The sequence below is a fragment of the Natrix helvetica genome (genome assembly GCF_964273705.1).
Source record: "Natrix helvetica genome assembly, chromosome: 1".
NCBI lineage: Eukaryota > Metazoa > Chordata > Lepidosauria > Squamata > Natricidae > Natrix > Natrix helvetica.
In genome coordinates, this window is record NC_138548.1 from 104974768 (window position 1) to 105116859 (window position 142092).

General features: G+C 40.3%; 1 protein-coding gene across 3 annotated transcripts; it reads right to left on the reverse strand.

Moving 5' to 3' along the window:
* Positions 1-1171: 1171 nt before the first annotated feature.
* On the reverse strand, positions 1172-74520 carry TUB (TUB bipartite transcription factor). 3 transcript variants are annotated; one of them, XM_081938321.1, is made up of 12 exons: positions 73966-74519; positions 44853-44904; positions 43711-43873; positions 36576-36710; positions 23099-23260; positions 21827-21948; positions 20110-20301; positions 16416-16528; positions 15763-15877; positions 11792-11890; positions 8414-8585; positions 1172-6063 (listed from the first exon to the last, which is right to left on the reverse strand). In XM_081938321.1, exons 1-12 carry the CDS (start codon positions 74001-74003, stop codon positions 5930-5932), a joined length of 1497 nt encoding a protein of 498 aa, XP_081794447.1. In that variant the 5' UTR covers positions 74004-74519; the 3' UTR covers positions 1172-5929. The 3 variants fall into 3 exon arrangements, with proteins under 3 accessions (XP_081794447.1, XP_081794446.1, XP_081794448.1); XM_081938320.1 differs by having other exon boundaries at positions 36576-36713; XM_081938322.1 differs by lacking the exon at positions 36576-36710 and having other exon boundaries at positions 73966-74520.
* Positions 74521-142092: the final 67572 nt, after the last annotated feature.

A 142092-nucleotide genomic window follows, 5' to 3' on the forward strand; every position in this document is an offset into this window, starting at 1 on the left:
ATTTTTCACTAGACTTCCAAAACCTCAGGTCAAATTTGGTTACTGACCTTGACTTGGGAATTTCTCAAAGACTTTTGATGAGGACGAAAATGTAGCCTTTTCATGAAGTGAAGCAAAATATTGGGAAAGTAATCAACCTTGATGTTTTCTACCTAAGGTGGTACTACACTTCAAACAGAAACAATTATTTTGATTGCTGAATACAATATGGACATTATTGCATTGTGACTATTTAGGTGTTTTTATTTCAGAACTTTTATAAAAAAATACATAGATATTTTTAGACATCACAACTTCTAGTACATTAAAGCAGATGGAACCACCTTAATTGTGGTGGAATATGGTGCTGAGTTACAAGAGGGAGAAGTAAAGAGAAGCATCAACCTTGAATCTTTGCTATGCAGAAATTACACAGGAGGGACCCTCCCCAATTTCCTCTCAGCATTGATCAGATAGTTATGCAGAGTCTGCTTTGGTCCAAAAAGATTTTGTCTATGGGAGAACATTAGGGTGGATTTGATTTAAACCAAGTCAATTTAAATCACAATTTAAATCAATAGTAAAAAGGCTTGATTTAAATCAACTTGATTTAAATCATAATTTTTAAAGAGCAACTATCATTTCTGTCCTGCAACGGCTGCTCCTTTGACCCGTTATTTACTCTCCAACAGTCCCATTCACTTTAATAGGATGGCTGGTGATGCAACAGTGAGATAATAAGGTGAAGGACAGGGCAGACAGAGGTGAGTGGATGCACTGACATGATGGATCAGAAATGATAGGTGCTCTTTAATATTATATTTATAAGCTGCTTAGAAGGTTTCACTTTCATTTTTACTGCTTCTCCTTCCTCCTCACACTTAGAGCCTGGTGGTACAGATGCATTTCTCTTCAAACATTCAACAGTTTGTAGTGTACATAGATTTGCAAAACAATGTGATAAAGGAATATTCCTAAACTTTGTTTTATGATTTATCTCATGGTTACTGTGAAATTGTATGAATGCACCAATGCAGTGCATGTTATCTCAGCTTGCAGAGTTTTGATTCATTGAACGAGTTTACTAAAAATGTAAACATTGCAGAATATACAGCCTCATGCTACAATCTGATTTAAATTTTGAAAAATCCAATTTGAATTTTAAAAAATCTGATTTGTTTTATCTTTAAAAAAAAAATCATCTATTTTTATCCACCCTGGAGAACATGCAATAAAGAAACTGCTTTGAATTTTTACACATGTTGTTCTTAGTTTCCCAACCCTCATGGAAAGCCTCACCAATAAGAGGAGGGCTCATTAATAGAGCTCATGGGTGGGACAATCAGAATCCATATACTCACAAAGCCCATAAAGCTTTATTAATGGGAGCCTTTTCATAACAGAGAATGATTTCCAGAAATGACTATCTCTAGTCATTATCTGGAGTATATAGCAATCAAAATTATCTCCCCTAGTTGTCGTGGTCTTGTAAGGAGTGATCATCCAGCTAATGCACTTCATGATAAGAAAAAAGAATCTGCTCTGAAAGCTCTAGAAATGTTTTTAAGGGAACCTGAGCAAGCTTGGCTGGCTCAGATTCAGGGTCCTTCTAATCCAATATCTCACTTTGCAAAATGACTAAGATTCAATAAAGGAGAGTAATAAATATTAATGTATATTAAATATTCTCCTTTATTGATTAAGAATACTAAGATCCAGTTTCAAAGTTCACAAGTGGGTCACAGATGGGTATTCTACCAAGCCATTAGTTGTCTGATGAATTGCATACCATTTACATTTAGTCAATGTTTTAAAATCACATTAGTCATGCACTGCAATCTATGAGGGTAAAATTTGTTGCATATAAACCCATATGTTGCTTAAAGAAATATTTCCTGCGCTGAATTAAAGACCAATCAATGAAGTGGCCTGACCTTAACTGCCAGGGGGTAGTGGGGTGGGTGGGGACATCCCATCCCATCCACTTTTTATACCATGCATGCTTTTATTCCTAGTTGCCCTAAATAGGTGGCCCAAGAAATCTGAGTGTTTTGTCAGAATGTCACAAACAACTTTCACAAAGTCACAACACAACCTCCATCCATTCCATACATGCATGTACAAAACATGTAAAAAGAAAATTGGCAGTTTGTGTCCTCAATTGAGATGCTCATTTCATCCTTTGTCCTCTTCTCCCTTTAGATCATTATGCTATTATGCCTCCTTGCTTGTCTTGCCCCCCCAAACATCATCATCAGCATTGCTTTAAGATTGCCTAATGATTGACACGATGGAGTACATAGAGAGTCTGAAAAGTATAGAAGAGTGTTTTCCATTCTCAATGTGAGTTTTCTTATCATTTGGGAAGGAAATGCATTTCTTTAAGATTAATCCAAATTGTTTCAAGGTACAAATCAGAGAGTAAAGATTGCGGAGCTTGCTTCTGACATTGTTTTAGCCAAAGTAGTAACAACAGTAAGTAGGCTGTTCTACACACATATGTATCTGTATCTGTGTATTGAGAAAATTATTTCTACTATTGTTTAACTCACCTCTAGGATCACCTCTATGAAATATGCTAAACCTTCCTACCCTGTCCCAAAATAACTTTCCAATTCTCTGAAAACCATCCAACCTGCTCCCCAAATGATGTCACCGTTGCAATGCTTCTTCAGGGTCATAAAAACTGAGAACAAAATACGTAGCTAACAATCACAAATTGCAGCTCCACCCACCCAAAATCTAGATCACTGCAGATAGACTGGCTCAAGGGAAAGTGTACCCATTACCAATAATGGGTAAGTAGGATCATTGAGGCGATTTTCTTTCCAAAAGTGTCCAATCAAAGCAAAAAAAAAGTAGCAATACCTTGAAATCTTATCCACTAAAAGTTCCTTATCTCAATTTGCAAGGATTCACCACGAGAAAAATGTAACAGCTTAGAGGCAAGCATTCCTCCTTGTGAACCCTTTTCAATCTTGGATGAATATAAGCCAAACAACTGAGTTTCGTATCATACAACAAATTAGATCTAAGCTTCATCAGGTTTAAAATTGACCCATTCAGATAAATATGACTAAATCTTACCTAGAGAAAGTCTGTTTGATTTCAAGGAATTTAAATGTGAAATGTATGCTAATATATTCATACTGATAAGACTATTTTTTATGACCAAGTCGAAAAATTTGAGGCCACAGCTGTAAATATACTTCCTAAGGGGCAATTCTAACACAGTATTCTGAGCAAGTGATATTAACTGCCAGAGGGCTTATCCTCAAATATGTGGTCCAAATGGCAGCCTTAGTTTAAATAAATTTAATTTTGAGAAGACTTATTAATATACTTAAGGAGAAGATTGCTGCAAAGTCTGGGAATACTTCTTCATGTATTCCCTAATCTGTAACTACTCAACTCTCTGACTTACACGTCTTTTCATCACAAAGTGTGTTATTATACAAAAAGTGCTGCTAGATGAATTCGCTTTCTTTTAGGTTTTTCTCCAACTAACAGAGTGATCACTTCATCTTTGTCATCAATGTTCTTTGACTTGGGAGAATGGCAATTTCAAAGCGTACCAAACAGATTGCATTTTTGCATAGAAGTGTTCACTACTACAAGAGGACTGTTAATTATCTAAAACAAAAGGAGATTCACAGACCAACCACCTGCATTTCTGTGCTGATGTAAGCATCAGCAAAATTGTAATCCGTACTGGATGCACATTGTCCTTAGTAAGTCACAGAAAGGTAAACCTGCTACAATTAACCCAACAGCCCTTGTAGAAAATGTAACCAAAAATGTATGTCCCCCCTCAAATCTGGTACTGCTGAGTCTTGTTATGTATTCTATGTATACCAGTCACATTCAATATCATTTTGTGGGAAACAACCATGAAACTAATACTAAATGTTCAGATCCCCTTCAAAGCTAATTCTGATTTCAAATTTTTAGTACACTTAACGTTTCAAAAAAATAAAAAACCCAAGAAAATGAGATAAGCCAGAGTTTGTGTTCTGAAATATAATGATTTGTTAGTAAAAAGGCACAAACATGCATACATAGTTATATCCAGGAAAAGTCTTCTACAGATAGAAGCATCTCCCTCTATTAGTAGGAATAGTTTGATCCAGCAGAAATTTTCTTCTGGTTGAAGAGATGAAGAGACGAGCTCGTCTTTACTGTTTTTATCTCTCCAGGTGATTCCATTAGGCCCTCCATATCTGCTCCAAAATTTAATGGAGCCTCTGCAGTAGTGAATTGCTATCCATGTAATATTCTCTTTAGCTACCAATATTATTTTGAGTAGGGGTACCCTGGTGGAGTGCCCCTTTGTTTTTGGACAAGGCACCAATAAAATAAAAGCTCTGATTCAAGCCATCTGTTTCAAATCAAGAAGGCATTGCAATTAATTTCTGTTTTTGGAAGCTTTCTCTGCATATAGCTTTCAGTATAGGTGGTCCTCAATTTACAACCATAATTGAGGTTGGCATTTCTATTGCTAAGTAAGCTGGTGCCCAATTTTATGATTTTTCTTGCTGTAGCTGTTAAGCAAATCACCGCAATTGTTCAGTGAATCATGCAGTTGTTAAGTAAATCCAGCTTTCCCCATTGATTATGCTTGTCAGAAGTCAACTGGGAAGGTCGAAAATGGCGATCGCATGACTCTGGGACAACGCAACTGTCATAAATACAGTTGCCAAGCACCCAAATTTTTATCACTGTGACTGTGGGGAATGCTGCAATGTCGTAAGTGCAAGGACTGGTCATAAGTCTTCATATCTTCGAACAGTCACCAAATGAATGGCTGTAAGTCAAGGACTACCTCTATTGGGGCAGAAAAAGAGCAAATGCCATTCACTATTAGTTCCAGTTATCTTCTAAAACAATTTCTTAAAAGAGGCAGCTCTATCAAGACAGGTTTATTCAAAGAATTAGATGCCATTCAATTAATTTACAGCATATGCACACCCCTTGTTCAGTGTCAGCCCCTCAACTTTTAGTCCAATCATATCTATCCAAAGGGCAGCAGTTCTCCAGGGTAAAAGACAGAAAACTTTCTTGGACAGAACATGCCACATATGGGACCTGAGACATCATACATGTTGAAGCACATTTTTCCTTTCTTTTAGAATATTCCCAATTTTTAGTTGGTATAATGATTCAGCATCATTTCTCCCATCCATCTGATGACTTCGCATAATCAAACTTCCCTTCTTAAAAACAAGAGTGAACTGACATCAGAAAGTGAGACTTAAAACACAATCTATAAAATAACACCTTGGAGTACAAGTGAGTTGTGCAATATTGTGCTTCCGATCCTTTCTCCCCCCCCCCCCCCCGCCCCCATTCCATTCCCCATCAGGATTAAAAATTTGTCAGATTCCTTCCCACATAAAACACTATCACAAATCAATTTCAGTCTTGGCTTTGAGAGTAAATGCTACCTTGTTTCTTTCTTGAAAAAAGTTTGCATCTTTCTCATGGTCTTATGTTTGAGATGGGTGACACAAACTCCTCAAAAGTGTGAATGAAATCTTGAGGTATGCTGACAGCCTCCGAATATGTCTTAAATCCAAAACTAGATGTGTGTCGTGATAGCTTTTATGGGTTTTTTAAAAAGACATCATTGATCCCAATGGTGTTTTCACTTAAGCCACAATTATGTGCATCTTTATAACAGAACTGAGGACATTAAGATAAGTCTTCTATTTATAGAGCACTGATGCCACTTCCAGAAAAATAGAGAATAAGCGGGGGAAACATTCCTGAAAGTCTTGAATTTTCAAAATACTTTCTCTTCATCAAAAAAGGTTGGTCCTTCAGAAAACAAATTTTACCTGCCTCATAAGGATATGTGACCACTGATGTCACCAGAGAAAAAGTGGAATGTATGTTTTCTTCTTCCAGTGGCACATGGTTTTGGCTGCAGTGAAGTTTAGGCATAATTTGTTCACTCACAAGCTAGCTTGCTGTCAAAACTGGACAGGGCAATAGCAAAGGCTTGTACTGCACACATGGGATAATTATAATCCATTGTAAAAATATCTTCTGCCACACGGCCAAACTGCATCACTATGTAGTCAGCTGAAAAAATAAAGAAACATAAAGATATATCAATTTGGCCTTTAACACGTTTTAGATTATGAGGACATTACTAAACCAAACTATATAATTAGAAAAAAAGAAGTGACATCTATCTCAGTGATGGCGAAACTATGCCCACATGCATGCACCGGAAACCCGAAGATCAGCTGGCCAGTGCTCATGCGCGTGCTGGCCAGCTGCTCTTCTGGTTTCCGGTGTGCACGTGCACGCTGGCCAGTAGGTCTTTGTGCACGCTGGAAACCTGAAGACAAGCTTGTGCCGGCACATGTGCCCGTAGAGAGGGCTCTGTGTGCCACCTCTGGCAAACGTGCCATAGGTTCGCCATCATGGGTCTATCTCCTTAGATTAGCTGGAATTTGAACTAGGACACAGCATTCTTCAGAAAGCAATGAAATACTGAGCCTCTGGGGAATATGAAGCCACAGCAAAATTAAAAGTGTACATTCAGAACTGAAGTTTGACTAAAATTAAGCAAGTAGGGCTTGCCTATATATTACAAATCACGCAACTAGGCCAGCTCAGATACTTAGACTATGTTTAAGGGGGAAATAGTTGATGTAAAGATAGTAAACAAAAGCTATTTTAATGCTTATATTTTAATCACCAGGTACAATAGTAGGGAATTTAAGATTAATATTGCTTTTCCTGATTTTTTAAAAAAATATTTTTATGTTCACAAGATATTTTAGGAATAAATAGTAGCGACTTCTTTATAAATCTAAATTTTAGTAGTGATCATCAAGTATTTCTTAAGATATCAGCCTACCTTAAATTATTTCAGCAATAAAATGTTGAATTTTAAATATTATGACAATTTGTAAAGTCTGCCTATATACTATTTTTTGTTTTTGTTTCGTTTGTTTTGTAGTTTATTTATTTTGTTCCTTGAATGTTTTAAAATAGGTTTTAAAAATGTTCTGATTAAAGAAAGAAACGTTGCCCAGCTGTGTGGTATCCGCCACTTCCGCCCATGGCACGGATGTCCTTATAAATGACATTCTTTATAAGTCAGGAAACAGAAAAGGATCCAAAAACGCTGGTGGAATGAATAGAACAAAATCAGAAGACAGCTGCAGTGACTGGAAAAGACTCAGCAAGCTACCCTTTTTCCTCGCACTTTAGCTTCCATATTGTTAAGCCGGCAGATCCTCCAAATAGCTGCCTCCCAACATGCTTTGCGAATCCACTGCTGAAAGGACAAAACTGAAGCCTGCCAGCAAACGCTTAGAGCAAAGTTAGGATGTGGTGAATGAACCAGTGATGAAGAGAAGAACTACTTCCTAAGCAGGCATTTCGGGGGGGTGGGGGGTGGGGGCTTTCATCAGATTGATGGTTTCTTCTGGCACAAGTTAAAATGGTGAAGGCACACCATCTGCCCCCCCCCCATCACCATTATACGATGAGGTCAAAACTACATCTGATAACCTTGGGCATTACTATATCTTTATAGATTAAATTAAGGAGGGCAACTTTTTTAAAAATATGCATCCCGCCAGAAATTATATCTCTGTTATAAAGATTTTGCCTCTCTCAAAAATAATTATTATATAATGGTTTGTTACACAGTCAGCCAGATGTTCAGACTGGATTTGGCATTTTTATCGACCTATGAAGTCCTTCCCAATGATCTGGGATAGACAGGTGTGGCGATTTGATGGTCTTAAAGGTATTGTTGCAGGATGTAAGCTGTTTTGAGTAAAGCTGCCTTTTGCAATTGACTGACGCTTGTTTTGTCACTGCTGATAGTGTTCAAGTGATGCTCCAAATACTATTGGTGCTACCTTTGCTTTCTTTTGTCACAGTCATTCTATTTCTATCTGCAGGTCTTTGTATTTTGTTATCTTCTCCAATTCTTCCTCTTCTGCTATCGCCATTAAATTGTGATTAAATCAGAAGCTGTGTATGTGCTACTCTGAGATCTAGCTATCAGTGCCTTAGCTATTCATATTTTATTTCATTTTACTCTTTGTTTCCGCAGCTCAACCCAAGGTCCTTGAGGATACAGTAGATGGACTATATTCAAGCCAGAAGAACACAGATGAGTGTTTTAAGCTGAAAATAGTTGGGAACTCTTATTAGAAAAGATTGCCCTAGATTTCACCCTCGCCAAAAACTATCAAAACATCAAAATGAATGAATGTCAACCATCCAAATTGCATAGGTATGCTATCAACATCTGAGAGGAGGAAACTGCAGTAAGAGAAATACAACATAAATTTTGGTTTTAGGAAACCGAACATATCTTTAGTATAATTGTACATAGGATCTCATTAGATTTCAGAAAAGCAATCTGTGTTCCAACAAGTGTAACTAGAGAAGTCATACTTACGATCATTGTCGTGAATAATTTGGAAGTTTTTCACTGAGGCCTGTGTTACACGACCATGGAAATTTAAAACATAAGACTGAGTATCATCATTCCAGACTGGAGTTTTGTTGTGCAGCTCAATGACACTCTCCGTGTTTTTGTTTTGCCATCTTGAGAGGAGCGTTTCGTGTTCCTATCAGAACCACGGATATAAGTTTGAGTTTAGCCAAAAGCTATCCCCATTCCAGTGTTCAAAACCCCCCTAAAATAAAATCCATCCCTCTCCCAAATCAACTGCTTAGATTATCAGAACCTACATTCTATTCTAACTCCATTTGTCATTGGGAAGCATGCTGAGATCAACTAACAAACACAAACACTAACTTTGTTACATTCTAGGCTTATATATAGTAAAGTGGTATAAGCTAGTTTGGAATCAGTTTTTGATGGAATATTAAAGGTATATTTTGATAAACAGATGAGCCATGCATATACATACACAGAGAAGAAAAATTAAAACTTGCCAAGGAAATCATAGCCATGCCAAAATTCTTCCCAGATCCTGTTGTAGTTCATATTTCTAGAGGGGCAAGGTTTGGATTGCATTTGGGACTTTTTATATGGCATAGCAAATGGATTTAGCAGACTTGCAGGTGACCCAGTATTAAATGAAGAATGGTTACAGGAACTGGGTATGTCTAGTAGTTTAATGAAAAGAAGGACTAGGGGAGACATGATAGAAGTGTTCCAATATCTCAGGGGTTGCCACAAAGAAGAGGGAGTCAAACTATTCACCTGAAGGCAGGACAAGAATCAATGGGTGGAAACTAATCAAGGAGAGAAGCAACTTAGAATTTGCCTCCCGAAACTGTGAATGCTCCAACACGGGGAGTTTTTAAGAAGATATTGAATAACCATTTGTCTGATGTGGTGTAGGGTTTCCTGCCTAAGCAAGGGGTTGGACTAGAAGACCTCCAAGGTCCCTTCCAACTCTATTCTATTCTTAATCACCACACATAGATATACTCTAAGCATTTCTATTGTTTTTAACGGGAGGCAGTGGCACCTACTATCTTGCCAATGTTGAGAAAGAATAAGATCTTAATTATATATATCAGGCTGAGGCAAAAATATAGAATTGAAAGAATGCAAATGACTTCAATGACAGAGTTCCCCAAAAAGATATGAATATGTCAATATATTTTTCCATATTTGCCACGAAGGTATTTGCTTTACTCCAGTAACTCCATTTTAACCTTCTTGTTAGAAGATATGAAAAGAATGAAACCTTAAAACTTTACAGATCTGGGGATAGCAATGTCTCAGATTTTAAGAAGTAGTATTTTTATTGCTATTGCTCTCTTCATGAAAAACGTTCATAGTTTCAGTGCAGAATTCAAGTAGCAATAAACAGTTCCTTGTAGCAAGTCATTACTCTGGAGAAGAGAAGATTATCTATTAGTTACTGCATGCCTGCTGGCAACAGAGAGCCTTTTTGTATGCATGACTGCAGTGTATTATCCACAACTCCGGATAGTTGAGTGCTTCAGATCAGGTAGAAGCATCCATAACATGTAAGGACTCCTTGCAGCAGACAATGCTGAACATAATCTATTCACTTATATTACCAGTGTAACTAAGAGAGAAGAGCCTCTCCCTGCTCCTCACACTTAGATTGAAGATGCTACAGACATACTTATGTCCTCAGGCTTTGTTCGGCTTACAAAGCAAAAGCACACCAGCCTAAAGAGTGGGGGTGGGAGGGTGGGCAACAGGAGCCAGAGAAAAGGCAGAACTGGAAGAATAAAATTGTATTTTGGATTATTTTCCTGGTTCAACTTTTAAAACATGCAACTTTTTTTTAAAGGCTGCACATATTGTGCTGTTTTTCTCTCCATTCTCAGCATTTCTGCCAGAAGGACACTGATTGTGTGAACATGTAACCCCAGTACTGTCTGCTGAAGAGCTTGTGTGAACCTTGACACTGAGCAGGCGCTCCGAACACAACTTTTAGCAATCTTTTAGTACTATCTGCAGAAACCAAACACAGGACCCTGCAAACAGTTTCTAGCAAACCAACTCCTGCTGTTGACAACGGCATGTTAAAAGTCAACATGCATAGGCCTAAATCCAATGAATATAAACCAATCAAATGATCTGTGGCCAATCATACTAGTGCTAGTAACTACAAAGTAGCATATATAGTATCTGTGATATAGAAATGACTAATATCTTTCATAGATCTTCAGGTACACTGATTTGGGAAGCTACTGATTCCTGTAACTGCTTATACAATTTATAGAACTGAATTTCCAGAGATCTCATCACCCCCTGGCATTTTTTCTAGTTTATGATAAGTGTTATTTTTCATCTTCTATCTCTTTTCCCCAGCTTAACAAATTTTTTAGACATAACAATGCTTATTTTAGACATAGCAATGCTAACAATTGCTGTTAGTAGCAGTCAGAGTAGTAGTAAATGGCTTTCCCTATTTTTCCCACTGAGTTGAAGGAGGGTCATTATGACAAGGTTAGCAAATCCCTAACTTCAGAACAACCAGTTCAGGAACAAATGGAAAGTAAAACTCCAAAGACCTGCCAGTCTCATTTTAACACAATAACTGGGAATTAAAAACCAAATCTGTAGCGATTTTCAGTCATCTAAGTCATGGTTGTCCCAAAGGTGTTTTTTTCAGGACCCAACTGGACTTTCTTGGTTTTTCTTTGACCACAGGAACCAGGAGCACTACTCAGGTGACCCTGAGGACACAGATAAACCTCCAAGTGTTTCAATGACCCTCTAAAAGGATGCAAATGACCCCTTGTCTGCAAGGAATATAAATCCTTCCATCCCCCACTATCCTGTCAGAACTGAAGAAATTATTGGAGAAACATATTCAATGAAAAAAACAAGAATGAGCAGTTGCCTCCTGAGAAAACACCTTTGGGAAAAACCCAATCTATCTCACAGAGTAACTATGGAGAAATCATTAGTAGAGGAAACACAATTTAGGCTTCTTTTACTTCCTGGAAGAATGACAGAACCTAAATCTAACTAATAACAAATCCAAAGCAGAGGGGATGAATTTTGTATGTTTAAAAAATATTTTTTTCAGATTAAAACAACATTTAAAAAAAAAACCGTTCTCTCCCATTGCAAAGACTATAAATTATGCCAGAATCTGGGGTAGTGTAATAGCATCTGCCCATTCTCTGCATTCAATCCCTTTTTGTCCTCAGGGACTATGAAAGTATTTGTAAATGAATTCTGGGCATACCTGCTTCTTCACCTATGAAGAAGGAAATTAAAAACCAATGTCCCCCACGGCTGACATGTAATTGCATCCTTAAACTGTGTTGAGCTCTCTTATGGTGATTGGTATAATGGTGATTGACTTACATTCCGTGGTCTGATGGAAACTCTCTCATGATCCATATTCATTCCAGGTATGATGACACTCATTTTACGAGGACCCTTAAATCCCAAAACATTTGTTTCCTGTTTTAAGACAATAAGATAAATATTGAAAATACAATAGACCTTTATCTAAGAAGGAGGGAGGGAGGGAGGGAGGAAGGAAGGAAGGAAGGAAGGAAGGAAGGAAGGAAGGAAAGAAAGAAGGAAGGAAAGAAAGAAAGAAGGAAGGAATGAAAAATATAAATAGGCACAGAATTTGGTACTGGCTACACTTTAGTTGTGTGATTAATTATTTATTTTTAACAGCAGCAGTATCAACAACATAATTTAGCACTTTGAACGTTTATATAGCATACACTTTAAAGCATTGTTCCTCAGCCTGATGCTCTCTAAGTAAGGAGGCCACATGAGCGTTCTGGAAATTAAAATCCAAAACATTTAAGGGGGGGGGGTGCTTTATATTGCACCTATCTATCAGCCAGAGTTGAGAAATTGTGGATGTCTACATACTGATGCTGTAGGAGAGAGATGGGCTCAGCCCTTAGCCACCTAATTTTATATCACAGAATAGCACCCATATTGAAAAATATGGGACAAAATAAGGGGAGAGATGTAGGAGAAGGAGTCATGTTTCTTTCTTCATTTACTACTGAGTGTAGTAAAGGAGTCTAGGCAGGGTACATTTAGTTCCATAATTCCCTCCTCTGTCAACTGGCAGTTAAGTGTTCAGATTCTGCTTATTGCTTATCTGATTTGAATGTGTCAGGGCTGCAAAATCCGTCTGCTTATTTTTGTTATTACGCTCTCTTCAACAAAAAATAATAATAAAGGCATTGTAGCCAGTTGGTTAATCGTGAGCTGAGCTCCCAATAACAGTTTTATGAAACTGATCCGTATTTAAACGGCCAAGAGTTCAACAACAGATGGTTTCTCCTTCCAAATGCAATTGTATTTCTAATGATCTATTTAGAATTTCTCTGCCACTGCAGTTATAACAGTGACCATTAGGTGCCGTGGCAGCTGTAATAATGACCAACAGCACCAAGAAAATGAAAGCAAAATCATGGCTTATTTTGCTTTTACTTAAAAAAACATTATGAAAAGTCCCTGCCCTCTAGGATTTAATCAACCATTCAACCCTTACAATAGAATAATTTGTAAAGATGGGATCGGAAACTTTCAATAAGAATAGGAAAAGGTTTTATTAAAATGCATAATGCAGTTTTTCTTACTATCAGTGCTATTATAGTACCATCTTTTAAAAAGAATATTGGAATTTATTGTCTTTGAGCAAAAGCAAGCTGCTTGAAAAAAAAAAAAGCTGTGCTTCCTTCCTCCTCTCCCTCTTATTTGAGCCTTCTCACCGGCATCAGCATGGCAGTGTTGCCAAAAAAGCTGCAACCTTGACACAGGTGTGAGAGGAGAGATGTGTTCTGAAGCCACCAGCAAACCAAGTACAGCAGCCAAACGAAAGGACTGTTTTTCCTTCAGAAGAAGTGAATGGTGCAAAAGCGGAGGGGCTGTGGGAGGGGTGGCGTACAGGTCCAGCAACACAAAGCACACAGTGTAAAAAAAGGATGCAACAGCTCTACATGCTGGCCAGTAAAAGAAGAGGAAATCTCAGAGAGAAGGGACTTAAGACAGAACAGGCTTAAGAAAGAAACATTGATGCATGCTAGTAATACTACAGAGCATAATATATAGATAATCGATCCAGAGTACAGTATATTCAATAGTAATAGTATAGAATACAGTCGTTGTCTTGATAGTAATTATAATTGTAACACCGGTAGTATATAGTAATAAGACAGAATATAGAAACTTACACATATCACTTTTATATGTTTTACAAAATAAAACATCTCCTCAACTCTTCCAGGGAGAGAGAGAAAAACTACATGTCCAGGGGTCCTGTCCTTACCTGTTTTTCTTCAACCTGGGTTACTCCAATTGAGCATGGTTTAAAAAAAAATTGATGACAAAGTTTTTTTCTCCCATGTACCCAGTAATATTTTTAGAAACCTTCCTGGTATCAAGCAATCCCAAAATATGTGACCTAAAAAGTATGAGAGTTGCTTCATTTTGGTAGTTATTCATTTCTATTACTCTTCATTGGATTGTCCTAAATATTTTGAGGAAAAGGAAATATCTTAAACTGCCTTAAAGGACTATCTGTAGCTAAGAATCCTAATTTTCTTTTAGCCTTTGCCAGACTGGAAATGGAGGACGCGGTTTATTTTATTTGCTTCCTTCATTTTCCTCCCACAGCAACTCTATGAGGTAGTTTGCCTTAAACTTAAGAGAGAGTGACTGGCTGAAATTCACCTTGTGAGTTTTGTGGTGGAAGATGGGTCTTGAATCTTGAGTTTCCATACTGTAATCTTGAATCATTCTAGAGTTAATTTGGCATCTTTGCCATTATATTAGAACACATTTCAGGCATTTTAAAGAATAAAGAAGGTGATCTATTATGTCAGGAATGCTTCCGGCTGGCTTCTAAAGTCAACATAGACGCTAAATTTTATTTAAAGAAAATGTTATTTAAAACATTTCTGGACTTTGCAGAACTGAGCAAAGTAGATAATAATTTGCAAAACAATGCTGGCTCAGGACATCTAGCTATTCCTCCATTATCAAGAACAAGCTTAGTCACTTCTCCTGTCCCTCAAGTTAACAAGAGATGCATGAAGACCCCAGCCTAGCAAATCAAGAAATAGAGTGTTAAACTCAAAGTTTTCTTATTCAAATGTTTGTTCTAATTAGTTCTCCTTTTCAAGAAATATGGTTAAAGAAGATTTTGTAAGAATTTTATTGACAGGGACTTTCCCTAGAATGTATTTTAATTCTTTTTATATCTTAATGATCACGTGCATCTAAAACATCAGTGAATCATTCTTGCTTCAGGGAAACCCATGGCTTCAACGTGAAAAGCCACTCCAGGGTAGAAAATTCTGGGAATATTTGTTGTAGTCTGATGACTCATCCAGTTACCTTCATGAATCAATGGGTACATTTACCATTTTTAATTATGCTGGACTTAAAACCAGTGTCAATGCATCCAATCCATTCCATTTTACAAATGATGACTTCAAAGGTAACTCCACAAATAATACTAAGAACCCCTTGTTGAACAATACCAAGCCTGAAGGAAAGCATCCTTCAGCTGTAGTGACAGAATGGTTAATTTCACAGTATTTCTTAGCCTTTTATTGATTACTTTGGCTAAAATTGAACTATGCTTCATACATGTCATGTTAAATAGCATCCTCATCTGCCAGGCTAATATAGGAAGCAAGTAGATGCTTAATCTGTTTTTTATTCATGGTAGTACTTATGGTCTGTGTTCCTGGAAATGAGAGCAGCAGAGGAGCTACATATCGTATTAAATATTATTTGGCACAGGAATAAACCAATTGGATCAACCAATTGCTTTCCCCAGTAATTCCAAGTTGAAGCTGAACTTTTTCCAAAATATCCATCATCCTGAATAAAAATAATTCCTTTATTATTGCACAGGGGTCTTGAGCATCCTCTTATTTTGTACAAATGGTTGCTCTACGGCCTCTTTTTAAAAGAAGTTATATTTTGTTCATTCACTGGAAAAGTACGTAGAGTAGCATAAGGATAAATAAAGGCAATTCGTATCCATAGTATAAAAAACATAACAGGAAAAAATGAAAGTTGGAAATTAGAAATGAGAATAATAACGGAATGCCATTTTATAATACTAGATGAATCTTATAATGTCCAATTCTAATGCAAAGACTATGCTGTTATGGTACTAATATATGTGTGAAATTGTAAACACCTGATGCAAAGAGCATTTGTATGCAGTAACTATACTTTACATAGAGTCCACGTAGTGGTATTCTGGAATTATGAAGTTATTTTAATGCTCAATCCAACAATTGTTATTTATTCTAATTTGCTTTTTTGCAAAGGAAAATACTTACATAGCAAATAGCAGCTAACTCCTGGCGTAGATTACTTGCCTCCAAACTTGATGTTGTTTTCACTGGGTTAACTCCATTATCGTAAACTGTAAATTTAGTCCCCATGAGATTTGACCTATTATTGAAGTAAAAGAGTAATCACGGTCCAGTACTAAATATGGTACTTTATTTATTATCATGAAAGCTGGAATTGTGTTTCCCCTAAACCAGGAGTGGGGAACTATCGCCCTTTTATGACTTGTGGACTTTCAACTCCCAGAATTCCTGAGTCAGTCATGCTGGCTCAGGAATTCTGGGAGTTGAAGTACACAAATCATAAAGGGGCAATAGTTCCCCACCTCTTCCCTAAATCTCTTTTTGACATTAAATGTATCCATTTTTTAAGTTATTAGATATTATATAACAAGAGTATGGACTAGAACTGGGAAAATTCAAGTCTGCAGAATCCTTGATATTCTCTGAGCTTGGTTATTTGCTTGCAGACGTTTTGTTACCCAACTAGGCAATATCATCAGTGCTAGTGAGTATGGAGCTTTTTTTCCTTTTACCTACATACAGAGACTATGAAAATCTACAAACATAAAGAGATTTGAATTGCTTTAAATCTCAAACCATTTCACACTTAAGCATACATTTTAAAAGTAGATGTTTACCTTAATTTTCCAATGAAACTCTCTCCTCCTCGTGACAGGTCTGTTGGGTCAATGGAGATGAGGTAATTTGAGGTTTTGCTTTTTTTCCGTTTCCTTCCAGCTAATAAAAATACCTAAAACATATATATAATTTTTTTAAAAAGTCAAATTCTAAGCAGAATCTGGTGGAACCATTGAAAAAAGAAATCATAAGGATTTTTTCTTGACAATAAGAATAATTAAAGAAAATGAAAATTAACAAAAATGGGTTGAAAAAGTCAGTAGAGAATTTTACTTTCTTGGACCCATTAGTGATTAAATAATTAACCTGGAACATTTTATTAAAGATTTACATTCTGGTTAAATAGTCTCCTTTTAATGAAAGGAAAACAATTTCTAGTTCAGATCAGAATGCACAATCCTGCTGTAAATAATTTGAAGAATCCAAACATGGAATTATCTAAGAACGAAGTAGACTTTAAACGGTGTATTTAAAGCATTGTTTATTCTCATTTACTCCTTTTCCCCAAGAATTTTCAATTTATCAACCACTTGACATTATATCTATACAGCATAAACAGAGTGAAATTCACCAGGCAAGCAATGAGGGATAATTTTCAAACTTATCTTCCAAAACATTTGCAGCACTGAATCTACATCTGTATTTTCTTCTCGTGGAATGTAAGATGACCCCCCACTCACCTATCAATTCATAGGTAATAATTTGCCAGAGGGGAGTGGACATACCTTCCAGTTGTGCAAATACAGAACCGTGGAGATAGCCTTCAAGAATCTATCAACTGCAATGCATGACGCAACATTTAGATTTTTAAAAATTCATTTTCAGCTTTACGCTGGACTCAAATGGATGGATTTGCAATGTACCAATTCACAATACAGTTTCAGCCTGTATATCAAAGCACACTAAAAGAAGAAAGAGGTGCTTAATGAAAGAGTGCATGCTTTGCATGCATAAAGTTCCAAGTTCGGTCCCCATTGGGATAGACACAACAAATAAGTATCCCAACAGAAATGCAGCTATTGCCTCTGAAAATAACTTGGTGTTCTGTTTATTGCTCGGGAAGTTGTCATAACATGAATTTTCCATGCAAATTGGTTAAATGACGCATTACCAGTTTCAGACTATCTAAAAATGATGCTCAAATGGTAATGGATAAATGCACTCTATATTGTATCCATAGTTGAAACAAAAAAGACCATCTCTATAATGGAAGGGGTACCTCTAGCAATGATTTCCATTCAATCATAATATCACCTATTGCCAGCCTTGCAATGTAGTCCAGGAAAAAGGCTTATCCAGAATACTTAACTCTCACTTTATTGTAAGGTTACATTAACAGAATCTTGCAAGTTTGAAAATGCACCCCCCCCCTTTACAGTCCCATAAATTAGGGAGGGTCCCTTCTAACTCTTCTACTCCATTCCTTCTGTGGTCTCAGCTGTTTCTCGTCTGACAATTGTCTAGTCTAAGGCCTTTCCTCCTGCCTCCCAAAGGCATTCGCACAGACCATTACACCTATAAACCAATTCCATCTAACTCTAAAGGGCAAGAAAAATGGAAGTTGATTAATGAAACCTCTGAACAAGAACAATTTGACATTAAATACCAAAGGAGTACTTTACAAGGTACATTATGAAGCTGGATTTGCTTGTTGGAGAAGGAAAATATATACTACAGATCCCTACAATGTTGTGATGAAATTTGTCAGGAAATAGGAACTCTAACACACTTAGACCTTTAGGAATATTAAGGAAGTATAGTAAGTAAATATCATGGTGTCAGAATTTTATTTTATTTGTTCGTGCCCAAGGCAAGCACCTGATTTACTTCAAAATTTATATTTTTTCTGAAGCCTAGTTAGATGCTACCTGTTACCCTCTGATCATTTTTCCTCTTTTGCAACTTCTTTTCTTTTAGCCAAATATCCATCTATGTTCATATATTTGTTTGTATTTTCTAAAAAACACTATTTTTTAAAACAGATATTCCTGTTGTGTGGTTTATAGCTCTTCTAGCTAGAATGCAATCTGGTAATAGGTGAAGCTTAGGCCTCTCCAAAATAATTACTGGGCCTTGGACTTAAGATGCCTGGTTTTTAGCAAAGTAGCAGAAAAAGCTGAAAATGTGTTCCTTCTTTTGCTCTTACTCTAGTTCTGTCTATTGCAGGAATTTACTCAATTATCCTAGACAGGAGGCCATTTAACTAACCCATTTGAAAATTTCTAGCAGAAGGGAGTCTACCATTACTCTGGCAGACTCTTCTGCTGTTTAATAACTTATTGTCATGAAATTCTTTTTGATATTCAGCTTCAATTTACTTTTTCTCAATTAGTTGGTCCTTTTTCTGCTCTTAGAATCCACAAAATTCACATTCTTCTGTATAATGGCCTTTTAGATATTTCTAAATTGTTAGTGTCATTATCTTTCCTTTCTTTAACCTCCACGCCCACTCCCACCCCTGCCTTGGACTTCTGACCTTTTGTCATTCTAGTAGCATTTCTCTGAACTCATTCCAACTTAGAAACGGACACAATATTTCAAACGCAGTCCAAACAGCATAAAATACGGTCACACTACTATCTTCCATGATCTGGATGCAATGATTATACAAATGCTGTCCAAGATTGCACTACCTTTCTTAGCAGCTGCTTACTCTTGTACAAATGATACTATTTCGAGATCCTTTTAGCATGTCTGCTACTAAGTCAGGTTCCCCAACCTTATATGTGCACATTTTATTTTTCCGACCCAGATGCAGGTAGGCTTACATTTGTCATGGCTGAACATTCTCCTATTCAAGCCTCCTGAGGTCATTTTTTCCATTCCATGTAGCTAATTAGCGTATTCTTCTGCTAAAATTACAAGCATAGTATCTGCCTGGTAAATCACTATCACTTTCCCACTTCACTCTTCATCCCTGCTCCACTGTCCAGCATCTGAAGTTAACTTGTTCCTCTCCTTGCTAAAGAGCCACGGAAAACTCTCCTATTCTTGTCTGCTCTTCTGTTTGCAAGTTTCCAACTATCTCCTTTTTCTAAAGAGTTTGTCATAGGGGCTGGAAAAATTCATGGAAGACGGGACCTTCAGGGGCTATCACTTATGGAGTTCAATGTTAGCTGTATGTCAGGAGCAGCCTGCCAACCAGCCACAGGACAACAACAGGAGATGGGTGGGGGAGTGTATGTGAACACTCCAGGAACATCTGATTGGTTATTGCAACAAGTGAAAAGCTCTAAGACACACTTTGCCCGAACCTTCAGGGAAGTTCTTATTGTTGAGACTGAGTGTTGTGGAAATCCAGTAATTGAATGGCTGATATGTGATAAACAATTCAGTACTTACACTGTAATCATGAAGAATGTATGATACAGGGGAGGCTCATATTCCAGTTCTGCAGTGAAATCTTTTCATAAACAATGTCAACTTAATTTAATTGGACTTACAACAAAAAATAGTTGTTGTTTAGTTGTAATCTAAAACATGTCCATATAGTTTTATTTTTTCTCAGATATTCTTTCTGCTTTTCGGGACAGGCTGCCTTTTCATCTATATTTTCCCATCATTATAAATACTTCTGATAGGGATACAACCTCCCCCTCCCATTTAAAAACACTTATAATTATGCAAGCTCTAGGTTCTGTGTGATTCCTATACTGTTACTTTTTTGACAGCCAAGAAAATATGCTTTATGACCTTTTTACCATCCTCCCTTTCTAGATGGAGGTAATAGGTAGGGTACATTCCACGGTCCATTCCCTTCTTGTCTCTTGTGATTCGGCATTTGACAGTAACTCCCTGAGGAGCAGGTCTCACAGCAAACTCCTCCAAATCATCCACATCTATTACTGGGTTATTGGTTGAAGGGCTGGGCCCTGATGCCGTTTCCTAGAAGAGTAAGAAAAGTTACCTCTCTTTAAAATACAGAGAGATTAATGTGGAGATAAATCTCAATGGAAATTTGGTACTATAGAGGTAACATAAAAAAAACCAGAACCTACATGTATTCTGGACAGCTCACTTTCCACACAAAAGAAGACATGGGAAAACTGGATGTGATCTGGAAAAATGTACTGAATGTGCCTTGAAGAAGTGCCTTGTGTTGCTTTTCAGCCTACTGATTGTCTCTTATCTAGCTTCTTCAGGTATTGTAAAGATCACAAGATGCAGTGCATAAATGGAATGCGGTAAAGCAGCACAAGAGCAGCCTGCTTGTCTTTGATCCTGGAATCAAGAGAGGGGCATTGTTTTGCAAACAATGTTTCCAGGAAATGCTGCACTCAAACCTTTGCTGGAGCAAAGAACACCCTTTGAAAATTTACAAAGTCTTGCTGGAAGATTTAAGGATGATAATCAGCTTAGAATAATTTTAATAGGTTTTAGTTGGTGTTAGGCCTGCAGCCTAGCCTAGCACCACTTAGCTGGTAGCAGCTTAATGGGACTCAAAACAAACCTGAAGAAAAGGAACATTTGTAAAAAAAAGAATAAAAAATAGCCAACAGTACATTAAATTCTCCCTTAACTGTGATTAATGTCTGGTTATTTATATATAAGATAAAACATGGTATTTGGTAAAGCATTTCATCACCAATATTTATTTATAATTAATATATTTATTACATTTAAATGCTTCCCATCTCACCACTGTTTTCTACTTTCCAGACTAGTTATTAAAAACCATGGATCTTGTTGGAAGTAAAATTAGGAATTTTGTAGGCAACAGATCAATACTATAATTAACATTAGCTTCACAGGATAGGGACACTGCAGTGAGAGTAAAAGGGAGGGGCTACAAGTGAAAAGAGTAAATAAAAACAAGTGAAAAGAGTAAATAAAATAAGAAATGGTTCTATACTTTAGCAAGGAACTCAGGACAGACATTAAATCTTTTGATGCAGAAGAATCAAAATGAAGTTATGAAGAAGTTATGAAGAAGTTATGAAGAATCCATATAGGCAAGGTAAGTCATTACATTACCTCAGGGGTGTCCAAACTTGGGAACTTTAAGACTTGTGGACTTCAACTCCCAGAATTCCCCAGCCAGCAGAGCAGAGCTGGCTGGGGAATTCTGGGAGTTGAAGTCCACAAGTCTTAAAGTTCCCAAGTTTGGACACCCCTGCATTACCTTGATTACCTACATTGAATTAAATGTCTGGTTTAGGTAATTCTGAGCAGCGGTGAGATTTACTTAGTTTTATCACTGGCATTCCACGCATGTGCTTTGCTCGTGCATGCCGCATGCACGCATGCGTGCGGTGTTGAAAACAAGGCTAGATAGGACGTTTTGGAGCTGGGGCAGGTGGGTGGGCCCACTTGCAGTTCGCCAGTACCAGTTCAGGCGAACTGGTCCAAACCGGCTAATACCACCTCTGATTCTGAGGTATTTTTAAGTCCACCACATCAGATCACTCACCTTATTTGATTTCTTGCTTGTTGCAGAACCTGGTCGGGTATTACTGTTTAACTGTGAGGAACTTGAGCTATCTTCATCCTCCTCATCCTCCTCTTCATCAAAATTCATGCTACTAGAAATGCCTAGGACATAGTCATTATATTTAAAGACCATATAACTACTGCATAATCAAACTGCTTGCTCTCAGAACATACATTTTATTTACTATATCAGAGCCTCTCATCTCTTTTGAAGTGCTAGAAAAAGCATACCTTTGATTGCACCTATTTATGCTTCTCTTATTAGTGCAGTGTAGCAGTTATCTATCAATGTGATACTTTTAAGACCTTGCAAGATCTACTAATGTCTGCTCATATTCATATTCTTACAATATTAACAACAACATTGACAGTATTTAAGAAGTGGGACTTTGGTAGAATGTATCAAAATGTTATTTGTTCTTTCAACTTGATTCATTGAAAAAGAAATGAAATCTAAAGGGCAGAGTATTTCCTAATAATTAATGCTGCTAGCAATACATTTTGGAAAGAATATTAAATGAAACTTTTGGTGCATTTCTGTCGAATCCATATTTCCTACCCACTTAATTTATCTACCAAATTACAACAAGAGTTCCTAGAAGCTTCATGGAGAAATAACATAGATTAGTTAATGGCAAACTTTTGTGTTACCAGCAAACATTTTAAGCAGATAAATTCAATCCAGACCAAACAACTGTAGGGCATACAAAATATCTGCCAGATATTTTTCTAATTTCCTTCTGTTGTTTATTAGATGGTACGTAGAAGGCACTGACATTGGAGGAATCAGACATATTTCAAATATCAGTTGGAGAGGAGCTAATTGGCTACCAAGCATGACTATCTGCTGTATTTTATGAATTTTGCTTACTGCTAGTAGCATAACCCTGGATTCAAACTAATTCCTATTTGATCCTATTTTATTATCTTAGAATGCAATACAAACCATTAGCATTTTTTGTATGGAGGGACAAGTAAGCATATAATGAAACTTTTGCTTTGTAGACTTCATAATTTACTAGTCCTAAGTAACATCTATCCACAAAGTATGTGAATTCCAATCTTTTTTGTTATCTGACAATTCTATAAGGATACATACTGGTGTGGGTGGGGGTGGGGGTGGGTGTGCGTGCGTATTGATAATGATGATGATGTCATAAAAAAGTATAGGTCTACTTTTGCTCTTCCTTATATCCTGCAAACACCATGATGAAAAAACCAAAAATATTTGAATATTTCAGTGAGTTCTTACCTTTTTTCTGCATTGTTACTCTAAGGTCTTGTTTGCCTTGTTGGCTGGTAGCTAACACCTCTCCATCATCCTCATCATGGCAAGATTCCCCAACAGTAAGAATTTGAACTTGGCTCCCTGCTATCTGTACTTCATCTTGAAAAGCAGCTGGACCATCAATGCCTACAACCAAGAATTGCACCAATGTCATATAAAATACATACATACATACATACATAACAACAGGTTATCTAAGAAGTCACATCTTTCTTCAATTATATTTGAAAATAGCTTTTAAAGGAAATCTGTAATTCATTCAGGTAAGTTTGATTATTGAACTGATTAGAAGTATAAACAGTAAAATAATTGTTGCCCATATATATTTTTATAATTTGGAAAGAGGGAAGTGGATTTTGAAATAATTAATAAAATATTTTGAATCTTTAGTAAAACAGCTTATATACTTCTCATTCCAATGAAAGAGAAATTGCAAATCCTAATGTATAATTGATCATGTTTTTTTTAATTTTAATATGTTAACATTTTTTTCCTGCAAAAAGGTACTAAAGATGGATAAATATTATCTCATTTCCTAATTTTAATTTGTTTCATTTACTTTATTTTTTTTTGACTAGGGCACTAAATTCATTCTCACATAAATTGCAGAATAAAAATTTAAAGTGCCAGATTATGTATGTACTCTTTTAGATTTGTTCAACCATTAACTGGCATCATTGGTATCAACACCTACAAATTAAATTCTCACAAAGCTGGAATGTTTTTATGAAGTTTTCATGAGGTTGCTTTTCTGGAAGTTAATGACAATACCTGAAATACTGTGGGACACTATAACCATTGTAATTGTACCATAAATCACCATTATGTGACCACAACCACAGATGCTACAATAGCTACAGCTACAACTTGAGGAAAGACCACCCCACATTTTTAACATAAGCCTTTCAGAGTAATATAAATTCAATTTGAAAGGAAATAAGTGTTACTGAAGGTATTATAACAAGAAATAAGCAGAAAATTTTATTAATAAAATGATAAAATTGAGCAAAATAAACTGAGGTTACAACTAATGACAGAAATAAGTGAATATTTTTGGAACAAACCGGAAACAAACAGAGGTGTTTTGGTTTTTTTTGAAAGGCTATGCCTGTAAAAGATAGACAAACAGAGCAAAATTCTTTTATAAGGTGGCAATTATCCAGGTAAGCACTAGATGGCAATAAAACTCCAGCCCAATTTCATTTATTTAGAAGTTTCAGAATTATTTGTAAAGATTTTTAGTCTACTTTTCCTTCAGGAATGTGGTGCATATAGCACTCTATTTTTTTTAAACATCCTCATAAACTGCTGTGCAAACTAAACTAGACTAAAATCATCTCAGAGCTTCCATCTGAGGGTGGACTTGAATCTGTGTCTCCACGGTCCTTCTGTATTATTTCATCTACAGAACTACAACTTGAAAAACAGAGCCAGGGCTCTAAATGATATGAAGAGCAGAACAGACCAACAATTCAATTTCAAAAATGTTAAGCTGCAAGAAAAAGAAATGCCCAGAAAAAAACAGAACTATAAACATCCCAAAATAGTTTCTTGGGAATGCTATTCTATTGTTAGAAACAGAATAAATACTGTAAAACTAATTTGTTATTAAAACTGCATTATGAAATTTTTTACCACACACGCACTTGTATTTCTTTAGTTTAGGATCCTCTTCCAATTAAAACAAAAGTGAACTTGTGTAAGCAGTTTTGGTTCAGCCCTGCTGCATACATAATTGCAGAATAAACAAACTAGTTTCGGCGGATGTAGAGCCAGCTGCCGCTCTTTTCCTTGGAATATTTAATATACTCAAAAGCCTAGTGTCTCCACCATGGTGACATCTGCACATTAGAATTCTAAAGCATTACTAAAAAAAACCTCAGCCCTACTGAAAGCTGGCTCTGTAATTCTTGAAGGAAAGGCTGGATTGCTTTAAAATAAGAATGATCAGAAAACAGCAGTTTAAAGACACCTTGGTTTCTCTTTCTTTAAAATAAAATTTATTTTTGTGTACAGCTTACCAGAAAGTCAGTAATTCTTTGATCTAATTCATATCTCTTGATTTTCAAGTGACTCATATTTTAAAATTGTAGACAGCCATCAGGAGCATAGTATTTTCAATGACATGATTTCTATGAGAACATGATTTTAGATAACTGAGGGTTGTGCAAGGAGGAGGTATTTTCTGGTGTATCATCTATTGATTTCCATAGCATTCCGCCAAAATCAGCACCTTGTAATGGATGAATTACTGTAACTTAAGAAAACAGAGCAGAAAAACAGAGTCGGAAGGGACCTTGGAGGTATTCTAGTCCAACTCCCTGCTCAGGCGGGAAACCCTATACCCTTGATGGCGAACGTATGGCACGCATGCTAGAAGTGGCACGCCGTCGCCTCAAGTCAGATCTCCATAGCATTTCTTTCATAAGCTTATGTTTCCATGCAAACGATGAAACAGAAGCTCACAAAAGAAAAAGATCTTACCTCTTGCCATGGTGCCGGTGTTGGGATGCCCTGCCTCCCGCCAGCCAGCTGGTCTGCAGGTCTCTGTTGCGCATGAGCACATGTCTGCCCACGGGCACATTTATGTATTTCTGCACAGGTGTGCACACACGTTTACACATGCACACGTTTGCACATTTCCAGGCATGGGCACATTCACACATTCATGTCTTTCAGTTTGGGCATGTGTGCGCATGCAGTTTGGGCACTTGCTGTCTAAAAGGTTCGCCATCACTGCCCTATACCGTTCCAGATAGTGGTTGCCCAGTGACTTCATAAAAACCTCCAGTACTGCACCACCCACAACTTCTAGAGGCAAGTAATTCCACTGATTACCGTATTTTTCAGAGTATAAGACGCACCTTTTTTCCTCAAAAAAGAGGCCGAGAATGTGGGTGCATCTTATACATCGAATACAGCATTTTTGTCTCCCGAAGCCCCGCCCCCTTCACCAAAATGTCCGTGCATACCCTTATGGAGGTTTTCAGAAAGCTCCTGGGGACTGGGGAGGGCAGAAATAAGCAGAAAATGGACCGTTTCCCCCCCAGCCCCCCCTATAACCCTCCATAAGGCTATGCATGCAATTTTTTTCACAAAAAACGGGCCTGTTTTCGCGAAAAATGGGCCGTTTTTTGCTTGTTTTTGCCCCACCCCCCAGGAGCACTCTGCAAGCCCCCCAAGACTATTCATGCCTTTTTAAAAAAAACGGGCCCATTTTCATGAAAAACAGGCCGTTTTGGGGAGGTTTGCAGAGTGCAAAAACTTTTTTTTTCCTTTTGGAAAGCTCTTTAACTGACTGATGGGAATTACATTGATCAAGTGCTGTGCCAGCAGAAACAAAGTCTTAGGTGCTGCAGATTGTCAGCGATTTCCTTCTGCAGCACATGGATAAATACACCTGGAAAGATCCCTACCTATGTACTGTATTTCTCTCTTTCTCTCTTTCTATTTCTCTCTCTCTATAGCCCTCTACCTACCTACCTACATTCACTCTCTCTCCCTACCTACCGTATTTCTCTCTCTCTCTCTCCCTTTATCTACCTACCTACCTACCTACCTACCTACCTACTCTCTCTCTCTCTTCCTTTATCTACCTACCTACCTACCTAACTACTCTCTCTCTCTCCCTACCTACCTACTGTATTTCTTTCCCTCTCTTTCCCTCTACCTACCTACTTTTTTAAAAAATTTGCCTCTTCAAAACCTTGGTGCGTCTTATACTCCGGTGCGTCTTATACTCCAAAAATACGGTAGTTGTTCTAACTTCTCCTTAGTTCTAGATCTGTTGTCTCCTTGATTAGTTTCCATCCATTGCTTCTTGTCCTGCCTTTAGGTTTTTTTGGAGAATAGGTTGATCCCTTCTGGAAGCCCTTAGATAATGGAACATTGCTATCATGTACCTTGTTTATTTTTATACAGTAGTGCTTTAAAAAGCACTACTGTGATCCAGGGAATTCTCAAATGTTAAGACTTGGAGTCAAATACCAAGGAACTACATTCATTATACAAACTAATAAAATAGATTTCTACAATAGATAGGATTAGCCTGAGATTGTAAGACAACGCCTACAGATCTCCAAGCAGTTCCTTACACTCATTCCCACATTTTAAGGCTTATTTTGACTATTGCTGTGTAGAATAAACTGTTTGCAATTTTTTCCTCAGCTTTTTAAAAATAATACTTTTTTATTTGGAAGGAAACCTCCGTATTGCAGGGCCTACTTAGCAAATAATTTATTTATTATTTATTTATTACTTGAACTTATTAGTCGCCCCCTCTCCCCACAGGGACTCGGGGCGACGTACAAAGGTATTATATAGCGTATAGAGGAGGTAAGAATAAATAAATAAGTTACAATACTTAAAAAGTTAAAACCCCAGTGAAATTAACCCTTAAAAACTAAAATTACAATTAAAAATGCCCTGGGCTGGGGAGGTTGTAGAGTTATGTCAGGTCAGCTAGTCGAAACAGGTAGGTTTTCAGCTTCATACGGAAGGAGCGAAGGTCGGTTGTAGTTCTGATGTCTGGGGGGAGGTCATTCCAAAGGGTGGGGCCCACTACAGAGAAGGCCCTACTTCTGGGCGCTGCCCTCTGGCACTCTCTGGAGGACGGCACCCGGAGTAGTCCCTCTCTGTGTGAGTGGACGGGTCGCAGGGATGTATGGGGCAGGACGCGATCCCGCAGGTAACTAGGCCCTGTGCCATGGAGCGCTTTGAAGGTGGTAACCAGTACCTTGAAGCGCACCCGGTAGACCACAGGAAGCCAGTGCAGCTCGCGCAGGATAGGTGTTATATGGGAGAACCTCGATCTCCCCATAATTACCCGCGCGGCTGCATTCTGGACCAACTGCAGTCTCCGGGTGCACCTCAAGGGGAGCCCCATGTAGAGAGCATTACAGTAGTCCAGGCGAGACGTCACCAGCGCGTGAGTGACTGTACGCAAGGCCTCCCGGTCCAAAAGGGGCCGCAACTGGCGCACCAGGCGAACCTGGTGGAACGCCCCTCTCGCCACGGCTGTCACATGATCTTCCATAGACAGCCGGGCATCAAGGAGGACGCCCAAATTGCGTGCCCCTTCCACCGGGGCTAATTGATCATCTCCGATGGTCAGCGATGGCATATACTGGTTGAACCGGGAAGCCGGAAGCCACAGCCACTCTGTCTTGGAGGGGTTGAGCCTGAGCCTGTTGTCATCCATCCAGACCCGTACGGCTTCCAGACATCGGGACATCACTTCAACAGCCTCGTTGGGGTGGTTTGGGGTGGAAATGTACAGCTGAGTGTCATCAGCATACAGATGGTATCCCACCCCAAAACCACGGATGATCTCACCCAGCGGCTTCATATATATGTTGAACAGGAGAGGCGAGAGGATCGAGCCCTGTGGGACCCCACAGATAAGGGGCCTCGCGGTCGACCTCTCCTCTCCTGCCAACACACATTGCGTCCGGCCAGAGAGGTAGGAGCGGAACCATCGTAATACGGTGCCCCCGACCCCCAACCCCTCCAGACGGCGCAATAGGATACCATGGTCGATGGTATCGAAGGCCGCCGAGAGGTCTAATAGGACAAGGATGGAGGAACAACCCCCATCCTTTGCCCTCCAGAGATCATCCACCAACGCGACCAAGGCTGTCTCCGTGCTGTGACCGGGCCGGAAGCCGGACTGGCGCGGGTCTAGATAATCAGCTTCTTCTAGGTGACGCGGAAACTGCTGAGCCACCACACTCTCAACAACCTTCGCTAAGAAAGGAAGGTTGGAGACAGGACGGTAATTTGCTAGCTCCGTTGAGTCCAGAGAAGGCTTCTTGAGCAGGGGCCTCACCACCGCCTCTTTCAAGGCGGCTGGTAAAAGGCCCTCACCCAGCGAAGCGTTCACCAGCTCCAGTAGCCAGCCTCGTGAGCCCTCCCAGGAGGCCAGTACCAACCAGGAGGGACACGGGTCCAATAAACATGTAGTGGCTCGCAGTCGCCCGCGCAACCTGTCTAAATCTTCGGTGACAACAGGGTCAAACTCCTCCCAGCATGGTCTCTCAAGACTAGCTTCAGACGTCCCCACTGGAGCACTGAGGTGGGTCCATCCCCTTCGGATCCGATCGATTTTATCCTGCAGGAACTCTCCAAATTCCTCTGTCCGGCCCAGTAATGGGGGGTCCCGCTGCCCCTGTGACAAAAGGGAGCGGGTCACCCGAAACAGGGCGGCAGGGCGGTTCTCCGCGGACGCTATAAGGGTGGCACAATACTGATGTTTGGCCACTCTTATTGCCACAAGGTAAGTCCTTACGTAGGCTCTTACTTGTGCTCGGTCGGATTCGGCGCGGGAGGACCTCCACTTGCTCTCTAGGCGTCTCCTAAGGCGTTTCATTGCCCTTAGCTCCCCGTTAAACCAGGGGGCCCGGGTAGATCGTGGCCGTCGAAGAGGCCGCAAAGGCGCCACCCGGTCTAAGGCACCGGCGGCCGCATTATTCCAAGCGGCTACCAGGTCCTCTGCCCGGGGGTGGGGCAGGTCTGCAGGAGGTGGCCCAAGCTCTGCCTGGAACCTATCTGGCTCCATCAGACGCCTGGGGCGGAACCATCTGGGATAGTCTGGTTCCGCCTCCCCGCGGTGGGGAGCAGCGCCAGGGAAGTCCAGCTGGAGAAGTGAGTGATCTGACCATGACAGGGGCGTGATGACTAAATTCCCTCTTCCCAGATCACTCGTCCACTGGTCGGAGACAAACACAAGATCAAGTATATGGCCTCTCTCGTGTGTGGGGTCCTGAACTACTTGAGTCAGATCCATGGCTGTCATGGAGGCCATGAATTCCCGGGCTGCCCCGGATGCCTCTCCCGTCGATGGCAGGTTAAAGTCCCCCATCACTAATAGCTTGGGGGTTTCAACCGCCATCTCCGTGATCCGCTCGAGGAGCCCGGGCAGGGCCGCTGATGTATGGCGGGGAGCCAGGTATACTATCAACAGGCCCAGCTGACTCCCTGGGCCCCATTTCACACCCAGAGACTCACAACCAGAAATCTGCGACACAGTGAATTCCCTCGGTGCCAAATCTTCCCGGATGATTATCGCTACCCCACCACCCCTACCTTGGGCCCGTGGCTGGTGGAATACACGGTAACCTGGAGGGCACATTTCCCTGAGGGGCAACCCCCCCTCTGGGCCCAGCCAGGTTTCCGTTATTCCTGCGAGGTCCGGCTCCCCCTCTGTGATCAAGTCACTGATGAGGGGGGCCTTATTAATCACGGACCTCGCATTACATAACATCAGCCTAAGGCCCAGGTTCTGCCGATCCTGTCCACCTAGCCTGCGGGGGTTGGTACAAGCGACCGGGCGTATCCAGCGGCCCCGGTCTCCCAACCGATTATTGTTCTGATATAAATTATTTTCAACAAGAAATTCTTTGCATGTGGCGCACAGGCACAAATATCCACTCATGTGCACAAGACAATGCTTTCTCTACAAACATCATGTCTTTGCCTGTGGTACCTATTTTCTGAGGATTTGAAACATTTATGACTTATGACCACAATTGACCCCAAAATTTACGCTGCTAAGCAAGACATTTGTTAAAGTGAGTTTTGTCCCATTTTACAACCTTGCTTGCCACAGTCTTTAAGTGAATCAGTCCAATTGTCAAGTTAGTAACAGAGCTGTTAAATGAAGCTGGCTTCCCTATTGACTTTGCTTGTCGGGAGGTCACAAAAGGTGATTGATCACATAATCCCAGGACACCACAACTGTCATAAATAAGAACCAACTGAATTTTGATCATGTAATCAAATTTTGATCACATGACCATAGGGATGCTGCAACAGTTGTACGTATGAAAAATGGTCATTTTTCAATGCCATTGTAACTCCGAACAGTCATTAAATGAAAGATTGTAAGTCCAGGACTACCTGTAGTTAACCCCATCACCACCATCAATAGTGGAATCTCGGCAAAAAAATTCCTTCAACCTACAACTATGCTATTCCATTGCCTGCTCAGACCAAGTTCTCTAAGTTCAAATATAGGGTACAAATAGAAAACACATTATTTCTATGTGACAGCTGAAGTTGCACCCTTCAACATCCATGCATATAAAAGGACTTTCTTCCCCTTTTTTCTTTCTCTTTAGTACCCTTTTCCTTTCCATTGAAACTGGATTGTCCTCAAAGCTCTGGCAGATTTGGAGGGGTCAGGGAGCATCTATGCTGCCAATAGGATCTGTCCTACCAGCAATTGCACTTCACTGAATACCATTCTTAATACAATACAATACAATACAATGGCAGAGTTGGAAGGGACCTTGGAGGTCTTCTACTCCAAACCCCTGCCTAGGCAGGAAACCCTATACCGTTTCAGACAAATGGCTATCCAACATCTTCTTAAAGACTTCCAGTGTTGGAGCATTCACAACTTCTGGAGGCAAGCTGTTCCACTGATTAATTGTTCTAACTATCAGGAAATTTCTCCTCAGTTCTAAGTCGCTCCTCTCCTTGATTAGTTTCCACCCACTGCTTCTTGTTCTACCCTCAGGTGCCTTGGAGAATAGTTTGACTCCCTCTTCTTTGTGGCTCTTCTTTTCATTAAACTAGACACAGTTCCTGCAACCGTATTTTAGAAACATAAATATTAACTATTTACATAGTTATTTGAATTTCATCCCTCCTTTATTAGTGGGCAACTCAAGATGGCCTACATACCTAATACTGCTTCCTCCTCCTATTTTCCCCAAAACATCAATCTGGTGGGTGGTGGGCTGAGAGTGAGTGACTGGCCCAAAGTCACCCAGTTAGCTTTCATGCTTAAGGTCAGGGGTAGGTTCCGGCAAGCACTACTGTCGGTTTGCTCGTGTACGTGCTGCGCGTGCACTTGATGTGTGCTGCACGGGCATGGACAGTACAATTAAAATTGTTCTGTGCATGCACAGAACTGAAAAACAAGATGGCGGCACCTATGGTGCCACCTGGGGAACCAGTTCAGGGGTGGGGCAGACCTGGGTCACTGTCAGTTCCAGTGACCCAGGCTGCCAAACCACTACCGGTTCGGCCGAACCGGTCCGAACCGATAGGAACCCACCACTGCTTAAAGTAGGCCTAGAACTCAGGCTCCTGATTTCGAACCCAAAACATTAGACACTATGACACACGGTGCTATATATTACTGTTATACATTATTAAATATTGATACAATAGTACTATATAAACATACATTTAAATTAAATTATTATTAACAGCACTTCATTGCACCCTTTTTACCCAATTTCATTTTTAAGCAGAATTCTGCCTTTTTTAAATGCAAGCTAGATATCAAAAATTAGCTTTTGAATATACTATTTTAAAATTAAATATCCCATTAATTTCTAATAAGGGCAGATATGTAGCTCATTGTTTAAAAAAGAAGAATCAACTGGTTTTAAATTTAATAGTCTACAGGCATCTTTGGACAGATCTGTAACTACAGTAAAAGAAAAAGTTGCATTGTAGAAGAACACCTGCAGTATTTGGCTCTGCCTCAATAAATTTATAAGAGGATCTTTCATGAATGAGATTCAGAAAATCATTCAATGAACATTTTGTACAGTCCATTGAAAATAGAATTAGAAAATACACCAGCACTTCAGCTAAAATGAATAGCCTTTACAAAGTCAGAAATCAAATGAATGTTTGTTAGCCAAGCATTGTATAATGTTATTTCTCGGCATAACTTAAACATTAATCAGAACACTTTGGATAAGAAGGTATGTTACCTATAATATCTATTTTAGGACATACCACTAAAGATAGTATTTTGCAAATCTGCATGCATCTTCAGAAACAAATACATTCAAGTGAGATTTGTAATTTCAGCAACTTCTTTTTCAAAATAATAAAACCAAACGACAAGCTGAGTTAGTACATATAACATAGCAGCATTGTGAGAATCTTGCCAAAACCAGAGCTGGTATTTGTCACATGGTTTGCATTTGTACAAGAGAATCAAAATCATAATGTGTGTTTTATCACAGTCACCACCACCCCTATTCCATCATCCCTGGGGGGAAAATGTATTCTTTTCAGCCCAGATTATTTGCAATAGCAGACATGTGAGAATCGATTAATTCCAATATGGAAAGTAGTATGTCCAAAGAATTTAATACGCACAGACTTCTGGTGAGGGTATGGAGCACTAGATGAAAGAATGGGAACAGCCTGTATGATGAGATTGATGGCCGGATGCTGGATCTCTCCAGAGAAAGGAGAGATCATAAGATTGCCCACATGTACTCCAGGCAGCTGCTTCTCATAAACAGCCTACTGGAACTTCTGCAGTCAGTTTATGAATCAAGCAGCTGGAAGTCGGAGGATTCTACATCACAGTTGTAATGTAGCCTATCTATATTCATAAAGCTTGACCATGCCTCGTTTCTTAATCCCTTTTGGAATTACTTTTTTTTACTGCTTTTCAAATATTAAGAACTTTTGAAATGGTAAGTTTTTATTGCATTTGCTGTGTGAGTCTCCTTAGCAAAATAAGTTTTAAATATGATTTAAGGGTTTGGGGGGAAAATACTTGTAGGAATAAACAGCAAAAGGTTGTTTAAAATATTGTTTTTGGAAAGTTAAAAATGAACTAAGGATCCAGATGGATTTGGATTTGAAATAAGTCTTTAAAATTAATTATACGAATCTATCCTTTGGAAAATTGCTGTTATTAGAATTCTTGGGGGGGGGGGGTGAGAGGATAGCATTTTGAAGGTTGGACACTAGAGGGAACTAGATGAAACTAAAGATTACAATTAGAGGAGAATACTTAAAGTTAACACTTCTCTTTATTGGTAAAGTTGACTCATTAACACAGAATAGAATAAAATACTTGGACATTTTGAAGGATATGTGTGAACAGTGAACTCATTGTATAAATGGTATTACAGAAGAGGAACAAACTCTGCTAGATAAAACTGAAATGAGTGTGAATATGGATTTAAAAGCGACAAAATACAGGAATGATATGGGAAAACATGATATAATGGATAGACAAATGAAACCGGTTGATTTTTTAATTATAAAGAGAGACATACAAACAAGCCAGAATAGTGATTTGGATAACCTTTCTATACTGGAATTAGAAAAGAGACCTGTTAAAATTTGAAAGAATTTTCTGAGAAGGGACAAAGAAAAAATTAAAGCCATATCAAATTCTAGGACATTATTTGGAAGGATTAAAAACCAGGATTGTTGAAAATATAAGGAATATAAACTTCCATTATTTGATCAAGGTTAAAATAGATTTGGAGCTGTCTCTGGTAACTTTTAATACACTTTTGCTGTTCAGGAATTAATGATGAGGTTTTAGGATTTTATTTATGGCTACAAGCTGAAATATGAGAAGAGATCATTTGTTGTATTTTAAGAGAAAGTGATAAATTACTAAAATTGTTTATACCTGTGATGAAAGGGGAAGTTACCTCTGTATATATATTTTTCTATTTTTCTTTTTATTCGTTTTCTGCACTATTTTTTCTTTTTTTTTTTTTTTGTTAGTTTATTTTTTTTTTCAATTATAATCTTTGATAAAATTATTATTAAAAAACAAATAATTTAACACCCACACATGCACCATGGTTCTGAAGCAGCTTGGAGCTCTGTGTACCATCTGTTAAAGTAAAAACAATTATGCAAAGACATATTTCATTAAACATATTTCAGCTAATTTGGTCCTTAGAACAACTAGCTGTGATCTAGCTGTGATTATGGAATCCAGGCAAGACTACATATTAAGCAATGAAATCTCTTCTGCCTCAATATTTCAGCTGCAATTTAAATTCTCATATATATTAGAATAATCCCACTAATCTAGATACCTAAATCCAAGCAAGAACATATCCCACAACAATCTTCCCCAATTTAGTCACAAATGTGTTAGACCATAAGTGAGGTAGCCCCAGGAACAATAATGGGGAAACACTATCTTCTGAAATCAATCAGAGACTTTTTGCTGAGTTTCATATTTATACAAATACAGTAGACTCTTGGTTTACTCCCTTATGTATAAATGTGCAAAACAGCTAGCAAGCTTCTTGAGATATTATGTCCAAAGCAGTTCTTATCACTAAACAGAGGTCTTTATGACATTTCAGCATGAAAACATACTATTTTTTAAAAACAACCAAGTGTCATTTACAAAGGGCTTTATGGAGCTTTGCATATGCAACAAGAGACATATATATAAACCTAATATTGTACTGAACCTTGCTCTTTTCTCCTCTAGTTCAGGCAGGATTGATACAAAATGAAACAAGAACCAAAATGCTAGTTAAAACAAAGCTGATAAATATTGAATTAGGAGACAGGAGTATCTTGATGGCTGAGAAGTATTCAATTTCTGTTCCTAAAAACAGTAAAAGTCTTCTGCGCACTCACTGGTGTAAAGGCTTCTCACCCACGAGGATTGTACATTATGTGAATACAGAGGATTTACCAAGAAGCACTTCGGGGTGGGTGGGATGTCTATATAAACAGCTGTTATGAGAATAAATGCAATTTAAAGGCTTTTACAAGAGAAACTGGATCATCTCACATACATAACTGCAACTACTTTGACCATCGTCACTACGAGCATCTCTTGGTACAACAGACATTGAACTTCCTTTTGCAAAAAAAAAAAAAAATAATTTGGCAGAAGTGTGGGTTGGGTTCAGCAAGCCCTTACACATGATTATCCACTTTAGGAAACTTAGTGGAAACTAGTATGAGCATCCTTTCAAAAGATTACAAGTTTTCCTCATTTAGATTTAGGGAGCTGGGGTTAAGCTAACTTTTGGAAGGCAGAGGATTTTATTAATCTGTGTTCTTGTGACCTTTTTATCTTTATTAAGAGTGTTACATTTCGTGTTCCCAAAACCTTGTAATTTGTATGAAGACATGCAAAAGGAGATAGACAAGTCACATCACAACCGATCAAAGCAGAGATAACTTCAGCGGATAACATAAACTCCATCTACTAAATGCCCTTGAAGGATGTGTAGCTTAAACGAATCAGTCGCATTAAATGCAGGTAGTCCTCAACTTACAACCACAATGGAACCCAATATTTCTGTTGCTAAGTGAGACATTTGTTAAGTGGGTCCTGCCACAGTTGTTAAGTCAATCACTGCTAAGTTTGTAACGTTGTTAAGTGAATCTGGCTTCCCCATTGACTTTGCTTGTCAGAAGATCGCAAAAGGTGATCACATGACCCTGGGACACTGCAAGCACCATAAATATCAGTCAGTTGACAAGTGTCTTAATTTTGATCATGTGACCATGGAGATGCTGCAGCAGTCATAAGTGTGAAAAATGGTCCAGTCACTTTTATTCAGTGCCGTTGTAACTTCCAACAGTCACTAAATGAACTGTTGCAAGTCGAGGATTACCTGTACTGTTCCCTTTCAAATGATATGTCTTGTTCTTATTCAATCATGAGTGGCATGCAGCTTACCCTTTTGTTTTCCTTTCTTCTCTTTCCTGGTGCTGCTTGTTTGACAGCCTCCGGTGGCTGCTTTGGGTTTTTTGGTTGACTTCGGAGCCTGTGGGTCTGCTGCCACCTTGACATCTTCTTGCTCAGTCTCTTGTACTGCTTGAAATAGTTGGGGTGGCCCAAAGAGACAGGTAAAAAAAAAGGAGGAGGAAATTTTAAGAAAGGAAGAAACGAAAGGGATGTTTCCAGCACATGAAGCTACAGAGAAGCAAGTTAAGTATATTGTAAAATCATTTTCTCAAGTAATGAAATGGAAAGAGAAAAATATGGAATAAACCAGAATAGGACAAAAGGATGGAGTAATTTTTAATGGAATCCTTTATGGTTGGTTCTTATTCTCTAGACAAGGTGTGGTCTATGGACTGAATTCAGACCTCCCATTTTTCTGGGCTTGTTGGATAATGTAAGGTATGGGTTTGATGTCCCTCTCAAGGTTGACCAGTATTGTTTGCTCTCTTCTCCCTCATGAAAGAAACCATATTTTCTGGGATGATGGGAGGGCCAGAATTCTCTACCATGCACTGCAAGGAATAATTCTGGCAATCACAGGCTCTGCTCCATGGGAGAAAACAGCTGAAATCCAATGACTCTTACAGGATCCCAAAAGAACACCAATGTCTCAAGCATATCCTTAGAAACTAAAAATGGTATGTGGCTGAAAACCGCAGACTATTGGAAAGTATATACTGTATTTAAAAAAAAAAGATAAAATAAGCTGAGAATGTAGGGCCATATCCTATTGAATAAGAAAAAATAGCAGGGGGCTATATCACTAGATTTTTTTTTCCTTTCATAAATGATTCCATGATAGTCATTTAGTGAACTGACAAATTATTCCCATTTGCTGAGAATACCCAGAACACATTTCCACAAATTGCCAATATCCCTTTTGATCCAAACGTTTTGTCAGTGTTTTCTGTAAAATAAATTAAAACCTCCTAGTTTCATAATATAGTCAAGACTCCTCTTTTGAAAGTGTGTGTGTGTTTCAAAAATATATGAAAAAAGAGATATAATGGCACCTTAATATGCTAGGATTTAGTAGCTAACCTTAACACTGGCTTACTTCGAAAACATTAAGTATAGTTCCTTGTAATTATTAGTTACCAAACTATATTTAACAATGGTAAAAGGGCAAGAAGTGGGTGCATGAAGCTATTCTCTCATGGTTTACCGAACAAGCATCTGATCATTCAAACTGAAGTTATAGGAGATTATAGGAAGTGTTTTCTTTCTCAATATTCCAAAATTAAACCTGGTGAATCCTAACAAATATTAAACATTCATTAAAGGATGTAGTCTGCAGACTGATTTGCATGTGTTGCTACTCTGCTTATTTTAAGACATAACACAACATTTTACAACTGCCCCTTGTTTTCCTATTATATCAGTAATTGGAGACTTTAATTAGCATTTAATACAATACAATAGCAGAGTTGGAAGGGACCTTGGAGGTCTTCTAGTCCAACCCCCTGCCTAGGCAGGAAACCCTATACCGTTCCAGACAAATAGCTTCTTAAAGACTTCCAGTGTTGGGGCATTCACAACTTCTGGAGGCAAGCTGTTCCACTGACTAATTGTTCTAACTGTCAGGAAATTTTGCCTCAGTTCTAGGTTGTTTCTCTCCTTGATTAGTTTCCACCCATTGCTTCTTGTTCTACCCCCAGGTACCTTGGAGAATAGTTTGACTCCGTCTTCTTTGTGGCAACCCCTGAGATATTGGAACACTGCTATCATGTCTCCCCTAGTCCTTCTTTCTATTAAACTAGACATACCCAGTTCCTGCAACCGTTCTTCATATGTTTTAGTCTCCAGTCCCCTAATCAGGGGATCCCCGATTAGGATCCCCTGATCCCCTAATTTAGCCTGAAGCTATTACTGTGAGCAGCACTTTGAGGACTTAGTGTTAAAGAGAAGGAATTACTTCAAAGGTTATTAGACCTTAGGTTTTTGTATGTATGTCAGCAAGAATGTGCACAATCCACATGTCTTTTTATGATCCAAGATGGATCTTAATGATTCTATACAAGAGTAGACCCATGATGGAGAACCTATGGCGCGTGTGCCCAAAGTGGCACAAGGAGCCATGTCGCCTGGCATGTGCAGCATCACCCATTCCTCTTCCAAGTTTCTGGCGCGCATGTGCACGTGACAATCAGCTGGCCTTTGTGTATGCGGCAGTGCCGGAAACCGGAAGAACTGCTCTTTGTTTTCCTGCATGAGCATGAGTGCTGGCCAGCTGATTGGCACAGAACTGGAAAACTTCTGGAAACCAGGAAGTGCTCCCTTTTCAGCACTTTGTGCCGAAAAGGTTCGCCATCACTGGAGTAGACCAACAGAATTGTGGTCCAGTCCCAGGTGTTTTGGACCACAACTCCCAAACTAAAGGTAACAATGGCAATTGGGACCAAAATTTCTGTCACTAAATGATTGTAAATCATAATGTTATATGCCCATATCAATTAGCAATAACAATCCTGCAGTCCCAGTTGCCTTTGTAACCCCAAGACTAAGTAGGTCTCTAAGTGGGAAGACATAGGAGCCCTGGGTAAGAATGGGACTCCATAGAATGTTGCGGGAGGTGCCATGGGCAGGAGATAGAGGACAGACAAGCATCACAATGGTTGGGATGTCACATGTAGGTGTTATGGAGTGCAGGTGGGCAAAAGAGCAGTGGGAGGGGGAGGGGGAGTGACTTCCTGTCAGCTTTCCCATTGACTTTGCTTGTGGTAAGCTGGCAGGGAATGACAAAACCTATCTGCCTGCAGCTCGCTGCAACATAATTGTGAGCCAGGCACTGAGCAATCGCATTACCACAGGGATGTTGCAATAGTTGCAACTACATAGACCAGTCTTAAGTCTCCCTCATTCAGAGCCGTTGTAACTTTGGTCGCTGAGCAAGCAACTCGGGCAATACTTACCATTAATATTGTCATGTTAGCTGTGGTTTACAGAAAGATCTTAGTTCAATGCGTTTGAAGAGCACAAAGACCTTCTCTTTTGGATATTTAAAATTACATCCTTTGTGATAAAAACAACAAAACGTACACAGCAAGTTGGCATCTGCAGGACTGGGGTGAGGAGGAAGAGGTAAGGGAATGACCAAACAGCCATGATTATGTCACAATGAAACATGCTGAGTACAATGCATTTCTCCTGCATGTTTGGGACCTCCACCTATTCTTGCATTGTTCTTGCCTAACCTGTACTGCAAAGCCATCAATATTAATGCAATGATGGGTTTTGTTTTTTAGCTGGCTTGTCACAGAGCCTGACATGGGTTAGCGCTAAGAGGGAATGTCTGGCCAAGGCCACACAACTGGCTTCTATACCTAAAGAAAACTAGAACCTTGCCTCTCTACTCCTAATTCAGTGACTTAACTACTATATCACACTGGCTCTGTCAAATACTAAGTACATAAACTTAACAAAGAATAATAAAGAAATTCAGGGATCTGTTTCATCTGGGGGGGGGGGTGTTTCATCTTGACAAAGATTCAACCATTTTTTCACAGCTGTTTGAATGCTGCCAAATATGTGTTGCACTGCATTGCTCCAACTAATAGTGTTTCAGCATAAATCTCGCCAAAACCTTGCATATCCCTAAATATATGAAATAAAATAGTGTAATTGAAATTTCCCCTATTTTTCTCTTTTAAACTATTCATTCTATAAGTTCAAATACAACCTAAGACAAAAATGGATTTTAAAAAAGTCTATCTCCCTGACCACAGAATGAGCCACTATTAGACCGCAAATGTCTGTGATAAGGTGGAAAGAGTGAGTCTATGTTATTCACAGGTAGCAATCACAGCTATTGCAACAGAGAGAAGGGGAAATAAGGCAGGAACAATTTAGAAACAGAATGCAGACTTCTATATAAATAGTCCAGTTCACGAAAATGACTTCTTCTATAAGCATCTGTAGCTGGTGTTTATCTAAAGTGCCCTTTCACTCTGAATTGGTCTTACCAAAGTAGCAAAACCAACTCTTGTCGTCTGCTAGATCAGGGTCTTCAAACTACGGCCGATGGGCCTCGAGAAGGTTGCTTCTGGCCCTCCAGCTCCTCCCATGTGCTGTGCTCAGATCCTTTCCAAGCCACATAGGCAGAGAAAGAAATTCACTATTGTTTGGAAAAGAACGTAGGATTTCCTTGATTTCTCTGACGATGGGGGGGGGGGGGACGAACAGGGGACGGTTGACAGCCAGCTAAAGTTTTGCTGGTCAAAGAAGGGGAAGCATCTTTCCCTTTGAAATTTATGTTGGCTTTGAGCCAGCTGAAAGGTTGTTTCCTTTGCTGGGTATGTGTGTTCCAATGGGTTCCCTTGGATTGTTTCTCCCAACACACACAAAAAGAAAGGCCCATCCAAACTGGCTCAGGGTTGGCTGGCTGAGAAAGCTGGCTGAAGGATCACCTATTGTGTATTACCCTGCCCTCTAGATGAGAATGGCCCCCACTTCCACAACTTTCCAGAAGCCGGTAAAAACCTAGCTTTAATATTAATATTAGCTCCAATATATTAATGTAATATTTTGTGCTATTTGTTACTACTGGGGTTTCTTTTACTATATTGAAATATTTATCAATGAACTCTGAATTGAAGTTTCAACTGAATTCTTCAATTGAAGAGGCAGCCTTCGTAGCCAATGCAATAATAGCAAATATACAATAATATACAATCAAGGAGATTTACAATAGAAGTCCTTTACCCCAGTTAAATATTAGTATCTGCTACCTACAGTCTCCTGTGATTCAGGTCATAGTAACTTGCTTAATTAATAAATATAAATATTGTGAATATTTTACACTGCAAGATAAAAATGCCATTTCTAGTGAAATCTTATATAACATGCTCAACCAGAAGAAACTCCAAATTGAGTTCAGTGTGGCTTCTGGCAGGTCAATAGAGAGAAAATTCTAGCTTAATGATATAGCTTTTGAGAGTTCCTGTGGTCCAGTTTGTAACAAGCCAAAGACATTCTGAATTGACATTTCTTAATTTAGAAATCCCTCAGTTCAATGCAATATAACGCATAGTGTGGAAAGTACACTTTTCTTCCATGACCAAAAGATACCCATCTGCTGATAGCTGGTGAAACTAAAGGCACACAATGCAATATCTGCCGACAAAAAAGATACCCCTTAATTTGAGTAACAAAAAAAAAACTTCTATGCATCTAGCTTTGCTAATATATTCTGAATGAATTTTGGCGAGCTCCAAGGGAGCTAATTATTTGACAGTTTAAATGCCATTCTTCTGAAGAGGTGGTTTTAAACCAGAATATGGAAATGATGGAAGGAATCATCTTTGAAGACTAATTAATGGGACTGCCAGATAAATAGCAAGAAACTCACATATTGCTAAATTTCAGCTCCAATTAGTGTTATATTGTCAGATCCAAGAAAGACACCCAGAGATACTTCTGAGTAGTTTATTGTTGTTTGCCTATAGACAGAAATCGTGCCAGACTAAAGTACTCAACTGTGTAACTATTAGATATACCCTGTAAATGTCTAGGAGGAGAAGATCGCCTTTTCCTTTTCCTATACATAAAAGATTCTAAGCGCTGTTATTTTTTCCGCTGCCTGGGAAAGAGCCCTTCCCTCCTGTGATTCTGGACTACATTCCACCACATATATTTTAGCATATTTTGATATCAGAAAAATATCAATTAAAGTAGCCACTGAGTTACTGCGTCCCATTTGAGCCACCAAGGAACACTGCAACAGGGATTATATGTGGTGCAGGCCTCTATCTACTTGGAGGGATTGTTAGGAGTATCAGCCTGTAATCATCCCTACCAGTGTTCAGCCAAATGGCTTTCAGCCTCAGGCAAGCTATGATAGGGATTCTCCCTGTGCTTACTTCTTGATAAAGGCTTAACTCTCAAATGGCTGAAACAGAAATGATAAACATCTGTACCCAAAATATAGAATACTCCATCAAGAATGTTATGTAAATATCAATAGCAAGGTTGACTTAGCCTTCCATCCTTCCGAGGTTGGTAAAATGAGGACCAAGATTGTTGGGGGCAATATGCTGACTTTGTAAACCGCTTAGCGAGGGCTGTAAAGCACTGTGAAGCAGTATGTAAGTCTAAGCGCTATTGCTACATACTGCACATTCTAAGCCTACAAAATTTATAAACTGTTTGCATTAAGGAAAGACCCACAAAACAAGTTGATTTATGGTTATTGCTTTCTATTAGATTACAGTTGTCTTCTTCTCCTTCTTTTCTTCTGTCCTTCCCAACATTACAGCATTCTCCAGAAAGCTTGGCATAACATATCTGAAGTAAAATAATTTGACCCTGATCAATTTATATTTCAAATAAGAACTCTGAATTGATTTGTTCAATGATCTGCTTGCTTGTTTTCGACTAGGTTACAGCTTATTAATAAAAGCAACAGCCTTTGTTCCCTGAGACAATCTGAGGGGAAGGGGAAAAAAGAATATCTATGAGATGGACAGATTGCATAAATAAAACATGATTTATGCTGAGTAAATTAGTACAGAATCCAATTACCCTTTGCTGAGCCGGGTATGAATTTATATGAATTCATTTTGAACTGCATATATAAATGATGAGGCCTGTGTGAAGAGGCAATGCTTCATGGAGCTGCTCAAGTTAGATCAAAGGAATGATTTGATCTGTGGCAAGATGATCCACCTCAGCAGCACTCATCAAAGAAAGGTACTTTCTTTCAGATGGCTGCTTTTCCAAAACAGCTGGAAGGGGTTGTCTTTGACCTGTGCAGATTGACAAGGGCCTTCCATGAGTACCAAGCACCTCAATCTTTCATAAAGCCAACTCAAAGCCCACTTCGACTGAGGCTTTGAACAGGCCTTCGAGACTGGAAACATCTTCAGTGCCGTAATTATCCTGCTTAACATTTATATTTTATTTGTGCAACAGGCAATCATATGGCAGTAAAAAAAACCTAATCAATTAAAGTTGAACATAACTAGTATTAACTTTGTGTTAAGTCAAAATTTACTCTTATTTTTCTAAAACTAATTGATTATCAGAGGTATTTATTGGTGTAACATATCTTGTCAGTCCACATAACATTGTACAATAAATTGGTATATACCATGATAGATAGCGCTGCTGTTACTATTGAGGTAAGACTCAACCAGTGGTGCTTGTTCTTCAGATTGTTTCATTCTACGGGTCCTTGTGCGACTATCTACATTGGACTGAACCATCATTGGTTCCTGACGCTTCTTCTTCTGCTTCTGTTCTAGCAATGCTCTCTGTAAAGAATACAAAGAGACAAAAAAAATCAGTTCAAATGCCACAGCAGAATGGAAACTGCATTTTTTCCCCTTTTTCTAATACTTGTGTGAAAATAAACACTACTTACAGTATAAAAAGAAAACAATTGAAAGCTAGATATTTCAAATAGAAACAAGAACAGGAAGCACCTCAGAAGTAGGTGTTGCATAGGACTGTACCAGAGGCAGGTTGCTCCCGGTTCGGCCTGGATCAGGTGAACTGGTAGTAGCAGCAGTGGGAGGCTCTGCCTACCCACCCGAACACTTTTGCACATGAGCAGAAATATGACACACGATCAAACTGGTAGTAAAAAAATTGGAAACCCACTGGACTATACTCCATTAACCATTCTCAGTCATCCAGGTCATGGTTTTGCCAAAGGTACTTTTTCTAGGAGGCAACTGGACTTTCTTGTTTTTTCTTTTGTAGACGTTTTGCTTTGGGACAACCATGATCTGGATGACTGAGAATCTCTACAGACTTTTAGCTTTACAATTTGGGATGAACACCCTTTGAATGGTGTGAGAGCAGGAATGGGTTTCCAGAGGAAAAATTGCGGACTATAGGAACCAGTAGCACTACTCAGGTGACCCTGAGGACACAGATAAACCTCCAAGTGCTTCAAAGACCCTCTAAAAGGATGCAAATGACCAGCTGTCTGCAAGGAATATAAATCCTTCCATTCTCCACTATCCTGTCAGAGCTGAAGAAACTTCTTGGATGAGAAGTAAAACATCTCCAAAAAAGAAGACGTTTCTTTTTCAGAAAAGAAAAAAAACAAGGAAGTCCAGTTGCATCCTGAAAAAAGCATCTTTGAGACAACCATGACCTGGATGAGTGAGAATCTCTACAGATTGAGTTTTAAATAAAGTATATTTTCCTTGTGCTAGACAGATTCAGTTACGTAAGCTCTACTTTTCAACATGCAAAAACACAAGCAACATTTTAAAAACTCACCTGTCTGTCAAGCTTTTGTTGTCGCAGGTTGCTGCTCTCGTCATCTAAAACACTGCCAAGATAAATGTTTTACAAAACATAAATTATGAATCTACTCACAGAAGAAATTCTTGCTATTTTTCAATAAACACACACATTTATACCTTCTATTTATAATATCTCATAATAGTCAGTCCCATATACATTTGATTGGACGATTCCTCCCATTCTCCCTAGCCAAGTTCCAGGATAGAAAAGACTGATTTATAACAACTGTGTGTATTGTATATCAGTCTGATTCATGTGATTATCTATCTTCAGCTTGAGGAGCTTTATAAAACAGCTCTCAGCTTCAAAGAGATTTGGATTATGTATCGTCTTAGTTTTTCCCTTCATTTAACAACTCCTCATTATATCACCAGGCTCATCTATATACAAGTCTGACATCACTGCCATACGAGAATATTTCAATACAATGCATAAGCAGAATAGAATAGAGTAGAATAGTTGCAGAACTCCAGATCAGATGATCAACTTCCTTATTAAAAGTGGGAATTAATCATGTAATAGTTAACTACGTAATAGTTCTATACCGTATTCAAATATTTCACAATTTATTGAAAGAGACACTCAGAAACTTGGGATAAACACACTTAAAGAAAAATGTCAGTCGGATCCACAATTCCTAATAATCGGGTGGATTTGATTTAAATCGAGCCAATTTAAATCACGATTTAAACCATGATTTAAATCACTAGTAAAAAGGCTTGATTTAAATCAACTCAATTTAAATCATAATTTTTAAAGAGCAACTATCATCTCTGTCCCGCAGCGGCTCCTCCTTTGACCCGCTGTTGATTCACCCACAGTCCCATTCACTTTAATGGGATGGCTGGTGATGTGGCAGTGACATAGAAAGGTGAAGGACGTGGCAGGCAGCAGAGGAGTGGATGCCCACTAACAGGCGCTGCCATGATGGATCTGAAATGACAGATGCTCCTCAAATGTAAGGACTCATCCCTGCTGGTAGTTAGAATCTTTAATATTATTATTAGCAAACAAAATGAAGTTTTCCTATTTAGCTTGCATAGCTTGGATTCATTGAATGAGTTTACCAAAAATGTAAATATTGTACAATATACAGCTTCAGTTACATAACTAAGCTCTATTTCATGCTGAATAAACTAAATAATTAATGCATCTTAAATAGAAAACTATCTTTAGATAGAATTTTACTCCAAAAGCATTTTATTAAAATAAATTTTACAAAAATAAAAAAAAATCCAGTTTAAATTTAAAAAATCCTATTGAAAATTTAAAAGTCCATTCTTTAATTATTATTTTTTTAAATCGATTTTTATCCACCCTGCTAATAATTGTACCAAACAACCAGGGGTGGGTTCCTGCCAGTTCTAACCTCTTCTATAGAAGAGGTTCCACAAATCTACAGTGTCGTTTAGAACCGGTTCCAGCTCCCTCCCCCCCGCCCATCCACACATAATCAAGATGAAGAGCGAGAGGAGGAATTCTGGGAGTTGAAGTCCACAAGTCTTAAAGCTGTCAAGTTTGAACACTCCTGGGGTTTTTTCCTAAAGGGTTAGGGGTGCAAGGTCTTGTAACTTGACAGCTTTAAGACTTGCGTGCGTCAAATGCCAGTTTCTGAGCCAACATTTTGCTTGCTAAGCAAGAGCGTTGTTAAGTGAGTTTCACCACATTTTACAAATTGGCCACTCCCACCCAGTCACATGGCTGGCAAGCCACTCCCACCCAGTCACATGGCTGGCAAGCCACTCTCACAAAGCAGGCCACACCTACAGAAGAGGTGCTAAAAAAATTGAAACCCGTCACTGCTAACAACATACAGAGGTTAAAACAGCCAGAATAGAAACCTTATGGTAACACATAGTACAGGGGCTGCAAGATGGAACACTACTTCCCAAATATCTCCTCACACACCTGTCTCCAGGATAGAAGCAGAACTATACTACTAGTAGTAGTAGATAGCAGAGCCATTTCTTACTTCTCTCCTCACTCCCCTCCCCCCCAAAAAACCTTCCCAATGTAGTCTAGGAGGAATCAACGGCTAATGACACCAAAAGCTACAGAAATATCAGGAGCACAAACATACCATCTTGACCTCTCACATCGTCCACTAGACCAACTAGTACATTTGTATCTAATGACTTTCTTGAACACCAAATTGAAATAGACCCAGAAAACTATACAGCTGTACTAAGAGCTGATTTACCACCACTCTCAGACCTACCTTCACTGGAAAAGATGAAACTAACTCTGATCTAAAGTTTTTTTAAAAAGTTTTTTTTAAAAAAGAAGAGTTATTTCATCATTTTCTTCAAGGCAGATGTTATCTCTGCCCAATGAAGGGAAAAATGCATGATCAAATATAACACTCTCAGCACAGTCAGTAACAGCCAAGATGGAATTTGATGTCATACATTCATCCAAGCCAACTATTATGATCCAATAGTATAATTTATGCACAAGGTTCATCATATGCAAACTTACAATAACATCACAGTGGGAGTAGATTAACATTGTTGTAATCCCTTTTCCCCATAAAGAGAATTAAAACAATTCGATATACTAAAAATTCAAAACAAATAAAAATAAAACCCTAACAGCAACGAGCTAAAGCACCAAAACACAATTCACCTATACTCCTTCTGCAAAAGAATAGTTTTGATCAAGCAGGAGAAAGATATCTTAGCTAATAAGAGATTTATAATAATACAATAGTAGAGTTGGAAGGGACCTTGGAGGTCTTCTAGTCCAACCCCCTGCCCAGGCAGGAAACCCTATACCGTTCCAGACAAATAGCTATCCAACATCTTCTTAAAGACTTCCAGTGTTGGGGCATTCACAACTTCTGGAGGCAAGCTGTTCCACTGATTAATTGTTCTCACTGTCATTTAGCATGGTTTAATATAATGAGCCAATTTGGTGTAGAGATTAAAGCACCAGACTATAGAAACCAGGAGACCGTGAGCTCTAGTCCTATATTAGGCACAAAGTTGCATTCTAGTCCTATCTTAGGCACATTCATTTCATTTAAAGTTTATATCCTGCAGAAACCACAGTGCTAGAAATGAAGTTAGAATTTGGCCTAAGTATATTTATATTATTTTAATACAGGCACTCCTTGACTTGTTTAGCGACTGTTCAAAGTTATGACAATGTTGAAAAAAGTGGCTTTCAACCAGTTCTCACACTTAAAACCATCGCAGCATCCTCACGGTCATTTGATCATGATCCAGGCATTTGGCAACCAGCTCACACTTACAACAATTGCAGCTTCCTGAAGTCATGTGACCATCTGCGACTTTCTCAACTATCTCTTGACAAGCAAAGTGAGAAAGCCAGTGGGGAAGGTCACACACAGATCATAGCCAACTGTTGTCTTGCTTAACTATTATAGTGATTCATTTAATGACCATGGCAAAAAAGGCCATAACGACCACACCATGTACCAATGAATTTTCCAGTCCCAATTGAGTTGAGGACTACCTTTAGGGCAATCTTTGTAGGAAAGTTCAGTCAGTACATCTGAGCTGGTGATTAATTAATTTATTTCATGTATGGGCTCTCTCATGTAGATCACCCCTGGTTTAATAGCTCATTGACAGGAAGTTTCTTATTTTAATATTCCATGTCTCTTATCCTAAGATAGGACCCATGGCACACCTCTAGAAATTTTCTACAATACTTTTTTGCTTCTTCTGTCAGCATTTGAATGATAGTTATAGCCGGATGTGAGGAAATCTCTCAGCAATGCAACACGACCTAGAAACACTGACTGAATTTAGAACTCCAAGGAATCACCTGTAAGAAACAGGACTTTGGTACAGAAACTGCTACTAAGCATATTTTAATTTTCCTCAACTGAATGAGGAGAAATTGGGTAATTATTTCCCATTCCTTTTTCAGAACTGAGTACTATACAAAGAAACAAACATAACCTTGCAGGTGATTCAAATTCCCAGGTGAAGAACAAGATCGATGCCACATTTTAAACTGGAACATCACTGCATCATTGCTTTATTAGGATCTAGAAACTGCCCACTTGGGTCAAGATACAGCAGTAATGATGTCTAGCAAAATTCTTTTTTTTTTTAATAAACAAGTTTTTATTGGTTTTTACAAATTTTTTCAAGGAAAAGGGGTTAAAAAAGGTATAGAAAATTTTGACAGCTACATCATGCGGGGGAAAGCAGTCCCCCCAAATCTCACAACTTTTACAAAGAAAAATAGAAAAACATCAACATTTGAATAAACATTGGCAGTTTTGAGTTTTACACTAAGTCATCAGTATATTCAATCATTTTTTGTATCACTTCCATAAAGTTACATTATAACAACAATTGCAATAATGTTTCAAATCACTTTTGTGACCTGAGATGTTGCATCCTCCCCCCCCCCCCGGTCTGCTGGCAGAGCCTCGGCCCCTCCCTCCTTCATTTCTTGTGTACTATCCCGTTTCGTCTAGGAGGGCATTATGTTTTTTAGTGAAAGCCTCCGCCTCCACAACTGTGTTAATTCTAATTCTGCTGCCCTCCCAGAAAATCAACATACCTTCTGGCAATAACCACCTGAACCAGACTCCTTTATTATATAATTTCTTTACTAAAGAGGAATATTTCTTCCTATTATCTCTTACTTTCTTTGGAATCTGTTTAAGAATGGTTATTTCTTTGTCTTTATATTTTAGTGGTCCCACCCTTTGAGCTCCTAGAACCTCATCTCTTGTAGTCTTTCTAAGAAATTTAACATGGACTTCCCTTGGAACATTGTGTGTTCTAGCGTATGCTGAGTTGATCCTGTAAATCAGGTCAATATCCCACCACAGCTGCTGTTTATCTCTTTTAATGTATTCTGCTAAAATTGTAGTCATAATCTCCTTAAGATCTTCATTCTCGGTTTCTGGCAAGTTTTGAAATCTAAGGAAAAAAGACATCCTTTCAAATTCCATCTTTATCATATGATTTTCGAATTCTATATTCCCCCTCTGGATTGTCTTAACCTCCTCCCTCATCCCAACCGCGCCCTCCTACAGTACATCTATTCTCTGTTTGTTTTGTGTGGTTTGTTGTTGTGTTTCTCTGAGCTGATTATTTAGATCTGTGAGTTGTTTTTTCAATTCGTCCTGTCCCTTTAAAAGAGATTGAAGCATTTGGTGAACAGACAAATCCTTTGAGCTCTCTTCAGGCGCTTTAGGTTGTAGAAATGACACCAATGGTGTCTGTTGGGTAATCGGGCTGGACGTGGAAGATGTTGGGGCCGAAGAAGCCTTACCAGGCGGTAGTTTTTTAGGACCCATCATGAAACTCAGAGACAGTTATGCGTCTGTGCAAGGAAATGGCATCTGTGGAGAAGCACAGCAGGGAGAGATCACAAGGAAGACAAACCCAGAAGAGAGTGTTGATCTTCCAATGCAGCTCCAGGTAAAATAGTTAAATCAAAATATTCCAAATCCAAGGGAAATGCGTAATAGGAGAGGCTCCTGGAGGTCTCTGGGGTGGAAACTAGTTCAGAGCCAGAAAATCTTCCAAAAGAGGAATCTCATTCATAGAGGCAAAGAAGAAGGAGGAAGTTGGCCATCTTGGCTCAGCCTTCACAGGAGGTCAGAAAACAACAAGTCCAAAGTTTCCATAAATAGTTTAAAGAAGGATCAGTTCAACCATCCTTTCTCTCGCAATTGTTGTAAAAAGTCATTCTCCCATTGCTTAGGGGAAGTGAAAGTAAGTTTTTAGCTCTCTCTCTCTCCTATGAGAGGGAGAGATTTTACAAGTGCCGCTTTTCTGAGGGGGGTGGAAATCCCCCCCCTCCAATCTTAACTCTTCCAGAGATTGAATCAAAGTTTTAACAAGACTGCAGTTCATCAATTGAGTAGATTAGTAAAAGACTTGGGGAGACTTCCCACCTCACCGCACTTCAGCTGTAGCCTTCAAATCGTTTCCTTCCAGGCTCCGCTCGGCGAAGACGTGCGGCGACATGCAGCGCTGCGGTGCACCCCCCACGCTTCCCGGCTCCTGGGGTGAAGCTGAAGACCCCGCCATGGCCGCCGCCAATCCAGGGGGCCCTAGCAAGCTGCCCTATGGCAGGGCGCCCCTCCAAGGCACCCTGTGCTCCCAAAGGGAGCCCACCGAAAAGACGAGCAGTGAATGAAACTGTTCATAAATGAAATCTAACTTCCCGTGTTTTTAAAATGTGATACAACATCATTCTTATTATTTCCAGGCATAATCACATACTGAATTCCATTAAAGGGAAGGGGAATAATTTTTGATAAAACAGTTCTAAGTGAAGAAATGTCAATTGAGGATACAATAATTGTTTTCATTTTCTTTTCCCCAATGCCAGTGGAATAATAAAATTCTAATAGATGCAAATTATGCATGATCTTTAGTGCATACTAAAGAGAAACCTTTTGAAAAAGGTGGTACTTTCTATTAGTAATTTCCTATAGTCAACACATTATTTGATTCAGACGTCATAGTAACTTTGGTAGCGATCGCTACCATGTTTTACCATCTCTGGAATGACCAGAGACAGGCAGCCAAGCAGAAAGATACATTCCTGAAGGGTTAAAATGATGATGATGATGATGATGATGATGATGATGATGATGATGATGAACAAGAGGGGGAGGGGGACGAATCCAAACAAATATTTGACTCCCAACAAATTCCACCAGGAAATCTTGGTGAGAGAAAACAAACATAGCCCCAATAGAAGAGCTATTCTGACTTGAAGAAGAAAAAATGGAAGTACATGAAAAATCAATGAGGTAATAATGAAATTGTGGAGGCCGCCGTACAGTGGCTGATGCTCAACATGCATCCATTAATGCAGAGTGGGACGTGGCGTAATCAACAGTTAAAGGTGAGCAGAGAATGGCTGAATGGAAGCTAATTCCACCATCAGGCTCTTTAAAAACACATACCCACTCGGCACACTATCCGGAGAGATATTTAGAGGAGGTTAAAGATACAAATTAAAGCCCAGGAGAACGATAACTTCCTGATTACCACTGTTCTTAAATCAGTCTTTCATTCCACAACACTTTTATTTACTGCCCATCTCCTTTGCAGAGGAATGTTTGGGGAAGATTTGTACAGTCTTCAACGTATAACAGTTCATTTAGTGATGGTTCAAAGTTACAATGGCACTGAAAAAAGTGACCAATGACCATTTCTCACACTTACAATCATTGCAGCGTTCCCAGGGTCAAAATTCAGATGCTTGGCAACTGACTCATATTTATGGCCATTGCTGTGTCCTGCGCTTTCCTTTTCCAATATATTCCTTTTATATCTATACATTTTAAATGGAAATTTCTCATTAAAACCTTCCCCGTGGGCAAGAATTTACTGCTGTACAACTGTAACTTTTATTTTATATCTGGCTCAAAGTGTATTAAATTCTGCATTTCTGGGGTTTGGGCAAGAAGATTGAAAGCACCTTCCTTTCTCTTTTTCCTAGAGCTAGGTTGAAGGGAAAGGCTTGTAGAAGAAGTATGGGAGAGGTCCTTGAAAGGGCGGCTAAACTTTCTTGCTCTCTAGCTAGAAAGATGAGGGTGTGTCAAGAGGTCCAGCCTGATTGATATCTTAATTATTTTTTCACTGGAACTTTTAAGATAAGGTGTCTGCCAATGAAGTTTGAATTACTAATTCTCTTAGATCATAACATACAATATATTCACTGAATTTTACTCAAGGGAATATAGTTTGGGAAGGCTCAAATGATCTCATCTTTTATTTGGAACTCTTCTGCTTTTCCCCAATAATTCCTTCAACTTTGTTTTACCATAGAAAATCCATTAAGCAGAGGGAGGGAAATGAAATGACATCGTGACAGGTTGCCTTTGGAGTGGGAGGAGGAGAGAATGTTTCTTCCAAACTAGCCCTTCCTAGCCTTTTGGAGAATAATGCTGTATGGGTTCCAGATCTATGGAGGTCTTAAACCATGATGGTGCAGGATAGCAGGTGTTGAAAAATATTTACCGTATTTTTCGGAGTATAAGACGCACCAAGGTTTTGAAGAGGCAAATTTTTTAAAAGTAGGTAGGTAGATCGAGGGAGAGAGAGGGAGGGGGGGAGAGAAGTACAGTAGGGAGGGATGGAGGAAGAGAGAGTAGGTAGGTATGTAGATAAAGGACAGAGAGAGAGAGAGGGGTAGGTAGATGTTTCCAGGTGTATTTATCCATGTGCTGGAGAAGGAAATTGCTGACAACCTGTGACTTTGTTTCTGCTGGCACAGCACTTGATCAATGTAATTCTCATCAATCACTCTAACTAAAAAGCTTTCCAAAAGGGAAAAAAAGAGTTTTTGCACTTTGCAAATGGTCCCCAAATGGCCCATTTTCCACAAAAACAGGCCCGGTTTTTTTTCAAATAAAAGGCAAGAATAGCCGGGGGGGGGGGGGGCTTGCAGAGTGTTTCGGGGGGGGCAAAAAAGAGCAAAAACGGCCAGTTTTTTGCAAAAACAGGCTGTTTTTTGTCAAAGAAATTGCATGCATAGCCTTATGGAGGCTTATAGAGTGCTGCTGGGGGCTGGGGGTACAAAAAACAACCCATTTTCTGCTCATTTCTGCCCTCCCCAGCCCCCAGGAGCTGTCTGAAAGCTTCCATAAGGGTATGCACGGCCATTTTGGTGAAGGGGCGGAGCTTCGGGAGGCAAAAAAATGCTGTATTCAATGTATAAGATGCACCCTGATTTTCAGCCTCTTTTTTGAGGAAAAAAGGTGTGTCTTATACTCCAAAAAATACGATAATAATTTGGGCAATCCCCCAGATATCAGTTGCAGATATCCTTTAAAATACTGCAGAACACAATGGACTAAAAAAACAACAACCCAACTCCAATGAGCTAAATCCTCATTGAACCCCCATAAAAGTGAATTAACCATTTCAATGCAGGTACCATATTACTGCATTACCCTTGCAAAGCTATCATTATCACTCTACCATAACAAAGATAAATTCTACAAAGATCAATGTGCTTCCTTTTTTTCCCCAAATGTTCTTAGTAAACTTTATTTCTGGGGCAACCCGAAATACTTGAAGAAAATCAGAAAGGGGGAAAGTCCCCCCACCCACTCCAGGCTGTTTTCTTTTATCTCTCTGAGTCTCACTCTTATTCATTTTTTTCATTGTACTTGGGAGTTTAGTATTTAAAAATTTAAACATGGAAAATTGAAAAGTAGCCATCAAACAGTTCAAGGATAAGCCATAAAAATCAAAATTCTAAACAAACAATACAAATAAAACAACAACACAGACATTTCTTTATAAATAGAAAATACAGAATGAGCCTTAATCTCTGTACCCATCTAACTGCTGTGAAGCTTCTCAGGAAATACAATTATCAACAGAAAAATATGTTGCATCTCCAACGGCTCTTCAAGTCCTGAACTATATATTTGGCCAGAAGCATCAATTTAAATAACATTACATTAGAAACAGAAAGTTTCAGTTAAAATACACTGGGTTCCTTCTTGTAGACTTCATAAATTCTGTAGCATTTGGACACAAAGCAGAAATGTTTGGCATTAGATGGGAGGAGGAGTGAAAACTTGTCATCTATTGAATTGCCATGATTGTGCTTCTATTTTAGAGCCTAAAGCCTTTCATTGTTCGTACAAAGCAGAGAATGACAACATCAATGACTATTGCACTACTGCTGCACATCTCAAATTATATATATTTTCTAAAAGAAAACTGGCAAGGGCCTTTGAGACTATCATTTGTTTTTTCCAGGAAAACACAAAGACTGAATAAGTATGTTAGCTAATCTGAAATGTTTTAACCTATCAGAGTTGAACAGATATAGTGTAAGAACCAGATATATGCTACAATGCATTTCTTAAATGATAGTTTTTGATTTCATTTAACTTTAAGTCTACTTTTAGAACCCATGAAATGTGTTCAAGAGATACATTTTTTTCTATTTGGTATTAGTATATTACAATAAACAATAAACCACATACATTTTATTCTAACAAAGTCTGCTAGTCTGCTGAGTTGGAGTAAGCAGATTTTATATATAATGTGTATTTATTTATTGTAATCCCAATACTTAAGGCGCTTTTCAAAAGTGATTCAGAGATTTATTGTCAAATTCTACAGGCTCCTTCCTGCACACGAGAAAATGTTTATTTCAGCTAGTCATTTTATGCTAATTTTCAGGGCAGGAAATTAGTTTCTAAGAATCTGTCTGCATTTCCAAAAATTCAATTACAGAATTGTATATGAATATGTAATAGGATTACCTCCGCCTGCTCTCTGATTGCCTTCTGGATGACCCTGGGAAGGAGAGGTGGGGGGGAAGCATACAGCAGCCCGACCGGCCACCTGGAGCGAAGGGTGTTGACCCCCTCCATGCCCCGAGCTGGGAACCGAGAGAAGAACCGCGGCAGTTGAACGTTGAATGGAGTGGCGAACAGGTCCACCACCGGTCTCCCAAACCCTGGCAGATCCTCTGGAAGAGCTCCTTGAACAGATTCTACTCTCCGTTGTCTACCATCTCCCGGCTCAGCCAGTCCACCTGATGGTTGTCGACAATGGTGATGTGTTCCGCTCGGATGGAGCGTAGGTGTTTCTCCACCCAATATCCCAGAGACATCGCCTCGGTGTGCAACGCTCTGGATTGTGTGCTCCCCTGTCGATTGATGTGCGCCTTTGCTGCAACATTGTCTATTAAGACGAGGACGTGGTGACCTTCTACTGAGGTTTCGAACCATCGTAGGGCAAGGAGGACTGCCCGGAACTCCAGCCAATTTATGTTGTGTTGAAGGTCCCACCGGCCTTGTGCCAGCTGGGAGCCTAGGGTTGCGCCCCCAACCGAACAGACTGGCCTCCGTTGTCAATATGAGACAATCTTGTTCCCTGAATTTGCAGCCCTTGAGCAATACCGGGGACATCCACCACTTGAGAGACATCAGCACCTGTGGCGTCGCGTTGCTGGAATCGGCCCTCTGATATGGCAGCAGCCTCCATTGGAATGTCCTGGCATGTAGTCGCACCCACAGAACCACTTCGATGCATGAGATGGACTTTCCCAGCAAGCTGGAAAGAAGGGCTACGGGGACACAACAATCCTTCCAGATCTGGTTAATTAACTTCAACAATCCGGGGAGAGAAAAACTTGACCCAACCAGGAATCAATGACCGCCCCCAGGTGGAGGATTCGAGTGGCTGGAGAGGGAGTACTCTTCTCAAAGTTAATTGAGAACCCCAAGCTCTGGAGGGTGTCAATGGCCTGCTGGAGATCTGACCTCATCTGGGCAGGAGACGCCCCCTGAACGAGGATGTCATCCAGGTAAGAAAAGAGCCTGATGGGAATCTCCCTCAGGTGGGCAGCCGCTACCACTAGCACCTTGGTACAGGTTCTGGGGGCCTAAGCCAACCCAAACGGGAGCGTCTGTACTGGAAGTGAGCCCCTAGGTAGGAGAAGCATAGAGAACGCCTATGCTCGCGGAAAATGGGGATGTGCACGTAGACTTCAGTGAGGTCGACGGATGCCATATAGTCCCCATCCCGAATCTCTGCCAGGATGGACTTGAGAGAGGCCATTTTAAAACGTCTGTATACCAAGAATTGGTTCAGGCGTTTTAGGTCTAAAATGGCTCTCCATCCCCCCAATAATTTTGGCACTAGGAAAAGGATAGAGTAGAACCCCTTGCCCCTTTGGTCACCAGGGACCGCCTCTATGGCCGCAATGTCGAGCAAGTGCTGGATGGCCTTTCGCATCTGCTGACGCTTATCAACGTTCCTGGCTGGGGGCAACACCCAGAAACAATTGGGGGGAGAGGAAAGGAACTCCAGACGGAGACCATAGGTCACTGTACCGAGGACCCAGGCATCTGTGGAAATCTCCGCCCAGGAGTCTGCGAACAGAGCCAGGCGGCCGCCAATGGGTGAGGTCGAAGGAGACCTACTTGCCCCAGTGGAAGGGATGACCCTCCCCCCAAAAGGGCTGTTTGTTCTGGGGCTGGAAGTGGGATCTGTCCCGATTGAATCCCCTGTCGGGTAGCTTATCCGACCTGCTCTGGTAAGTTTCCTGCTCCTGTGGTCGCTGTGCCGACCTGCGGTAGTAGGGCGTGGTCCTCTGCTCCGCCTTCTTGGTTGATGACGGTAGCACCTTTTTCTTGTTCTTGTCCACCAGGATTGGATCAAGGGAAGCTCCAAAATGGGAGCCCCCCCCCCTATAGGCTGCTGAGGCCAGCTGCCACTTTGCCTTGTTGTCTGTCTGCCATCCCCAGAGCCACAGGAGGCGACGAGACGCAACGGACGATGCCATAGCCCTGGAAGAATTCATAGCATTTAAGGTTGCGTCAGCCGAAAACTGAGCAACTGCCACTAATTTGTTTAGGTCCTGGTGCAGGCAGACGTCGTCCGGTAGAATGCACGCCTGGATCTGCTCCATCCAAAGGATGGCCGTACGACAGAAGAACGACGCAGACGACAACGCCTTAATGGCCCAAGCAGACGACTGGAAGGTCTTCCTGAGGATCATCTCCGCCTTCCTGTCCTCTGCCTTCAGGTTGTCTGCCACATTCTTGGGTACCAGCGAGGCTGGGGCAGCCAAGGCCACCACAGGCGGATCCAGAGGGCACTGCAATGCTTGGGAGAAATCTGGTTCGATGTTATAGAACCATCTGTCATTACTGCCTGGAGTAGGGAAAACCTCGGGTGTCTCCCACTGCCTCCTAACTACTTCCAGGAATAAATCGGGAGCCGGGATCTCCTCCTTAACAGGTTTTAGCTCGGAGTAGACTGGGTCTTGGGGTTTCTTCACCGGCTCCCTTCTTTTGTCACCTCGCCTCCCCCCAGGTGTGCCATGGCACGCACTTTGCGTAGGAGGGACTAGAATAGGGTAGGAGGGAACAACCCCGTGAAAGTGGGCGGGTCATGCTCCAGATCCTCCTCATCCTCAGAGAGATCTGGGTCTCGCTGTGCCTTGTCCCCCAAGACTGACCCCTTGTTCGCCAGGGAAGCAGACCCAGGAGGGAAGACCGACAGGGTCGGGCCCCGTGGCTGGGATGATGAAGAACTGGGAACATGACCTCGCCCTGAGGTACCTGAGGCAATGGCTGTTTCAATGAGATTCTGGAGGCCAACAGGCAGATCCTCCATATCTAAGGAATCCCAGCTGGGTCCCACTGGCACCTGACCATGGCTGGGGATAGGTGCCAGGGAAGGCCTGGATGGGTCTCTACCTCCCTGCTGTGTCTCTTGAGAGAGAAACTCAGCCTGATTGTCTACCTGGTCAAGATCCTCCATGGAAAGGGGGGGATGGGCAGCCCCCCCCCCACTGCACTCCCTCAAGGAATCTGGTGACCAGGGGGGGAGAGAGGCCTGCCTAGAAAGATCCCCTAAGGGTGACCTGGACCTGGAGGAGGAGGGACTGATCCTACCCTGCAGGGCCCTCAACCTCTCTGCCCTGGAAAAGGTTCTCACTAAAGCGCTGTGCTTCCTAGGTTCGTCTCTTTGGCTGGCAATGGAAAGGCGAGTGTCAGCCGAGGCTTTAAGCCTCCTGGAGGAAGCAGTGGGATGCTGACTGGAGGAAGTTCCCTCCCCAGGGGACATTGGGTGGGGGAAGGGAATCTATCTGCCATCACACAGGTACTTATGACCACTCCTCATGCTTCCTGTGATTCGCTCCTCACCTCCACCTCCGCTGCCAGAAGGATAGAGGTCCTCACTCCTTTTGCCGCACGCTACAATCTTTTAAACGCCGCAAGGGCGTGTTTCGGGGTTGCCACGGCTTCTTGGGAAGTCTGCCATGCGCCTTCTCAGCCGCTTTTGCTGCTTCTGGGGCCTCTGCAGCACTCACGCTCTTCTATGCCCTCTTTTAATCCTGCAGCAGCGAGGCATGCTCTGTTCTAGGGCTTCTGGCGCTGTCAGGCTGGAAACCAGAGCCCCTTAGCCCCACCGGCACCGATCTGCCCTCTCAAGGCTCCACGTGGTCGCCGGCCAAAATGGCCACCGGAACAGCGACCCAGCCACCGGAGCCTCCAAGCCTTGAGATTTAAACCCTCAGGTAGCTGGAAAACTGCAGCTATCGGCAGGGATTTACTGGGAGGTGAAGATAGGGTCTCCTTGTGAGATAGGAAGCAAGCTGAGTAGAGGATGGTCCAGAAAAGGTAATCAGATCAGGAGTCAATAAATTTCAACCTCTCTTTGGCCAGACTGGATTGAAACTGGAGTCAGAGGAGAGGAGCCCAGAGGCGTGGCTTCAGCTTCAACCCAGTCTCGAGGCCAATTGGCTGTGATAATACCATCACTGGACCATCCTGCAAACCCACTCTGGAAAAAAGAAACTTTGAAATTAATTCAGGGACACTGAAATTCTGATTTTTTTCTTTTGAAGATGACATCTTAAAACTCTAAATGATATATGTGCATTATTAAAAAAAATCCTTCCCCATCTTTCCATAACTGTTATTTTAAGAATCTTTTTTTGGAATTGAACCACTCTCCTTATTCAGACATGGAATAAAATCTCTCCAAAGATGCTCCAAAACGCTAATAACTGAAATTATGCAATAAAAGATAGCCAAAAAACAGCAGCAGCCGCAACAAGATGCTATGTGTCTGAACCATGAACAGTGACTTAATTTTTTAAATGCCTCAATGATATATGGCGATGATGAAATATGTTAGGGAAGTGTGTGTGTGTGTGTGGATTGTTTCAGAATAAAAGCAAAATGATGACGATAATGATGATTGTCACATTGTTATGTCAAAATAAGTGATGAAATTACCATGAAGGTTTGGTTAAGTAATATACATATGTGGTTAACTGATTACAGTGTTTGGTGTGCTCTTTGATCAGGAAGAGTTTCTGCTGTACATTATTTTCAAAGCTATCCTTCCACTTTGAGATGTCACTCCTTTCTTCAACATGCTTTCCTTGGAAGCCATGTTATAATACTTTATGCAGGCTGCCTAATTGGGAAGGGTAACAAGACATAACTTGGGGGCATTCTGTACCAGTTCACTTCAATTAGCTGTGATAACAATAGCACTAGTAATAGCACATATACTGCTTCGTAGTGCTTTACACTGCAGCCCTCTCTAAGCGGTTTTATAGAGTCAGCATATTCCCCCAACAATCCGGGTCCACATTTTACCGACCTCGGAAGGATGAAAGGCTGAGTGAGACTCAAGCTGCCAAACTGTGGCAGTCGGCTTGCAGCAGAATTAATCTGCAATACTGCATTCTAACTACTGCCCAACCATGGCTCTTTTCATACTAGGAGCTTCGTTTATATAGAAATTCACAGGTGCTGCTGAGACTATTTTCCCCGAGAAGAGCCAAGCATCAGGAGGAAGATGGACTGCAGCTTGAATTACATCTGACAATGAAATTGATCAGGCTGATGCCTCTGCCAAACATTGCAGAGAAAAAGTTAAATATAGATTTATACATTTTCTAAGAAACTACCACTAGGCATGTTATGCCTTTGCAAATTCAATGAAATGACTAAAGAACAGTTGATTAACCAAGGTTTTTTTAAAAAAAAAATGAACTACAGAAGGAAGTTTGTATTAGATTCCCCCAATATGATTCAGATATTCTGTTTTGACAGTCCCACTCAATCTACAACAAAATCACATTATGCAACAATAGCATGGCATTGAGCTCAGAGAGGTTGACTGACCCAAAATAATCCAGAGAGCCCTTCGACCAAGTGAGGACCTGAAAATGAATCCCATCAATCTATATCCAATATCTTAATCATTAGGCTAAACTTTACAACTTTGTTCCCAAAGCAGCGTGGAGGATCAACAATGTGTGCCAACTCCAAGTACAGATACAATTGAAAACATCAGTGCACAGTATAAAAATATATAGTACAACAAATTTGAATATGCTTCAAGCAATTACAGCAAACAGTCTTACCAAACAAATTAATAATAAAGGACTTAAAATAACTCAAGGAACCCCAGATGATAATTTCCATGTTCCAACTGTGTTTATGAAAACTGTACTAAGGGTGGCTTCTCAACATCAACTATGTTGAATGTTTTTGTGACAATAATAGTTCAACATAAATATCTAAAGTCTTTAATGTTCACAGTCCAGAGAAACCAATAGGATTTTGAGAAAACAATGGGGACTTATAGTACAATGTTATATGTGTACTTAACAGTAAACATTGTTCAATTAAGTAAAGTGTACTTTCATATATAGGACAGAAGCACTAAGCAACTGATTTCTACACAATATTGCTTTATTTCATCAAGGAATATAAAAGCCTGATTTATTTCTGTTACATTTAGTGAGGAGAAAATATCCAATCTTCAGTTGCTAAACTTATTTCTACTGATATTAAGAACATTGATTTGAATAATATTTACTGCTGCACAAACGTGTTATGATCAGATCCTGGGTCATATTTCTAAGCCTACTATTGAAAACTGCCAAGAGGTAATAGAGAAAATGAAAGACTTCTAAGCAATATTAATCTATAATGCAGAGATGGAGAAATCTCATCCTTCACAGTATGTAAACAGACTATCTGCCTAATCATGTCTTAACTCTTTTATTCCTTCAGAAATCATGCCTAAACACCAAGCAGGAATTTGACAGGACAAGAAGGATATTTGATCACATTTACTGAAATAACAATGTTACCTGCATTTTTAATAGACTGAAGAGAAGACATCTAGAGATTATTTATAATAATCTATAAACAAGTTATAGTCATGTATTCCTAGCGCTATGAGTAGCTATTTCTAAACATGTGTATTTCCCCAAATGGTACTGTTTATGTAGCCAAAGTAAAATTTCCTGCTGTTTGTAACTGAAATACAAAGCTTAATTCCTTGTTTGTGCTTTACAAATGACTACACATCACTATATATTCCCAGAGTTCTCTGTGAATAAGATGCTGGTTTTTACCATGAAAGGTTAAGCATAATGGCAGGACATACTCATACATATCAAATTAGGCTAGTCTTCCCCCTAAGGTTCCATCTCTACAAAGAGCAACTTGAATCTTCAGCTATTCATTCTCATCCGAATCGAGAACACCACCCATTGTGAATGTCTTTTTTTAAAAAGCCATACTGTTATTCAAGCACTATATGAATCAATGTGAAATATTGGCATACATGTTCCATGAACCTGGTTCAAAGATCTCAGGTATTTGGGCTGATTTTATTAATTATTATTTTAAAATATAATTTCCCTTTTTCAAATAGATTTCAGGATGCTATGCAGAATAAACCAAAACGATATGCTATCAAAATTTTAATTACAAAATATTACATAGTTTTCACTAATAAACTTGTTAGTTATTACGGGATTTTGCCCTAGGTTTTCTTTTTTTAATTAGTAGGTACCTGTGTCTTCAGGAAAGATCACAAATGGATCAAGAAAGGTTGGCAACCCTAGGCTGAAAGTAATTAGGTGAAAACCAATCCAAGAGGCTAGCAGTCCAACAAACAAGTAAGGATAATTAACCAGCTCAATTTCAGAGGGAAACTCCAGAAGTGGGTATTCGGCATGAAAGGCAAAAGTAGACAGGGGATCAGATGCAGACAGGCCAAATCAAAGATATTCCTTTAGCATTTATCTATTCCTTCAAAATAGATCACATTAGGAAACCTAAGCCACGCAGGCCAATACCACTCTTATTAGAAGGTCCTAGTGACAGAAGGTCTAGGAAAAGATATTCAGATGCCATGATATGTCTATACAAATATCAGAATCGTGCATGCCATAGTATTCTGTGACATTCTATGGAAACAAAAACTGGGCTTTGAAGAAGCAGGACAGAATGAGTATTGATGTCTCTGAACTTTGGTGTTGGAGAACACTCTTGAGAATAATACCGTAGAAAGCCAAGAAAACAAACTAATGGATCACTGGAAAAATCGATCCGGACTTCTTACTAAAGGCACAAATGATCAGGCTGAGATTATCCTACTTCAGACACACTATCCGAAGACCTAGTTTTCTGGTAAAGGATGAAATGCTGGGGAAAATGGAAGATAAGAGAATAGGATGACCAGCAGCAAGCAGTTACAATGACAATTAGTGCACTGTCAGAAGACCTGAAAGACCAAGTTAGGGATAGATCATGTGGAGAAAATCTATTGATGTGGTTGCTAAGAGTCAAAAATGATTTTATGGCACACAATCAATAAATCAATATAGTCTGATTGTGCTTCTCCCTCCTTCCCTTTATTCATGAAAACTAGGTCTTTGTGGGAATTAAGGAGGGTGATTGTCTGAGACATTTTCTCTGGTTTACATTTCTATAGTTACATTTCAACCCTGAACTTTTTTTTTAAATCTGACCCTTGTCTTGATATAGGCCCTTCCTCAAGCTAGTTTCTTCCTTCCAGCAGTTCCAGCCATACTAGGCATTAGTCTCCATCAGTTAACTCTCTAGAAGAGGTCCTAGAAAATAGAGTGTTCCTTCCAGGTAGGGTGCATACAATTTAACCATTCTTCCCATAACTCAGCACTTTTTAATGTACCAACCCTCTAAACCTGAGTCTCAGCCAGCTTTCATAACAAAGGAAGAGATGCCACTTTCTTCTTCAGCTCCCCAAAAAGTGATCTCCTTGTTCTGGTCCTTGGTGAGTCTGGCTTACTGGGTTTCTGAGACTTTCGTTTTTCCTTAGGAAAGAAATGTTAAGCAGTGGTTAAGGTGTTAGGATACGACAGGAGGTGCCCTTGGTCAAGTCCATTCTCAGCAATTAAAGGTCACTAGGTAACCTTTGGCCAGTCACTGTCTCTTAGGGTTGATTCGCACTTTCTGTTTGCTTTGGTTCAAGAATGATCCCCCCTATTATTTGAAGATGGCAGGAATATATTGTATTACCATTAGCTCACCCCCAAACTTCTGAGAAGGTCCCCTCCCCCTGAGTTTTTTTGTTCTACCTCAAATGTAGTGTATTTCTTCCTCCAGTGGGACAAGCAAGGCTGATCCATTTACTCATTGCACTTCATACTGTCTTACACAACTATGCTTTGCCTGGCATGTTCCCTCATCTCCCCACCCCAGCTGTCTGCCTTTAATGCCTGTTTTGTACTGAGCTGCTGTTGTGTCTGACATCATTTTACCATTTTATTTTTGTTTTCATGATTCAATCATGGAACAGTGGAATGCTGGACATTTTGTTTGTTTCCTTTAACAGATTTAGCATAAGACCGCCCCGAGTCCCTTTTTCGGAGAGGGGGCGGTTTAGAAATGCGAAGAATAAATAAAAAAATAAAAAAATGTGGCCTGACTTCTTTTAATTGTATAACACCGGCAAAAAGTTTCTTCCTCCAGACCAACTGAGTGGGAAAATGTAAAATGGCTATTAAAGAGACAGATCCAGTAGATGAAATTAGTATGACCCCATCTGATGAATCAGATTCTGAACTGGAGGAGAAAAACTTCACAACTCAGGGGTTGTGAAGGGGGCCAGCAGCCCCCTCAGATATTTGCTAATAAGTCAGAATGAGAAAGATCTTCTACAGCAGATTCCCAATCTTGGCCACTTTAAGATGTGTGGACTTCAACTTCCAGAATTCCCCCCATATCTTAAACTTGCCAAGATTGGCTACCTCTGTTCTACATGATAAACCTGCGCTTCTGGAGCAATCACATAATCAACAGCCAAACCATAAATAGGCAGAGTCTACAGTTTCAGAGACTGGGCAGGAAAAGTTCCTGAATGCTTGCACAATACAATACAATGCAATAGTAGAGTTGGAAGGGACCTTGAAGGTCTTCTAGTCCAACCCCCTGCCTAGGCAGGAAACCCTATACCGTTTCAGACAAATAGCTATCCAACATCTTCTTAAAGACTTCCAGTGTTGGGGCATTCACAACTTCTGGAGGCAAGCTGTTCCACTGATTAATTGTTCTCACTGTCAGGAAATTTCTCCTCAGTTCTAAGTTGCTTCTCTCCTTGATTAGTTTCCACCCATTGCTTCTTGTTCTACCCTCAGGTGCCTTGGAGAATAGTTTGACTCCCTCTTCTTTATGGCAACCCCTGAGATATTGGAACAATGCTATCATGTCTCCCCTAGTCCTTCTTTCTCTTAAGCTAAACATACCCAGTTCCTGCAACTGTTCTTCATATGTTTTAGTCTCCAGCACAAGATTTGATGAATCGAGTACAACAGGGAGTTTCAGCAAAGTTCCTCCAAGGAAAGAGTTATGACTCAGGACAGTAGGCATGGGCTGATTCAATACTGTGAAAGAATGGCTTGAGAGTCTAACTTATGCAAGCAGACAACTTTCCAACCTTGGACCTGGCTTCCTGAGTGTGTGCCATTTCTGGTTCCTTGGCTGACATCTGGACTAATACAAGGTTACATTCTGCTCTGGTGACTGGATTTTAGATGTGTCCACATAAAAATTTCAGTTTCTGAAGTAAAGTTGCTTGTTTTTCCCGAACTCTAGCCTTCCTGCACAGTAGTGAGATTTATAGTCACTGTCTAAGACCATTGATCTAAGTCTAGCCTCCTGTATTTATAGTTACTGGCACAGAACAGAAAAGTTGGCCATTTGGGTGTTATTGTTTTTTAACAGGGTAAAATTGACTACAGTTCTGCCAAGTTTCTCCTTCTAATCCAAGAGACTAGAAGAATCTCAAAAGAAAGAAAGGCAATTTTCTTTCCTGGAATGGGTGAAAGGGAAAAAGCAGCAGGGGAACCCACCTATCCAAGCCATGTTAACCTTAGTCAGGCAGAATTCTTACTTGTTCTATGGCCAAAAGGGAGATGCATTTGAAATCTGGAAAATGACTTTTTAAAACCCACCTCTTTTCTAGATAATCCAGCCATATGGTATGATATGATTCATCAACCATATGCCGGTACCAATCATATATAAATGGGAAGGATTAGGGAAAGCAATGGTGAATTACTCTGTAAAAAATCACATCAGAACACTTGATGGCAATAACTCAACATGATTTTGGGTGTGAGTTGGACAACAAGAATGACTGACGAAGAAGAATTGATACCTTTGAACTGTGGTGCTAGTTTAAATTACTGCACATACAATATAAAGCTAGAATAATCAGAAAGAGATGTTAAATCATAAAAACCAGACACATAACTAGAAGCTAAAATCGTAAGAGTACGTCTGATTTACTTTGGCCATGTTATGTATGCAAAGTCATTGGAAAAGGCAATGGTGCAAGAAAAGGTTAGTGGAGAAAAGAAGAAGGGACAAGCAAAGAACACACTGGCTTGATAACATCAAATCTGATAGAAAGTTGAACATACAATAATTAAAAGAAGTTGTGCTTGACAGGGTAGCATGGAGAGCACTTGCCTATAAAGTTACCAAGATTAAACAGTTAAAAATAACAACATATCTTGCTAGTTTTACAGGACGGACAAGCAGTTAATGGCTGCAGTTCAGAAGAGCACTTAGCTCAAACAATCTCATAGGATCATTATGTGGAAAATGTTGGCTGCTGATGTATGCTGTCTTGAACGTCTGAGGATAAAACAGAATTCACCTAATACATAAATACTGTATATTTCTCAGTTTTCTTCATTTGGGAAGGAAGAAAGGGTCCTGTTTCTGTAGCAATAAGTTATAGAATGAAAATAAAGACTGGTAGAGGATTTACAGAAGGATCATGACATGGTAAACGTCCTTGGGGGAAGTACCTATATCATTATGAATCTGTATCACTCAGTTTGAGAAAGTATCTCTACATTTTTAAGTTGATGGTGCATGACATCATCAACAGGACAGCTTCCTTCAAAGTAAATTCAGGGAGGAATTCAGAATTAGATAAATGTCTGTGAAAACGGACTTGCTGTTTCTTTCAGTGGCCAACCTGTGCCCATCTGCAGGTCTACACACTGACTTTTTCTTCTTTCTCTAATTAGTATAATTATGATTATTAAGTTGGAAGTTATTCCATTAATTCTATAGTCAGATATGTTGATGCTAATTAACTTTACTAATTAGTTTATTATATTAAAAGTTATTTTAAAACCTCCATTCTAAGTGGTTGGATGATTTTCTGGGACATATTTTAAAGATACCCAAGAGGAAAAGGGTTTGTAGGAGAACAGGAAATCATCTCACTCTCTTCCTATGAGGAAAAGGTACTGAAACACCAAAGAAGTAGATATGGATGCTCTGGGACCAGATTGGGTGAGCAGAATACATAGAACTGCTTGCTGCTCACAAGCCAGATACTAAGGTCACTTTATATATGAACTTTTTTTTTAAAAGTCCATGCGCCACAATACAGTTTAAGAAAATAAGCAGAGAACAGACTTAAATCGCTACACTACATCATTCCTAGCACAATAAAATACGGTAATTCCCTTAATATTTTTTTTAAAAAATCACATTCACAAAAAAGCTAAGCTACTATTGCAGTTGGGAAGAGAGTGAGGCCCAGGATCAGGCATGGAATGAAAATGAGTTCATGGGAGATCAAGCTGCAGCGTAGGGATGTTAGGAATAAAATCTAATGGATATGTTTTCCATATGGTCAATGTAAATTTCACAATCTTTAGTTCTGGTATCAATGCTAAAATTCACTTGGAAGATTTGTGCATATTTATAAGTGCTTTTATTTCTAATTTTTTCCTCTGCATGTCCAAGCAAATCCAACCATCCCACTGAACATAAATCAGCTGAGACTTTCCCCCATTAATAGGTGGCAAAGAAAAATGTCAACTAGAGATTAATTCAGGAATGGATTTCAGCATGCTACATTCAGATTTTCTTTAGTCACCTGTTCTTATATAACTAATTGCTAATTTGTAATATTAAAAAATCCTATGCATTCAGTAAGGCACGAGGAAATTTTGACATGATAAAACCTTTTTTTTAATTTACAATTAGCACAATAAAAATGCTACCTTATTATGTCAGGCTAAAAAAATTCCTTTTTTCATCAGAATTTACTTAATAAAAGTTATATTTTTCTTAGATGTAAGAGAGACTTATCTAAATGATAATTAATTGAAATTTAAACTGATATATAGCACAGCTAGTGTAACACTTCTGGCAAGAGGCATTCAAGCTGTAACAATGGAATCATCTCTAAACGTGAAGTGGAGTGGGACTGGTTAATAGTTAGATGAGAGGCCATGGACTGATGGTTAGGCAGGGCAGAGAGAATCTGGAATAAGGCAGTAGCAAACCACTTCCATATTTTTGCCCAGAAATCTACCTGGACATATTCATGAATCCATTGGAGTCAGGCTCAATATGACTGCATAAATGATCAGGAGAATGGTAGTGTAACTGAATTGATACAAACAAAGACTCATTTCAGAGAGTGCAGAAATACAATTAATAGATACTGGGAAAGGGTAGTGCCTCTGCTCTACCCAGCTCTGTCTGCCCTACAAACATTGCATTCTTTCTAGCAAAGCACTTCTATTTTTCTGGCTCAGTGCACTTTTAATCCACCAAATTTTAAATTTTCTGTGTAACATACTGTTCTTGTTCCTTAAAGATTTTACACCATTGTTTATTTCATCCTATTTTTGGTATATATTGATGTTTTATTGCTACAAAAAGCCCAATTATCTGGCCAGCCTACAACATGGACAGTTATATAAAATATAAGTAGGGTAGTCACAAGAGAACTATGTAATTGCAAATATTTCAACTTATAGGACAACTAAAAATATTGTTCTATAGATGATTATCTGCAAGAATACCTATTATCGTTTCAGATATGCTTAAATGCTGTATTAGATGTCTTCTCCCACTTCATGGCATGTACTTTCTGCAAACTTAGCAGAGCTATAATGAGTAATTTAAACAATGAATAACAGATGCATATATTTTGTCTCACTTTCTTCCACTTCTCAGTAAGGTATGAATAATATATATATATTGTATGTATGCTATTTTATGTACTACCATCTGCATCTATAAAGGGTGTTCATCTTATTAAAGATTGGTGGATAATTTTCTTAATGCCCAGCACATACATAGAGAGCGTATCAGCTTACATTTCTAGGAGACGGCCCTTCCCACACACACAGAATTTATTTATGCCTAATGTTCCATGTTGTAATCTGCAAACAATTGTAGAAGGAGAAGGAGAAGTAGAGTGTGGCGGTGGAGTCAAGAGAGGAATCATCCTGGAATTATTACATTCCCACGAGCAATTCAAGTCCAGCCCCTCTTGAATTCAGTTAACTCTTATCTAGTGCCAATTTAGTGCTGACCATTAATTGACTAGATTTTTGTGTATAAGCAAGAACAATAAATCAGTTGTTACTTAAAGTGTGGTAGTGATGACTCCCCCCTCCCTGGACACTTCCCCAGATATGTCTCCAGATGTCAGTTCAGAGGAGTATGAACCAGCCCCAGGCACTTCAAGAGGGGAGTTGGGCAATGGCTCCGAGCAACCATCTAAGAGGGATTTGGCTCTGAGGCTTCAGATGAAGAAAGCATGATGAGGAAGAGGAACTGCCTTCTGCATCTTATCCAAGAACACATTGGGCAGAGAAATGGCAGGAACAGCGAAGGTCAACCTGATTACTTGAGAGGAGGCAAACTCACCCCACTTTATGGGCTGCATCGCAAACTGGCTATGTAGCACAGAAGACAGATGGAGATGATGCTGAGAACAATGTATTCATTGCCTAGATGTTTTTCCTGGTTCTTGTGACCCCTGCCTTGCTTTGGATTGACACTGTGTCTTGACTTGGATTGTGCCTTGTGAACCTCTTGTATTGTGGATTTAATTTTGCCTTATTCGTTTGTCTTGTTTGGGAAACTTTCAAGTGCTTTCTGTACTCACTGGCCATTGCTCTGTGGACTAGCATCGATCTGCCTTCGGCTGGACTTAATTGGAACAGTTCTGGGGTTTTGGTGAAGGGAATTGCTGGGTAATATTAAACCCGCTAAACCACTGTTATATGTGAGTGAGCAAGACAGCACAGTGGTCCTGATTCCTTGTGCTTGACAACAATTTTAGATATTAAAAAATACCCGCATTAGGATTTTCAAGCACACAAAACAGGGAACAGAAAAAGGATACTTTGAAGGGAAATGATAAACATATATTACCTTCTTTATTCATATTCTAAACCCCTTTATAAAATTGAGGCTGCTAAAGTGATAGTATAGGCAGTGATTTATCTCTTGCTACGATCTTTCTGCAAATCGTCAGGATCAACATACGTTTGAGTTCATAGAACATCAAATAACAAGATTGGAAGGGACTTGGAGGTCTTCTAATCCAACCTCCTGCTAAGCAAGAGATCATATACCATTCTAGACAAGTGGTTGTCCAGTCTCTTCTTGAAAACCTCCAGTGATGGACCCACCTCTGGAGGCAAACTGTTCCACTGATTGTTTTCCCTATCAGGAAATTTCCCCTTCGTTCTAGGTTAGATCTCTCTTTAATGATCCTGCCCTCAGGTGCTTTGGAGAATAAGTTGACTCCCTCTTCTCTATGACAGCCTCTCAAATGCTGTAAAACTACTTATCATGTCACTCCCTAGTCCTTCCCTTCATTAGGCTAGAGTCTAACACCCCTAGTTCTCTCAACTGTTCATCCAACGGTTTAGCCTCCAGGCTCTTCATTATCTTTCTTGCCCTCCTTTGTACTCTTTCTAGGGCCTCAAAATCTTTTGTTTTCTAACTGATCTACATTTACTGGAAAATATTTTTAGTGCTACTACTGTATTCTTAGTACAGTTTTCTTATAGGGTAGCTACTGTTAAACCATCAGGTAACACAGGTATTTACGCAAAACTCTTTTTCCAGACAATTCAAAATGTTGTCAGAATACAGAGGTTCTAACTGATATTCTATTCAACTCAATCCGTTAATAACTTATTGGTTTCAGAAATGCTGTTGCATCGTTTGCCATCTGACCATGTCCTCAGCCTTCTGTTTTAGAACTGAAATTGCCTCTCTCTTTTAAAAATACAGCATGCGACAATCTTTGCTTCCAAAATATTGTATACAGTTTATTTTCACTCCATGCTGAGATCTGATTTCTCACTTTGCATACAGAGTGCATTCTTTCTCTGTGGGAAATAAAAACACTGACTAGAAGGGCCATAACCATACACATAACATTTGAAAAAAATTATGCATTCTCTGTGCAAGCAACTATGTGTTATTTTAAATGCTTCATGAGGAAAAACAAGTGTTAATAATTGTGATTCACCCTTTAAAAATGTTACATATACCTCGGAGCAAGAAAAATCAGTTACAAGTAAAAATTACATCTTTAGGTACTTCTACAAAGGAGCCATTACAGTAATAAAAAAATTAACAATGAACTTTCACCCACAGGACAAATCTAATTTAAAATATATTTACTTTCCACCATTGCTTATTTAGCTCATATTTTCTTCAATTCAAGCATGTTTTCACAATAAGAAAGAATATTAAAAATTAATCAGAACAGCAGCACACAGAATAAGAAAGCATAAAACAGCAACAACCACAAACAACTGCAGGTTAAAATGAACCAGATCTACTTGATTTTTAGCTGACCTGCTTAAATATAATGTGTGAACACAGTCACTGAATAACATTCCATCAAATAATCATCTAACACTGAGTTAGGCTTTAAAAAGAAAAAGCAGAAACTTGACACAAATCTGAACAGGCTGATAATTGTGAAATTCTTCCTGCATGAAGCCTGGCAGCTAACATTAGCTGATAATTTAATAGTTGCATTTTGGACCAATTTTCCAAAATGCCACTTGGGGTAGTTTTAGTTTGTGCCTAATGAACAGTTATTACTCAAGTAGCTACATTTTTTTTAAAAAACTGTCTCCATAAAAGAAAATATAGGGAAATATTATACCAATATGAACAACAGATACTGTCAGAAGCAAAATGCTATTATATGTCTAGAACAGATATAATTTATTGACAAATGTGATTTTTTTTAAAAAAGCGTAAGTTACATCAAACATATATTAGAGGAAATAAAATTCAGTGTTTTCTTTTGACTTAGAAATTTAGCAGTGCAATCTAGTTGTTTTCCAAAGGCCGTAAAACCTGGCGGAAAAGTGCAGAGAGCCTGCAAACCAGATGTTGATCACTCTCATTCAGCAAGTTGTAGAAAGCACCAGTTTAGGGGGGGGGGAATACCCCCAAATTGGCTATCAACAAGCTTGGATAGTGATCATACGATAGTTAGCATTATGGATGCAAAGTTGGGACAGGTAATGTTGCTTAAGTTAATTTTATGTCTATCAAGTTTTGAATGTTTTATATGCTCCAAACATCTACATAATTTCTGGTATGAAGAGAAATCCACTTTCTCTTTGTCAACTTTTTTGTTACAGCAATTCTGAGTTTCCAATCAAACTAGTTTATGCCAGATTAGGGGTTTTTTTTCCTGCCTGATCAGGAGGCATGATAAGCAAGGGGATTTAGCTCTCTGGGTCAAGCACTGTTCTTCACTTATTTCTGAGGCATGCATATATGCTTTCTCAGAAAGAGAACTAGCCGAGGCTTTGGTAGCTTATAGCAACCAAGGAACCAATTACCGACAACAGCAGCTAATGCTGCCATGGCAATTCCTGCTCGTCACAAAGACAGAAAGAATGGTGGTAGAAGTATTTGACTGCCAATATTATATAGGAAGGTACGAGTCCAAGCAAAACAATTCAGTGGAGAGAGAGGAAGAATTGAGGTATGCTATGTAAAAAGCTACTTGTTTACCCCATTCCCAAATCAACAAACATTGGATTTTAGTTGTTTATCTTTAAAGAAAGCCCCTTTTTCACCTTATCTAAATTTATCTATATTTTATTTGATAAGATCACTGTTTCTGATCCCCTTAACCTAAAGGTAATTCATAGAGGGGGGGAGGGGGATCCAGCATAGAAAACAAGATTCCTCAGGTAAGTTCCAAGGAAGAATAGATGTCAATCTTACCCCTGAACTGGAATTCTATACAAGTTTTGTTTGGAATACTTCACACGTAAATAATTTTTGTAAGTAACTGCATGAAAGATATATGCATTTTTATATAGGATCTGTTTATAAGGGATCTATGCATTTACCGCCTGTGACAAATTATTCTTGGGTTCATCAATTTCCCTTACAGAAAGAATTTAAATTTGGAAATTAGTTTCAGGGAAAGCAGTGAAGAACAGAACTGAATGTCAGATACAAGGCAGTTGTCAACCAATGAAGGATCTTGAATCAATCTTGACCCACAAAAGTCCTCTGTTCCTGAGGGTAGCAGGTAACATTTAAATTAAACAAAAGGAGATTTTACAGGTGCCCTGAGTATTGCAATGATCTTTGAAATTATCTTAAATGTCATAAACTTTTGCAGATAAATGAAGGGAAGAAGAATGAAAAATAGAATGGATGCAAATAATAATGGAGCAGCATGAGATAGCACACTGGTCTTGATACATATCGACTCCTATTACTATCTGAAACTGGGACAGTAACAGGATAGAATGCCCCATCATGATCTGAACCACTGAAATAAATCTAGAACACATCACAAAAGAATCACCCTGTAGCAACCACACAAAAGCAATAATAGGAACTGGCTGCGCATGTCAGTGAAAAAAACAAAGATTTCTCAGCCCTTCCAAGGGGCTGTGATGTACAATAGAGATTAAAAATAGTTCCAGAGCTTTCCCTGTTATTGTTGGCGTTTTAATGGATGCAGTTTCACAAATGCAATGGCCACATCTCCTCCCAAATGAAACAAACTACCGTACTTCTATTTATTCGCCACTTTCATTCATGAAAACTCCTTCCCTGCAGGGCTTGTTTCTTAGTTTATCCCTCAGCCTGGTTGCTCTCTATTCCTCACCTGCCCGAGGTACCTTTATTTAATCCTTTAAAAGAATGTCAAAAGCACTTTTCTTACAGCTTCGTTTAATTAGAGTCGTGTATCCCCCTCCCCAGCATTATTATTTTTTCCTTCACTGTGAGTTGTATTATGTTGGGGAGGAGGGGGTTTAAACTGAGGGAGCTCAAGCAATCTCATTGTACATATGTTGTGCACAGACAATAAAGAATTATTATTAAATACAAAACTTATTTAAGACGACACTGTTGCCTACAAGCACCCTTCCCGGCCTCTTTGGAAACCGCGCCCAGGGAGGAGTGGGGGGGAATTGTAGTAGTAGCCCAATCTGGCGCCTTGGGAAGTACCTGTAAGGAATCCAGTCCGCCTGATGCTTTGAAGTCATCGCTCGGCGAAGGAGCTAACAACTGCGGCACGGAGAACCCCGGGGGCCGGAATGGCAGGAAAGGAAACGGCCGGCGATTCCCTGGTCGCGGCCCCGCACGGAGCAGGACAGCATCCTCTACCCGGCCTGCGAAGCAGAGCCACCGAAGCCGGCGGCAAGAACATGGGGAGGAGTTAGCCAAGCCAACCTACAGCAGCAGCCGCGACGGCGGCAGCGGCGGCATCTTCTCGGGGAAGGTTAGGCGGAGGCAGGGAGGGAGCAGGGAACCCTCCCGGCCGCTGTCCCTTCGAGCTGCAACGGGGCCGGGAGACAACTTGCTCGGAAAGAGGGAGCGGTGGGGAAGCAAAGAGGAGGAGAAAGGAGGACAAGGAGAAGCGAGGAGAGAGAGAAGAGACGCGGTGGCGGCGGCGGCTACTCCTCAGCCCGCTTCTTTGCTGTGGTTCCCTTTCTTTAGCCGAGCCTCCGCCTATCCGAGCCCGCGTCCTCCCGGGGGCCGAAGGGACGCCGTTGTCCCAGTAGCGGCCAGGAAAGGCCACTGCACCGGACCAGCTTGGCCCGGCCCCTCTTCTCACACGCCGCCCTTCGCCAGCCAATCGCCGCGTCCGCTGCGCTCTCTCTCTCTCTCTCTCTCGCTCTCGCTCTCTCTCTCTCTCTCTCCCCCCCCCCCCCACTCCCAGCCCCGCCTCGCTCTGCTGTCTGCTTGGCTCAGGGAAGGTTCGCCAAGGCAACGCGCGCGCTCTTGGCTGCCTTGCGGGCGCCGCGCTCAGCGGCGAAGCTGAGGCCACCTTGAGCGGGAAAGCTTTGGGAGGGAAGAAAGCTGGAAGCGGGAGAGGAGGGAGCGGCCGAGCCGGGATGGGTTGGAAACGGCGCGCGCTCCAGCACTCGGGAGCGCGCGCGCCACAGGAATTTTATTTCTATTTTTATTTTTTAATTGCCCTCATCAGACCAAATAATTTGAAGCCGCAGAAAAATTCTTCTGGCCCGGAGTCACGCGTCACAATTCTCGCGCAATGGATTATCTGGTCGTCTTGAAGATGCTCGGTAGTTTTGTCTGCGCGGAACAGTTTTTTGTTTTTTTTGTTTTTAAGGAAGGAGAAATCGTCAGGAATAGATTTGCAAAATCCAGAGTTTGCAATAGCTGCATTGGAACTGAAGGAAGCCTGCTGTCTTTTAGGGCGCTTCGGTTAATCGGCGGGTGTCTCCTTCGGCAAAATACATTTTTAAGCGGACGGTGTTTCATGCTAAATCTGGGAACGATGCACGTGAGGTTATAGTATAGTTGTGTATTGGGGGGGGGGTTTCCGAGTGGGAGAGGTTTTAGTGCTGTGTATTTTCCTCACTGCTGAGTTGAAGTCTCCATCCATTCTTGAGCGAACAGACAACTATGTTGGCATGTATTTATTGTCCGTGTTGTCCCCTATCCTAAACTCTGTTTCCAGGCTTTGCCACTCACAACTTCTTTTCGAAGGAATGAGGGACAAAGCCAAACGGAGTTTATGTGGTCCTTGGGCGGTGCCATAATAGGGTGGGGTCGGTATATAAGGAACTGACTCACTCCGAAGACCAGATGAAAGCAACATAAATGGGACGAAGAAGAAGAAGAATGGGAGAACATTGGCACAGCTTCTTTGTGCTGCAATTAGGTACAATCAGAAAGACTGTAATCATAAGGGCTTGGTGAAGCTATTCCCATTCTTGAATCACTGAATGGATAACCTTGTGGGATAAGATGAAACAGAGAGGTAAAGAACTGGGAATCATGAAAAAATTGCAAATGGAAATTAAGTACTGTATATCTGGGAACACGCACAGACATCCACAGCAAATGAGGGTTGCAGCAAAATGACACAACTACAGTGATGTCATGCTGCAAACATTGCCCTTATTCATTTGTGTGTGTTTGTGTAGCATGCTTACCTTTGAATCAATATTGGCTCTTTGTGAAATGCCTGCAAAGTCTCTGCCACTTTCTTGGCAAGATTTTGGAAGTGGTTTGCCACTGCCTATTTCTTAGGGCTGAGAATGAGGGACTGGCTTAGATCAGTCAGCTACCTTCATGCCCAAAGTAGGACTAGAGGACACGATCTCCCAATTTCTAGGCTGGTATCTTTAATAATAAAATCAAGTTCACATTCTTGGGAAAACATTGTTGTATCAAAACTCCACACAAAGAAGTTTTCTATGCTTATTTCATTGAAAAAAAATTAAAAGTCCATTTGTAAAGTGAGCATTTTATGCTTTTATACATAAAAATAAGGTGACCTTTTTGATTCTTGGAAAACTTGTTTTATAAAACATAAAACTAAATCCAAAAATGTTAGAGAATTCCTAGAAATCTGGCACTCAGACAAATCAGCCATCAAGAAGTACATAAGAGATATACATACTATTCAAAAGAGACAAAAAAGGAAACAAGATCAAAAAGACCTCCTCACTAGCAATCAACATCTAGATAAGCAGAGATTAACATCAAGATTAATACCAAACTCACAATCAAGCAGTAAACAATACCCCAATCAAGTAACTACCAAATCAGACAGTGAAGCAGTAAACATCAGCCTAATCAAGGTACTACCAAGAAGAAAACAGCATCCCCAGCAATACTGAAGGGCAAGCCATAGTATACAGAGAGAACAAACCCCACCCTCTTCTAGCACTGATGATATTACCTAGATAGATAATGAAATGTCTGCAAGAAAACAACCAAGCTCAGCACCAAAGACTATGAGACATAACAAAAGCTAGTTTTATATTGTTTGGTGGCATGGATAATTTGATACAGATGGGGTGTGGAAATTACAGAGAAATTGTCTAAATCAGGGGGTCTCCAACCTTTCCGGTTTTGCGGACTGGCAGTGGGGAGAGGGGGATGGTTCTGTGAGAGCGGCAGGCGAGCACATGCGCAGCTCCATTTGTGCAAGTGCCTGCTCACCTGCCCATTGCAGGCCAAAGTGGATCTACGTATGTCTGCTTGCCTGCCACTTCCGCAGCCCAGTTCTGAACAGTGCACAGCCCAATAGTGGCTGGGGGTTTGGGGACCTCTGATGTAAATTGTATATGAAGGGAGTTAGTTATTAAAGGTTTTGTGCCATCTTCTTGAGGGGCAACTGGATTTGCCATTATTTGGTATTTCACTTGCTGATACAAATGGATTTCACTTGTTTCACTAGAGAGGACTAATGAGTTCAGTATTGTATGCTGAATACCACTGAATCCTTCATTGTATATATATATATATCTGCTAAATTAATTTCTAAGAATTAATACATAAGAAAAAGAGAAAGAAATGAAAGAAAGAGAAAAGAAAGAAAGAAATTAAATAATTACTATATCACTACATTACCATAGGGTATGATCCATTTCATATTCCTCTCACACATTGAAATAAACTTAACTGGGGAATGCACACAAAGGTTCTTGCAAAAAGTCAAATTTGGTTAGTTTGAAAGACTTGGATGTCTTGGAAAAGATGCACGAGATTTTTATGAAAATTAGGATCAGCTGCTGAAGGTAGCTGACACTTAAGTAGCACAAGGAGATTTTGCTAGTACGAGGACTTTAAACTCTCATGAGGCCCAAGTTATATACTAATCCTGCCCTCTTATAGATGACAGTCATACTTCGATAGAAGATTCTTTGTGTTTGAATACTAAGTAACAGAGAAATACAAACACTGCACTGCCCTGAATTATTTTAACTTCGCCTCTTTAAGAGAAATATGTAAGTTATTTGGAGTCAGAGATTTACAGAATTTGTGGCTGAAGTTTCATTTAACTATTTAATTTATTTCTGACAAACACTTAGAGATCAGTTTGCCCATCCTTGCCTTAAATAATATAGGGCTGAAATACCATAAAGCTAGTTATAAAATCTGGTGGCTGAAGAGATTTTGAACTCCAAATTTCTGCCATTAACAATTGAGATTATGTTAAGAATTGTAATCTGGAATATTTGAAGAACACCAGATTATCCATCTCTGAAGGGCCTTCTTCTATATACAGCAACCCTATCATTCTGCAGCTGTGTTTGTATAATACACTATTTCCAGTGGTTCTCTCAACTCAGTCATCTGTATTTACAAAACACCAATTATAAGCAACCACTTGGGTATCCTTTACATAACACACTAGGCTGAAATGCGGTTGAGCACTGGACTTCAGGCTGGAGCATGGCAAACTAGCTCGTCTGAGTGAACAGAGTTAATGATTATGGCAAAGATTGAAGAACTCATACATTAACCAATTCTACCTCTCCAGAGAAGAAGAGGACAGGAGATTACCCATTTATGCCCTGGACAACTGCGCTACGTGAGATTATATATGGTCTGTTGCAGAGTTGAGAGCCAGGAGACAAAGAGATGCTCTCAGTCACAACGGAACTTTTTAAAGGACAGTAAAGTTTGCTAACCTCACTTAGTAATTACTTCAGAAATTACTTATTTAAATATCTTGATATTAGGTCTTCAGAACAACAAGTTTGAAAAGCCATCTGGTGAACTTACCTTCATTCTTGAGCAAAATAAAAATAAGTTAAAGAATTCAAAGAATCGGGAATAAACTCAAAAAGCTAATAAGACTTTGATCTAAGAAAATTTGAAATGAATTAAGAATCCCCAAAAATTGAAATAATAAGGAAAGGTTGGTGTCAAAATTAACTAAAGGTAACTACATGTACACAACCATCCATTTTATTGGCAACAATTCAGAAAAAGTTTTCATTGTCTTAATATAGGATGTTTTTCAACTTTCAAGTCTAGTCTGAAGATCTGAATTTCCTGGTGGTTAGTCATTCAAGTACTGACCAAGTATAAAACTTACTATCATTTGATAAAAGCCATCATGATATTACACACATCATCATTTTGCAAATGACGTGAGTTATAATTTTACAACTGGCTTCATATTATAAATGATATACAATGCATCATTTTACAGCAAGTTGCAAAATATGTCATTTGCCCATTTGTCCCATAGATGTTTATGAAGATGCTTAGTTTTGATTCCCTGATTATGTTGGTCAGGTACTGCTACCTTCTGAGATCTAATATTAAGAAATATTCATAAAATATATAGTGGGATAGCCTTTTGAAACAGACAAGTTTGACATACATTTAATTGAGGCTTTCAGATACCTTTGAGGATAATACATAATTAATAGCACTGCTGTCCTAATTAAGTTTGATACCAATGGCTCTATGTTCTTGTCCTCATAATTATTATTATTTTGACACAGTGGAGTCTTTTCCAAAATAGCTAAATATTTCATTCACTCGCTTGAATCTACTGCTTCTTACTCTTTTTCTCAGTTCTTATTTCCCAGCCAAACATAATTCAACACTTTGTATTGAGATACTTGTCATACTAGAGAACAGCTGATAGACTGAAAATGTTAGCTTTTCAGGTACAAATTTCCACATGTAGCATTACTGCCAACATAATAAATTCAACATGTTTTTTGCTATAATATTGGCAGAAATCATTTACAATATCAAATTTTATACCATTTTTCTTAAAGTACCCATTATTCTTACAGCATACCAGATTATCAAGCACTTAATGCAAACTGAAACCTAATTTGATATAAAATGTTTTGCCCTCAAAAAGTGAAGGACAAAACACATTAATGAGTTCCAAATTTATAAACGAGTAGTTTAATAGCTGAAAAAATATATAAAAAGAAATTCTCGCATATTAAAACAAGAAATCTGGCAGTAAATATATGTTGTGTTTCATTCAAAAGAACAACTATAGTTTTTCCCATTAAAAAAGAAAAGAAAAGCGTGACAGCAGTTATTCAAAAACAAATCCAAGAAACCTAAATCACCAAACTGCAAAATATGACAAAACAAGGACCAGCAGATAAGACTGCCATGGGAATAAGCCTCCTTTGGACAGGTCTTGTCCTTTTGAATTCTAGTGAACATCAACTTTTTTATTTGGCAAATGAAGACAAATATACGTGTCGTAGGATAATGTTGCAGGATCTAATCTGAGTTGGTTAACAAGACCAGAGGTATTTTCTTCCAAACTTTCAGACTCATGGAGCCCTTCCTTAGGTATTCTCCTTAATTTGGCTTTGCTTTTATATGTCCAGGTGTTCGGGTGGGTTTTTTTTTTTTTTGCAGTGTTACAGAAGTTGTTTGCTGCTGCTTTCTCCCAAAATAATTGTGTTTCTCACCCCCATTTTCCAGTCTGATCAACAGCCTGGAATTGCCTGGCAATTTCTCATCCAAGAAACAGCCCTAGTTAGAAAAATCAGCAATTAAGCTAGCTGCTGCTATATGCTGAAGCTATTAAGGTTTTATAAGCCAGCAAATTAAAATGATCCCCCGTGCCCTGTTTTCTGTTATGTCTCATGTTAAGTACTTGCTTTATTCAGACCCTTGGGGACAATAAGCAAAAGCTGACATGAATCACCAGCCATCCTGTTCATAGCCATCATGCAATAGGCATCCGGAATTTGAATCGGTTTCCTGTTTCAGGAATACATGCATATTTTGTCGTATATTTTAATGCCAATCAGAAGCAAGAAGTTGTATGGCTCTCAATTCAGTATGACAACTGAAACAATGCAGTTGTATACAGTCAGGTCTCTCAAAAATTATAAATTTGGAGGACACCGCTGCCAGGCATGTTCGAAGTCATATTCTTCTGGGATATGTAATACTGAAAGATAGATGGGGATCTATTGGAGGGCTAGCATATGGTATAAATATTTATCTCAATCAATTTATAAAAGGAAACAAGCTACCGTATTTTTTGGAGTATAAGACGCACCAAGATTTTGAAGAGGCACATTTTTAAAAAACGTTTTTGCACTCTGCAGACCTCCCCAAAATGGCCCATTTTTGCAAAAACTGGGCCATTTTTGTAAAAACTGGGCCATTTTTGTAAAAACTGGGCCATTTTTGTCAAAAAAAGGGCATGGATAGCCTTTAGGAGGCTTGTAGAGTGTTCCTGGGGGGCATGGGGGGGCACAAAAACAAGCAAAAAACAGCCCATTTTTTTGCAAAAACGGGCCCAATTTTTGCCAAAAAAAGGGGGCATGCATAGCCTTTAGGAGGCTTATAGAGTGCTCCTGGGGGCTGTGGGGGCAAAATTGAGCAAAAAATTGCCTGTTTTCTACACATTTCTGTCCTCCCCAGTCCTCAGCAGTACTCTGGAAGCCTCCTAAAGGCTTTGCACAACCATTTTGGTGAAGGAGCAGGGTTTCGGGAGGCCAAAAATGCTGTATTCAGTGTATAGGACGCACCCAGATTTTCACCCTTATTTTTTAGGGGGAAAAGGTGTGTTTTATACTCTGAAAAATACGGTAATAAGTTGGCTTCATTTTAAGTAACCTGTTCATAATTTAAAGACTAAAAAAACATAATAGGTCTCGAAGACACAAAGTGTAACCAATATTATGCTATTCCCTTTACAATTACTAAGAAATCACTGTTCACATTCTCCAATTTCCCTCTCTACTGGCAGTATGTTTACTTGGAGGAAAACAGCTGTGTAAAATAAGCTCTTTCTTCCTTCTCTTTATAAAACTGTCAATATCTGCACACAAGTGATACTTAAGTCTCCTTCAATTGGTGAATATTGACTTCCCATATTTCACATTTCAAAAAAAGAAACATAGAATCAATACAGTTGAAATGTATTTCCGAGGTTATCAAGTCCTATTCCCAGTTTGATTCAAGTTACCTACATCATCTCCAAACAATGACCATCCAGCTTCTCTAATAGATTTCTAGTGAAAAAGACTTAAATTCACATAACAAACTGTTCCATTGCAATGCAGCTTGTAGACCTGCATTCATAGTCAGGGTAAACCTGTCTTTGTGTTAAAATGAAAACCTGGTAGCTACATGGACACAACAAGGGTGCTGTCTTAGCAATAAAGTCAAGGGATTTGCCCTCGTCTTCTGAGATGTTTTAGCCTATAGCAAGGGCGTCAAACTGGTGGCCCATGGACAAGATGTGTCATGCATAGGCCACGCCCACCCCAGCTCCACAAATGGAAAAAACATCATATGATGGCAATGTGACGCCGTGACTTTGACACATGTCACCTACAGTCTTAATGATCTCCCAGCTAAGTTGTAAACGGGCAAGCTTTTTAAAACACCCATGTCTCTCAGACATTCCCTAACTTTCAAGAGGACCATATGATTTTTCTGTTGCTTTTTCAAATTTGTTTATCAACTTTCTCTAAGGTGTGCTCTCGGCTGGCAAGTTTTTTCATTAGGCATAGGAAATTCTATTTTCCCTGAAAGGTGGTAACGAGGTTAGGTGTGAAGAAGGAAGCTGAGTAAGAAGTCTTTTGTTCCCTCCAGTCCTGAAGTATGGAGAGATTCCTTTTTATGCTTCTCAGAAAGTGTGTGAGCCATCCACTCGATAAGAAAACCTGTCATCTTCCTCATATGACTTAAAGCATCTACAAAAGGAAGGTGGTTTTCAATCAAGAAGAAGAAAAATAAAAGCTGGAGCACTGCAAGGGTTTTACTAAAGCATTGTTAGCAAAATTCATGTTGCAAAGTGAGAGATTTAATGTAGGAGAACCGCTATGAATTGGATCTGTCAGGTGGACCGCATCAAATTGTGACTAAAGCCAGGATGTTTTGGGAAGGAAAAGTCAGACTTTTTGTTTCCTTTTTTTTTAATCACTCTATTTTGAAATGCTACAGTTTGCAATGAAATGTCACCCTAAAAATGTCAGGAAATCTAAATTTGCTGGTGCATTTATAGCAGTGGAAACATAGACTGCCCAGATATTGCTCCAAAGTCGCATTGAAGTATTCAAGCAATTTGGTCTGATTTTCAGGACAGCACAGACCATCAAACTAACATCACCATGAAATTAACAGTTCACTTTAGGTACCCTTCTAGCCAGATTCTATTTGTATACACCTTCTATCAGGCGCGAGAAGGTATGATATGAAGATTCCACACATACATTCTTATGCATTTTAGCCCTTTTCATAGAATCACAGGACTGGAAAGAACTTCAGAGGTCTTCTAGTCCAACCTCCTGCTCAAGGCAAGAGCCTTATACCACCCCAGCCAAATGGTTGTCCAGTCTATTTTTGAAAACCTCCATGATGGAACAATCACAACCCCAACTATTCCATTGATTAATTCACTAGCAGGAAATTTCTCCTAGTTTGGATTTCTCTTTAACAAGCTTCCACCCAGAGGGATAGAATCAAAATCGCGTGAAGTGTTAATATAATGTCTTGGTTAGGCCACACTTGGAATACTGCATTCAGTTTTGGTCGCCACGATGTAGAAAAGATGTGGAGACTCTAGAAAGAGTTCAGAGAAGAGCAACAAAGATGATTAGGGGACTGGAGACTAAAACATATGAAGAACAGTTGCAGGAACTGGGTATGTCTAGTTTAATAGAAAGAAAGACTAGGGGAGACATGAGAGCAGTGTTCCAATATCTCAGGGGTTGCCACAAAGAAGAGGGAGTCAAACTATTCTCCAAGGCACCTGAGGGTAGAACAAGAAGCAATGGGTGGAAACTAATCAAGGAGAGAAGCAACCTAGAACTGAGGAGAAACTTCCTGACAGTTAGAACAATTAATCAGTGGAATAGCTTGCCTCCAGAAGTTGTGAATGCCCCAACACTGGAAATCTTTAAGAAGATGTTGGATAGCCATTTGTCTGAAACGGTATAGGGTTTCCTGCCTAGGCAGGAGGTTGGACTAGAAGACCTCCAAGGTCCCTTCCAACTCTGCTATTGTATTATTGTATTATGTCTTGTCCTACCATAAAATAATAAGCCAATCTCCCCTCTTCTGTGTGACAGTCCCTTAAGAAGTGGAAGACAATTGTCATGTCTCTCCAGTTCTTCTCATCAATAGGCTAGACATATCTAACTCCCTCAACTGTTCGTCACATGATTTAGCCTCTAGAGCCTTTATCATCTTTCCCTTCTCAGAACCTTTTGAATTTTGATCCCAGTCTTGTATCTGAAGATCAACTAAACTGTCTGATTATTTTTAGCACATCTTGGCTTTGCATGCAGAATTGTGATGCCAAGTCCAAAGCTTGCTGGTCTTCAAGGTTCCAAAACTGCTCTGATTAATAAGCAGAGGTGGTAGTCAGCCAGTTCTGACAGGTTCTGGAGAACTGGTAGCAGAAATTTTAAGTAGTTCGGAGAACTTGCAAATAGGCTGGCCCCACCCCCACTGCTCCCTGCTGATCTTCTTTTGTTGCCCTGAACAGAAGAACGGAGCTGGAAAGCAGGTTAGTGGGGTAGGGAGGGAATGGGGATTTTGCAGTAACCTTCCCCTGTCACGCCCACAAAGCCATGCCCACAAAGCCTTGCCCACAGAACCAGTAGTAAAAAAACTTGAATCCCAACACTGTTAGTAAGGACGGGATAGTCTTAACACTTCTGCAGGCTAAGAGCCAGGGCTCTTTTCATTAATAATCTGTTGAGTAATGTACACTATGATACACTATGTACACTATGATAACATTCTTCTTTATGCTTTATGCACCTTTGATGAGTTTTTGCCTTCCCTAGAATCTTATAAATTTATTTTGCAAGAAATGCTTTTCTTTCTGGCTTATTCTTTAGCACCGACTTCTGTGTCCTTATATTTCAGGTCTGCAATATGCAATGAAAGCTTTAGCAACAAAGAAATATGTCTTGAAGTATTGCCTCTTACTGTGCCATACATCAGTTTAATAGCTTTCAGGATTTAAGATTTAAGAAATTTGCAGTGAATAGCTGTGAAGTTTGGGCACTTTAAAAAACAAATATTTATAGACTACCTGCTGTTCAACGGATACTGTCAGGATGTTTTATTATTCTGTCAACAAGGGCTTTGTATAGCCATACTGTTTTATTATTTTGGGTAGGGAGTAGGACCATTTTGCCTAAACCGTATGTGATTTTGTATATTGTGTGGGCTCCTTCTGGATTCTCTCAGACATGACCACTTGATGGCACAGTTGTGTTGCAGCAAAAGTTCTCGGAGTTGATCAAGGGTACCAAACAGTGGTGGGATTCAATTTTTTTTACTACCGCTTCTATGGGCGTGGCTTGATGGGCCTATTGTGGCTTGGTGGGTGTGGCTTTGATGAGCATGGCAGGGGAACAATACTGCAAAATCCCAATTCCCTCTTGATCAGCTGGGACTTGGGAGGCAGAGAATAGATGGGGACAGGGCCAGTCAGAGGTGGTATTTACTGGTTCTCCAAACTACTCAAAACCTCCACTACCGGTTCTCCAGAACTGGTCAGAATCTGCTGAATACCACCTCTGTGACAAACAGAAAAAACCATAGGAAGGTAGTGGAGTTAACTGGCATGAATTGTTGCAAGGCTTTAGAAATTAAATATCTGCATCTACGTACATTGACAATCTGCAATCTGCATATTGCCCCTAACAATCTGGTTCCTCATTTTACTGACCTCGGAAGGATGGAAGGCTGTCAACCTTGAGCCGGTAAGGATCAACCTGCTGGCAGTTGGCAGAATTAGCCTGCTGCAATACTGCATTCTAACCACTGCACCACCATGGCTCATATGACCATATAAAGTAGTCACTAAAATGGCAACAGCTACAAATAATAAAGAATTCCAGGATTTGGAGTCTTAAAGTTATCAAGTTCGAAAAACACTGCTCTAAATGAAACCAAAATATATTGCACCACCAACATACTGTGTACAATTGTCTTCAGCTGAGTAAATACTTCATGTGGTCTCTTTCCATGAGCTGAAAGATCTGAAGAGGTTTTGAAATGCCACTCACGTGCCATTATACTTCAGAATATGCCATGGAGCATTATTTTGTACATGTGGCTATTTTGGCTGAACAAACCTGATATTTTTCTTAAATCTTTTATTATTTCCTAATATATTTGTGCAATCTTCTGTTGCTCTTGGCAATTGAGATTCCAAAATAATGAAGTTTCAGCCAGATGGGAAACTTGTGAAATCAACATTTGCAGTTCCCAGTCTCCTCCTCAAAAGGAAAGTCTCTGCATTCTGGTGGCCTCCAAATGAACTACAGGTAGTCCTCGACTTACAGAGAGTTCACCGGCATTGAAAAAAGGTGACTTATGACTGTTTTTCACACTTACGACTGTTGCAGCAGCCCCACAGTCACATGATCAAAATTCAGATATTTGGCAACTGACTCATATTTATGACCTTTGCAGTGTCCCGGAATCATGTAAACACCATTTGCATGCAAAGCAAAGGCAAAGCCAGATTCACTTAACAACCATGTGACTAACTTAACAACTGCAGTGATTCACTTAACAACTGTAGCAAGAAAGGTTGTAAAACTCACTTAACAAATGTCTCACCTAGAAACAGAAATTTGGGGCTCAGTTGTGGTCATAAGTTGAAGAATAGCTGCAATGGAAAAACAGTGGCAAAATCAAGAAAATCTACCTCTTCACCAGTTCCTCAAAATAAAAGGGCTTCTAAGGAAAAGGAAGGCATGAAGCAAGACCATTAAAAGCAAGGTACATTATTGAATTACCCAATTAAATTTCCTCCCCCCCCCCTCAGCTAAAAGGATTTCTCTTTTCAAAACTGATTCTCTAAATTAGTCACATATAAAGTAGTGCTATGGTCTAACTAAAAATAAATCCTTGTAGCTGACCGATAAGCCAAATCCAATTTTATGTTCTACTTATTTTCCTTAATAGAAAAAGGCAAAAAAAATTACATTAAAATGCCAGTTGTTATCTGACGTCTAAAAGTTAAATTGCAAGGTAACAGAGTAATGTATAAGATTGATGTTTCAAGAGATTAGTCTTTAAATCCATCCAGAGGGACTAACCAGGGCAACTAATTTTTTTATCCCAAGGAAAAAGTATGCTATTTTTCCATGCTTTTATGTCTTATACAATAGGATGCTATGCTCTTATTTATAAGAAAAATAATCCAGAAGCACCATGTAGTGTGGATTTCAGATTTTGATCTAAGAAATAATAGATGCTTTCTGGGTATCATAGTCCAATTGCACAACTTGGTGGTTAGTACATAATTGAAAATAACATAAAAATATTACTTTTCAATGTCATTGTCTCAGATTGGTGCCTTATTGTCTGCTGAAGATGATGCATAGAAATTTACAGCACATTGAATGCAGTGGTGGGATGGAAATAATTTAACAGCCGTTCTCTGTCCTAATGATTTCTTCCAACAACCAGTTCACCAAACTGCTCAGAAATTTGACAACCGGTTCTCCCGAAGGGGTGCGAACTGGCTAAATCCCACCACTGATTGAATACCAAGAAAGCTTAGATCAGGAATGGGCAACTATGGCCCTTTACAACCTGTAGACTTCAACTCCCAGAATTCCTGAGCCAGCCTCCATCGTTGCTCACCTTTGCCTTAGATTGTCAAAGTGGTCACAAACGAAAAAAATACAAACCCACTTCCCTTGTACTTCAAGTAGAAATGTTGAAATGACACTGCTGATTGGAATTGATGACATGTGGCTGCACAAGGTGAGCTATCTACGGAAATGGTTTGTACACTTGGAAAAGTAAATATCTCTGCCTCACTCCTTATAGATAGCACTGGTGCCTGCTGCCCACCTACTGTATTATCTTCCCAGCTCTGTGTTCTGTTGCAAGACTAGAACTGGGGAAGATTCCAGTTGGAAGATCCTCAACCTTTGAGTTCTTCCCTAACCAGGAGTGCTCCAGAAATATTGGGATTGCACCCATTTGATTTGAAATTGCTGGTTTGGAATTCCAAAAGCTGCATCTGGAAGAGTTTGGGGAAACTTCATTATGCGAAAATCAGATAGATGGCAAGTCTTAATGCACCTCTTTCAAAATCACTAATATGCAATGTGTCTAAGCATATCGATCTTATGTAACTAATTAACTAGCTTGTTACTTCTGTGATATTCTTTTAAAATCAAATCTATTACTGTAGTCCATACCATTGCCTCTCCATCATTTCTACTTCTATGGAGGACTTGGCACACTCTGAGATTGGTTGTTTTCCTGCAGATGTTTTATTACTTAGCTAGGTAACATCTTTAGTGCCTCTAAAGGAGTGGGGTTTGCATTCTGTTTATATAAAGTATCTTGCACTGTTAGTATTAGTGAGGTGATGTTTTCTCCTTGACAGTTCTTTGATTAAGTATGGTTTATTGCTTGATGGAATCATAGGATCATAGGACTGGAAGGGACCTTGGGAGGTCTTGAATTAGACCACTCAAATTTATAAGAATGAGCATTTTCACATTCAAATATCTTAGAAGCTCTTAGGCTTTATCCCTACTCCCTGCACCAGTTATATGAAGGAAGGCTAAAGAAACACAACAACTACGGGGCCAAACTTGTAGGAGCATCACATTGCCCTTTATAAGCTTGAGGGCATCTGCAAGAGTACCCCTACTTGTTGATTTGGGTGTTAGGTGCAAGAAACCAGGAGCCAGGATAGAGTTCAAAAGTGCTATACTACCTATACACAAGAATCTGAATTACTAATGCTCAAGGCAAATAGACACTAGATAAGAGTGAAACGGAATTCATGGCTGGACATAGATCTCTTGTGGGACAGCAGTAACTCCAAACTGATGATGCATTGGAATCAGTGGTGAAATTCAAATCTGTTTACTACTGATTCTATGGGCCTGGCTTGGTGGGTGTGGCAGGGGAAGGATACTTCAAAATCCCCATTCCCTTCCCACTCCTGGGGGAAGGATGTTGCAAAATCTCCATTCCCACCCACTCTGGGGCCAGCCAGAGGTGGTATTTGCCGGTTCTCCGAACTACTCAAAATTTCCGCTACCAGTTCTCCAGAACCTGTGAGAACCTGAGGAATTTCACCCCTGATTGGAGTCCACCTTTCCCCTACATTGGACCTCCTATGCATTTTCAAACAATGTTTATCCACGTTTCAAAATCACTTATGTGAGATGGAGGCATTTCCTTTCTGCAAGACTTCAGTCTCAACTATTTGGCTTTGAAAACAAGAAAGTGAAGGTGTGTTGTCTTTTCATGATTGGTTATGTCTTCAGACTTATTGAATCTTACAAAAGGGCAGTCCTTAGAGCAGGGGTGTCCAAACTTGGGAACTTTAAGACTTGTGGATTTCAACTCCCAGAATTCCACAGCCAGCCATGCTGGCTGGGGAATTCTGGGAGTTGAAGTCCACAAGTCTTAAAGTTCCCAAGTTTGGACACCCCTGCCTTAGAGCCATTTTCTGAGAGAGAATTTGCACGAGAATTGGATAATAAATAGGAAAAAAGCTTCTGGAACCTATGGTTGGGCATTTTCCCTCCACATCAGTTTCTGAAATGTAGGACTAACTACTACTGAAAAAGCCAAGGCTACTGAAAAAGCTACCCTTCAAGTGCAACCCTGTAAACCTCAGGGCAGGATATAAATTTCAGCCAGATGCAAATAAACATTGAAATGAAGTATTTCCTCTCTCACAGGCTCACTGTGACATACAGTAAATGACAATGGATAAAGTCACAAACTCCAAGATAATAGAACAAAGGCTGTGAAAGAGCAGCATCTACAAAGGTTACTAAACAGTATCGTATACCCTATATCCTATTTAAATGGTTCATTCCAATGTTCTGAAAACATTTAAAATAATTTATATTAATGCAAACCAAGGCCTTCCTAAATTCCTTTCATTCCTCTGTTTGCACTTCCATCCTGACCAATTTCAGAGAAGCAGATTTGGGAACCTTACAGCAGGGTTGAGTGAAAAGAGATTAAAAACCTCTGTGGCAAAAAAGATCTCCTCATATCCCTGGTATCAATAGTTCGTATGGAGAGGTGTCCAAAACAGGCAGTCCTGATTTAGCAACCATAGTTGGGGTGGGCCACTTGGTCATTGAATGAAGCGGCTGCTATGTAAACCACAACTGTGCTTGTGATCTTAATTCTGCTTTGCTTTGCTGACCATTGAAGATCAAAAGTTCAAGTATTGGTTCCAAAGTTACTTTTTCCATAACTGTTATAACTGAATGGTTGCTAAATAAAACAGTTGTTAAATGAGGATTATCTGTCATTGTTAAAGAGGAGGCAGTCAACCCTGGAGATATATTTAATTGGTGTTGAGCAGAAATAGAATGTTAACCTATTTTCCTGAAGTTTATGAAGACTTTTAATTTATAATTTCTTTTTAATGCAACATTATAATTCTTTCCTTTTCTTCCATTGCTTTAGGTTATAAATAAAGGTCAATACTAAAGAGTGACAACAGAAAGGACATTTAATATTTTCTCTCAGCAAGAATTCTTTTGAGCAAAAGTTCTCCCATCACATCTATTTTAAGCATACAACACCACCCTTGGTAGAGATTATTAACTTCATAGCTGAGCAGAGGTTTGTATTTGAACCTTTTAAAACCATCTGGTTACTCATATACCATATTTTAGAGGATGTGAATTATATACATTTGGCAGAGGAGAGAGCAAGAAAGCCACCGGTTTGTAGATGAGTAATTTTCTTTGAGTGTTACAGTTCAATGTACAGTCCTTATTCCTTTTACTGTTCCTTAATATACCTAGACATTTGGGTTTAATTGCTGAACTTAGTAAGCATTTAGTATGGCTGTATTACCATTATCCTTCACATCTGTTCCACTACTTTCTCTTGCTTCATTGTATAATAATAATTACTATTATTACTTTTTATTATGATTATTATTGTTGTTTTATATGTACAATGAATGCTTATCCACCAGAGGCAAATTCCTTCACTTGGCCAAATAAAGTATTTTTATTCTAACTAGGCCAGCAACAAAGAAGCAGAATAGGTGCCACAGTCCATAGGCATGCCAGTTTGGATGAGAATATTCCCCAATAAATTATTTAACTTAATTGTGTGGTAAAATGTTTCACCCCCCCCCCCCCCTAATTATTAGCTTGTCAAATCTCCACCTTGCTTGATGATGAATTCTGATCATACCAAAGCCTTGTTTTCTTATTCTTTTGCCAGTTGTACGCAACATTACACTTTGCATTGTAATGTGTTAAATTCAAGCCTGGCATTAGGTTATGTTTTGTCTGTAAATGTCGACCCAGATTAGAAACAAGCAGAGGAATTGTAGCATACTGTCAACCTAAGCTATCATAGATGGTGTGTCCTAGAATCAGACTGCAACTTATTTCCCGATGGCCATCCTGTGTTTCTTTCACCTGTTCACACTTTCTGAAGCTACTTTTGAAGACGCAACCTGCTTTTTCATATACATAAGTGCTTTATCCACCTCAAAAATAATTTCCCCTTGCTTTTCTGCAGGCAAGTACTTGTCATGTTACATCTGCTTTGTAGAGAAATCCCTGAGGGCTACCCTTATACAACTGTCTCACTCTTCCTTCTGTGGCAGAAGATTGATGTAAGTATTCCTTGATATTAAACTAATTATTTCTGGCTGAGGTGATAATTTCTGGGAAGTCATCAGATTCAAAATTGCTAGTTTATAGAATCAATCCTTTATGTATTAAACACAATACATATTCTAATCATTTAATAACACTAATCTCACGGAGCTGTTCCTTCCCCATACACACATATCCACACTTGATTCTTAGCCCTTCACGTTGATTGTTCCTCCTCACTGACCCAAATCATTCTTCAGTTGACCCCTGCAGAATGACTTCTGGAATATAAGCGATTTAACTCTCTTCGCCTAAGGTCATAATTCACAAGTAATTGTACTACATGATCTCCATGAATTAGAACAGCTTGAACTGCTCGCCTCAAGTGTCATGCATTCTGAAATGAACAAAAGTTCATTCCTGAAATAAGAGAAAAGTTGACCTGAGCATTGTTATCACACCGTACCTGAATTTTGCCAGCGGCTCTGACTTCCAGATCATTCAGGGGTCAATTCGGAGCTCTGGTTTTGACCTCATAAATCTTCTTTGAAACCCACCATTGCACTGTATATAGTGTGTGTGTGTGTGTGTGTGTGTGTGTGTGTGTGTGTGTACACATATATATACATTGTATATATACTGTATATATATATATGGGGGGAGGGGTGTGTGAGGGGGTATACGTATATGTACGTGTGTGTATTGTATATACCAACATATAGTAGGAGCATTATGTTTTTACCTACCTACCTACCGCTAACTCTCTCTGTGTGTCTCTCTCTGTGCCTATCTCTCTCGCTCTTTCTCGCTGTGCGTGTGTGCACACGCACGCACGCAAAAGCCATTGTTGCTGACCTAAGTATCTATGCACTGAAGCAGGCCAGCATTTTGCTGAATGGAGGCATTTCAAAGGGCTGTTTGCTCAGATACCCAATGAAGTGAAGCACCCCTTCAAAGTGCTGCACACCTTAACCATCAGTTACAGCAATTTATCACCAAGGCGTCCCCTGGCAAGAGGAAGAGAGCCTCTTCTACAAAGACAGAAAAATGTCCAACACCAACAATCACCCTATATATTTGTACAGAAAAAAATCATCACGCAGGGATTTATTTCACAATCTAGATAAGATGCGACGGTAGAGGGACACTGCATAGAAATATTGCTATCTGGATTATGTTTGCCCCTTCTGCTTCTGTGCTTCCCAGAAATGGGAATGGTAATTGCTAGTGGCTGCAAAGACAGAGGAGTTCCACTTGGTGGCACCCTGGATCCAGTTTCCATGGAAATATGAATAGACGGCATGATTGCTGTGGAGCATTTCCATGGAAACAAGCTAAGGAAAATATGTACAGAAGAATTGACTGCACTTGTACTGCTAGCAGACATCAATAACAGAATTACTGCTACGGTACATTATTTCCCCAATTTTAATTGAATTCAGGTAAAACAAACACATACAAATATTGATAACTACTTTTAAAAAAAATTAAAGATGCTTTTGCTAGTCAATGAGCCATTTTACATATGAGATTGTGATAATGACATGATTTCAGCAACACTTTATAATATATAACCTCACAACAATTCTCTCAGCATCTCTCTATCAATGCTATGCCTGCACTGGTTGAATCAAGAGTGCTAAGAAGCTACCTCAATTCAGAGACTCGGTTGTAAAAGGTTTTAGCACCAACCTTGACCAATGACCATCTCCCATTAACACCAATTCCAGCTTCGGCTTCCTGCAGACACACTCCTGAGTCTCTAAGAGCTTTCAGAGGTCAGAGCAAGGGTAGAAGACACTTCCAGCCTCTGCTAGTTTTGAGGGAAATGGAAATTGCTGTTATATGGATGAATGTTTTGCTCCTGAGAACAACAAAATACAAAAATGCACACTCCAATGTTTTGTTTTTAAAAAAACTGATGGCAGGTGTCACAGGTGCTCTCTCCAAATGATTGTCATGGGATAATGGGGATTTGTTAAATTTCATTAATGATTCCAAAAAAATAGAATAAAACAACAGAGTTGGAAGGGACCTTGGAGATCTTTTAGTTCAACCCCCTGTTCAGGCAGGAAACCTTATACCATTTCAGACAAATGGTTGTCCAAACTCTTCCTAAAATCTTCCAGTTTTCGAGAATTCACGACTTCTGGAGGCAAGTTGTTCCACTGGTTAATTATTCTGTCAGGAAATTTCTACTTACAATAATACAATAGTAGAGTTGGAAGGGACCTTGGAGGTCTTCCAGTCCAACCCCCTGCCTAGGCAGGAAACCCTATATCGTTTCAGACAAATAGCTATCCAACATCTTCTTAAAGACTTCCAGTGTTGGGGCATTCACAACTTCTGGAGGCAACTTAGTTCTAGGTTGCTTCTCTCCTTGATTAATTTCCATCCATTGCTTCTTGTCCTGCCCTCGGGTGCTTTGGAGAATAGCTTGGCTCCCTCTTCTTTGTGACAACCATATTTGAACACTGCTATCATGTCACCCTTAGTCCTTTTCATTAAACTAGACCAATGATAGCCAACCTGGTCCCTACCACCCACTAGTGGGTGTTCCAGCTTTCATAGTGGGAGGTAGGGTTTGCTGTAACTCTGCTTTATAAATTTTATAAAGTAAAGTTACTTCCCTACTTTATAAACCACCATTACTGTGGAAACGGTGGGCGGTTAGAACATTTTACTACTAACAGAGATACAAAAGTGGGCGGTAGGTATAAAAAGGTTGATTACCCCTGAACTAAACATACCCAATGCCAGCAACCGTTCTTTATATGTTTTAGGCTCCAGTCCTCTAATCACCTTTGTTGCTCTTCTCTGCACTCTTTTTTATAGTCTCAACATTTTTTAACATCGTGATGAGTATTCAGTATTCAGTATTCCAAGTGTGGCCTTACCAAGGCATTATAAAGTAGTATTAACACTTCACGTAATCTTGATTCTATCTTCCTCTTTCAATGCAACCTAGAACTGTGTTGGCTTTTTTTGACAGCTGCAGCACATGACTGGCATATATTTAAGTCATTGTCCACTTGGACAATCACTGCATGTCCACAGCATGGTTAGTTACAAATACCCATCAGTTAGAAAGTCAAAAGGCTATTGTGTTGCTCCCTTCTATCCTTTTCCTGTGTAAGAATTTGAGGGATTCTCAGGTTTCATAGAACAAAGAATGGACTTGGAGGCAGAGGTGGGATTCAGCCGGTGCGGACCGGTTCAACTGAACCAGTTGTTAAAATTCTGCCCAGTTTGGCAAACCGGCTAATCCCACCACTGGCTGGCCCTTCCCCCACTCATTTTTTCAGTCTGTTATTCAGCAATTTTCAGGCCATTTTGGGGATGTTTTTCAGAGCCATTTTGTTTTTGGGCCATATTCAGGCTGTGTTTTGGGCCATTTTGGATGTTCAGTAGTACTAAATAAATAGGGAAATTGAGTCAAAGCACTCAACAAGGTACAATTTCCTTTTCTATTTACTACCACTGAACATCCAAAATGGCCCGAAAAATGACCTGAAGGTGGCCAAAAAAAAAAAACAGTCTGAAAATGGCCAAAAAACAGCCCCAAAAATAAAGATTTCAAATCTTCAATTACCTCTCTTGAAGCTGTACAACAACGTGGATTTGAAAGAGGAAGAGGAATCCGTAGCTTGTGTGGGCACACACTTCAGACCTCTCAATACCTCACATCCATTGTGCTTTTTCCTGCCCCGCTGTACAAATCTTTCAAACATTTGCTGGCAAACACAAAGTGATCCTTCACTCCAAAGCACATTCCCACTTCTGAATTTGGATTATTACACAAACATATGAAATAGTATAAAATTGCACTACTAAGCACAGTAATACCTGGACTATAACAAAATTTTGTGAAAAAAAAATGATGTCTTTGGGTTGATTTAAAGCCAAGATATGAAAATAAGGAAAATGAGAAAACTTCATCAAAAATGTGAATTGCCATAATGTTGTCTTCCTAAATTCCCCTTTGCTCCAGTTATAAAGTCTGTATTAATAAACTTTACGTCCAGTTTTAGAACCAATTCTGAGAAAATAAGCTCGAAAAAGGGTCAAAAATCCTTCTACCCAGTTGGATCTTTTTCTCATATCAATACATTAAAAGTAATGGGGTGGGATAGGAAAGTCTTAAGTAGTGTAAAAGTCCCTTTTTCCAGTGATAACAGTTCTAGGATAAATCAGATCAATAATAATGTCTGTCCATATATCCCTCCTGCTCAGCTTTTCCTCATTATCTGACTATTCCAGAAGATAAATAAAGAGGAGGACAGTTTTATGATTGGGAGAACTTTGTGTCTATTTTTAGGTCCAGACTGGTCACAGCTCAATGACAGAGCATAGAGATTGCATATTCAGGCAAAGTAGAGCTGAGGATAACTTCTGTTGAGATCATTGTGAACTTCTCATAAATTATAGTCCATGAAAGTGGGGAGATTAGTGATCCTTTGATGACTTTCTATATTTTTACTCATAAAGCATGTTTCTATTACAGTCTTCCTTCATAGATATGCTGCTCAGGATAATCTGTAATATGTTTGTTTGTTTTTAAAGGACACCAAAGCATAGATCCAAAGGATCTTAATTTGTCCATTCCTGACAGGGTTTTTCAAACTTGCAATCCTAAAATGTGTGGACTTCTAGAATTGCCATTACAGCATTCTGGAAGTTGAAGTCTACACATCTTAAAAGTTGCCAAATTTGAAAAACACTGATCTATCAGAACATCTAGTTCAGGGATATCCAATCTTGGCAACTTTCACTGGCTGGTTTGAAGGACTTCAAAGTGTACCGAAAAATGGGCAGGATGGGGCCAGCCAGTGGTGGGATTAGGCCGAACCGGTCCAAGCTGGCTGAATCCCACCAGCGCCTTTGAGGCAAATGGTCGGGAGGCTGGGCTGGGTATGACAAATGATGTCGAGTTGGCCACGCCCACCCAATCACATGGTCACTCAGCCATGCCTACCCAGCCAGTCATTAGGGCAGGGTACCGGTTATTAAATTATTTGAATCCCACCACTGCTTGGAGGTCTTCTTATTCAAACTCCTGCTAAAGGCAGGAGACAGTATGCTATCTTAGTCAAATGGTTGTCCAGTCTATTTTTGAAAACCTCCAGTGATGAAGCACCCATAACTCTGGGAGACAAGCTCTTCCATTGTTTAATTGTTTTCACTCAGTAAATTTCTCCTTACTTCTAGATTGGCTCTGTCTTTCAGGAAAGGGATTGGAAGCCAGCTTTTTATTTTTTTCTAACCACCTACATACTTCAAAACACACTTTCTCCAGATATATAGTTAGCTCCTTCTCCCCTTCCATTTTGCAAAGCAGATAAAGGTATATTATCCCACCAGGCCTTTGGTCCTGATCAGTGGTGAGTTTCAAATTTTTTTAGAACCTCTTCTGTAGGTGTGGCCTGCTTTGTGGGAGTGGCTTGCCGGCCATGTGACTGGGTGGGCATGGCCAACTTGTAAAATGTGGTGAAACTCACTTAACAATGCTCTTGCTTAGCAACCAAAATGTTGGCTCAGAAACTCAGGCATTTGAGGCACGCAGGTCTTAAAGCTGTCAAGTTATAAGACCCTTGCACCCCTACGCCTTTAGAAAAAAAAACCCAGGGGTGTTCAAACTTGATAGCTTTAAGACTTGTGGACTTCAACTCCCAGAATTCCTCCTCTCGCTTTTCATCTTGATGATGTGCGGATGGGCGGGGGGAGGGAGCTGGAACTGGTTCTAAACGGCACTGTAGATTTGTGGAACCTCTTCTATAGAAGAGGTTAGAACTGGCAGGAACCCACCCCTGGTCCTGATTGAATGATTGAGGTCCCTTATGCTTATGCTTGCAGGTTGTTTGGCTGATTTGTTTACTATTATTTCCATTTTACTCTTGTTTGTTGTTCAGCCAGAGTCTAAAGGGGTTCAGGGAGGCCCATAAGTACTATATAAGTAAATAGTAATGTATTTTTTTTCTGGCAAAAATGAAAGAGGTAAAGAGAGAGAAAAATCTGATGCTACGTTGACATTTAACTACAGTCTTTCATAGAATGAGGAATTAGGGTCATTTAATACTTTATTTTCAATTCTTTTTGGAATCATTCAAAACAGAAAAATAAGCCTTGATAGAATATTCATTTTAATGGCAGCAATTGTTCCTAAAAAAGATAATTTTAACTTTTTCCATCTTAAAAAAACCTGCCATTATATTTTCCAGCTCTGTAATTAGCTATTTTTAAATAGGTCCTTATTTTTTGTCAGTTAAATACCCAAATATTGAACTTTTTTAGCAGTGTCAAACTATTTCACCACTGTCAAGCTATTCTGTCAAACTGTGAAACTATTTTTTCACCACTATCAAACCGTTCACTGAGGCTATCACCCATCTCCTCCCACTTATGACTTCAGTACTGTAACTTTGTTGCTTGTTTCTTTACAATTTATATTGATATTGTTTCCTGATTGCTTATGCCTATGACTACCATTAAGTGTTGTACCTTATGATTCTTGACAAATGTATCTTGCCTTTTTATGTACACTGAGAGCGTATGCACCAAAGACAAATTCCTTGCGTGTCCAATCACACTTGGCCAATAAAGAATTATATTCTATTCTGATGTTAAACCCCATTATTGAAGATATAGAACTCCTTAAAGAATTGTGTGAAAGTAGGAAATTCCAGAATGTAGTCTTTGGTCCATGACAAAGATACAGATTCTTCAGAATAGTTATAAGATAAAGATTTATGAAAAATAATGGAGGGGGTGACTGTATTTAACAAGCAAGATGTCTCTGAATGGACAGAGACAGAAAGTTGACTCAGTCTTTCATCCTTCCGAGGTCGGTAAAATGAGGATTGTTGGGGGAAATATGCTGACTCTGTAAACCTCTTAGAAACCGCTTAAAGCACTATGAAGCATTACATAAGTCTAAGTGCCATTGCTATTACCATAAGAAGCAAAGAGAAAGGAAGGGATTTATTGACATGATGTGTGACTTAAGTGCCTCTAGAGGGCATAAGTCTTACACCTCAAGAATTGATGACTTAATCTTTAAAAATTCAGGGTTTTTTTGTCTTCTATAGCAATAGCAGTTTAGGGTTCTTGACAGCAGCAAGAGTTTACTTGCTATAGAATAAAGTTTATTCATTAAATCTAAAAGGTGTATAGTTGTTTTTTTTCTAGCAACATTTTATCCACCTAAACAAGTGCAGTTAAAGAAGGGAAATGCAGAGTTCTTTCTTCAGCACTTTAAGAGCTACATTGGAGATGGGTCATGAGGGAAATATCTTTCAACAGTTATTTGAAATAACTGTTGAAAATGCCAGTTTAGCATCTGGTGAAGTGTGTTGTTTGGTGTGTTTTATATACACCAGAGCAAAGAAAATAGATTCTGAGGAACCATTGGCTGTCAAGGTCAAGGACAAGATTTCTTTGCTTTTTAGAACTGACAGCTTTAACCCTTATTGAAACAAGAAGATAAATCAACCATTCTCAGAAATCAAATTCCAAAATATTCCATTCTCATCATCACAGCCTCTTTTCCTCTTCTCCCTTCTGTCCCTTTAATCTCCCCCCCTCTATCTATCTATCTATCTATCTATCTATCTATCTATCTATCTATCTATCTATCTATCTCTATCTATCTATCTATCTATCTATCTATCTATCATCTATCTATCTATCTATCTATCTATCTATCTATCTATCTATCTATACACACACACACACCACCACCACCACCACCACCAACAGGAAGGTAGGTGTCTTTCCTCCCCAACACATTCCTGATCCTTCCTTCCTACCACCAACAGGAAGGTAGGCCTCTTCCACTCCCCATCCCCCACCCCCCACCCCATTCCTGATCCTTCCTTCCTACCATCAAACAAGAAGGTAGGCCTCTTTCCTGCCGTGGCTGGGCCTGGACAGCTATCCGGTGTGGTTCCTACAGTTATGATATTATTGTCCTTGAATCAGTAATGGCTTAGCACTGAGAACCAACCCAGGCCCCTACCATCACTAATGATGGGAAACCAACAAAATTCCACTTTGGATCGGTCATCGTCCAGGTCAACAAGGACCACATCAGATGCTATGGCTCCTGGACATCTGTCGAAAAAGGGGCTAAATGGTTCAGTTGTTACTGCCAGGAAACCAGGCCATGCAATTGCAAAGCGACTGGAACCAAAGCACAAAACTTGGACAACCGAAGAAAATCGACAAATCCTCAAATATTACTACTAGGCAGAACCAACAACCAGGGGATTTCAAAAAAAGAATGATGCAACTGTAGAAGGAACACCACCCGGAAAGTGACATAACTGAACAAAGATTAATGGATCAAAGACACTTCATCATCTGTAATAAAGTTTTCAAAGAAGCTGAGAAAGAATTTACACAAAAAATACAACCTGGAGGAAAAAACAATAACGGAAATTATGGAAGAACTAAAACAATGTGCAATACCAACAGCAAGGAAAATTGAAAGGTACGAAGGACAAATAAAACAATATTGTGAAAATGTCCAGTTCAGAAGAAACCAACATCTCTTCTACCAGTCCCTTGATGAAAATCGAATCCAAACTAATATTCACCCATGTAAACAAAAAAACTTTGCTCTTTTAGAAAGAACTGTGGGAAAACTCAGTAGAACACAACGACACTGCCTCCTGGATCAAAGATATTCAACAGCAAACAACACAAAACAAGATGGAAAATATTGTAATAAAAACTGACATGGTGGCAAAACAAGCAAAGAAGGTCAAGAACTGGAATGCACCTGGCCTGGATGAACTGCATGGATACTGGATAAAACACCTGACCAGCCTCCATCATCGCATGGCCACTCAATTTGATCAAATGCTTCAAAATGCAACAAAAGCGAAGAATGGCTAACAGCTGCCCGAACATTCTTGATAATGAAAGATCCAGAAAAAGGCACAGAACCAAGCAACTATCACCCAATTACTTGTCTGCCAACAACGTTCAAACTTTTTACAAGGATACTGGCAAATTCAGTATTCAATCATCTGATGGAAAACAGTTTGTACCCAGTAGAACAAAAAGGAAATTATAAAAAATCAAGAGGAACAAAAGATCAGCTGCTCATAGACAAAAAGGTACTAAAAATGCAAAACTAAGAAAAACAAATTTAAATATGGCGTGGATTGATTACAAGAAGGCATATGACTCACTACCCCATAGCTGGATTAACACCTGTCTGGAAAATTTTGGTATCAGCAAAAATATCTGTACGTTTTTGAAAGCCAATATGCAAAAATAGAAAACAGTTCTAACAACAAATGGGGAGAACATTGGTGAAGTCAACATCAGACGAGGAATCTTCCAAAGGGATTCACTTTCACCACTACTGTTCAACATTGCATTAATTCCACTGACAATAATCCTACGAAACACAAAACTGGGATACCAAATCTCAAGCCAACATGGCAAGATAAACCACCTACTATACATGGATGACTTTAAAATGTATGCGAAAAGCCCCACTGAACTTAAATCAATACTCAACACAGTTCAACTGTTCAGCAGTGACATCAAAATGAACTTTGGACTTGAAAAATGTGCTATATTATCCATGCAGCAAGGGAAAATGAAAAAAAACAAAAAACAGAAGGAATAGAACTGGGAAATGGAAATATAGTGAAAGCATTAGCAAAGGATGATGGTTACAAGTACCTAGGCATATTGAAAGCAGTTAACATCTTGAATGGAAAAGTCAAAGAGTCAACCCAAAAGGAATACATAAGGAAAGTCCGCAAAATATTAAAATCAAAACTGAATGCTGGAAACATAATTAAAGCCATTAATACATGGGCAGTTCCAGTGATACGCTACTCAGCTGGAATCATCAACTGGACTTTGGCTGAACTGGAAAACCTGGATCAGAAAACATGCAAACTTTTGAATATGTACCACGCTTTATATCCACGAAGTGACATTGACAGGTTGTACCTGCCAAGAAAAATAGGGGGGAAGGTGGCTATTGCAAATCCATCAAACTGTAGAAGAATAAAAACGGTTTGAATGATTATGTGAACCAACGTACAGAAAAATTGCTGTAGGCTGTGAAAACGAAGAACAGCATAAAAACAACAGAAACAAAGGCAGAATATAAGGAAAAACAGCTGGATGACAGATTAAATAGATGGAAACCCAAAGCTTTGCATGGACAGCACTTGAAAAACATTGAAGAAAAATGTGATGACAACTTGACATGGACATGGCTTAAGACGGGAACTATCAAGAAAGAAACAGAAGGTTTAATACTGGCTGCTCAAGAACAAGCACTACAGACTTATGCCATGAAAGCGAAGATACAAAAATACACTGACAACCCAAACTGCAATAACAAAGTCAAAACTGCTTCACATTTAATATGTGAATGCAGCAAAATCGCACAAACTGATTACAAAGCTAGACACGATCGAGTTGCTAAATTAATCCACTGGTCATTATGTAAAAAATATGATTTCCCTCTATCCAGAAAGTCATGGGAACATAAAGTGGAAAAAGTTATCAAAAATGAGAAGGTGAAGATTTTGTGGGATTTTCGAATATAAACGGATCGTCATTTGGAGCACAACACGCCAGATATCATGGTTGTAGAGGGCCGAAGTGTACAGTTTATTGATATCGCTGTTCCTGGAGATGCCAGAGTCGAATAAAAAGAACTAGAAAAAATCATGAAATATTGCGACCTGGCCATCAAAACTAGACGGCTATGGATGAAGCATGTAACAGTGATACCCATTGTCATCAGGGTACTTGGCACCTTGTCCAAGAATTTTACGAGATACATCAACAAACTGCAGCTTCTTGAAGTAACACCAGCAGAACTGCAAAAAACTGTGCTACTCGGAACATCTTATATTTTAAGAAAGTACTTGGTTGATTCCTAGGATGCTGGCAGCAAACCGTATCAACCGTTAGCATCAGTCAATGGTATTTGTAATGCATTTTTGAATGTTCAGTTGGCTGAGTTTCATGTTTAATGAATAAAGTTAATAATAATAATAATAATAATAATAATAATAATAATAATAATAATAATAATAATAATAATAATAATAATAATATATTACAAAAATATGTTACGATGTCCTAGGCCCCTGGGTGGGGCCCGACTAGTAATTAATGCCAAATCCGGCGAAACAACTGGCTGCTGTGATACAATTCTGTTGATGCAATAATAATAATAATAATAATAATAATAATAATAATAATAATAATAATAATAATGATGTGCAAAAATTATAATATTAAAACAACAACAAATTGGTGGGAACATAAGCCTGAAAAAGTCACCGAAAATCAGATGGTCAAGATCCTGTGGGATTTTCATATACAAATCAACAAAATACTAGCGCGTAACATGCCAGACATCACACTGGTTGAGAAAAATAAGGTTACAATCATAGACATCGCAATACCAGGTGATAGCAGGGTCGAGGAGAAGGAACATGAAAAAGTCGCGAAATACCAGGACTTAAAAATTGAAATACAACGATTATGGCACAAACCAGCAGTGGTAATTCCAGTGGTAATCGGCACACTGGGTGCTATTCCAAAAGCACTGGAATTACATTTAAAACGGTTAAAACTTGACAAAATCACCACCAGTCAAATGCAAAAAGCTGCACTGCTTGGATCTGCACGTATATTATGAAAATACGTTACGACGTCCTAGGCCCCTGGGTGGGGCCCAACTAGTAATCAATGCCAATTCTGGCGAAACAACTGGCCGCTGTGATATAATCGTATAATAATAATAATAATAATAATAATAATAATAATAATAATAATAATAATAATAATAATAATAATAATAATAATAATAATAATAATAATTGCATGGTCAATTTGTGGAAAAAATAAAAGATAAAGTGGACACTGAAAAAACTTGGTTATGGTTAACAACAGGTACATTAAAGAAAGAAACAGAGTCACTAATCCTGGCCGCGCCAAGAGCAAGCTATCCAAACAAATGCCATTAAGGCCAAAATCGAAAAATCCTCTGATGATGCCAAGTGCAGACTCTGCAAAGAAGTTGATGAAACTGTTGACCACATACTCAGCTGCTGTAAAAAAATCGTGCAGACTGATTATAAATTGCGGCACAATTCAGTAGCACAAATGATCCACTGGAATTTGTGCAAACATTATAATATTAAAACAACAACAAACTGGTGGGACATAGGCCTGAAAAAGTCACCGAAAATCAGATGATCAAGATCCTATGGGATTTTCGTATACAAACGGACAAAATACTGGCGCATAACACGCCAGACATCACACTGGTTGAGAAAAATAAGGTTACAATCATAGACATCGCAATACCAGGTGATAGCAGGGTCGACGAGAAGAAACATGAAAAATCGCGAAATACCAGGACCTAAAAATTGAAATTCAACGATTATGGCACAAACCAGCAGTGGTAATTCCAGTGGTAATCGGCACACTGGGTGCTATTCCAAAAGCACTGGAATTACATTTAAAACAGTTAAAACTTGACAAAATCACCATCAGTCAAATGCAAAAAGCTGCAATGCTTGGATCCGCACATATATTACGAAAATACGTTACGACGTCCTAGGCCCCTGGGTGGGGCCCGACTAGTAATCAATGCCAAATCCGGCGAAACAACTGGCCGCTGTGATACAATCGTATAATAATAATAATAATAATAATAATAATAATAATAATAATAATAATAATAATAATAATAATAATAATAATAATAATAGTAATAATAATAATAATAATAATAATAATAATAATAATAATAATAATAATAATAATAATAATAATAATAATAATAATAATAATAATAATAATAATAATAATAATACCAAAATGTAAAACTTATTAATATTGCAGTACCAGGAGACTTGAGAGTCAAAGAAAAAGAATGTGGGGGGGATCACAAAATATCACAACCTGCCCATCGAAACTACGCGATTATGGATGAAACATGCAACAGTGATACCCATTGTCATTGGGACACTTGGAACAATGTCCAAGAATTTTACAAAATACATCAAGAAATTGCATCTTCCTGCAATAACACCAGCCGAACTGCAAAAAGATGCCCTGCTCGGAACATCATATATTTTAAGAAGATACTTAGTTGATACCTAGGACGCTGGTATCAACCTGTATCAACCATTAGCACCTGTCAATGGTATTTGTGACACATTTTTAAATGTCCAGTTGACTGAGTTTCATATTTAATGAATAAAAGAAATAATAATAATGAAAAATTAAAGTTTCAAAATTGTCTGTTAACAAACTCTTATTGTAATCCACTCATAGAAAGTTTACCACGGCATCTTATCTATCCCAAATCATCAAACTTCCTTCCTTATCCCCTGGCAGAATGGGAGAGATCACAGAAAAGCTGGAGAAGAATGAGGACAAATCCATTTTGTTGGTGGAAAGACCCAGTAGGATACAACTCAAGTCAGAAGTATTTCTGTCTAATCCACAAGATAATTTTAATCTTGGCCAAAGAGGAAGTTGTTGGTCCAAGAGGAAGTCGAAAACCCATGCTTGACTAATGCTGCAAAAGCAATATCAAGATCTAAGGGATTAGAAAATTATTTATTGAACATTTATTCTCATGTAATGAGTACCTTGACAGCCTCAATAAGCTCACTTCTCTCATTGTTATCTGTCAAGCAAATACTGGGCAACACTAACTTAATATGCAAGTTGTCCTCAACTTACAACCATAATTGAACCCAGAATTTCTGTTGTTAAGTGAGACATTTGTTAAGTGAATTTTGCCCCATTTTACGACCTTTCTTGCCACAGTTGCTAAGTGCAGTTAATAAGTTAGTAACATGAATCAGACTTAAGTGAATCAGGCTTCCCCATTGATTTTGCTTGTCAGAAGGTTGCAAAAGGGCATAATGTGACCTTGGAACCCAAGAACAGTCATAAGTATGAGTCAGTTGCCAAGCATCTGAATTTTGATCAAATGACCGTGGAGATGCTGCAAAGGTAAGTGTGAAAAACATCATAAGTCACTTTTTTTAGTGCCATTGTAACTTTGAACAGTCACAAAATGAACTGTTGTTTAGAACATTATTGAAGGCCAGGGAACCTGCAATGGGTTAAAAAAGTTGATGGGTGCCCCAACCATTTAATAAAATGTGCAACAGCCTTAGTCAAAGAAAATTCAAGAGTTTATTTACTTTTCCTTTTTTTTTTTACTTCTGAGAAGGCAGCATAAAATATGTCAGTCTTTTATTTTAACTAGTAAAAAATAATTTTATACCAAAATAACACTGCAAACACAATTGTTTATAAAGCAGCAACACCTGAGGTTTGAACTGGAAAAAGTACGATAACGCCATTTTGAAAACGTGACATTTGAGAAATACTGTTAAGATGCCCAGGATTTAAAGATAGTAAGTCATCCATAACACTCAACTGAACTTAATATGCTTTTTCTGTAGGTGTCTTAAATCTCAATAGCAGGGGTATCAAACTCAAGGGCCACAGGGTACCTAGATCTCACCAGTGGGGCTGCCCTGGAAACAGTGAAGGACAAGTCCGCAGTGCAGAGGGTTGCAGTAGGCCATCCCAACCAAAAATGGAGCTTGGGAGCCTGTTTTTGCTGTCAGAGCATTCAGGCAATATAGGCACCTCCCCCCCCGACAGGAGTGACATCAAGTTGGCCACACCCACTCTGGCCATGCCCCCCCCCAAGGTCAAACTCAACCCTGATGCGTCCCTCAATGAAATCAAGTTTGACACCTTTGCTCTATAGTAAGATGGTTAGAAAAATTTCATTTCTTTGTAAGCCTATTAATTAAGATCTCTGGTGCTCTTGTGTTATAATGCTTATTTACATATATTTTATCATTTTTTTATTTATTTAGTGTATGGCAACTTTGATATGCATCTGCATAATGTAAGGTGAAAATTTGTAAGACCTAACACAATCTAGTCACAAAAACTGTTACTATAGAATTGCAAATGATTCTGAAACATTATATTAGGCAACTAAAGTTGTACCCAACAAGTGGTTGCATTAGACAACTGAGGCCCCTTCCACTCTACCATCCTAAAACTTCCTGAAGCATTTTGGTTTTTTTGCCATCAAATATGCCTGTCTTATCCAGATACAAATCTTGGAATGGGTACAAAGCTTTAGCCCATTACCAACATTCCTGAAATCTTTTTTTTTATCATGACCGCTTTTTTTTATGGTAGGAGAAACTGTGTCATAATTTCAATACAGCTCATATACAGTAAATAGGTGTGATATGGGATGCCTGGTTTGCCCACAGTCAAAAATGCCTTTCAAAGCCTTTTCCATGTATGTATTGTTTAATGGTGCTTCCTGTGTGCGTTCACTCAGAGGTACATTCCAGTGAATTGAATTGGTTTATCAATGAAGGAAATGTAGATTGAATGATACTACAAGCATTACAACTTACTTATAGCTCTGTTTTTCACAGCTGCCAGTTTCCCCACCTTCAGACTTCCTTCTTTTATTGCAAAGCATTAATATTCATCTGATAACATTTTCTCCCTTCACCCCACTCCCGTTTCACCTTTATACTATTCATTACTCTTCTTCACAGTGACACTGTTCTGGAAGAACCTTTTATATGCAAAACAAGCATCATTTTTGGCAAGAAGATAAATTATGCGATGAAAAAAAAAGTCACAGCATATTGCTACGGAATGTAAGATGAGAAAGGAAGAAAATGCTAAACCCTGTGCACATTTCAGTGGGAAGTTCCCCCTTTTTCAGGTGTGATCATTATAACCTGAAAAGCTGTCAGTTGTGGCAACATAAAAGCAATACATTTTATCATTCAGCAGCAATGAAGCATTGAGGACTGGTATCTAACAACAAAATTGCACACTTACTAGTTTGTTGAATTATAAGAAGTCATGTTTGGTCTGATTATAAATTTGAATGATTGGAAAGTTGTGTTATAGCTTGAATGAAATCCACCGATTCAGCCAGTCTTTCCTTCCTAGGAATTGGTTGATCTCTTCGTATGTCTCTTCGATACCAAATCTATTCAACTCAGTTCCCAAAGTTGCCAGGGTAGTAATGTGAATTGTTTCTTGTCAGGGTTATTTCACTTGATTACTTAGTGCTCAATCATTCTCAGCAATGTTTGAACTCCTCCCATTGTAAAGTATTCTGTTTGTGTTTCCATGAGCAGCAAGGAAATTGCATCTGCATACATGAATTACCAAGAAAGAAGCCTTTTATAAATATAGATATTTCTTCATAGCAATTTTTAAAATTATACCTCCCCGGTGTAAAGTCCTCGACTTGCGACTGGCTGAAAGTCCTCGACCTACGACCACCCACAATTCCTCGACTTATGACCTGTCAGCCCGGCAACAATTGGACAGAGCCTATTGGTTAAGATGCGCCTGGCTGAAGCGGGAGTTTTACTGTTTTTCTATTGGTTGCTCTGCTTGACAGCCCAAGCATAAGTAGCTGTCAAGCAGAGCGTGGTGCTGAAGTTATCATTCTAGTGTTCGTTTTGCTGTTACTGAATAAAGAGTTGTTTTTAACATGTCCTGGTCATCTGTTGTTCAGATTACAATACCCACTCCCCCCCCCCCAAAAAAAACTGAACAAGTTCTGGATTTCATCTGGCCTGGAAATTTCAAGATGATTTCTAGTCTCCAGCCATTGTGAATTCTGGGCACGCTTAGAAAATGTCATGAGTGCTTTCAAAAAATGGATGCTATTGAAATTACTGAATCACAAAATGGCTGTTGAGGTGATCTAACATTTTAGGTCTACTGTGCAAATGCTGCCCTACACTGTGCAGTGTGCTGTCTTATTATGTTGCTGTTCTTAGTTGCAAAATCATGTCCGACCCGTCACGACCCCATGGACAACGTTCCTCCACGCCTTCCTGTCCTTTACCATCCTCTGGAGTCCATTTAAGCTCACACCTACTGCTTCGGTGACTCCATCCAGCCACCTCATTCTCTGTCATCCCAGTCATCTTTTGCCCTCAATCTTTCCCAGCAGTCCTTCCTTCTCATTAGGTGGCCAAAGTATTTGAGTTTCATCTTCAGGATCTGGCCTTCTAAAGAGCAGTCAGGGTTGATCTCCTCTAGGAGTGACTGATTTGATTGCCTTGCAGTCCAAGGGACTCGCAGGAGTCTTCTCCAGCACTATGCATTATGTTGTACCTAATTGTAATAAACTTTCACATAGATAGGTAGGTACACAGCCATCACACTACTCTTTCATTGCAAAACACGGAAAAATAGTAGTAAAAACACTAATTAGATAACTATTAACTAAATATAATTCACAGGCATAATATTCAATATACTTCACCATAGGGTTCTATCCTTACAAACCATCCTTGATCCCATCATTTCCATATATCTTTTCATGCATTATATTTTGTTTTTTTAAATTTCTCATCTCAGATTTGGGGAGTTTCTTATCATCTCTCTCCAAGAGTAATGTTCTTGGTCTTCTTCGTCCTCTTAAATGATTATCTCTCTTTTTCTCTTTTTCTCTTTGCTTTCAATTCAATCACAGTTTTTTCCTCTCTATAAAACCAAACTGTCTCTATGTACTCCTGCAGTCCTTAACTTACAACAATTAGGACTGCAACTTCCATCATTAAGTGATTCAGTCATTACATGAGTACATGATAATCCCTGATTTTGTGACCTTTTTTTTTTTTTTTGCTGTGGTTGTTAAGTAAATCTGGTCTCGTCTATTGACTTTGTTTGTCAGAAGCAGCTGAGAAGGTCACAAATGATGATCATGTGATCCCAGGATACTGCAATTGTCATAAATAGATGTTGGTTGACAAGCACCTGATTCAGCATGTTTCAGTTTCAATTTCAGTACAGCCTGATAAGCACAAGCAGCTGATTGTCAGTTGGATTGGCCTCCTGACAATCAGCTGTTTCAGGCTGCAGGGTTTGCCATAGCCTATTGCCGCTGCCGCGTGCCCCATTTTCACCCTCCACATGCCCTGTTTCTGACCTCTGCATGCCCCACTTTCTGCCTGTTCCAGGTGGCAGGGATCAGAATGGGTGGAAATGGGGCTTGTGGAGGCCAAAAATGGGGTGCGTGGAGGCGACAATAGGCAATGGCAATCCCTGCAGCCTGAAACAACTGATGGTCGGGAGGCCGATCCAACCAACAATCAGCTGCTTGTGCTAATCAAGCTGTGCTGAAGCTGAAACTGAAACAGGCTGTTGTTTGCTGCAAGGAGGCAAATTGCTGGGAGGCAAAGGCCAAAGAATGGGTCCCACAGGACTACATTCTGTGTATAAGATGCACCCAAATTTTCACCCTCTTTTAGGGAGGGGGGAATTGCATCTTATACGCCAAAAAATACGCTAAGTCACGTAAAACCTCTATGTGGAAACAGATTATAATGAAACATTCGGGGTCTCTGAAGGCTTAATGGAAAGTGGACTATAGATACCTTTCTGTTATAGTGAATATTATTGTTTTGCATAATTTTATCAGTATACGCCACTGATGATTTATTCATTATGAAGAGTATCATTTATGAGTTCATATACATAGAGAGGTACAGACATAAGAATACATGATATACCAAGCAAGGCCAACTCAAGATAATCTAGATATTTATTCTTTGGGTATTCTCAGGTTAATCTAGCTTGTTTATGTAGTCTTTCAGCGATTTTATGCCCTTTTCTTGACATGTAAGATAAGGAAAGGAAGCACTAAAGAAAACTGTTAACATCAAAGCAAAATGTTGCTCAAAACATTTAGCTCCTTTGACAGGTGATGCACAATATTTACACAGTGAGGTATCATTTGCAAAAAATAGTTCAAACTATCATTACAATTCATCCTTTTAAAGGGGTAATATGTATTTTTGGTTCCAAGATGCTTTAATCTGAAAAAAAATCAAAGGCATACGTTGAAGCTACTATATGTTTGAATTGTCTTAAGATACAGAAGGAGACTAAATTATCCCCCACTGAAATTTCAGATGGTGCTGTTGGAAGAAATGTCCATCTGGGTTCAGTTCCAAGTGGGAAGAAAGACACTGGAAACATGGACACTGCTTGGAAAGATGATTTAATGGTGGACAGGACCACATGGTTTGAGGTCCTTGGCAAAAAGAGAGCACGTGGGTGAGAAAGGGAGAAAGATTTATACTCTCTGATGGGCTTTGAACTTGCTTCCTGTTCCTGTGGCAAGAAATGTATCCTAATTGGTTCCTGGAGGTCTCTGGGGTGGAAATTAGTTCAAAGCCACAAAAACTTTTAAGGGAGGAGTCTCATGCACAAAGACAAAGAAGAAAGAGGAAGTGGGCCATCTTGGCTCAACCAGTACAGGTGGCCAGTACAAAGTCAAAGTTCCCATGCATAGTTTAGAGAAGAATCAGCTCAACCATCCTTTCTCTCGCAGTTGTAATAAAAAGAGAAAAAAAGAGATTCCCCCCCCATTAATTAAGGGAAGTGAAAGTACTTCAAACTTTCTCTCTCTCCCTTACAAGGGAGAGATTGTCCAAGGGCCGCTTTTCCAAGGCGGGGTGGAAATTTCCCCCCCTCCTAATTCTAACCAAAGGTTGAAACAAAGTCTCAAAAAAACCTGCAAATCAATCACTAGAGTAATAAACTGTAAAAGACCTGGGGAGACCCCCCACCTCACCGCACTTCAGCTGCTGCATTCAAATTAGTCGTTTCCTTCCAGGCTGCGTCAGCGAAGCGTGCGGTGGCATTCCGCGCGCTCCCCACGCTCCCCGGCTCCTGGGGCAAAGCTGGAGGCCCTCCCGTGGCTGCCGCTGCTCCAGGGGGTCCCAGCAAGCCGCCCCTATGGCAGGGCACCCCTCCAAGGCACCCTGTGCTCCCCTACAGTTCAGGGGAGCCCACCGAAGCAGCGAGAAGGTGGATGCGCACATCCGTCGCCTTCAGCTGCCGGAAGTCGTCTCCGAAATGTATCCTAATTGGTTGTCAGACTCCCATGGGGCCATGCAGGGGTTGTCTTGAGTCCCAGGCTTGGTTGAATCTTGCTGGGTGATGTAATCTTCTCAGATGTCATGTGGTGAGATGAGTAGAGAGCTAATCCTATTATGTCCTGAGGGTGAAGGTCTTTTGTGTTGTAGATAAGCTGGCCCAGCCTTTCTGGGGCAATTAACAAAAGTGGAGCCTGCTTTCCAAGAGCCTGTTTCTCCTTTTCTCATCTAGGGAGGTATAATATTCTGCCTTTTTATTATTTCCTAGAATATTTCATTCTTTGGCTTTTATTCTCATTTTTCAGGGCTGGTATCATTATCTGGCTTTTGAAGAACAGCACCAGATCAGAGTTTCCACCAATACTAAGCCTAGCAGATATTTGAACCTACCACAATGACTTTTATTTCCCAATACCCTATGGCATTATGGGAAATTAAAATGGCCCTCAGCCATCCAATGGAGCAGATTTTGGCTACTGCAGTGAGTCATCCAGTGTATATCAAAAGAAGAGGGGGGACATCAGAGTGTTCTTTCCATTTTTCTCCATAATTCAGGATATAAATTTTACTAAAAGTCATATTTTAAATTTGAAGAATCTCCTTTTCCAAAGTCTTTGAATAAGTACTAAGGATACATGTCTAAGTACGAGTGTATGATTCATACTATCAATTCTAAAAAGAAAATACTACACACCTAAATTTTGGTGCTGCTACATGAATGACACATTTGTTGTTATCATCAAAAAAAATGTACTGAAAGATATTCATACCATACTGAACTTTCCTGACATACAGTTCACAATGGAGGAAGAAACAGCTAGACAATTACCATTTTTAGATGTACTTGTCAACAGACAAGAAGATGGAAGCCTAGAAAATAGTTTATCGCAAGTCCGCAAACTCCCCACGTATACTGAATTTCAACAACATCCATTGTCACACAAAAAGAGTGAGAACCCACCGTAGTATACAGCAAGCCAAACAGCTGGAGAGTAGGTACCTACATAAACCATTCAGGCCGAGTGGGTACCCACAATCATTTGTTACAAGATGTCTGCTCAACACAGGGCAGTGGGTGGGGAAAGAAAGGAAGAAACAAGGTACCAAGACCAACTACACGGCACACCCTGCCATGCATCAAAAGCATTTCGGAAGCAGTAGAATGCAGTTTCTGAGATCTGCAAGTGGGCATGGCACACCACCCAGAAGCTACCATATGAGGACAAATGATGCATTGTAAAGATCCTTTGGAGGTGGGAGATACTTCGAATACAATCTATCAGATCCCCTGCATGATTTGCCCCTGTGACTATGTAGGATAGATGGAGAGGAAGTTAACCACCAGATTGCAAGAACACAAGACAGTGGTCAGACAAGTAGACCCCAAATTCATTGATAGCCTCACATTGAAATGAACAAGAACATACATTCCATTTTGCAGCTATTAAGACTGTTGGACAAGTAGGCACAAAAACAGCCAGGGAAGTGACTGAAGTCTTTGAAACAGATCCATTGTCAAGTCAACAGGAGTTCTGATTTACCATCAACTTATCAAGTACTTAGGAGGCAAGGGCTTGGCAGCAGGAGGAAAACAACAGCCAACAACTTAATAACCAGCCATCAACACCCCAATCAACATCTAAAAAGCCACATACAAGAGACTTTTGGTGCATATAGATACCACACACAGAATATCCCAAAGCACATACTCTGCTAAAGAGAAGTTCCCTGAGGATGGATGGGCTCCAGCACAAGTCTGAAAACTCAGATGAGTAAATCTCTCTCCCAGTGACTGACCCAGATTAGATTCTGCAACATTATCCCGGGACATGCATTTATGGGAACTTCATTTGTGACTATCAACTATCAAAAAAAGCTATCTGTGGCCTGACTCTGACCAGCAACTCACGTTGTGTCCAAAATTCAGGATTGATAAAACGCTTCGGATGTCTAGTCGTATAAGGGCCTTGGGAGTTGGCCACTAACCTTGTGCAGAGGTCTGCGTTCAGAGATTCTGTGAAGCATTCCCTTTTTTTTCCTGCCAGAATATGCCACTTTAATCCTTAGGGGGCTGAACCACATCCAGAATACAGTAAATACCACCAGTTCCAGGTTTACTTCTGAAAAAACATTTAACTGTTCCTGGAATGACTAGACCAGTGATGCCTAATCTTTTCTTGACAGAGTGGCCAAAGTGCGCATGTCTGCATGCATGCACGAACCCCCAAAATGCAATGCACCCTGCGCATGCATCCACCCCCTGCACCTGTGCACATGACCCCACTGCATACACCCCACCTCCTGTACATGCACAGCAGAGACCCAAAGGCCACCTGGCCAGTGGGAGGTGTATGCACATGCGCCACGGAGCTGAACTGGGCAATGGCTGGTATGCCATCAGAGAGGGCGCTACATACCACCTCTGGCACATGTGCCATAGGTTCACCATCACGGGATTAGATTGACACATTCAAGTAGAAAAAGAGAATATCCTATGCCTCACAGAAACAGTTTTGCATAGTCTTGCTAACCACCATAATAAGCTCACTATTTTTAATTGCTACTTTTTAATTACATTTTTAACAGATAAGAAAAAATTGGTCTTTTGTTGATTTGTTTTTGCTATAAAAGGTGGATGAGGGTGAGGCATTCCTTGTTCACCAGCAGACACACCTTGATTGCCTGAGATGAATTTCTGCATTCATCTGTTGACCAGGAAGATTCTATCCCTGTGACTTTGGATGTAACCCAAAGAGTTGGTTAGTTTTGGTAGAGGGCTTGCATATTCTAACAAAAAAAAAAGGGAGACTTGACATCTTTAATCTAATGTTTGAAACAGTGACATCTATTCTTTACCACCTATTTCTAAATGTAATACTATAGAATAGCAAAGTTAGAAGGGACCTTGGAGGTCTCCTAGTCCAACCTAGGCAGGAAACCCTATCTGTGGAATCTTTATTGAAGAATGGCAATGAAAGACAGAGCATAGATTGTATTGTGTCTCTGCACTTATTAATGCTTAAACCTCTAAACAAATATGTGTATTAATAAGTTGCTACTTGTTCCATTCACAAGGAGACGAGTGGGTGTTGTTGATTTAATCTCCTTGCTATGTGCTTTACCATGGTAAAAGTGAACAAGTTGATATGTTAAACATCATCTCAAATTTGTAGACTAATCAATTCAGGAATCTGATAATCAGGTTTTCTTTTCTATTTTAATCAAAGTGAGGCTCTTCTTAAATTTGTAAAACAAATGGGAGTCCTTTCTAAAAGAAAAAATGATGCAACTGAAATAAAACCAGTTTGCAGTTCCTCCCGGGTGACACCAGGAGGATTTCTGAGTATTATTTTTTTCTGAAAGGGCTTCACGGTGCTTGCAAATCCTATTGCAAGCTACAAACCAATGTTCTATGTTGTCATGACCTCCTGTTATCATTTTTAAAATTCTTATATAGCCATGGTTGCTTTAATAATGTTTTAAAAAGAGCAAACTGGCTGTCTTTTCAAATCTTTAGGGAGCTCTGATATAAGAACATTATTGTAGTCTGAACCTGAACTTTAGCTCTAGCAACAAATCTGTGATTTAGAAATAACAGATCTTTGCATATATATTATTTGTTTAAATCTCAGCTTTGCTGAAGCCAGAAGGACATTTTATGGAAAATCAAAGCATTTTGGAAAAGGAGGTCCTTCCTTCTAAGTACTTCTTTAACATTTCATCAATTAATAAAGGTGTAAGATTAGATTAACAGAGTTGGAAGTGACCTTGTAGGTCATCTAGTCCAACCCTCCACCCAAGCAGGAGACCCTACACCATGCCTGACAGATGGCAGCCCAATCTCTTCTTGAAAGCCTCCAGCCTCCAGAAAGCCTCCAGCCTCCAGAAAGCCTTCGAGAGGCCTTCGAGAGGGCCGTAAGTCGGCTGGAACGGCGCCCAGACCAGGAGGGGAGGCAGGTTGAAGCCAGGACTAGCTGCTGGAAGCTGTGGAAGCTGTGCTGTGTGCTGGAACCAGGCAGAAAGGGGAAGAGGGGCAGAACAGGGCTTCTGCAGTAGGGGCAGAACAGGGCCTGTCCTGGAGACAGGCAGGAGCCCCCCCCCACCTGGCAGACTAAGATCTATTGCCCCCCCCCCACCTGGCAGACTAAGATCTACTGTCCTTTTGCAAACTACCTGCCATGGCTTGTGCCCAGGTGCCCCTGATGACTATAATCTGCCCGTTTAACATCTGGTATCCTGCTGACTTCCTGCTATTTATGACTTATGGCATTTCACCTGCCGGGCTACTCCTACTACCTCTCCCCCTCCCACCCTCGCCATCTGCTATTTTATAACAACTAGCTACTACAAACTATCTGCCCTCTTCCGCCCATAATGGACCGCACCCAGGCCTCCATCTATTTATTTACCATCCATCTTCCAACCGATCACCTGGCCAACATAAGATCTTCCCACCTAGTTGTGATCGTGGACATTTCTTTCCTCCCATTAGATCCTGGCTTATTGATTTTAACATCAACAGCACCCTGACTTTGTCATAGCTTTTTACCATTACGTATTCGAGGTCGGATTTGCTCCAGCTGCGGGAATCCCCCCTCTCGCAGGCATGGCCCTTTGTCCCCTCCGGGGCCCACCTTGATGACGGGTTTGTGAACCCAGAGAGGTGGAGGAAGCGCAAACTTAGGGGTTTTTTAATGAAATGTTTTTTATCCTTTTTAGGGGGCTCCAGGGTGGGGGGGTGGGGGCGGGTGGGTCAGATCAGGAGCGATGTGAGAGCTGGGCCTCCAGGTGTGGTTGTGAGCAGAAGGAGCGGAAGGGAGGAGGAGGGGGAGGATATCATTCCTATACAGGGCTCTTTAATTCCAACGGTCGCAGGGAGGGGCAGATACGAGGACAGATTAAGAACTTATAGTCGGTTGGGAGACCGTGGTTGCTGGTTACACCCGGTCGCTTGTACCAATCCCCGCGGTCTAGGTGGTCAAGAGTTACAGACCCAGGGCCTGAGGCTGTTGTTATGCAATGCGAGGTCCGTTGTTAACAAGGCCCCCCTCATTCACGATCTAATTTTAGAGGGGGAGCCGGACCTCGCTGGAATAACGGAGACCTGGTTGGGCCACGAGGGAGGTCTTCCCCTCGTGGAAATGTGCCCACCAGGCTACCGAGCATTTCACCAGCCCCGGGCCCAGGGAAGGGGCGGTGGGGTGGCAGTAATTATTCGGGAGGACTTAGAGCCGAGGGAGTCTACTGCGCCACAGACGTCCGGATGTGAATCCCTTGTTGTGAAATGGGGCCCTGGGAGACAGTTGGGCCTGCTGATAGTATACCTGGCTCCTCGCTATACATCAGCGGCCCTGCCTGAACTCCTCGAGCTGATCGCATCGGTGGCGGTTGAGACCCCCAAACTTTTAGTGATGGGGGATTTTAACCTGCCATCGATGGGAGAAGCATCAGAGGGGGTTCGGGAGTTCATGGCTTCCATGACAGCCATGGACCTGACTCAAATGATTCAGGGCCCGACACACGAGGGAGGACACACTCTGGACCTCGTTTTTGTCTCTGGCCAGTGGTTGAGTGATCTGGGAGGAGGGGACTTAACCATCACTCCCCTGTCATGGTCAGATCACTCACTCCTTCGTCTTGACTTCCCTGGTGCTACCTCCCGCTGCGGGGAGGCGGAACCGGAAAGCACTAGATGGTTCCGCCCCAGGCGCCTGATGGAACCAGATAGGTTCCAGACGGAGCTTGGGCCACCTCCTGTAACCTTGACCCGCCCCCGGGTAGAGGACCTGGTGGTCGCATGGAATAATGCGACTACCGGGGCCTTGAACCGGGTGGCGCCTTTGCGGCCTCTCCGGCGGCAACGATCCACCCTGGCCCCTTGGTTTACCGAGGAGCTGGGGGTGATGAAATGCCGCAAGAGACGTCTAGAGAGTCGTTGGAGATCCTCTCGTTCCGAACTTGATCGAACACAGGCACGAGCCCATTTAAGGACGTACCTTATGGCATTGAGAGTGGCCAAACGCCAATATTGTGCCACTCTCATTGCATCCGCAGAGAACCGCCCTGCCGCCCTGTTTCGGGTGTCCCGCTCCCTCTTGTTTCAGAGGCCGCGGGAGGCCCCTCTACAGGGCAGAGCAGAAGAATTTGGGAAATATCTGCAGGATAAAATCGCTCAAATCCGGAAGGATTGGGTCCCTGTTAGTGGTCCAATGGAGACGTCCGTGGCAAGTCTTGAGGAATCGACCTGGGAGGAGTTTGACTTGGTTGCCATCGAGGATTTGGACAGAATGCGTGGACGACTGCGACCCACCACATGTTTATTGGACCCGTGCCCCTCCTGGCTTGTACTGGCATCCTGGGAGGTTACACGAGACTGGCTCCTGGACCTAGTGAACGCTTCGCTGAGCGAGGGGTCTCTCCCGGCCGCCTTGAAAGAGGCAGTGGTGAGACCCTTGCTCAAGAAGCCTTCCCTGGATCCTTTGGAGCTGGCCAATTATCGTCCTGTCTCCAACCTTCCCTTTTTGGCGAAGGTTGTAGAGAGTGTGGTGGCCTACCAGTTTCCACGGCATCTGGAGGAAAATGATTATCTAGACCCGCGCCAGTCCGGCTTCCGCCCCGGTCACAGCACGGAGACGGCCTTGGTCGCGTTGGTGGATGATCTCTGGAGGGCCAGAGATAGAGGTTGTTCCTCTATCCTGGTCCTATTAGACCTCTCGGCGGCTTTTGATACCATCGACCATGGTATCCTGCTGCGCCGGCTGGAGGGGTTGGGGGTCCGGGGCACCGTTTTGCGGTGGTTCGGCTCCTACCTTTCTGGCCGGACGCAGCGTGTGTTGGCAGGGGAGGAGAGGTCGACCCTACGCCCCCTTACTTGTGGGGTGCCACAGGGGTCGGTCCTCTCACCACTCCTGTTCAACACATATATGAAGCCGCTGGGTGAGATCATCCGTGGTTTCGGGGTGGGATACCATCTGTACGCTGATGATACTCAGCTGTACTTTTCCACCCCGAACCACCCCAACGAGGCCATCGAAGTGATGTCCCGGTGTGTGGAAGCCGTACGGATCTGGATGGATGACAACCGACTCAAACTCAACCCCTCCAAGACGGAGTGGCTGTGGGTACCGGCTCCCCGGTTCAGCCAATTAATTCCATCATTGGCCATCGGGGGCATTCAACTTGCCCCCGTGGAGCGGGCGCGCAATTTGGGCGTCCTCCTGGATGCCCGGCTGTCCATGGATGACCATGTGACAGCCGTGGCAAGGGGGGCGTTCCACCAGGTTCGCCTGGTGCGCCAATTGCGCACCCTACTGGACCGGGATGCCTTACGCACAGTCACTCATGCGCTGGTGACGTCTCGCTTGGACTACTGTAACGCTCTCTACATGGGGCTTCCCTTGAAATGCACCCGGAGGCTACAGTTGGTCCAGAACGCAGCCGTGCGGGTAATTATGGGGAGTACTAGGTACTCCCATGTGACACTGTTCCTGCGCGAGCTGCACTGGCTTCCTGTGGTCTATCGGGTGCGTTTCAAGGTTTTGATAACAATCTTTAAAGCGCTCCATGGCTCAGGACCTAGTTACTTGCGGGATCGTATTCTGCCCCATACATCCCTGCGACCAATCTGCTCGCACAGAGAGGGCCTCCTCCAGGTGCCGTCCACCAGACAGTGTCGAGGGGCGGCGCCTAGGAGTAGAGCCTTCTCTGTGGCGGGCCCAGCCCTGTGGAATGACCTCCCCCCGGATATTAGGAATACCTCTGACCTCCGCTCCTTTCGTGTAAAGCTCAAGACCCACCTTTTTCAAGTTGCTGGCCTGGCTCAACTTTGATCCAACTATATCGCTCCTGACGGGTTTTTTATTTGGGGTATTTTAATTGCATTCAATTTATTTAGGGGTTTTTAAACATTGTGTTTTTACTTGTTTTTATCTATCAGTTCACCTCCTCCTTGTATATGTCGTATATATGTCTTGGTATATGTTTTGTTATATGTATGTCGATATATTTATTTCCTATGTTTTGTTGTACGCCGCCCCGAGTCCTTCGGGAGAGGGTGCGGCTAAGAAATAAATATTTATTATTATTATTTATTATTATAGTGATGAAGCTCCCACAATGTCCGAAGGCAAGCTGTTCCATTGGTTGATTAAAGGTAAAGTCTTCCCCTGTCCAGTCGTGTCTGACTCTAGTGGGCAATGATCATCTCCACTTCTTAGCTGAGGGAGCCAGCATTGTCCGAAAATATTTCTGTGGTCCTGTGGCCAGCATGACGATATGCCGAGGCGCACAGAAAATTAACTTCCAAACTAAGTGGTACCTATTTATCTACTGGCATTTACATGCTTTTAAACTGCTAGGAGAGCAGGAGGTGGGGCAAGTAACAGGAGCTCCCCTCATCATGGGGTGCTCGGGTTTCGAACCCAGACTGTCAGCTTTCTAATTGACAAGCTCAGCGTTTTTAAACCGCTGAGCCATAATTCCTCTTTAAACTCAGGCTAACGGTCTGAGCTTAAAGCCTGAGGATTTGAGATAGAGAATTTACCGTAGTTGCTGCTGTCAGAACAATAGTCAATTTGCTTCAATTCCCTTCCATAAATGTTTAGTATAAGGACACCCTCCCTTACAACAAAGAAGAAAAAGAGCATCCATGAAGTATTTGTAGTCTACTATTTTGATCCTCTCCCCATATGTGCTTTTCAGATAGACGGATACAACTCCCAGAATTTCAGCCCGTGAAATGAGCAGGCATGTCATTAGTTATTTACACATGTTTTGTTTTGCCCTCCAACAGAAGGTTCACCATCAAGATCTGTTCTGACCCCCTTTCCTCCTTCGCCCCACAGAACACGCTCCGGAACAATACAAATGAACAAGGTTTATTTCACAGACAGACAGAACGTTCCGTGGCAGTAAACCACCACGACAAAGCTCACAATGACAAGACACGAAAGCAGCTATCCAGCTGGCTATGTTTCAAGACCAAAACTTCTTGCAGGAGTCCTTTGTTGACTGCTGCAAAGGGCGTATCCACAGTCAACCCTTTTATAGCCTGAAGAGGAGTCTCCTGATCAACAGCTGAGAGCCCTTACCGCCGATAATTACGCCCACGCTCCTTGCGTCTATGGGCGCGGCGATAACGAGCGTCCAGGAACTCCCTGTTAATCTCTGACTCACTGTCTCGTGACTCCTCCCCACTGCTCCAAGGCATGACATCAGGAGCCCCCCTCCTCTGGCTCTCACCGCTGCTCCATGCCTCAGTCGCCTCCTGGTGGCCGACCAGACTCTCCGATCCCTGCTCAGAGTCAGAACCCTGTCCAGGGTCCTCCACATCCTCCTGAGCCGACTCATAGGGACCCTCACTCTCGGAGTCTGGTGGAAGCGCAACGGCTCCTCCTGGGCCCCTTTTTAAAAATCATAATATGATCAAAACCATTATAAAACTCACTTGGTCAAATAGTTGCAAATGGATAGGAGAGCATTAATAAGAGTTTCCAGTTTAAAAATGATGAAACTCCAATGCATAATTTTCCCTAGAATTCATTGCCAAAATTAGAACTGAAAGGAAGTGGGAAAGACAGATTTACATACCACCCCAATTTGTTACCAGTCTGGATGGCTTACATAACACAACAATAAAGCCAAAATAATAGGCCCAAAACATCACACAAGGGTTTCATCACCCTCTTTAAGACAAAAACTGGGATTTTAAGGTCTTATTTAAATAGGACCAGTCTGGAAACCCTACAAATCTCTGGGGACATTGTGTTCCTGAGGACAGGTATATCTAGAATGCTATGAGATTCATACATGCTTAAAACAAGTCCTTTAAACACAACCATACACACACACCAATAACAAAGAGCTGTGAAGTTGAAGTGAGAAAAAAGAAATACTCATTTTAACACCCTGCTACATATTTAGTTTCAGTCTTTGCTTTTATATTAGAAGGGGGATGGTTTAAGCTCGATGGTGTTGTTTCAGATCTCCGAAGATAAAAGTTGTAGAAAACTTGAGATGATTGCTGTCATCATATGAACTGTGAAATTCCAAGAATGAGGCAGGGCAGAACAAAAATGTAATTTATAAGCACTCCGGGCTGTATAGTTTTTATTATCCCCTTTTTTTCCTGTGGGTATGGGTCTGATACCAATTTTATTTTTAACTGCCATTTGGTAGCTTATGATTTATTTCATTCCCTTTCAAATGCATTTCAAACTTTAAAAAACATTTTAAATTGTTTAACCATTTATTTATGCAAGTTATATTATATATACCCATAAGTATCAATGAATACATTTTCAACTCTTTTTTTCTCTTTTGGGGAATATAAATAAGGTCCCTTTTTATTTTTACTAACCAATCTTATTTTAGCTGCAAATAGTACATATATTTGAATTGGAAAAAGGCTGCTCAATCTGCAAGCCTAGACTGAGCTGGTTAGGTTAGGTTAGGTTAGGTTAGGTTACCTTGGGTTGGGTTGGGTTGAGTTAGATTGAGTTGGGGTGGGGGTTGAGGTTGGGGTTGGGGTGGGGATAGGGGAGGGGGTGGGTTAGTTGCATTGAAGTTACTCCTGTTTTTAGAAAATAGGAGTAATATCAAAAATCATTCTCCCCCCAGCTCAATAACCTGATATAATTAGATTAGGAAATGTAAAGTAGAAAATGAATTTACTTTGCTGGCAACATGCAAGCATAAGAAGCTATTTTTAATAAGCTTTTATATAGTGTTTATGAATGCTGAAGTAAAAAGAAAACAAACAATACATTTTTAAAAAACAACAACAAATCCCTCAAGTAATAGGAGCCATTTAATCAGCCTGTTGGGAGCGATGATCTCTGTCTGGCTGTGTTTACTGGCAGTTTGGATAGAAATGCTCAGCCCCCTCACTAAATTCTAAATAAGCATCCTTCTTCTTCCTCATGCTCTCCTTTTCGCCTACCCCATCCCCAGAATAATCCAGATTAGAAAGTATGTTTAGAGATGGTACCAAAACATTTACCAGTCTGGGCAGATAATCACCAATAGCAACACCATTGATTTAAACATCCCTCCTTCTTGGGCCTCAGTGCAATAAATAACTAAAACAGAGGCATGAAATGTCACCGTTGTAATTGCACTCATGGGAGGGGGGGGGGCATTGAGAGAACCTTCTCATTAAAGACAACCTTTAATGAGGGAAACGGTTCTTATTGTTGGATGGTATTAATTCTTCCGTTTTCAGAGCAATGTCTGTACCGGCAATGCAGTACAAAACCTTGTTAAAATCCCTTTGATTGCCTTACCAGCAGTTGATTGTGTAGGTAAACTTCTTTTAATTTTTTTAAAAAAAGAAATCACCAGTTAAGTACTGATAATTGTACTAATTCCTATTTCAGGAACCTTTTGCCCCGCATGTGTGTGTTGTAGGCAGGGGGTTGGACTAGAACAGGGGTGTCCAAACTTGGGAACTTTAAGACTTGTGGACTTCAACACCCAGAATTCCCCAGCCAGCATGGCTGGCTGGGGAATTCTGGGAGTTGAAGTCCACAAGTCTTAAAGTTCCCAAGTTTGGACACCCCTGGACTAGAAGACCTCCAAGGTCCCTTCCAACTCTACTATTGTATTGTATATTCACTTAACTCTTTGAAATCCTGAGTTCCATTTTTCAGGTCTGAAACACAGGTCATTTGCATATCCAGGTACAGGGAGTCCTCCGCTTGTGACCACGATCGAGCCCAAAATTTCTGTTGTTAAGTGAGACACTTGTTAAGTGAGTTTTGCCCAATTTTACAACCTTTCTTGCCATAGTTGTTAAGTGAATCACTGTAATGGTTTAGTTAATAACATGGTTGCTAAATGAATCTGGCTTCCCCGTTGAATTTCCTTGTCAGACTCTCACAAAAGGTGCTCACATGACCCCTGGACACTATAATGGTCCCTTTTGGGAGAGGGGGCGGTCTAGAAGCATCAAATATAAATAAATAAATAAATAAATAAATAATAAATATGAGTCAGTTGCCAAGGATCTGAATTTTGATCACGTGATCTCTTGTTCCCTAAGACATGAAGACTAAACATTTTGCTCCTCTCTCTGAATGGGGACTTGCAAGATCCTGTCAAAGGATAAGCCTGGCACTGCAGAAAAGTGGCCTGGAGAGAGATATTTTCATTCTGATTTCCATTCTGTTGTTGTTAGTTGTGAAGTCATGTCCAACCCATCATGACCCCATGAACAACGTTCCTCCAGGCCTTCTTGTTCTCTACCATCCTCTGGAGTCCATTTAAGCTCATGCCAGGGGTGGGTTCCTGCCAGTTCTAACCTCTTCTATAGAAGAGGTTCCACAAATCTACAGTGCCGTTTAGAACCGGTTCCAGCTCCCTCCCCCTGCCCGTCCGCACATCATCAAGATGAAGAGCGAGAGGAGGAATTCTGGGAGTTGAAGTCTACAAGTCTTAAAGCTGTCAAGCTTGAACACCCCTGGGGGTTTTTTCCTAAAGGGTTAGGGATGCAAGGGTCTTGTAACTTGACAGCTTTAAGACTTCCAAACTTCAATGCCAGAGTTCCTGAGCCAACATTTTGGTTGCTAAGCAAGAGCATGAGTTTCACCATATTTTACAAGTTGGCCACACCCACCCAGTCACATGGCTGGCAAGCCACTCCCACCCGGTCACATGGCCAGCAAGCCACTCCCACAAAGCAGGTTACACCTACAGAAGAGGTTCTAAAAAAATTTGAAACCCACCACTGGCTCACGCCTACTGCTTCGGTGACTCCATCCAGCCACCTCATTCTCTGTCTTCTTCTTTTGCCTTCAATCTTTCCCAGCATTAGGCTCTTCCTTCTCATTAGGTGGCCAAAGTATTTGAGCTTCATCTTCAGGATCTGGCCTTCTAAAGAGCAGTCAGGGTTGAGCTCCTCTAGGACTGACTGATTTGATCGCCTTGCAGTCCACGGGACTTGCAGGAGTCTTCTCCAGCACCATAGTTCAAGGGCCTCAATTCTTTGGCACTCATCAGCCTTTCTTATGGTCCAAGTTTCACAGCCACACATTGCAAATGGGAAAACCATGGCCTTGACTATACACCGCTTTTCATACATCTGTTTAAGATGGCTTACATGCTGTCCCCTCCTATTGTTCCCCCACAATCATCATCCTGTAAGAATAACTGTTCCAAAGTCATCCAAAAAACTTATGTGAACTAAAATCTGGGTCTCCTTCAGCAAGCTCAACTTTAACCATACCAGCTCCATTCCAGAAGGAGAAGTAAAACCTAAATCGAGGATGGAAATTTTTCCTAGTCTTTTTCCAAGATTCTAGTGCTAAAATAGGAAACTCAATTCCCAGCAACATTTACCACCAACTGAATTACTGCTGATGACACTACTGTAGATTGTTTAGCACGATAAAAAAAAATCAATAAAGCATGTTGAAGATTTCCAAAGGGATATTTTTATGTTATGGGAGTGGGCATCAAAATGGCAGATGTCATTCAATGTAAGCGTTGTAAAATGAGGCATGTTGGTGCCAAAAATCCTAACTACTCATAGAAACAAATGGGATCAGAGCTAGCCGTGACTGATGAGGTTGATGAAATTCAAGGTAGGAGACTGACACAGTGTGCATCCACTGTTTAAAAAGGCCAGTAGCACAGGAGGCATAATAGGAAAGAGTACTGAAAATCTAGTTGCTAATATCATAAGGCAGTGGTGGGCAACCTTTTTTTTCAACTGAGCCAAATCTCGCCAAAACCACGATTGAAATTTATTTTGAGAGCCACATTTTTAAAACCGAAAATACATAGGAAGGTACACTGTTTTTAGTTTCAATAAGTTTTTATTGAGAATATTCTGCATGCAAGTATCCACATAGGTCGGGAGGATACAAATAACACAACTAATAAAACAAAAACTTTAGAACGATATTATTTATCGATAACGTTAAATTCCGTAAAATATGCCTTACAATGTAGAGAAAATTACATCCTGACAATGACTGACAAAGTCACAACCACTAATGTGAACATTGGCCTTGCATTTCCTTGGATAGTTTGAGTAAGTCAGGTTTGTATGTTGTTGTTTTTAATTTCATCTCTCTCTCCACTTTCTTTCTTTTTTTCTTTTTCTTTCTCTCTCTCTCTCTGGCTCTTTGTCTCTCTCTCCCTCCCTCCCTCTCTCTCTCCCTCTGTCATTTTCTCTGGGTGTCTATCTGTCTGTCTTTCTCTCTGTCTCTCTGTCTCTCTCTCCTCCTTCCCCCATCTCTGTCACTCTGTGTGTGTGTGTGTGTGTGTGTGTGTCTGTCTCTCACTCACTCTGTGTGTGTGTGTGTCTGTCTCTGTCTCTCCCTCTGTCTCTCTCCCCTCCCTTCCTCTCTCTCTGTCACTCTGTGTATGTGGGTGTGTCTGTCTCTCACTCATTCACTTAATCACTCACTCTGTGTGTCTCTCTCTCTCTGTCTGTCTATCTTTCTCTCCCTCACTCCCCCTCTCTGTCTCTCTCTGTCTGTGTGTGTGTGTGTGTGTGTGTGTGTCTGTCAGTCTCTCTCTGATTCCCTCTCTCACTCCCTCTCTCTGTTCCTCTGCCTGTCTGTCTGTCTGTCTCACTCACACACACACAAACCCACTCTGGTCACCTTGTTGAGTGTTCCAATCACATTTGAAACACTCAACAACTGGCCTGCATTTATGGTATTTTGCAGCATTCTGCAGTCATAGGACCAAAATTGGTCCTATGACTGCAGAATGCTGCAAAATACCATAAATGCAGGCCAGTTGTTGAGTGTTTCAAATGTGATTGGAACACTCAACAAGGTGACCAGAGTGGGTTTGTGTGTGTGTGAGTGAGACAGACAGACAGACAGGCAGAGGAACAGAGAGAGGGAGTGAGAGAGGGAATCAGAGAGAGACTGACAGAGTTTGACAGAATCAGAGAGGTACTTTTAACTACCTACCTGGCAGCGGCGTTTTGCCTTGGGGGGCTCCTCAGAACATCCCAAGACTTCGGAGGGAAGCTTACAGTCCAGAGCAGGAGCAAAGCCCCTTTCCCAACTGGCCCTTCCTCCCTCGGAACGCTTCGGAGGGAAGCTTCTGCAAAAGCCCGGGCAAGTGACAACAAGTTCCCACCGTTACGAAGTCTCCGAGGCTGTAATTTTCTGAGCTGTGCGTGCGCGCCTGTTTTCCACGGCGTAGAGCAGCGGCGAGATTCTGCACGGCGAGCTATGATTCCGGGGGCCATCCGGGAAGATGAGGAACGCGAGGGGGGACCCTGCCCCCCCCACTAATGGCCTCTGGAATCATCGCTCGCCGCTGCTCCACGCCGTGGAAAACAGGCGCGCGCGCACAGCTCAGAAAATTACAGCCTCGGAGACTTCGTAACGGCGGGAACTTGTTGTCACTCGCCCGGGCTTATGCAGAAGCTTCCCTCCGAAGCATTCCGAGGGAGGAAGGGCCAGTTGGGAAAGGGGCTTTGCTCCTGCTCCGGGCTGTCATTGCACCTATGTTTTCCACGGCGTGGAGCAGCGGCGAGCTCTGCGTGGCCAGCGATGATTCCGGAGGCCATCAGTGGGGGGCAGGCCATCAGGCCATCAGTGGTGGGCAGGGTCCCCCCTCGCATTCCTCGTCTTCCCGGATGGCCCACAGAGTCATCGCTGGCCGCGCAGAGCCTCGCCGCTGCTCCACGCCGTGGAAAACATAGGCGCAATTACAGAGGCTAGCTGCAGAGTCCTGACTTTTGGGGCGGCCGCCCGAGAGGAGGGAGGGGAGCGGGCGCCCGGCACACAGAAGAGCTGCATTAAAGTGTGTAAAGAGCCGCATGTGGCTCGCGAGCCGCGGCTTGCCGACCACTGTCATAAGGCCTTACATAAATCCATAGTGCAACTGTATCTGTAATATTGTGTGCAGTTCTGGTTATTGCACGTTTTAATAAGATACAATACTGCTAGAGATGTTTCCAAAGAGGACAGCAATTTCTGCCATTCTTTACATGCTGGAAAATGTACCTGAAGTGACAGAGTCAACTTAGTATGGATTTGATATCAAAATGATGCACAGGCTATAAAAATAACTCTTGTTGAACAAAAGTTGTGGAGAGGGAGGGGGGGAAACAGATCCTTTTTTCTCTGGATAGCTTTGGCTTCAGCGTAGACTTGAGAATAACTCCTCATATCTTTCTCTATCTATCTATCTATCTATCTATCTATCTATCTATCTATCTATCTATCTATCTATCTATCTATCATCTATCTATTTATCTATTTATCCATCTATTACCTATCACCTATCATCCATCCATCCATCCATCCATCCATCCATCCATCCATCCATCCATCCATCCATCTATCTATCTATCTATCTATCTATCTATCTATCTATCTATCTATCTATCTCATCTATTTATTGTCTGTTTGTCTAATTTAAATAGCCACTCATCTCCCAAGCATGTACAATTTGTTGGACTTTTAGTTGGACTTTTAGTTTTTTTTTTCAAGGAAAAGATGCACTGCCTCGGTGATGAAGGTGCTTAATTTACCACATTGGAGGGGTGTCAAACTCAATTTCATTGAAGGCTGCATCAGTGTTGTGTTTGTCGTCGGGTGGCAGGGTGGGGGTGGCCGGCTGTACGTTACTCATGTCAGGGGTGCCTGTGGTAGCCCGAGACCTCTTCCAGCGAAAATGGGCTGTTTCCAGGACGGCCCTGCAGGTCAGATCTAAGCATCCCGTGGGCCAGATCCTGCCCCCAGGCCTTGAGTTTGACACCCCTGGTCTATCGGGTAAGGAACTGTTTTGAATCAGGTTTCTGTCCCAGTTTGCAATTTTCCTCTTTTCTCTCTGTACTTGGCTTAAAAATGGTTGCATGATATATGCAACGTTTGCTGGAAATGAGACACTATCCCAGACAGTGAGCAACAGAGCAGATACAAAAGTACCCTTTTCCAATTCTGAGTGATTCAGTTTGAGTCCAGCTTCAACTGAATTTTTTAAAATTCTATGTGGCATAAACAAGGATGATAATGATACAATGGGAAGCTTGTAAAAGATAACATGAAAATATAACCTCAGCTATACCTAATTACAGTGAATGTTGAAAATATCCCAGTATTATCTAAAGGTAATTAAAACTAAGTTCAGCAGCATTTTTTTTCAGAACTCTGGTATATATTAGAAAAACAATCATGTTAGTGTTTAATCAGAGAAATAACAGAGAAAGAGAGGTAAAACATATGCTCATTATCTTCTCAAGGTAAATATTATGTTTCAAGGAAATAACAGGGGCTTTATTGGAATTATATCATAATTAACAGATATATTTATCACCCAGTAAGTTTCCACTGTAATACTTTATCAGTGAAGAGCTGGATTATTGAATAATATATTAAAACATACATTTTAAAATAAAGTGTGTGTGTCAGGCCTGCAGCCATCTTTTCTTTTGGATCTTTGGCCTGCCACACTTTCTATTATTCTACTATGCATTTTCTATTGTGGGAAAATGGGAGGGGGATTGTATGGAGTTGGATGATATGTAGCCATAACAAAATTCTTTCTAGAAAGCCAAGGTCATCCTTTGTCTTTGCACCTCTGCACCTGAACTGGATGGGTGGAAGCTGCCAGCATGTCAATGGATGATTGGAAGGGCTTGTAGGTGTGGGGGCAAGATCTTGAACTTTCAACTGGGTGAGAAAACCGGGAAGTCTTCAGATTTAGGTTTTCCCAGATATGCCAGCATGGCTCTCTTAATAAATTGGAACTTAGAGCAATTCATTGCCTTGGACTCTGAGTAAATTTTGGATGCTATTTGGAACCATGACATTGTGCTTATGTGTATGAAAACCCAGGTATGTCTAGTCTAATAAAAAGGACTAGGAGTGACATGATTACAGTGTTCCAATATCTAAAAGGCTTCCATGAAGAAGAGGAGGTCAACCTATTCTCCAAAACACCTGAAGGCAGGAGAAGAAACAATGGACAGAAACTGAACAAGGAAAGAAGCAACCTAGAACCAAGGAGAAATTTCCTGACAGTTAGGACAATTAACCAGGGGAATGACTTGCCTTCAGAAGTTGTAGGTATTCCACCATGGGAGGCTTTTAAGAAGAGATTGTACAACCATTTTTCTAAAATGGTATAGGGTCTCCTGCTTGGGCAGGGAGTTGGACTAGAAGGCCTCCAAGGTCCCTTACAACTCTGTTATTCTGTTCTGTTATTGTGCGTGTGCGTACGTGCGTGCACACACACACTCACACGTCTACACACATTTGGGACTTAAGACCTTTCCCCACTTGCACCTCATCTGCACTGTCAGGTAACTGGAAGTGGACAGAGGCAATAGAGGCAAAACAGGGATTGATAATGGGGATAGCAAATATCACCCCAATATTATTTTTGCCAAATTAAAAATGTGTAGAGAGTATTATAACTCAGTTGTGGGATAAGGCCAACTAACAGGCATAAAGTTGCTGGCTTTTGAGGATACATTCAGCCTGCGGCTAAGGGGGAATCACATATTATTATGATTTTTAAAAATTAAAATATTTCCATTCTGCCTTTTAAGGTTACACTGGCAAGATCATTTCAAAGAAGCTGTGGGTTCAAATTTAACAGCGGTATGTTTAAAGGGGCAGCTAAAACTTAGTATAATATTAGTGTGGTACACAGGTAGGTAATGGCAACCACAGAAAGATAAATGCTAATTCAACTCTTATGGCAGCAAAAGCTCTCTGAAATAAGGCTGATCAAGAAAGGCAGTGACATACAATCAGAGGTAATAATGGAGGATTCCAAAGGTCCGGGACAGCGCTATGGTAAGAGGTGCTCTGATCCCTGCAAACAGAGGTCAAAGGTAAAGAGCCACGGTGGTTAGAATGCAGTACGTCTGCTGGCTGCCAGCTGCCAGCAATTTGGCAGTTCTAATCTCACCAGGCTCAAGGTTGACTCAGTCTTCCATCCTTCGGAGGTGGGTAAAATGAGGACCCAGATTGTTGGGGGCAATATGCTGACTCTGTAAACTGCTTAGACAGGGCTGCAAAGCACTGTGAAGCAGTATATAAGTCTAAGTTGTATTGCCACTCAGCTCTGCTCCAGAGTTTTCATTCTCTGTTGTCTTGTTTGAACTGCAAGCTTCATTACTGTTCCCATTTTCTTATCAAAGGATAGAAAACATTTGCCGGGACTGAAAAAGAGCACACAGACACACAGAGATCTGTAATAGCTCTTATTGTAACAAATGCTTCTTGGCAGCTTCTACTCAGTTTGTTCCTGTAAGAATGGGTACTACTGGAAAAGGAAATTAAGAGCAATGAAAATCAAGCAGGTACCTTTTGTGCCTAGATAATAACAGCATTTATACTCTTGCCAGAAGGGAACATGGTTTCAGGAAATGACTCTATGCATTCATGAAGCAGTTTGTATTTATTTGGTCAGCTTCCCATTAATGTACTTTGGGAAATGCTCACATTAAATTCTGGAGACAGTAGAACCCATTGCTTTATACATGTTGGGGAATAAAATGACCTAATTTGTGGGAAAATGCCCTTGGCATTCTAGAATGTACTCTTTGGTTTAGATCCAATACTATTAGAATATGGTGAGCAATTACTTTTTGTTCCTTTTTGTGATGCACAGTTCTGCTGGTCAAGTGGTGCTTATGTAGACAAGAGGAACAGAAGGAAAACTGTGGAGAGATCTCTTGGAGAAGTACAGAAGTCTAACAAAGACTTTACCCAGAAATCAGCTGGTGTCCACAGCAACTACACTGTCATATCCCACCTGATTTTATTTCCCAAATTATCTCACCAACCAGCAAATGGATTCTACCATAGAATCTAAAGAACCCCAGGTACTTTTTAACCTGTAGTTCAAACTAAGGGTTTCAATCAGAGTAGAAGGCCATCCTTAAAAATCCCATTTTCTGATTTTGGTCCTCTGTATCCTACACAGCCAATTCTATAACAGTTGACAAAAGGAGAATTTTCCCCGGGCTGTCGGAACCAAATCTAGCATTTCAACTCAGCAAAATTCTTAGATAATTGCGTTATGACATATTATCATATTTTTCGGAGTATAAGATGCACCTTTTTCCCTCCAAAAAGAGGCTGAAAATCTGGGTGTGTCTTATATACTGAATACAGTATGTTTTCCCAAAACCCTGCCCCCTTCACCAAAATGGCTGTGCATAGCCTTTAGGAGCCAGGCAGAGTGGTCCTGGGGGCTGGGGAGGGCAAAATGAGCAAAAAACGGACCATTTTTTGCTCAATTTCCCCCCCAGCCCCCAGGAGCACTCTATAAGCCTCCTAAAGACTATGCGTACTCTTTTTGTGACAAAAAATGGGCGCATTTGTGCAAAAAATGGGCCATTTTTTGCTCGTTTTGGGGCCCCTCATCCTGCCCATGAGCACTCTACAAGCCTCCTAAAGACTATTCATGCCCTTTTTTTTGAAAAAAACAAGCCCATTTTTGTGAAAAACAGGCCGTTTTGGGGAGGTCTGCAGAGTGCAAAAAACTTTTTTTTAAATTTGCCTCTTCAAAACCTTGGTGCATCTTATACTCAGGTGCGTCTTATACTCTGAAAAATATGGTATGTCGTGATAAGTCAATGTAATAGCAACAAAAGAAATATCATATCTATCCTAATTTATTTAATTTGTTCATTTTAATACTGTTTCTTCTGCTCAAGAAATCACAGAATGATAGAGATAGGTTACCGCTAGGTAAATAAAATAAAGGAATATAGATTTACTCTGAAGCATTCAGTATAAAGACATGGAAGGGAGTACAAAGGGAAGATCACAAGATAATGTTGGACAACATGGAGAAGGCTGAACTGCTTGATTCTTATTTTGAATCTGTCTTTCCACAAAAGGAAAAAGTAGTTCAACCTATTAAAAACTGCACAGCCCTCAAAAAAAAGTCAAACTAGATAATAAATTGATGAGAGAATAACTAAATACTGTGAATGAACTTTACCTTTCAAAACCAAATGAATTGCATTCCAGAATGTTAAAAAAACTGGTGTCTATGGAGATTCTCAGTCATTCAAGTCATGGTTGTCCCCAAACTGATATTTCCAAAAGGCAACTGAACTTTTTTGGTTCTTTCCTTGAAAATGTTTTGCTTCTCATCCAAGAAGCTTCTTCAGCTCTTCAGTATTACGTCAGAATTGAAGATGTTTCTTGGATGAGAAGTGAAAGAACTGAAATGAAAGAACTGGTGGAAACTACAACAATGAAACTGCAGTTCAATCAGTATAAAACTTCAGTATCTGGGAAAACTTTAGCAAAAAACCACAATCAAACAGTGGATTTACAAGCATTTAGAAAGGAACAAGGTGATTAGTAGTAACGAGCATTTTATGAAAAAGAGGCCATTCCTGGTAATAACAATAACAACAATAATAATCATAATCATCTGCCTTCAACCACCTATGCAAAGAAGCTGAAGAAACTGGACCACCTAGTAAGCTGCTGCAAGAAGATTGCACAGACTGACTACACACAGCGGCATGACAAAGTAGCAACAATAGCACATTGGAAGATATGCAATAAATATCATTTGCCTGCAAGCAAAAACTAGTGGGGTCATAAAATAGAGAAAGTCATAGAAAATGGAGAAATTGAATTGCTCTGCGACTTCAGAATTCAGACAGGCACCTGCCACAGCTTAACAATTGTCGATAAGAAAGACAAAAAAATCTGGATAGTGGACATGGCAGTGCCTGGAGAAAGCAGAATAGAAGAGAAAGAACTGGAGAGGATAACAAAATAGAAAGACTACAAATCAAAACAGAATGACTATGACAAAGGCAAGCAAAGGTACCAGTAGTAATATGCACTATGGGTGCAATCCCAAAACAACTGGAGCACCACTTGAACACAATTGGCATTGACAAATTCGCCATCAGTCTATTGAAGGCAACTTTACTTCGAATAACTTCCATCCTGCGATGATATCTTTAACACCATCAAACATCCAGATCTGCTTATCCCGGGTCCTTGGTAAGGACTCAATAGGTAGACAAAAATGCCAAACCCAGCCTGAACATCTGGCTGACTGTGTGATAAATAACAATAACAACAAAAACAAAAACAACAATAATAATTCCTCTTCTCCTTCTTCCTCCTCCTCTTCCTCGTCTTCCTACAAGTTAGGTGGATTTGGCTTTGCAATAGAATTTGTAGGAAGGATTTCAGTATACTGGTAGACCATAAATTAATTAAGACCCAGCAGTATGCTAGAAATGCCAAAGAATCAATGCAATATTAGGCTAGAAGTGATAGTTTGCCTCTTTGTTTCACTAGTCAGACTGCAGCTGAAATACTGTGTCCAGTTTTGGTCTTTACAATAAAAGAAATATGCTGAGGAATAGAAAAGAGTGCAGAGAAGAGTGTAAACGATGATGAGGGGCATGGAAGCAAAATTCTAAAAAGAATGGTTAAAGGCAAGGGTGAAATCCAGCAGGTTCTGACAGGTTCTGGAGAACCGGTAGCGGAAATTTTGAGTAGTTCAGAGAACCGGTAACAGAAATTTTGAGTAGTTCGGAGAATCAGCAAACGCCACCCCTGGCTGGCCCCAGAGTATAGTGGGAAGGAGATTTTGCAGTATCATTCCCCTGCATGCCCATCAAGCCACACCATGCCCACCAAGCCATGACCACATAACAAGTAGTAAAAAAATTTGAATTTCACCACTGGTTAAAGGTATATCTAAGAAGAGAAGGTCAAGGGGAGACATGATATCAGTCTTTCAATACTTGAAGGATTATCAGAAGGAAGTGGGTGTGAATTTATTTTTCACAGGGCCCAAAGGGAGAATAAGAACCAATGGATGGGAATAGTGTGTATTCAACCAGTTGCTCACTGAAAAATCTATGAACAACAATCAGCCCCAGCTGCAACTAGCAAATCAAGTATAAGAGTTGCCTTTGCCTTTTCATATATTGGTTCATTCCAAGGACAAAGCAAAATATATGTTCCTAATGATGGAGAAATTGTTCTAAGATAAATACAGATCCTCCTTGCTGCTTTAAGATGCCATAAATGTACACTAAACTATATCTTCTTCATCAAATATTACTCAAGAATCCTCATCACCTCCCTGTAACAAAGTAGATGCAATCATGCCATGGAGTTTTGTATAGAATCTGACATCAAATAGCAAACCATCTGGATAATTAGAGAAAGGGTCTTGAAAGAGAATCTCTCTTATTGCAGCTTCTCTCTTCAGACCCTGATCATCATGGGGTATGACTCACCCAGGAAGAACATCAGACAATGAGAGTTTGAAATGGAACAACAATTTGAGAATGGCCTAATTCCCACTGATGTCTATTTGGTAATCAAGTCAATACACAAGCCTGTCAGATCGCTCTGTCAAATTACTATACCAAAATTTCAAAGTGGTCTGATGTTTGCATGCTGTAATATTTTGTAAACTGCAGTTTGGGAAGCAAAAGTCCAGAAAAATCTCAGATAAAAACGCTTTTGTGCTTATAAATTTGGAGCTATTAAAATAGCAGCCCTGTACTTCTTTATGGTCAATTTTGTTACAATCTTATTGCATCGTTTTAATCTCAGTAGTCAGGTTTTGCTGACTCCTTTAACGTTTGTTAGCTTTTAGCTGATCAGAAAAATGTACTTTTTATAACATCATCAAATTTTGCTTTAAAACTGTCAAAATCCATCAGGACTTTACTAGGAACAGTTCAATTTCACTATACTTTTGTATTTACCTCATTTTCCTCTAAACTTTGTTTTAATTAATCTTATCTGGTTATGTAATTCAAATCTGGTCAATGATTGTAATAAAATATTTTGATTCTGATGTCAAATGCTCCCTTTTTAGTTTTTCATCAAAGGTAAATGGTAAAGGTTCCCATCGTACATATGTGCTAATCGTTCCTGACTCTAGGGGGCGGTGCTCATCTCCGTTTCAAAGCCAAAGAGCCAGCGCTACCTGAAGACGTCTCTGTGGTCATGTGGCCAGCATGACTAAACGCCGAAGGCACACGGAACGCTATTACCTTCCCACCAAAGATGGTCCCTATTTTTCTACTTGGATTTTTGCATGCTTTCGAACCGCTAGGTTGGCAGAAGCTGGGACAAGTAATGGGAGCTCACTCCGGTACGTGGCAATAGGGATTCAAACTGCTGACCTTTCTGATCAACAAGCTCAGCATCTTAGCCACTGAGCCACCACGTCCCTTCATGATCTATTACTTTAAATTCCTCTTATAATTAATATCATAACTGCCCTTCTTTTGGTGTTTCTACCCATTCATCATCCCAGATCCATGCTAGTTTTCCTTCCGTGTTAGTTTTCTCTTTTAGAAGAAGAAAAAACATGGCACAGTACTACAGCAGCTTTTTAAAATAATTTCCTTCTTTCGTACAGCAGACTTTAAAAAAAAATATGGTCCTTAATATCTGTTGTGCGGAAACGGCTAATGGTTTTCCACTATCAAGGAGCTGAACATTTCTGATTAGCAGTATGACAATCATTGATACGTGCCCAGAAGCCTTAAGTAGCAACTGTGAAATGCTGTTGAGTCAACAGTCCAAGTAGGAGATAGGCCTTGTTCCACAGTTGATCATTTCATATTTAAATCAAGCTGATAACAATAATTAAAAAAAATCTCTCCTCTTCCATTTTCTGTGCACCCATAGCAACAGATGTGATAGTCATGAGCGGACAATAATTACCACCTCACCTTTTCTCAAGTGCTCCTAGCAATGAAACCATGTCTTTGAACTCTGAAGGCCAAGTCTTAATGGAATGAAAAAAAGCAGCCCATAAAAACAAAGATGCTCTTGCTTTTAACAGCACTCCTAATATTTTGAAAATGCACTTTTCAAAACTATTTCCAATGCCATAAGTACATACTTTTACAAAGTAGACATATATACATCCATCACAAAGAACTTGGATGAATACTTGGAGAATTGCAGCCTCTAAAATGTTAGTAAAAAATATGCAGTCTCCAGTTCAGGGACATGCGGTCAGGGGAGGCAGGGGAGGCAGAGCCTCACCGCTCTCATCATTAAAAGAAAAAAAAAGGGAAAAGGCACACGTGGTCTGATTCCCTGCCTTCCTGAGTCAACATGAAGGGGACCGCGGAGCGACCTCCGCCAGCTCGCACTCCGCTGTCCCCTTCATGTTGACTCAGGAAGGCAGGGAATGGGACCATGTGTGCAGGAGGCTGAGGCTGCCTCAGCTTCCTGCATACGTAGTCCCATTCCCCGCCTTCCTGATGACGTCACCAGCCTCACTAGCCATAAACCTCACCGCACGTCACTGCTCCAGTTATAACAAAAACTTTCCCAGACATTAGAATACATTGCAGTGCTACCTCTTAATATGTTGCAATAAAATAAAGATCATATCTAACTAAATGCAAGATGCAACTTTGCAACTGAAAACCTGATTATTTCAGGAGAAAACAAAATGCAGTAGAAAATTGTAACTACAGGTGCTGGGATATCTTTTTAATTTTTCCTTTCAGTTGACAGCTATTCTGATAGAAATTGGAACTGACCAATAGAGAAAGGTGTATTATACAAAAAGGAGGAATAAACATCACGTGTCGTTTCAATGTAATGTAACTGCCTTAACCATCATTCATAACATAACCATCATTCTTAATGGTATGGTTCACATTTGTTCATTGAGGTAGCCAGACATTTTTCAGATTTCCTCCTAAATTTGGGGGGGGGATGCTGCTGCTTTAAGAATCTGCTTGTTAAAATTAATTAATTAAATTACAATTGATTAAAATTAATCCAGGACTTAAATAGCAGCCACTAATACAGAAGTCTGAAAAAAAATGAATCAGTTTAAATTAATAATAGGGATGTGCTATGTGCTTCTATGAATGTCAAAGCATTTCTCCCAACTTCTTTTTAATGTGTGTACAGCTCTAATGTGGAGGCCTTCAAACGGGAATAAAGCAGTGTTTCTTAGCCTGAGCAGTTAGAAAATGTGTGAACTTCAACTCCCCACATTCTTGGCTGGAGAATTTCAGGAGATGAAGTCACAAAACTGGTTGGGGAATTTGGGAAGCCGAGGTCCACACATCTTCAAGTTGCCAAAGTTGCGAAACACTGGTTGAAAGACACAACAGGAGTAGACAGGGAAGACATCTCAACCTGCTGCAGCCCCACAGACAACCTGAGAACTAAGCCAACCTCAGAAGAATTTAACATTTGGTTCTCAAGCTCATCCTTCTCAAGAAGGACAGTTTCCGGCTACAATGAATCCTCTGAGTTCTGCTTACAAAGGATTCCCTACATTTTTATTTTTATTTTCTGTAGGGCTTCAGGAATGATCAGTAGCAATAGCCAGCAAAGATGGCATTGTAAGGTGCCAGAGGGAGCTGCTGTTCCAACATATGGGACTGAGTCTATAAGTTCATTTCATATGCTTTTGAGAATGCAAAAACAAAGCAAAACAAAACCACCCCTTTCATTCCCATCAGTTATTCTAGTACTAGTTGTCCATATTGTTGTTGCAGTACTGTTCTCTACGCCCACATAGCATTTGCAGCACAAATAAGGATTATTTAGCATGACTGATACCATAGGTGAGGATAGTATGAGGGGAGGGGAGTGGATATGTACATAGGACCCAGGGGTTAAGGTAAATTCCTTATAGTGGGTTTTCCCCCAATATAGTCATGGTGCTTTTTGTTTATTTTATGGTTATATAATGTAGCTGGTTGCTATATGTACTGAACACTGAATCAACATGTCAATAGAAGAAGAAAAAAGAAAGCGAAGAATAGCAGTCAATAAGAAGCGGTAACTAAAATAGCAAAAATGGCATTGGGCTAGCAATAAAATTGTGCAAATATTTGGCTAGTTGAGTATTTCTAACTACCACTATCATCATTTTGCTTAGTAAATTTGCTAATTTTTGAATTAAGTCTAAAAAGCAAAAGAGAAAGCGGGGGAAGGGAGAGAGAGAGAGGGGGAAGGGAGAGAGAGAGAGAGAGAGAGAGAGAGAGAGAGAGAGAGAGAGAGAGAGAGAGAGAGAACATGTGGTCCGGTTTAATATCTAAATCAAAGATGGCCAATGGATGCCAGACTACATTACAGACAATAAATCAAGGATGTACAACTTCTGTCATAGGAGGGTTCCCTTAGGTTTGAGTGGCATTTCAAAGGCCACACTCCAACAGTGAGCCAAAGAAGGACCCAAGTGGGCTCAATGTTGTGAGGGGCTACAGGGATTGAAAAAGTGAAATTTCTCTATCGGCACCAAAAGAGTTTTTGTACACCACATATGGATTACATGCTACCCTTATTTCTCTGCAACCAGTACTTAACAGTTATGAAATATATAGAAAATATACAAGTATTTATCTGCAAAATCTATGCAATTTTAGCAAGCAAAATGCCAATTTCTGAACACCTTGAAAATGCTTTTGAGAGAAATATCCAAGGGTAAGATGAGATCATTGCAGTGGACAATTCTCAGTCGACATAAGAGTAAACCCATCTACTTAGAGAGAGAAAAACCCATCTAAACAACTGTATAGATGTATGTGGTGTGTGTAATTAAAAAAACTACATCATGTACACTTGAGGGATCATTATGGTATTCTAGACAGAGGAGAAAATAAGCATGAGACCTTGAAGACAACTATCCTGAGTAACGTTAACATATTCCACATCTGCTGATGCTTTAACAAGCTTGGAATCTGCTTATTCCTTATAGTACTTCAATGCTAATGCAGCTACACTTAACACATGTACCTGTAAGATCTCATTATTCAAGGTGCAACATGTTCCTTGAGTTCCCGTTGCTATAGCCATCTATCCCAGACCTTTAGGAGGCCAGTTGTTATTAGTAGTGGTCAATCATAATAATTGTAGGAAAATAATTTTAATGAGCAACAAAAAGCTCTTTAGAATTCCTCAATCTCCTGGCATTAGTTTAGGGTAATTTAGGATCATTCTCAATCTGTCTGGAAATTGTGTTGGAGTTAATCCCAAGATCTGAAATGAATCTGAAACTAGGAGCTGAAATCAAGCAGTCCTGACTTTCACAACAAAGGTGGGTGATGGAAGGAGAAAGAATGTTGTTCATATTTCAGCCAGTATCAGTTGTGACAGTAAACGAACATGGTGAACTTTAAAGTATTGTTAAATAAAGGCTATTGCTACAATAAACCATATTTGTGTGGTGCTATTATAAACTAGCTGTTTATCAAAGGGAATCAATTCAGAGAGGTTATAATGGAACAAAACTACAAGAAGCATCGGCTACTATGCATTATCATTTACTTTTTTTAATTGCACACAATGTTTGGTGCGAGGTTTTGTATGACCACCAAACCCACATTCTTCAATCCAGACACACAAGAATTAGTGCTTCCATGTTCGGGTTTTATGTTTTACGGTCCATCAATTGCTTGTTCTTTGGGGATAATGTGTAGACCTATAAACCTACTACACATACGCAATTACATTTTTTAAAAGGGGTCCGACACTTCATAAAGCTCACCAAGGTGTTGCAGTTCAATTATTTGTATGGTTCAATTTGCACCCACATTACTATCTACAACAGAAAAAATGCCACTGGAAAAATGCAGTAGGAAGGAAACCAATTTGGGGGGGGGGGTTGATAGCTTGTTGCAAGATGATTAAGAGTCTCCAAAAAGCAATGTGGTTAGCTTTTGAGGGGGAGGTCACCTTAATGCTTCAAGGAGACTTTGCAAAAGGATCATGAATCTCACCAACCTGTCCCCTTTGAGTTTGCCTACAGATGAATTTCTAATTAAATTTTATAACACTTTTCGCAATTAAGCATGCAGCGTTTCTTGACACTTAGCTCTGGGGAAGCCACGGAGGAAGAAAAATAAGCACATCTCTAGGAACTTTCCAATCCTTGGTGGACCTGGCTGAAGAGGGTGACTTTCCCTTGGAACTATAAGTTGAAAAAATAGGGAATCTGGTGTTGCCAGTTCCTGTTAATGTCCAAAGCGAAGGAAGGAAGGAAGGAAGGAAGGAAGGAAGGAAGGAAGGAAGGAAGGAAGGAAAGAAGGAAGAAAGAAGGAAGAAAGAAGGAAGGAAAGAAGGAAGGAAAGAAGGAAAGAAGGAAGGAAGAAAGAAGGAAGGAAAAAAGGAAGGAAGGAAGGAAGGAGGGAAGGAAGGAAGGAAGGAAGGAAGGAAGGAAGGAAGGAAGGAAGGAGGGAGGGAGGGAGGGAGGGAAGGAAGGAAGGAAGGAAGGAAAAATGCTAGCCTTCCATTTCTAAAACCAGAACTGCTTCAGTAGGACAGCTGCAGAAGACTTAAGGCTTTGCTAAGGAATGACCAACAGTCAATGTCACCTTTGCAAGTGTGCACCTTTCCCCGGTGGAAGAAGGAGGTGGGAGGGAACATAAAGATTGTGATGCACAGTACCTGTCGTAACTCCATCGACTGTAAGACATAGTCCTGTTGCCACCAACACCATCCATCCTCTGCAGCTCAGCACTTGCTTGTACTCCTGGGCAGTCTTCCCGGTTGTCAAATGAGACAAATAGCTGAATGAGCTGTTGTGTCTTGTGGTTTGGAAACAGAGAGGCACCTGTCTCTGAAAACCTGAGCTAATTGGAAAGATGCTGCACAGGACCTGAAAGCTCTGAAAGATGGGACTAGAATTAAATGCACAGCAACCAATTTAGTGGAGGTTCATAATCAGAGGAATGTACCACTGTCTTTTCCAGAGCAGGGGATTCTCTCTCAGCTCTAATTTTAATTCACACATGCTGTGCCAGCACCGGGAATATGACTGCAGTTTTTTTTTCTGGGACAGAGCTCAGGCTGGTGGCAGACTGCAGCTTTATGTAGAGATGCTTTCAAGCCATTGTGTAGATGTGTAGCAATTGATTTGAGGGATGCATCTCCTACTCGAAGCTGCCTTTGTTATTTATCCATGTTACTGTTACCACAGATACAGCTCCATCTCATTTACATCACTTCTCTTTGGCCAATCACACAAACCCTCACTCTTTCAAACATTACCTACCTGCAGATGGATTTGTGTTCCTGGAGTCCTCTGCTTGTAACGGAAATGAACCACAACCCGTTTAACTGGTTCAGTGGTTTTTCTTGATGAAGATCCCTGCTAAAAAAAGTTCGTCCTCTTTTGCCTATATTCAAAGCTCTTTGTTTTTTAAAGTAAGACTGCAAAGTGAGACATCCAAGGCATTCTGGATTCAGTCAAACTAACCTCAGAAGCCAGTGCATTCCCTCCACTGCCACAGTGAGAACTAGAGAGTCCATGTTGTTGTTGTTGTTAGTTGCAAAGTCATGTACGACCCATCGCGACCCATGGACAACATTCCTCCAGGCCTTCCTGTCCTCTATCATCCTCTGGAGTCCATTCAAGCTCACGCCTACTGCTTCGGTGACTCCATCCAGCCACCTCATTCTCTGTCATCCCCTTCTTTTGCCCTCAATCTTTCCCAGCATTAGGCTCTTCTCCAGTGAGTCCTTCCTTCTCATTAGGTGACCAAAGTATTTGAGTTTCATCTTCAGGATCTGGCCTTCTAAAGAACAGTCAAGTTGATCTCCTCTAGGACTGACCGGTTTGATCGGCTTTTAGTCCAAGGGACCCGCAGGAGTCTTCTCCAGCACCATAGTTCACATACTGTAACCATACTGTGCATAGCCTAATACATCGTACATATATAATAGCACATTTTAAAATAACAAACACTTCAACATACAATGCATAACTATGTAAAACTTCTCAGTGGGAAGATGTTGAGCTATGTGCCAGTTAGGTCTGCTGTCCAAGATCCAAACACTGATTGGCTCTTGCTGTTGACTCTTTTGTAG

What these genes read in the sequence shown, in the direction of transcription:
- TUB (XM_081938320.1), bottom strand. Translation starts at nt 74,003, where the DNA reads ATGACTTCAAAGCATCAGGCGGACTGGATTCCTTACAG. An exon ending in GCGGACTGGATTCCTTACAG is followed by an intron (nt 44,905 to 73,965) that starts GTACTTCCCAAG and finishes TTATCTTGGCAG; the next exon opens with TGTTTTAGATGACGAGAGCA. An exon ending in AATTATTCACGACAATGATC is followed by an intron (nt 6,064 to 8,413) that starts GTAAGTATGACT and finishes TTATTTTTTCAG; the next exon opens with CTGACTACATAGTGATGCAG.